The sequence below is a fragment of the Dermacentor variabilis genome, chromosome 1, assembly GCF_050947875.1.
Source record: "Dermacentor variabilis isolate Ectoservices chromosome 1, ASM5094787v1, whole genome shotgun sequence".
Taxonomy (NCBI): domain Eukaryota; kingdom Metazoa; phylum Arthropoda; class Arachnida; order Ixodida; family Ixodidae; genus Dermacentor; species Dermacentor variabilis.
Window position 1 is genome coordinate 71,524,895 of NC_134568.1, and position 144,179 is coordinate 71,669,073.

The 144,179-nt window shown below is 45.0% G+C and overlaps 2 protein-coding genes and 1 pseudogene across 4 annotated transcripts; 2 read left to right on the top strand and 1 right to left on the bottom strand.

The window, feature by feature from the left end:
- Positions 1-3,554: 3,554 nt before the first annotated feature.
- LOC142579167 (beta,beta-carotene 15,15'-dioxygenase pseudogene) lies at positions 3,555-8,089 on the top strand (annotated as a pseudogene).
- A 9,091-nt stretch (positions 8,090-17,180) lies between these two features.
- Positions 17,181-19,071, top strand: LOC142571454 (kinesin-like protein KIF18A). Its single transcript, XM_075679818.1, has one exon. The coding sequence runs from the start codon at positions 17,423-17,425 to the stop codon at positions 18,572-18,574; it is 1,152 nt and encodes a 383-aa protein (XP_075535933.1). The 5' UTR covers positions 17,181-17,422; the 3' UTR covers positions 18,575-19,071.
- Positions 19,072-38,196: 19,125 nt separating this feature from the next.
- Positions 38,197-114,144, bottom strand: LOC142579173 (polycystin-2-like). Of its 3 annotated transcripts, none has more exons than XM_075689131.1 (16): positions 113,767-114,144; positions 102,319-102,432; positions 99,218-99,348; positions 91,007-91,257; positions 84,555-84,779; positions 80,904-81,066; positions 79,018-79,083; positions 69,741-69,971; positions 66,794-66,915; positions 65,588-65,708; positions 64,585-64,683; positions 58,417-58,547; positions 56,019-56,252; positions 53,273-53,420; positions 50,940-51,044; positions 38,197-48,637 (listed from the first exon to the last, which is right to left on the bottom strand). In XM_075689131.1, exons 1-16 carry the CDS (start codon positions 114,011-114,013, stop codon positions 48,617-48,619), a joined length of 2,409 nt encoding a protein of 802 aa, XP_075545246.1. In that variant the 5' UTR covers positions 114,014-114,144; the 3' UTR covers positions 38,197-48,616. The 3 variants fall into 3 exon arrangements, with proteins under 3 accessions (XP_075545246.1, XP_075545257.1, XP_075545264.1); XM_075689142.1 differs by lacking the exon at positions 113,767-114,144 and adding an exon at positions 103,635-103,778; XM_075689149.1 differs by lacking the exon at positions 113,767-114,144 and adding an exon at positions 103,533-103,616.
- Between the last annotated feature and the right edge of the window lie 30,035 nt (positions 114,145-144,179).

Genomic DNA, 144,179 nt, shown 5'->3' on the forward strand with positions numbered 1-144,179 from the left:
AGCCACGGGGTACAGACACATTTTGACTGTGATCTGCCCAGCGACAAAGTTCCCTGAAGCAGTGCCGCTTAAAGAACTCAGCTCAGTTGAGATAGTCAATGCACTACTGTCCATATTTGCGCGAGTTGGTTTTCCTGCGGAAATCCAATCAGATCAGGGCACAGTGTTTACTAGCGCTTTGACGACAACTTTTCTCGAAAGGTGTGGGGTAAAGCTGTTACACAGCTCAGTGTACCACCCACAGTCGAATTCCGTTGAGAAGCTCCACTCCGTCATGAAGCGCGTGTTGAGAGCGTTGTGTTTTGAACATCGAACTGACTGGGAGCTGTGTCTGCCTGGGGTGATGTTTGCTTTAAGGACCGCGCCGCATGCGGCTACGGGGTTTTCGCCAGCTGAACTGGTGTACGGTCGCTCGCTTCGATCTCCGCTTCGCATGCTTCGAGAATCGTGGGAAGGTAGGGGCGACGACCCAGTCGTGGTGGAGTACGTACTTAAGCTCCTGGAACGCTTAAGAAGGGCACAGGAGTTGTCAGGTGAAGCAATGACAAAGGCCCAGCAGAGGGCCAAGGTTTATTATGATCGGACCGCCAGGGCCCGTCGTTTTGAGGTGGGCGATGAGGTCATGATATTGCGCACATCGCTAAACAACAAACTAGACGTGCAGTGGGAGGGCCCAGCACGAATTGTTCAGAAACTGTCGGACGTTAACTACGTGGTAAGTCTGCCAGGAAAGCGGAAAGCACAGCAAGTTTACCACTGTAATCTGCTCAAACCTTATAGACAAAGGGAAGCAGTGGTGTGCATGATGGTAAACGTTCCTGAAGAGCTTCCGGTCGAGCTTCCGGGACTAGGCTCAGTGACGAACAGGGAAGACACCGGTCAAGTCATTAGTGACCTTATCAGTAAAGCACCGCTGTCGCCCGAGCAGAAAACCGAACTACACCGGCTATTACAAGAGTTTCAAGGTCTGTTCTCTGAGAGGCCTGGTAGGACTTCTGTACTTACTCATGATATAGAACTTACCTCCCCAGAGCCAGTACGATCCAAGGCGTATCGGGTGTCACCCCGCCAGAGCGATATTATGGAGGCTGAGGTAAAGAAAATGCTACAGCTCGGTGTTATTGAGGCAGGTGAGAGTGATTATACCTCCCCTTTGATTTTAGTTGAGGTACCAGGCAAGGAACCTCGTCCTTGCGTCGACTACCGCAGGCTTAATTCCATCACTAAGGATCAAATTTATCCGATCCCTAACATCGAGGAGCGCCTTGAGAAAGTTAGTAGCGCTCAGTTTATTTCCACCCTAGATCTTGTCAGGGGTTATTGGCAGGTTCCACTTACAGAAGAGGCTAGTAGGTATGCGGCGTTCATTTCACCAATGGGAACATTCCGTCCTAAAGTGTTGAGTTTTGGTTGGAAGAACGCGCCATACTGTTTTTCAAGCCTCATGGATAAAGTGTTGCGGGGACAGCAAGAATTCGCTTTACCGTATCTAGACGACGTAGCGATATTCTCCGCATCCTGGTCTGAGCATATGACACACTTGCGGGCAGTGCTAACCCGCCTGCGCGAAGCGGGCTTGACAGTAAAGGCTCCTAAGTGCCAGTTAGCACAGGCCGAGGTTGTCTACCTCGGTCACGTGATTGGTCAGGGTCGTCGCCGCCCCTCTGAAATAAAAGTGGCCGCTGTGGGAGACTTTCCGCAACCGCGCACAAAGACCGATATTCGGTCGTTCTTAGGTGTCGCCGGCTACTATCAGAGGTACATCCCCAGGTACTCTGATATCGCGGCTCCCCTGACGGATGCTCTAAGAAAGACAGAGCCTCAAACAGTCGTCTGGGACGAGACAAAGGAAAGAGCTTTTAGCGCCCTAAAGAGTGCCCTAACAAACCAGCCTGTGCTACGATCGCCAGACTATACAAAAGGGTTCGTTGTTCAGTGCGATGCTAGTGAGCGAGGCATGGGCGTTGTACTGTGCCAACGGGAAAATGGAGAAGTAGAACACCCCGTCCTGTATGCTAGTCGTAAGCTGACCAGTCGTGAGCAGGCGTATAGCGCCACCGAGAAAGAGTGTGCGTGTCTCGTGTGGGCCGTTCAGAAATTGTCATGCTATCTAGCCGGCTCGAGGTTTATCATTGAGACGGATCACTGCCCTCTCCAATGGCTGCAGACCATCTCTCCCAAAAATGGCCGCCTCCTGCGCTGGAGCCTCGCTTTACAACAATATTCCTTTGAGGTGCGTTACAAAAAGGGGAGTCTCAACGGTAACGCCGATGGCTTAAGTCGAAGCCCCTAACGTAGGAATCAGCCTCAAAATTGTTTGTTACTGATGTTTTTCTTCCTGAGGCAGGATTTTTTTTTAACATATTGCTTTTGTTTAGTGTTTCAAAGTGATGATATGCTTTCTAGTGCAATTTTCCAATTTGTGGACGCGTTCTGAGTGATGCTAGACTACTGTAAGGAACTATGCAGTGGTATAAAAAGGGGAAAGAGCCTGGCAGGGCTTAGTGAGGGTTGTGCCGTGCTTGCTGACTGAGCGGTTGAGTTTCAGCGTAGTTCTAACGCTTGCCGGGAACGAGAACAAAAATGTGAACTCTCCCGAAGTCACTTTGCAGTGTCCCGTGCGAACCTGAACGAGAGAACGAGGCCTTCTCTGTGCGCTGCGCTCAAGAAACGTCGAGGGACGCCCGACTTCGGTTATGAGCATCATCGAGCGACATCCCTCCGGACAGCGGATGCAGTCCCCTGTCCATCGGGATCTCCTTCCCCCGGCGGGGCGGTCTGTTGCGTTTCGCCTGCGACACGCGGTTTTGCCGGCGCGACTGCGGCGGGGCGGCAGACATTTTGGCCCGATCGTCGTCGCCGCAACGCTCCCCGCCAGGTGTTTCCAGGCGCGACTGCGGCGATGCGACCGCAAAGGATCACCCTCTCCTTCCAGTCATTGTGCCTGAACCAGGCGATGCGACAGCAGGGGCACCCTCTCCTTCCAGTCATTGTGCCCGAACCAGGCGATGCGAAAGCAGGGATCACCCTCTCATCCCAGTCTTTGTGCCCGACCGGCGGCGCTACGACAGTGTGCGTCACCATTAGCCCATTGTACAATCACGTGCTCGTCAATTGAGGGGTTCCTTCTTGCCCTCAACTGCGAGAGTATAAAAACAGCTGCCCCCGGACGCCAAAAGGAGGGCTCCGATTTCTTCTGTTGAGTAAAGTGCTCTCCCGTCTCTCTACTTCGGTCAACCTGACCGCCAACTCTTTGCGATGTTAAAATAAACAAGTTGTTTTGTTGTTACCAGTCGACTCATGCTTTGCCGGGACCTTCGGATGCTTCCAGTTGTACCCCAGGCCGCCAGGCCAACGCTACCCTTGGGGCTTGCGACCCAGGTACAACCACGGGCGTCAGCGCCGAGTTCCTCCCAACCGATCGCGCCAGCGGTGCGATCCAAACAGTACGAAGAAGCGGCAGGGGCACTCTCCAGACCGGTTCGAGCGCTGAGTCGATAAGGGAGAGAGGAGGAGTTCCTATTTCAGTCGCTGCCGTTGCGTGCTGTCGCTCAGCTTACACGGAACAGCCTGTTTAGTGGATCCACTAGAGAGGGGAAGACGTTGAGGGCTTGACGACACTCTCGCTCGCATAATCTGATTGACGCGCCCTTGCAGGCGCGAGCGCGATTCTCTCTGTATAGCTTTGCTGCAAAGGCCGGGGAGTGTTTCTCTCCGACTAGGAGCGGGCGACAGCAAGCGATGGCCGCAAGAGAAGAAGCAACGGCTTCAGGCATCGATGCGAGAACGTTTTACAGGCGCTCGTGCGTGCCCGAAGTTTCGCAGCCGGTCACGGGCCTGCTACGCGGAGAGCTGCCAACTTGGCTTCGAGGCAGGCTTTTACGGAACGGTCCGGGAATGTCTTCGATCGGCCCAGACCACTACAACCATGCATTCGACGGTCCCGCACTGTTGAGGCAGTTCACCATAGAGAATGGTCGAGTGGTTTACCAGAACCATTTCCTTCGAAGCGAAGCATACGTACGTAACCGGAGGGCCAACAGAATCGTCGTCTCCGAGTTTGGAACCGCGGCGCACCCTGACCCTTGTGCCACCGTATTCGAACGGGTGGCGTCGTATTTCTCCATGGACGCCACGGACAACGCTCTGGTGAACGTGATGCCCGTGGGCGACGAGGTGTACGCCATGACTGAGACACGTCACATGACTCGAGTAGACCCTGCGTCGTTGGAGACTGTGGAGAAGAAAACCTTGAGTAAAATGGTGGCTGTGCACAGTGCCACCGCCCACCCACATTTGGACCTCGACGACGGCGCTACGTACAATATCGGTACACACGTAGGTGCGCGTCATTCCTTCGTGCTTGTGCACTTTCCTCCCGGCGGATCCGAAAGCTCGGTGGATCGTGTCAGAGCCGTGGGCACGATATCGTTGCAATCTCGCATATCCGTGCCGTACATCCACAGTTTCGGAATGACCGAAAAGTGGGTGGTCGTGCTGGAGCAGTCTCTTTCCATGCACCTGCCTTCCATGTTAGCGACGAAGTACCTGGGCTACAAGGCGTACGTGAACTCGCTGAATTTCGATGCCGAGAAGAACGTCCGCTTTCACGTGATGAACAAGAAAACGGGGGAGCTTCACCCCACCGTGTTTGAGTCCGCCGCATTTTTCACTTTCCACCACATCAACGCCTTCGAGCAGGGCGACGAGCTCGTGGTCGACCTAATATGCTTCGACGACGACAGCATCATCAGGTCCCTCGACTACACGGTGGAAAAGCCCGTCGTGTTCAAGATGGGACAAATACGTCGTTTTTCACTGCCTCTGAAGCGAGGCCCGGGCGAGCGTGTGATCATCGAGTCCCGGGAACTAGCCAAAGGCAAGCTGCGCGGGGAACTTCCTAGAATCAACCAAGGCCGCAATGGGAAACCATACAAGTATAGCTACAACCTCAGCAACGTCGAAGGCGAAGAACACATGGCATTCGTCTCCAAGCTCGACGTCACTACAGGTGATTGGCTGCGCTGGGAAAGGCAAGGATGGTTCCCCTCAGAACCTGTCTTTGTAGCGCGTCCAGGCGCTGTTGAGGAAGACGATGGTGTCGTCCTGAGCTCCCTTCTGCACGAGGAGAACGAGAAGAAGCTCGCTCTGGTGGTATTGGACGCGAAAACATTCAAACATCTGGCCTTTGCCGAGTTTGACTGCCCGTCCTCAATTCCGGCGGATTTCCACGGATGGTTTCTTGAGAATCAGGCTTAAAAAGCGATTTGAACTGCTATGCAGGATGATAAACTTTATGTTTTACAGAATTTTTAAAAATAGCCTTTTGCAGATAGCATAAATATGGTCCTTGAGCTTCATTATTCAGAGAGGCGTACATTACTTGCACGATAATTCGAAACGCCTATTGAACTAATTCACAAAAAAATCACTAATTAATTTCTGAATTACGGCACCATTTACTGTTTGTAGCAGATAAGCTTGCAAGGCGTATCCACTTGCAACGAATTTTCAGAATGACGCCCGGTTGGAGATATGCGCTATCAATCAAACTCGCCGTAAAAAAGCACTGCCGTTCCACTTACTTTTTCATAAACAGCTATTTTGTACACTGAAGCACAAAAGTAACTGGAGCGTCCATGTATCTCGTACCACGCTTTGGGAAATATTATATCGAAACTGGTCTCATCTTGGAAGTTTATTTCAAGAGGATACGCCCTGCAAGCTCAACGGCTACAATTCGTAAGTTGCAATATGGGTCGTAAAGTGAATAATTAAGAAAGTAATAATTAATTTTGGTATTAGTTCAATGTGTGTTTCGATTTCTCATGCTAGTAATGTCCGCCTCTTCGAATATTCCAGCTCATCGACCAGAATTATACTATGTGCAACAGGTGACTATTAAAAATTCCATAAAATTTAAAAATGATCACAATTTATATTCTTCAAACATATAGTTTAGGCTTATTTTAGCACTGTACAAGGCTACACAATGAAATAAAGTCATTCTGCAACGTCTTTACGAACAGCGAACTTGCGAATGCGCTGCTCACAGGTTCGACAAGCTGCTATGAAAGCCAGATTAAAGGTATTGAATAACATCAGAGCGACCATTTTTAACTGACATGTCGGAAAAGCGCACGAACAATGTACTGTGTCTGTTTTGGTAAATCAGATGCATTTGCCACCGCCGTTGACGGACAAATGAGCACTAAAGATTTCCCGTTGAAGAGCGTTGTACATTCTTGTGTATTTATTATTTACAGATCAATTCATTTCATTGGAATATATTCAGCTGCAAACTTTCGGAGCGCGCATTTTCTTTTAAATTTTAATGCTTTTACAGATGACACAAGTAGACACAGTGGTACGAAGTTGCGTGGGTAGTCATAAGAAAACATTTGAGCGTGTTAATTTCGTGAATAACGTTAAAGGAGTCAGCATCATCATCAATCTGGTTACGCCCACTGCAGTGCAAAGGCCTCTCCCATACTTCTCCAACTACCCCGGTCATGTACTAATTGTGGCCATCTTGTCCCTGCAAACTTCTTAATCTCATCCGCCTACCTAACTTTCTGCCGCCCCCTGCTACGCTTCCCTTCCCTTGGAATCTAGTCCGCAACCCTTAATGACCATCGGTTATCTTCCCTCCTCATTACATGTCCTGTCCATGCCCCCCCCCCCCATTTCTTTTTCTTGATTTCAACTAAGATGTCACTAACTCGCGTTTGTTCCCTCACCCAATCTGCTCTTTTCTTATCCCTTAATCTTACACCTATCATTCTTCTTTCCATAGCTCGTTGCGTCGTCCTCAATTTAAATAGAACCCCTTTCGTAAGCCTCCAGGTTTCTACCCCTTACGTGAGTACTGGTAAGACACAGCTGTTATACACTTTTCTCTTGAGGGATAATGGCAACCTGCTGTTCATGATCTGAGAATGCCTGCCAAACGCACCCCAGCCCATTCTTATTCTTCTGATTATTTCAGTCTCATGATCCGGATACGCAGTCACTACCTGTCCTAAGTAGATGTATTCCCTTACCACTTCCAGTGCCTCGCTACCTATCGTAAACTGCTGTTCTCTTCCCGAGTCTGTTAAACATTACTTTATTTTTCTGCAGGTTAATTTTTAGACCCACCCTTCTGCTTTGCCTCTCCAGGTCAGTGAGCATGCATTGCAATTGGTCCCCTGAGTTACTAAGCAAGGCAATATCATCAGCGAATCGCAAGTTACTAAAGTATTCTCCATTAACTCTTATCCCCAATTCTTCCCAATCCAGGTCTCTGAATACTTCCTATAAACACGCTGTGAATAGCATTGGAGAGATCTTATCTCCCTCGTTAAACGAGTACTGACACCATATTTCGAAGTCGAGTTAACGTGTGAGATCAGTTTACGTGGGCACTGTTACGGTTGGCGTGTGCAAAAAGGATGCTCGACCACCATGCCGCATCGGAACGAAGTGTGACTTCCTAATTCGCCATGGTTGTCTCGAGTGAATGACCGGTCTGGCAGTGTCCCGCAGTGCTTACAGGCCCTTTTGTGTGTGTGCGTGAAAACCCTTTCAACGAACAAGACAGGACCCCCGGGCTGCCGCCAGCAGAGGCATGCAGCCGCCACTATCCACAACCAGACGCCCTTTCCACGAACTGCCAACCTCTACAGGAGAACTTCCGCGAACCAACGTCGCCTAGAAGAAAGGATCAAGCCGCCCCTCCCGGAAATACAGGCTCACTGAAAGTGAGAGCAGCTGCAAAGCCGCGACGGAGCTTACCATGTCCACTGGGAGAATGGACCAGGCACCCTTTCCGCGAACTTACGTCGCCTAGAAGAAAGGATAAGCGCCTCCGATCCCGGACCTGGGGGCTTGGTAACTGCGGAGGCGGGCCCGTACCGGCTCACTGAAAGTGGGAGACGCCCATCCACAAACCAGACCCAGTGCCTGTCACGTGATATTGACGTGAGCAAGATCCAGTCCACGATTTTAGAGAGCCTATTTAAAGGTGCCCCACAATGTATTTTTACACTTCATTCTCTTCATTTCATCTTTCACCAACCATTGAATAAACGGTGCAAGTTTCGCACTAGCCATCGTCTCGTCCTTGCCTGGTCGCCATGGTCTACCGGATGCCTGCAGCCCGCCGCAACACCACGGTATCCAATAGTAACGTCGGTCGAGCATCGATAAACAGGCGTCGCAAGAACTGATCGGCAGCGGTGAGATACACTACCCTGGAGGTCGCAACAGCACGCGCACATCGTCTGCGAAATATCAATGGCGAATACAGCTTAGAACTTATTTAAAATCAATTTTAAAGTACGTGCGCGCAGCCAACCGCATAACGCAGCACCTCGCGACAACGACATCAAGAAAGGAATTTAAACAGAGAAAACGCTACGTCACGCGTTTGCAACTAATCTGTGTTGCAGCTAGACTTATTTGGTTTAAGTTCACACATCTTTAATCCTTTACTTCGCTAGTTATTTTTCAGGAAAACGTTTCCAAAATGCTTTTTTTTTTCGATGTGCCTGATTGGATCGACAAAATAAATAAATGGACGAAATACACTCCGAATAATATATTTATTTGCAGAGCATCCATAAATGTTTGTTTAATTTCAGAGAAAATTGGCTTTATTACACTGCTTGAAGTTAGCTTTTCCAGCACCGATGCAGTAAACAAAACGCAAATGTCCCAAACACAACTTCTATGGCCTGTGACAGTTGTGACGAAACCGACTGTCACGTAGAATCACATTTAGTCTTGTAGGAAGGCCCAAGTATACGGCACACATCAAACCCAGCATTACAAGGAGTCTCATTCCACAGACTGCACAGCGTGCTTGCGTTTCCTTCTTTTCATACTTTTCTTTGTCCGTAATATCGCTCTAGCTTTCGACTCCAAGTGTAGTCTTCTTCAATCTGAAGAGTTGTCACTGATTACAAACTTTACGGTAGCTTCTTTGCAGAAAGCTCCCATCACATGTTCCGTCCAACGACGATGTGCGCAATAAGGGAAGGATATAAGCCGGGCACGTACCCAGGATTTTTTTTTTTCGGAGGAGGGGCAACCCAAGGTAACATTTCTATGCAAATGAGGGCAGCGGGAGGTACCTTTACTAGTACAACTGTGAATAATGCCCACCATACGCAATAAAGACGCGTAAACCTGCAAAAAAGAAATGAAGTAAGGTGTACCTCACAGGTACGCCTGTGAGATGCACCTATCCTTTACTTGGCAAACAAGGAACCACATCAAACAGACTCGCGCATGACAGAAGCGCAGGAAGAAAGAACACTTCCATGAAGTAAACCAGCGAAAATGTAAAATAAAGATTTCTAGCAGCGTTTGTTGAATTAGCTCTGGAGGAATTATATATATATATATATATATACATATATATATATATATATATATATATATATATATATATATATATATATATATATATATATAGTACATACGTTGACGCGAGGCCAAGCTCGTAAAATCGTGTTGCTTTCAGCTGAAAATGCAAAAGCTGCTCCAGCGGAAGTAGCAAAAGAGGTAACTTCAGTAACCGATGGAAAATTGGTTGAGGAAACACTGCCAGCTGACGAGCTCAACGAGAGCGTATCACTAGGGTGTCAAAGTTCACGCCTGCAGGAAGAGCCAGCTGACGCACTCGCAAGTGAGACAGGGCCGTTATTATCACCGGCCTAAAAGAACTTTGATCAGCTCTTACGTGTGGACAGAGAGTCACTGGCAGCCGAGCAAAAGAATGATGACAGCTTAGCTAAATTCCATCACACAGCTAAAGAAGGCATTGCTAGGCGCAACGTAACCGTACAAGAGAGAGGAGGATTGTTGTATCGGCACTACAGAGACCGAAAGGGTAGGATTCTAGATCAGTTAGTCGTACCTACTAAGTACAGGGAGGGCCTTTTGAGTCTCTGTCATGGAAATGGGTGGTCTGGCCACCTAGGCATAAACAAATCGAAGGAAAGATTGCTTATGGAATACTACTGGCCTGGCTGTTTCAAAGACGTAGAAAACTTTGTAAGATTATTCTACGCCTGCCAGCGCTCGGGTAAACCAGGAGAAACACGGAAAGCTCCACTAAAAGTAGTGCCCTTAATATCAGAACCTTTCAGACGACTTGTGATAGACACGGTGGGCCTCTACCAATGAAAAAGTCGGGTTACAGGTACTTGTTTACCATGCTGTGTCCGGCTACAACGTTTCCAGAAGCAATCCCTCTGAAAGAGCTCAGCTCCACCAAAGTAGTAGACACGCTTTTGACAGTATTCGCACGAGTTGTGTTTCCAGCCGAAATTCAGGCGGATCAAGGGTCAGTATTCACCAGCGCACTGACTTCCACATTCTTACAAAACTGCGGGGTAAAGTTGATACACAGTTCCGTCTATCACCCTTAGTCAAATAGCGTAGAGAAGTGGCATTCAGTGCTTAAGCGAGTTTCGCGGGGGCTCTGTTACAAGCACAAGGAGGGCTTGGAGAACTGCATTCCGGCCACTTTGCTTTGCGAACGGTTCCTCATGATGCTACATGGTTCTCGCCAGCAGAACTAGTGTATAAGAGGACGCTCCGTTCTTCACTGAGAATGTTAAGTGAGACGTGGGAGGAAAGAGGAAAGAGGAAAGAGTCCAACAGTGGTAGAATACGTGCTAAATCTGCTGGAACGGCTAAGTGCAACCCAAGAACTAGTCGAAAAGAACGTGGGAGTAGCTCAAAAGAAAGCCAAGTTCTATTACGACAAGAATGCGAGGCTTCGTACGTTTATCGCCGGAGACCAGGTAATGATCCTCAAACATTCAAGAAAGAACATGCTTGAAGTTCACTGGGACTGGCCCGTTAAAGTGTTGCACAAACTTTCAGATACTAACTATGCTCCGAAAATGCCCGGTGGCAGGAAGGAGGTGAGGATATACCACTGCTATTTGCTGAAGCCGTACGTAGAGCGGAGCGGAGTCGTTAACTGGTACCATCAAAGAGCAGGATGACACTAGACAAAGTTTAATGAGTATAAGGCGACCTCCAACTCTGAAATCAACCTAGAAGAAGTAAAAGAACATTCGGTAAGCTCGCACACTCTTGGACCCGAGCAGCTAAATGAGTTAAGAGGACTGTTAGACGAATATCTTACAGATTCAGCGATCGGCCAGGTAGAACCGAACTAATAACGCCTGAAATGCAGCTGACATCAACCGAAGCCGTAAGATCAAAGCCTTGCAGGATGTCTCCACGACAGAGAAAAATTATGGAGGCAGAGATACAGCGCATGCTAGAGTTGGGAGTTATTGAGCCCACTGAGAGTGACTACACGTCACCGCTAATACTTGTAGAAACCCCAAATAAGGACCTTCGTTCGTGTATTGATTACAGGAAGTTAAATGGGCCATCGCTAGGGATCAGCTGTACCCGATACCCAACATTGAGGAACGAATTGAAAGAGTTAGCGCCGCTAAATACATTTCAACTATAGATCTCGTGCGGGGATACTAGCAAATTCCCCTTTCAGAAAGTGCCAGCCGCTATGCCGCATTTATCTCACCTGTAGGCACTTTTCGCCTTCTCACCCTCAGCTTCGGGCTGAAGAACGCGCCGCTTAGCTTGTCCAAGTTAATGGATATTGTCCAAAAAGACTTGCAGGAGTTCTCCTTGCTACATCTTGATGATGTAGCAATTTTTTCGGAAAGCTGGGAAGAGCACGTATCACACCTCGAACAGGTGTTCTCACGGTTGAGGGAAGCCGGCTTAACGATGAAGGCGGAAACGTGTAGGTTTGGCTGTTCCCAGGTTACTTATCTGGGCCATGTTGACAGTCAGGACACGAGACGGCCGGCCGAGCTGAAAACAGCTACGATTCGAGATTTTTCTCAGCCGCGCACGAAAACAGACATTCGTTCATTTTTGGGACTTGTGGGGTACTATCAACGGTACATTCCGAATTACTCGCAAATGGCAAGTCCATTAACGGACGCCCTTCGCAAGGGAGCACCGAGTAGCGTACACTGGGATAAGGACAAAGAGAACGCTTTCCAAGGTTTGAAAACGCTATTGGTTTCTAGTCCTGTGCTTCGCGCGCCAGACTACACAAATGAATTCATAGTTCAGTGCGACGCAAGCGACAGGGGTATGGGCGTAGTACTCAGTCAGGTCGGCGACGATAATGAGGAACATCGTATCTTCTATGCCAGCCGTAAACTAATTGTAATAGAGGAAGCCTAAAGCGCTCCAGAGAGGAATGGGCTTGTTTAGTTTGGGCAGCCCAGAAGTTGTCGTGTTACTTGTACGGAGCGAGGTTCATCTTCGAGACCGACCACTGCCTCTGGCGTGGCTCAATCAAATGTCACACAAAATGGCCGCTTGCTCCGATGGAGCCTCACTCTCCAAGAGTACAACCTCTCCGTTAGATATAAGAAGGGAAAGTTGCATAGCAATGCGGATGGTTTGAGCAAGCTAATTTGAATTCTGCATTTAAGGGTCCCACCTAAATTTTGTGGTTGTTATTGCTAATTTTGTTAAGCCAAGAAGATCCCCTCTCGTTTAGCAGGACTCCATCCACGATTGCTCAATTTTTCAGCAAGAAATCGCTTCAAAAATTTGCGTAGCGAAATGCAGCATTTTTTTTTTGTTTCTGCACTTGTGTTTTCTTTGAAGCCTAGCGGTTCTAAAATGAGATCCAAGATACGTCATCTCGGTGCAGAGCCGTGTTGTGAGGTTCGCATTGCAGTTGCTGTCCTTGTGTTTTGGCGCGGTGTCATCATTTCACAGCTGCTCGCTGCAAGCCAAGGCATCCCCCCTTGCCACCAGCCAATATGTTCCTGCCCAGTCATCAGCACTGGCCAGTCGAGATGGAGCAGCTGTTACGTTCGACCTGCGGGGGCTGGCAATCTTCGCGGAAGCGACCGTCGAACTCTGCCCGGCCCGCTGCGATGAGTCGCTTTGTGAAAACAAGAATGCGCCTCGTCAACAACCCGTTGGCGCCGACGGGTCTGCTGCGGCGACTAAGGACGACAATACGCCGCGTCCCCAAGCGAGCGGCGCTGGGATGTCTAGACCACGGTGTAAGAAGTATACAGAGAGGTGTTGACACTCTCCCCTCGCAGCGTGTGAGAGGGCTGTATGTTCGGGGGTAGCGAGCCAGGAGAGGGGGCGTGGTCACAGCCGACGTAGAGGGCGCTGTGAAATGCGGTCCCAAATCGTGGCGAGCTGCCACGCGCGTGCTGCGCTACCTCGCAGTTTTTGCTGGTGCGGCTGCACTTCCTTGGTATTTTGAACACGTTTTTTTTATTCCCGTGTTTGATGGCCTTGTGTTTAGCTTTCATCGCCATAGAGTGGCGATGGTGGGCATTACGCAGACGAAAGTAGCAGCGCTTTTTTTGTGAGACGTGTTTGCTATGGGAAGAAAGTGTTCCGTCCCGAACTGCAATTCGCGCTACCGGACTTGCACGGAGCGTGTGCCCCTATTCAAAGCTCCGTTCGACAATGTTCGTTTAGAGCAGTGGCTTGTGCGATTCCGAGGGCAGACCGGACTTTGACACCTACCGACCATGTCTGCGCTCAAGCATTTTTCAGAGGACGTGATATCCCGGACATATTACGCGGAGCTCAATGGAAAAGTGCTGCTTAACGCCGAAAAGAGGCCTGTACTGTCTAAAGACGCAGTTCCCACCTTATTTCCAAATTGCCTATAGTCCCTGACACGGCCAAACAGACCTCGAAAGCAGCCTTTTAAGAGGGAACCTCCTGGGCGGGCACCCAAGCGACGTCGGCCGAAAGTCGACGACAAGAGTGCGACGCAGCATCTGCAAGCTTTTTTGCCCGCTGCGACACCTGTGGACTCGGAAATAGCCTTGGAGCCAGCGGCTAAGCGAAATCATCTTCAATCTGATGGGAGAAGGAACTTCAGTGTGGCTTGATAACAAAAGACATGTTCCTCACCAAGAGCACATCTGAGGACCTTCGAGTCACATCAAAATCCACAAAAGAACTTTGTAATGCTCTCCTGCACGATTACAATTTTAAATATGTCTTGACAAGCAAGATGAATAAAGATCCAATTGAACGTTTCTTTTGTAAGGTAAGATTGGCTGGAAGCCAGAATGACCACCCGTCAATGCCTACTTTCTTGCAGCTGTACCAGACATTATACATTTACACCCTCCTCAAGCCTACTAAATTTGGCAACTGCAGAGTAGTTGAGGGAGAGAAGCCACTATTAGACATATTCGATTTCAGGGCCTTTATAAAGCCGAACAATGTCACATCAGCAAATGACTTCGTAGATGCGGTGAAGCAGAAACTCGACAGCCTTATCTGTGTAGAGGACTGGGAATGTGATGATGTCCGTTAAGAGCCAATTCAACAGTAGCGAGCGGTGCCGCTGTGTGCAGCCGGTGCCCTCGGCGCCGGGCATGCCCAACGTGTTTTCGAAGAGACCAAAAACCCCGTGCACTTCAGCTGCTGCCACGCTGCTGCGCTACAGAACTTAGATGCGAAATCGCTGTGCTTCTTCGCCCGTTCCCGCGGCCTGACACAGGCAACAAGCGACACCGCGTCTTGGGAAATGGGCTTTAAGTGCTTCGCGATCCGCATGATATCATTAACTGCTGTACAGCACATACTTTCGTATCAGTAAAGCATTAGGCCTGACACACGCATGATTTTATTACATGTAAAGCATTTTCTTAGCGCTTTCAGTTGTACTCACGCTACTAAACTCGAAAATTGAGCGTGGGCAGTGGAATCTCAAGGTGCCAGCCCACTGATCTGAGCCCGCTGGTCGCGGCGCCATCTGTCGTCTCACAGTAGAACTACAGGGTGCACCCCGCCGCGGCCGAACATACTATGGACGCGCCGGCGGGCGCAGTGTCAACACCTCAGTATATTCGTACACCGTGGTCTAGACGCAGTCGGCGGACCAAGTATTGTTAGTGGAATCGCCGTCACCATCACGGTTTGTTTGGAGCGGGGGACTCCTAGAAGGAGGTGTTCGGCGGCGCCGTCTCACGGGTCTTAGAAGTCGTCAGTCAATGGACAAACGCGGCGGCTACTGTCTGCGGGGTCAACTCTGGGACCAAGAGGCGCCTGCTCAGGGCAAGGCCCGTGCCTGCGAAAACCCTCTCACCTTGGTGTGGTCAGTGAAACCTGTGCAGAAGCGAGTGTGTAAACCCTCCCTATCAAAGGCGGGTCGGCTACGATAAATTTGGACGATCCGAATTGGTCGACGGTTGAACGGCCGTTTTCCCTCACCTAGGGATCTAGGGAGGACAGAGTGTTTTTAAGCGGCCGTTTACGGCTGCTTGGTGCTGCGGCTGCTTGGCTGCTGAGTGTGCATTCTCTTTCAGTCATGCTAGACTGATGAACTGTAACGTTCTCATGTAGATGCTGTAAATAAATTCCATATTCCTCGTTCTCTATGAGAACAAATCTCTCCCTTCAACAACGTCTTCAGCGTGGATGAGTTAGACGACGGCATGGGCCAGCTACCATGTATTTCATGCCCGACATCAATCCTTACAGTATGTATGTATGTATGTATGTATGTATGTATGTATGTATGTATGTATGTATGTATGTATGTATGTATGTATGTATGTATGTATGTATGTATGTATGTATGTATGTATGTATGTCCGCGCCTAACCTATTTCACAACTTGGTTCACTGGGTTTGTGCCGCTTTTCAGAATAATCATTAATTAATTCATATAACTTAATATATTGAGTGTCCTGTGATTTGACGGGGTGGGCATAGACAGCCTACCTTTCAGCCAAGGGTTACTGGCCCTTGGCTACTTCCTCTGCTCACTGGATGGCGGAGGGTTGGTGCTGCAAGTCCGAGCTGAGCGACGCAGACTTCGATCGCGCGGAGGTTGTCGCTGTTTGAGGCTGCATCACAGTTATTGCGTATATACCCCTACATCCCCATATGATATGCTCTAGGGTGGTTCTAGAGTCACAATGTATGCACTTGTCAGTCATGTGTAAATATGGGTGTATTAGGTGCATGATGGCTGGACTGGGATAGGATCTGGTTTGTAACTGCCGCCATTCGACAGACTAATTTTTGCATAATTTTGGGTGCGGCGGCGGGAATATGTGCCTCTGCAATCTATGGTGTTGTGTAATTTCATAAAATCTGGTGAAAATCTGGTGATTAGACCTTCCCACTCCCACTCAGCGGTTGTCGGTGAGGCGGGGCTAGACGAGGCTCGGTCCGTAAGCCCTCGAGCCATGCAGTGCGCTGCCTCATTACTACCTTCTGGTAGTGTGTGAGCGGGAGTTCAGATGAGATGTACACTTTTGTCGTGGTTATTACCTAATTTTAGGAGTCGTTGTGCCTCTGTGGAGATTCGACCGTTGGCGAAGTTTCGTAACGCAGTCTGGGAATCACTAATGATTACGTCCGCTTGTGTTTGTGCTATGGCTAACGCGGGAGCTATTTCCTCTGCTGTTTCTACGTGTGGCATGTTGACTGTAGCGCTCGTCGTGCATTTTCCCTCGTAATTTATCACCACTACTGAGAAAAATGATTGCATGAAATATATTTCATCTCCCATTTCACGCCTATCATAATAAAATACCCAATAACATTGAATTCGCCATTCATATCCAAAAGATGGATGCGCTGCCATCTTTGCAATAAATAGAGCGGTACAAGAATGTTCATTTAGAGCCGGAAATGCTGGTGTTTAGTTCCATTATTCTTTATTTAAATAGTGGGTAACCAGAGTACTTCACCTCGTTGCTTTGCGTTCACATACAACTACGTAGTAAAACCGACAAAGGGGTGTAAGTAGGCTGTGGACTGTGAGCACGAGGATTCCTTATATATGCACTGAAAAAGTTAATTCTGTTGCTTCACAATTTTGTAAAATTGTAGCACTGCCAACAATTGAACTCCTTACCTGCTAACGTTTACCTGTTCAGTTTACTGCCATTGTTCTATGCCCAAAATATTTTTTTGCTCTGAAAACCTTATCCGAGCGTCACCTGTGCGCTGTGCACAAACAGGACCGACGCAGTAGCAAATGGTGTGGTCCTTGCCACCCTGAAAGGCACGGCGGGCTTGGTATGCCCGTCTGTAGCGCCACTGCTCCAACGGTGATGAGGAGGACGAAGTTAGCCGAGCACGCGTGGTAAAGAACGCGCCCGCGCCCGACTGTACGATCGCCATCTTATATCACCACGCCCTCGTCTTTGGTCAGGCCGGATCCCTCAACATCGAGGCACTCTACCACAGAGGAATCTACACTGGTGCCGCCTAACCTCAAGAGGCGTTCTATATGGAGACGGTGCAGTAGTCAGCCCCGAAACGCCGCCGCTCGGACAAGAACCCACCGCCATCCTGGACACAGGCAGTGCGTGTGCGCCTGCCGAGCGATCGTGACTCTGAAACCGCCAGCATCGTCTGCATGGTCATCACGTCCGCGCCCATGGTCAGGCCGACTCCCGCAACATCGAGGTACGCTACCACGCAGGAATCTACAATGGTGCCGCCAAACCGGCGTTCTAACGAGACTGCGCAGTCGCTAGGCCTGAAACGTCGCCAAACGAACAAAGACCCGCCGTCAGCGTGGGCACGGGCGAACGTCGCAGTGCGCGTGCGCCTACTGAGCGATCGTGGCTCTGAGATCGCCAGCATCGTCCGCGTTGCGGACGGCAGGTGCCATGTGTTCTACCGCAGGGGCGAGGCGGAGTCTTTCCAATTTCAAGAACATCGGACATGTGGGGATCTCGTCAAGCCCAATGAAGGCCAAGGCTTCATGTTTGGTCAGTTCTTTGATGAAACGAAATACAATGTGTGTGCGTTTGAGAGCACCACCAAGTACATACTGACGATGCTCATTGAAGGGTGCGATTGCTCTGTATACACGCGCATTTCAACCGTCACCAGCAAAACTTTCGCAATGCTGGGTTCCGAGAAATGCCCCGGAGTGGTCTCCTTCGTAGCTAGCGAGTTGTACCAGCGCGTGGACAAGCTCCGGTCAGAGGGCCAGACATGCGACGTAGCAGTCGCCTATCTGGAATTCTACAACAAGGTTGTTCGAGACCTGCTGTACCTTGACCCGGCCAAGACCATTGCCATATTGAACCTCACCAAACACAAGGTGAAGGACGCTGGCACCCTCCTCCAGCTGCTCTTGAAAGGAAACAGGAGTCGGACGCATCACGTCACCGATGCGAATGCTGAATCTGCATGGTCGCACGCCATCTTCCAGAGCTACGTCGCACTGGCGGAGTATGTGACGAGCCCGAGCAAAGAAAGTCGCGCCTCGATGTGCTCTAGTGAGCTTGCCAGCTCGGAGGGCGCAGCTGCGGCTAGTAGGAACATAAAGGATCAGATGCGCGAGGGTACCAAGCTCAACCTGTCGCTCCTGACCCTCGGCAACTGCATCGACGCCTGCTCGAAGAACTGGACGCAGCAAGTGCCGTACCAGGACTCCAAGCTGAACCACATCCTCAAGGACTCGCTCGGTGCCTCGGGCAAAGCCCTATTGATTGGGACAGCGACGGCGTTAAGCTCAGCTCCACGGAAACGTATAACACCCTGTAGTATATGCTGAGCGGCCCATGAAGATCGAGCTGCGGGCCAAGAAGAATGTGCTCAATGCGAACGTGCGCATGTCCGTGCATGTACAGCGCGCTCATCGAGGAGTACAAGCAGAAGGTGGAAGGCCTTCAGCATAAGCTTTAGAAGGTGGAAATGTGGAAGGCTGTAGTCGAGGCTGAGGTGCGAGAGCTGGAAAACGGGTCTGGTAACCAAGACGCCCTGCTGCAAGCTCAGGAGAGCACTGGTGGTGACAATTGTCCAACGAGATATAAGGACGTCCTGTAGCCCATCATGGAGATGGGCCCAGTCTCGGAATGTCGAGCACTTGAGGCCAACTCACTGTGTGTCGCGTAATGATCTGCGCTGAATTACAGGCATGTAAAGCAGCATTTTCGTTCCGCTCGGGACTTAGTGGGAGAAGATGAGTGCGCCTCTAGACAGGTCTTCGATAAAGCTATTTCGTGGTTTCGTTGAATCATAATTGTTAATATATAAATAAATTATCTGAAAATTCGCATCACCGTCTTCGCGCCTGTCTATCACTTTAGCAACTTACGCTCAAATGAACTATGTATATGAAGTGCGACGGGAAAGTTCAAGGCATAAAAAACAGCAATACTCGAGGGAAGCGTTGTTGCGCGCACTGCTGTGCAAGAAACAAGTCATAAACCATCACTGGGGGCAAAGTTTTGGCGAATACGATGACGCAAGAACCTTGTGCCATCTGAATGTAAGGGTAACCCATGCAGCAGCCGGGATACCTGACTAACTTGAGGAGCATTATCACAATCATCGTGACTATATGAAGAAAATGAGCCGCGGTAGTCCAGTGACAACGGCGGGCTGCTGCTGTACGCTGGGTCGGAGGTTTGATTCATGGCAGCCGCGTTTTGATGTGGGCAAAACGCAAACACGCTTCTGTACTTCTATATTGAGGTGCACCTTGTGGGATCGCATGCGCATCCCGATATCTCCGGAGCGGCGCGCGGTTCTCACGCGATGATCACGTGCTCGCTCGCGGAGGGTAGCGGGGAGAGGGCACATTTCGCTCCCGCTGCTCTTCGCGCCTGGCCGCGACGACGCAGCCCAGGCACTCCGTTCCCTCCTTTCCCCCTTCGTGACAGACAGACAGATTTGTTCGACATCATGATCACACAATGTCAGGAACATGGATAAAAAGCCGAAGGAGCGCGGCTTCACAGAGGCCCATGTTCCCTCTAAATACAGGCTACTTAAGTTGTACAGATCTATGAAAAAAAAATCGCATTACAGCGATTAATAATACAACAATCGCACTTACAAGCATAATTCACTATTCAATTTAATAAGTTGCACAGATCTATTAAAAATATTTGGCATTCAGCGATTAAAACATCAACAGACAAAAGCAGCACTTACAAACTTGTTTTACAATACAGGAGTGGGAAGCAACAATCCGAAGCAAAAAACATAATTTGACATGATGAACCGGGGAATGAGGGAGACTCCCTCTCCGCCGCGCGGGAAGAAGCGCGATTCCTCTGATGCGTCTTCGTCTTTCGGCTGAGGAGCTTGCGACTAGCCGCATCTGAATTCAGTCGTCCCCCTGCTGCGCTCGGCCTTCGTAAGCGACTGACCGCCCCAGGGCCCGAGCGCAAATCCACTCTGGGTGATCTCAACGCTTATCAGCCTCTTTTATGGTTTCCACATTGTGCGGTTTTTCGCCTCAGACGTGCGGAACGCTCCGACGCTGTGATTTTGTATTGTTTGTGTTTGCTGTTGTTGCCTTCGTTGGTACATGCAACTATAAGGTGAATAAACACCTTAAGTCAAAGACAACAGCTCACCCTGTCCCCCTGGCTTGAACCCACCATGGACGTAACTCACTGCGACGCGCGGGTTAGGGGTGACAGCTCTAACGGTTAGGGCTGCTGTGAAAGTGCTATAGCGAGCGACTGCCGTTCTGCCGGCGCGTTGTGATCTAGAAAAGGGTCAGGTGCGCACGCGCGAACTTGAGTAATACCTCTATAACCTTAACCCCAGGATTGTCGAAATTATCTGGGGCCCCACACTATGGACTTTCTGTTGCTTCTGTATGCTTAACTCCATGATGTATTTGATAAGAAAAATGGGTAGTTCTCCGCGCTTGCCGAAAGTAGGCCGGGGGCTTAAGCGTGGACAAGAGACAAGCGCTGTAGGCAAGATAGTGGAGCAAGTGGAAGCGCGCGAGAGGACGCTACAATGCATCTTGCATGATGCCTGCTCAACCCAAGTCTGTCCTACATTTCTCTTCATTAAAATCTACTCATCCTCCTCACTGCAAGAAATGCACCTGCCGATCTCTCTTTACAGGGCCCCTGAAACGGTTCGGACAAATTTTGTAAATGCGTAGGGTACAGCTAAAGTTAATCATGAGCTACGGACAATTACAAGTTACCCTCCTCCATAGACATGCATTTTCCCCTCAACTCGTTCTCCAAGTGATCGGGGCTAAGCTCCGCCTTCACTGGCCATGCGTCATGATGGCACGTCGTGTCGTCGACTTCCGGTTCTCTAGAAGCGAGCGCGCGAAGCCTCTCCAAGCTCTCCGCCAGCTGCCTGGCAGTCGACCCCAAGCGAGAGCTATCGAAGCAGCGTGCGTTGCGAGCATTCTGTCGCAGCGCCGAACGTGTCTGGTATTCCGGTAACCACAGGCGAGCTGGGCATTTCGACGGAACGGTGAAGGCATAAACTCAAGCTGATGAAGGAACCTTAGCGTAGATGTACGTGAGCTGCCTGATCAGTCTCCACGGTCCAGCCACCCATTGGCGCAGAGCTTAACCAGCAAAACAAAGAGATAATATTGCTCTAACCAAGTGTAAAACATTTTAGATATTTACAAAAACAACGTGTTACGATTACACTCCTGCGAAAAATTTACACCAGCATCAAAGAAGAATACATTTTGTTACTTCGACTGTGTGTGGTTGAGCTCTGTGCCACCAGGTGGCTGCACCGTGAAGACCACTCACATTTGCGCTTCTGCTCATCCCGTGAAAAACACGCAAAGGGACACGGCTAGGCCCTGTCCCCTTGCGCTTGCGTTTACCCTAACACCGGACTCGCGAAACGCTATTGCGTTAGTAATCTTCCGGTGTAAAGTGACGGCCGCAAACGCGCAAATCCTGGCGCCGATCGGATAGCGGCAGTCCGATGCGCTGCAGCCAGTCCGCTCGTCTGCTGCCTTGCAGAGGGACACGATGTCGCAGCATATTGCCATCGCTACGTTTGCAGTCCACAACGCAACAAAGTCGAATCATAGTGCTCGTGAAAATACTGAGACCCGCTCTGACGGCGAAGCTCACGTCAAAATGGAGCACGTTGTAACACAAGCAGACGACGCTTGTTTTGTGCCGGAAGTGCTTAAGTGTAGTGAGAAATCGTTCTTGTGCATTCTCTTTCTGTTACTTTCTTTTTATAGAAACCAATTAACTAACATTTCAACTATTACGAACATCAATTGTTCACCATAAAGGTGGAAAAATTATAGATGACGCGCCCTGGGCAGCCAATCGGATAGCTCGCCCACATGACTTCATATGGGTGATTTACGTCATATGAGCAGTGTGCCGCCGAGCAGTGTGCTGCGATCGGCAGCGATCTGCTTGTTTAAACCATTATAATAAATTACATGCTTTACGCGGAGCACTTAGATGCGTCAATTAATGATCAGAAAGACCTACTCTAACGACTCAGTACGTTTGTAGAAAATCACCAAAATTGTTTCAGGGTCCCTTTGTTGTGGGCTAACTCGCGAACGATTTGTCCTGCCTATTACACAACGCAGCAGTATATAGTGATGCATGTATCAGCGAACCATTAATCTTATTATCAACAAAATAGTTGGAATTCTTGAGCATACTATGAATGTTAGTCATAGAATAGGAATAATGCATGTCGTGATATTGCGTTGTCAGTATGCTCAGAGCACGTGTTCTGTTACGCACTTAGTGAGGTGTATATGTTTGCTCCGATCCCAGAAATAAACTCGTTGAAAGTTAGCACCATGTATGTGAGTGCTTTGCGTCGCTCTTTTTCCTTTGTCGAGTGTGCTACGCGTAAGGCCTTTAGTACGGGCCCCTATTGTACCCGCAGCCATGGAAACGAGATCGACGCAAGTTCTTATCCAGTTTTATTTCGATAGCATATATATGAACACTCCAGGCATATTTCCGACGTCATCGATGGCGTCGCCATGATGTTCTGTACAAAGTCTAAGTGCGATTACATTGTGACCGCGCGCCATATGCTGTGGGTAGAGCGTACTAGTGCTAGATAGGAGCCGAAGATGGGGCTCGATCTCGCGTGCGCAAGGGAGGAAGGCGGGGATAAAGTGCACCGTCTACCATCGCGCGCAAGGCACCGGGGGGCGTTCAATTGGGGGCGAGGACTTGGGGAGTCACCATCTGTCGAAAGCGCCTCGCTTCCGTACTATGAGGGATAACGCGGCGTGCTTCTCGTAGGTTTGGCTGTCGGCACTCAATAAAACCACCACGCGGTAGCCCTCCTGGGTATTTCTGTAAGTACTCTCGAAACGAAGGAAGATTTTTACTGTCAGATTAATAATCTTGGGTCAACAGAAAGCACAGAATGGTTTACGCACACTATCTCTTACCGAATACGTACAGTGAACGCCCACTGCGCGCGGTCGCCGTGATGGAGTCACCCGAACCGGCTTCTTGCTTGAAAGGTTGGCAATCGCTGAGAGCGAACTACGTGAGATATGTTGTTAGTGGGCTGTCTGTATAATCATATGGAGCATAACAGGAGGAAGCCTCAATGCAGCGATCGCACGGGTTCACGGCGACCCATTGCACGTCTGCATACATGTCCGCAGCATGTATGCAGACATACATGCTGCGGACAACGCGTTCGCTTTCGCTGCGAACGCGTTCTCGCACAGTGCCGTGAGCTTTAGGCCGCAGTATATGAGCATATGACAGTACAAAAGCAACCACTGTTGCGTGGACACTATCAGAACTGTTGAAAAATAATTTCGTTACAACTATAGGGACTTCGACGCCTACGACGGCGACTGATGCCCTGTCGCAACAATTCAGCCTTTTCTTCTTCTTTTCTTCTAAAGTCTTGGACGTTTCAATATTATTTCTCAAGTTGTGTCGCACTATGTTTATCGGTCCTCTCTGCGAGCAATTACAGCCCGCTGCTTCTCTTTCAAATAATACAGTACATTTCATTGTTTGGTGCTACACAAACATGGTCATATGCCATGCCTTTATTTAATATGCTTTCCATTCCAGCGAACTTACGGGTATCTAGCATCAACAAGTTCATAGACTAAAGCTTCATGACATTAACCGGGCAGCGCGGGCGGCCGAGCGTCCCAGTGCGCGCTTTCTGCTACACACCGAACATCAAGACGGCAAGTTGGGCCAGTTGGTGAGGATACATTGTAAGGTTCATAACAGCGCAGCACAAGACACCGACAAAAAGTAAGGTAACAAAAGACGACACGGGGCTGGCTCTCAACAGTTGAGAGTCAGCGCCATGTGGTCGTTTTTTTGTCCATGTCTTGTGTTGCGCTGTTACGAACATTACAATGAAGTTACCGAACATCGCAGCCCCGATGCCGTACCAGAAATTTTCCTCGCGGAACTGCTTGCTGCACAACCGAGTCGCACAACCGAAAAAAGCCGCCAATGGCTGCTTTTTTCGCCATCCAAGCTTCACGCAGCTTCTTGTCCTGCGAATACGTGTGAAGGCTGACACCAGGCCCCGTTGCGTACCTCCGGCCCTGCGGCACCGAGCAGTAGCCTACCATGTTGGACGCCTTCAAAGGCAGTCACTACCTATAATAGGGCTTTAAAATGTTGTCAAGAACACACCCTAAGCGGGAAAAATACCCACCGTGGTTGCTCAGTGGCTATGGTGTTGGGCTGCTGAGCACGAGGTCGCGGGATCGAATCCCGGCCACGGCGGCCGCATTTCGATGGGGGCGAAAACGCCCGTGTACTTAGATTTAGGTGCACGTTAAAGAACCCCAGGTGGTCGAAATTTCCGGAGTCCTCCACTACGGCGTGCCTCATAATCAGAAAGTGGTTTTGGCACGTTAAAAATCCCATAATTTATTGCAAGCGGGAAAACCTCCCCACTTAATCAGAACTGCAGCGCATGTGGGACTTTAAAATTTTGTTTTAAGCTCGCTCGGCGGTTTCGAAGCAACCGACGCGGCCGCTGTGTCCAGGCGATCCCTCATACCACGTCACGCCGACGGCGGCGCCAGCTTTCCCAGTGGTGGAGCTCGCCACCATTCCGGCAGCGGTTGCGTATGGCGCGGACGCGCGGGCCCTATCTTGAAAGCTGTCTGCGATGACTATAGGGTCTAGGTACACAGAGGGTTGATAGCTTTGTGTGCGCTGTGCTCTCGACATTTAGTTCGCGTTGAAGCGAAAGACAGCACGAATGTCAAATCGCTCGTTGCTGCTGCCGCTCGTCCTCACCCCAGTGTTTTGACTGTCCGTGGTCATCGAGTCAGATGCGTTCATTTTTTTTTCTGTGCGCGCGGGAGACCATGCTTGTTAATGTAGTTAGTGCGCGAACGTTTTCAAGATTATACGGCCGTTAAAACTACTATGTTTACTTGGTATAGCTGTCTAATAATTTGATATCACAATCGACGCTTCGCATTTCAGGCGATACTACGATTTCTGTGCTCCCTCCCAACCAAACAAAAAAGATAAATAAACAAAAACAAAAAAGATACTGCCGTGAATACAGCTTATAATAACCAAAACAAAGAACCAAGAACGTTTGCTGTCGCGTCCTTTAGGACAGTGTGCTGCAAATATCACTGTATCACGACCTCTTCTGCTATGCCTGTTTATGAACGTTGTGTCAATCGCTGTGACGGCGTGCCTTGGCGCTCTGTGAAAACTCAGGGGACTTATATGCGTCGCGGCTTGTGTTCGTTGCACGAATTTTCGGATAAAGCCTGCTTGTATCACTGTAATCACCCTATATATACTAGCAGCTGTAATCAAACACGCGGGAACCATAGTGGAAACCAGTAAAATGGGACGATAATAGACTAGGAGCAAAGACTCAACAGGTCTAGCACGGACACAGAAATCCTTACAATGATAATGATAATGCACATTTACAAAGGCTTGTAAGATATGGAAAAGCATCACACATCCTGCAAAACATGCTTGTGTGCACTATTCTTCGTACCTTTTCCTTTGTTAAAATGTGCAGATAACGAAGAAGGGATTGTCAAATACTCCTTTATTTATTGTTTTCATTATTGGTGCTTTATCTAAAGTGTATTACTAATGCCTGCCAACAACGATTTAAATTGATTAGTTCGTCTTAAGATTTATGAGCAGGTCACGTTGTCACTACCTACTACTACTATGATTTTGCTTGTTTAAATAGAATATTCATGTCGAAAAGTAGAGAACTGCTTGTATGAATAGTTTGTTAATGTTACCATTAAAATCTCAAACTTTGGGCTGCCAGTCAACAAAATGCTCGGCTTCTGCAAAGCTTTCCTCTTTAACGATAACGCCTGATTCTAGCCCCTTTCCCCCTCTATGGAAATTTAAAAAAATATAAAACCCCAAAACAAGGGTTATTATATGCAAAGCACTGGTCCTTTAGTTACGTGTTAAGTTCCAGAAAGGCTTGTTTGCATGCTTCTGTCCATGCCCATTTGGATTCATTGTAGAGCAGTTTTGTGAGTGTAAGAACGATAACGCTGAAATGAAGGATTTACTGATGGTAGTGGGGCCAAGAAAACGGTGGGAATCTTGCTTTCGTTTGGGTGTTGGAAAATTGATTATCGCAACAACGTTGCTTTGATTAGTTGTCGCAGTTCCTTGCGTTATTTTTCGGCCCATATGCTCAAGGCTGGACTTGGGGAATTGACACTTCCAGCATTTCTAATTTTACATTCTTGACACTAAAAGCCTTCAGCAGTTCTTTGAGATTTCGCAGATGGTCGTCGAATGGCTCTTTGTATACGACATCAAAGCAGTTGATTACTATATTGAGCTGATGTTTTGCAATTATTGACTTCATGGCTCTTTCAAATGTAGCTGGAGTGTTCTTTAGCCCAAACGGCATCACCAGCCATTCATAATGTCAATTAGTCACGACTAATGTGATTTTCTGAATGTCATCTGGATGCATTCGGACATGGCGGCATCCGTAAGTTACATCCAACGTAGTAAGAAATGTCGCATTTCCTAATTGGTTAAGAACATTGTAAACTCGCGGAATGAGTTACAGGTCGAGCACCATTACGGAGTTCAGCTTCCGGTAGTCATCAGGGGCGTAGCCAGGGGGGGGGGGGCGCTTATGGGGCTTTAGCCCCCCCCCCAGATGGATAGATAGAATAAACTTTATTTTCCAACGGATAAGGGGATCTACCCACCCCCCGACACGCAGGCCAGGGGGCGGGTGCCGCCGCCTCAGATTAAGGCTGGGAGGTCCCAGATTAATTGGAGACTTATACGTATATTTAAATATCTTGTTGCGAGGTTTTGTGTATACGTGCAGTGAACTTTGTTTTCAGTGATACCTTTTTGCGCTTTATCAAGCTGTATCTTCGCATTTGTATATTCCATTGTATCCTCGCATTGATAATGCACGAGGGCGAGTCAAATGAAAATAAGCCAACCCACCCCTCGCAATAATGGTTCGGTTCGCTATCTGCGAGGCATGCGCTGTTACGATCGGCCTGCAGGAGTACCAACCTGCGAAATTTCCCCGGCCCGCTGCAACGACTCGCTTTGTAAAGACAACAATGCGCCTCCTCAACAGCCCAACGGCGCCGGCATGTCTAGCCACGTTCGGCGGACCGAGTATGGTTAGTTGATTCGCTGTCGCCTTCACGGTTTGCTTGGAGCAAGAGAACTCCTAGAAAAGGATGTTTTGCGGTGCTTTCTCGCGGGCCCCAGAAGTCGTCACAGTCAATGGACAGACGCGCGGCCACTATCTGCGGGGTCAACTCTGGGACCAAGAGGGCAAGATCCGTGTCTGCGAAAACCCTCTCACCTTGGTGTGTTCAGTGAAACCTGTGCTGAAGTGAGTGTGCAAACCCTCTCCCTCAAAGGCGGGTCGGCTACGATGACTTTGGACGCTCCGAATTGGTTGACGGTTGAACGGCCGTTTTCCCTCACCTAGGGATCTAGGGAGGACAGAGTATTTTTAAGCAGCCGTGGCGCGGCTGCTGAGTGTGCATTCTCTTTCAGTCATGCTAGACTGATGAACTGCAACGTTCTCATGTACATACTGTAAATAAATCCCATATTTCTTGTTATCGATGAGAACAAATCTCTCCCTTCAACAACGTCCTCAGCGTGGATGAGTTGGACGACGGCATGGGCAAGTTACCATCTATTTCATGCCAGACCCCAATCCTTACAACTGGGTGACAGCGGTGAGACGGACTTTGCGACGTGGTGCTGTGTCTGCGGTGAGTGCTTGGTTCTTGCTTTGACTCTCTAGGCTTCATTTTGTGGTTGTTCTGTTTAGAACAGTAGCGAAGCTGGATTGTTAATTGTTAGCTAGGTTGTGTTTACCTAGGTAAGTTTAGCGAGCAGGACCAATGCAGTAAAGCAGCAATCATGGAGTTAAGGACACTGCTGAGAGACGAATTGTCGATTGTTGGTGAGGAACTGCGCCTAGAGTTACACAAGGAAATGCTGAAATGGGAATTATTGAAGCTGATTTCCGAAAAGGCCAGTGAGGAGTACATTGAAATTGGGCTAGAACTTCTTACAGAAAGAGAGAAACGGGACAGAGAGAGAGGAGAACCGGACAGAGAGGAACGCGAGTTGAGAAAAATGCAACTTGAGCTTGAAAGAAAACGTTTGAAGTTGTCTCAAGGAAGTAAAGGGGCTCTGGGATGACCAAGTGAGGCAGAATCATACCGCATGGACAGGCTGTTAAAGCCATTTGAGGTCGGGAACGACATAGGCTTGTTCCTAGGAAATTTTGAAAGGATTTGCGAGAAGAACTTCGGTCCGAGTGAGGCTCCGGCCACAGCGGTTGCTGTCTATGTCGCCATGTGAGGCTGCGGAAGTAATCGCCAGACTCAGTGCACAGGAGGCATATGATTATGCGAAAGTTAAGGCTAGCCTTTTGAAGTACCGCCTTTCAGCCGAAGCTTTTCGGCAAAGGTTTAGAAGCACAGGCAAAAAGGATAGTGAGGGATATCCGGAGTTTGCATATAGCTTAAAGGCGAACCTAGTCGAGTGGTTGAAAAGCGCAGAAGCGTACGAGAGTAGAGACGTGATTATTGAATGCATGTGTCTAGAGCAGTTTTACAGAAGCATCTCACAATCTGTGAAGCTGTGGGTGCAAAACAGAGGAAATGTAAACACTGTGGAAAGGGCGGCTGAATTAGCCGAAGAGTACGCAACACGTAGAAAGCTGAACGCCGAGGACGGAAATTGGGACGGTCGAAATGGACCGCGGAAACCATTTCCGTTCAAAAAGGGTTCGCAGACTAGACGACCGGAGCCTGTAGACGTGGAGGAAAAGCCCTCAGAAAAGAGCGAGGAGAAATCAAACGGGAAACCGTACAAATAGAGCAGAAAAGAAAATTCGAATCTTTTAGACCGATCCGCTGCTATAAGTGCCACAAACTCAGACATAGCGCTGAAAACTGCGGGAAGCCTAGCGTAGTTTTCTCCTACGTGGATGAAAAATACGAGAATATGGAACTTTTAAACCCATATCTTCATGACCTGCAATTTAAAGGGGTTGTGACACCAAATTTTGAGGTTATAAAAAGTGTGTTGTAGGCTGCTTCCGTATGCAAGGACACCTACAACGAAGTATTGGACGCTGCAAACATTTCAAAATAATTTTAATTCAGCTCCAAAAAGTCATTAAAAGCTCCTTCTCGTGGTCGAGACCCATCGCTAGCGCGGCAGTTATGACGTCACAGAGGAGGAACGAAAATATTGACGTCATAGCACACTAGCACAAAAACGTGACGTATGATGAGTAGCGATGAAATGCCGATTACGGAGTCTGCTGAGCCGAGCGACCGAGCATAGCCTCCACTATGACCGAGCTACAGGCATATCCTTTCTTAAGAGGAAGCGTTAGCTCGGGCCCAACTCCGACGCAGCCTATTCGAATACATGTAAAAACGCAAAAACGTTTTTCTGAGATAAACCCTGGACCGATTTTAAGGAAATTTGTTGCATTTGAGAGAGAAAGTTAAATTCTAGTGACTGTTGGGAGCGGAATTCTGATTTAGGGTTTGAATTTTGTTAAAAGGATTTTCAAAATTCAGACGTTTGAAAAAAATAGGAGCACGAAGTTTACAAACTAATAGCTCTGCATCAAGAACAGATCGCGATTCTGTAAACGGTATCCACTACACCATTCAAAGCGGACAAATCTGACATGTCAGTTTACATCTTACGTGAATTCGTTACGTTGTTTACGAGGGTTCTGCAAAAGTTGTAATTACACATTACCCCATTTTTTGAGGTTCATGTGTAACATATCAATTTTGTCCGCTTTAGATGTGCTATCAGGCACAATTCACAGAATTGTGATATCATGGTTTCTTGCCGAGTTACGCAGGTGTAAACTTCATAGTTTCGTTTTCTGAAAATTTGCGATTTTTGCCAAATTTTTATAAAATATTGACGACCTAATTAAAAAATCTGAAACCAACAGTCACTAGATTTTAAGTTTTTCTTTTAAATGCAACAAACCTCGTCAAATTTGGTGCAGTGGTTGCCGAGAAAAACGAATTCTGCTTTTACATGTATTTAAATAGGAGCACCCGAGCTAAAGATTCCTCTTAAGAGGAAGCTTTAGCTCAAGTGCTCCTATCTAAATACATGTAAAAGGAGAATTCGTTTTTCTCGGCAACCACTGCACCAAATTTGACGAGGTTTGTTGCATTTAAAAGAAAAACTTAAAATCTAGTGACTGTTGGTTTCGAATTTTTGAGTTAGATCGTCAATTTTTTATTAAAAATTGGCAAAAATCGAAAATTTTCAGAAAACGAAACTATCAAGTTTACAACTCTGTAACTTAACCACTAAAGATGATAATACAATTCTGTGAGTTGCATCTAATAGTACATCTAAAGCGGACAAAATTGATATGTTACACATGAATATAAAACAATTTAATCTTAGGGAAATACAACTTTTGCAAAACCGTTGTAACCAACGTAACAAATTCACGTAAGATGTAAAATGACATACTGAATTTGTCCGCTTTGAATGATCTAATGGATGCCGTTTACAGAACCGCGATATCGGTTCTTGATGCAAAGCTATGAATTTATAAACTTCGTGCTTCTATTTTTTTCAAACGGTCATATATTTGAAAATCGTTTTAAGAAAATTCAAGCCCTAAATCGAAATTCCGCTTCCAACAGTCACTAGAATTTAACTTTCTCTTTCAAATGCGACAAATTTCATCAAAATCGGTCCAGGGGTTATCTCATAAAAACGTTTTTGCGTTTTACATGTATTTGAATAGGCCGCGTCAGAGTTGGGCCCGAGCTAAAGCTTCCTCTTAATGCAAAGAAGCGGTAAGGCGTGCAGACACGGACACAAAAGGAGAGAAGTGGACAACACGAACGCCGCACGGAGGCCCGCGAACGGCAAACTGCCTGCGGCGAGTTGCCGTGCGGACGTTGAGTGTCCGGTCGACTCCGAAAGGGACCAGGATATGCGGCGTTCGTGTTGTCCGCTTATCTCCTCGCATAGTCGCATAGTTCGGCAGCTCGGAGCGGTCTCTCGTTCGCTTGGCCTTTCTCAATGTGAAGGCCCGTCCAAGTTACCGACACGGAAACTCGCCGCACGCCGCTTGCTGTTCGCGGACCCCCGTGCGACGGCGGTTTTGCTCGCGAATGGCGAGATTTCCTTGCCGTAGAGAGAACGGGCCTGGGGACGCGTTTTTACAATTGCTAGTAGGTACAGTGGGGCGTGGCGCTTTTTACGGCGCTCGACGTTACTGCGCAGGCGCGAGTATGAGCGGGCGCGAGAGAGAAAATCTGGGGGCTTTTCCTCCTTGAATATATGACTCAGCCTAGGCACTACGGAGGAGGCTTCTTAGCGCGCGTTGTATTCGTTTGTCCCCTAGACATGCCGGCATTGCGGAGTGCGGTCGAGTTTGTTCAGGCTCCGCCGCTGACTGCCCGCGCAGTGAGGAATGGGGCGCGGACGCCGCTTGGTGATCGCTGTGTCTGAAGGGGCAATGTTCTGAATGGTGTTGTATAAGTCGGGTGTCGCTTTTTTCGTCGCGACGATAGATCGGATTTTTTACAAGCACTGCTCCAGGAGGGCGCATGTAACTGGCCAACGGCGGCCTCAGGAGAACGCCTGAGGTTATATTAAAGCAGGCGGCGCAGGATCTCCGGGGCACCCAAGCGGTAGCGGGGGGATCAAAGCTGGGGACACGTGCCAGGGGAGTATAAGATCGGCTGTCCGCTATCGCGGACAGCCAATTTTTTTTATGCGAACACCCCCTGGCACGCGCAGGCCTCTGCGAGTCCCAACCCACGGGCCAGTCCGGCTTCCAACTTTGATGTCCACGTTGCCACATTGGTGTCCTGGAGGCGTCGCCAATAATGCGAAAGACATGTTGTTTTCATCAGTAAAAACATGATTCAATATAAATTGCGCCGAGCCGCCAACTTGCGATGCTAAGTTCAGCACTACCGCGCCCCGCGACTTCTGCCGGCACGCCTAGGGACAAGCGCATACAACGCGCGCCAAGAAACTTCTCCGTAGTACCTAGGCAGAGTTGTATTTTCAAAGAGCAAAAGTCCCCACATTTCCTCTCTCACACCAGCTCTTACTCGCGCATGCGCGCAAACGTCCGTCGTCTCCGCAAGTGCCACGCCCCGCTGTACCTACTAGCAATTGGAAATACGCAGCCGGGTGCGCGACGAGTTCGCGTGCTCGCCGGAACTCCAATAAGTTATTTCACTCACTTGTCAGCCTTGCCATTCTCGCTGCCGCGCGCACGGAACGCCTTTCGAACATTATTGCCATCGAAATTTGGCGCGATGCCAATGTAGTGTCTCGTTTACGGTTGCACCTCCCGTGACCATCCCAGCAGGGCAATGCGGATTTTCCGATTTCCGTCGGTAAAACGCGATCGACAGCGCCGTGAAGCCTAGAGTAGGGCTGCACTTTGTGACAGGTATGTATTGGCATGTGCAGTTTACCTCTCTGTTTTGTCATTACTGACTCATGCGAATAATCTAGACGAAGACACAAATGTATGTTTGAGCTAGCGCGACCTGGTTGAATGAAACGCGAAGTGTTCTTTTTTTTTTCTTCTATCGTCTCTGTGCATCCGTCGCTAGAATGCCGTCATTTCGCATCATTTCGCATTTCACACCGTGCACACTTGCAGCTTTATAAACGCTCAGTGAATGCTCGTGATGTCGGCGTAGTTATCTGTCGGAGGCAAGCTCACTTGCACTGCCGGGCTGACGTGGGAAACAGCGTGCACTGTGGAAGTAGCTGATAGTGCTAGTTAGCAATCGTCGCTATGGTTGTCGTTTCATCATTCTTGTCGGCACCAAGTAATATTTACTTGCAGAAGGCTTTTATGTTCGTTTAGCGAATCTGGATGTAGTACGGTATGTACTAAGGCTCATTTTCCTGTGCGGCATTTCTGGAGTCGTGTGGCGCGCCTTAATGTGTAACTGACACATTTCAGGGGCACCTTCGCTGTTGCCCAGACATCTGGTCTTCATACTGACACGTGTACTTGTTTATCTTTTTCGAGTAACCACCTTTCACCGTCAAACAAACGTTATCGCTCATCGGAAGTTCCTCGAATGTTATTGATCATTCTATCCACTGTCTGTTGTCGCCGAACCTTGTGTAATTTGACTGCACGTATGCGCGACACGAATGGTGTAGAACTTTCTGGAAGACACGTGGGCACCAGCGATTATTCCAGAACCTTCGATGACTCGCCTATAAAAGCTGATGCGCTTGATCGACCCGCTGATCAGATTTCGACGATCGCCGACTGTGTTCGCCACTGTCCTTGTGCTTTAGGTGCAGCCTGTTTTTGTGGGGCACAGGTTCGGCCAATAAAAGTTAGTTTTGTCATTCACAATTGCTACTGTGTTCATTGCCATCACTACTACGTGACAATACCGGCGCTGTTTGTGTACGCGCACCAGTTAAAAAAAAAAGGGACGCGGTCGACCACTAGGTTCGTACAGCGGCGCTTTCTATGAGGAATACAGGTGCCCCACAAATAGGAGGTATCACCGATTTTGGTCATTCTGACCATTTTTGGCATTTCTGTAGATGTACACACCCTTTATGTGTGTAAATAACGTATGCGACTTGGCATTCTGTTGGCCTCCCCACTGCCTGTGTATGTCTGTACGCCTAGCACTAGGGCACACCATAAAGCAAGACATGCAGTGGTGAAACGTGATATTTGCCCTAAGAACAACACCTCATGCCCTATTCGAGTCATGTGTTTTTGTGCGTACTCAAACTGTTTTATTACTTACTCACTTTATGCCACAGGTGCAGCGGTTTAAGGCCAAGGAGGAGGTTGTAAAGCGTTGCCGAAGCTCTTCTTCCAGCCTTACGTCACGCTGAAGAAACCTTCGAGTACATTAAAGCATTCACCAGCGGGCTCAATGGCTAGCTAACGATAATAAAATATGACGGTGCATACACGTTGTTTTCTTGTCTCACACGCTGCTTGTTTGGTCGAGAGTCTTGTGTGGGGCGGCTGTCGGCGGCCCGCAGCGGAGCCTGCCAAATTGTTTCTCGTGGCCACCGCACGATGGCGCCACAATGCATTGCAAAAGGCGGATTGACAGTTCACTAGGTGGGCTCTTACAGACTACCCTCTATGAAGGTTCGCGAGGTTTTCTTTTATGTACTGACGAAGCGAATAGTTCTCTGTTTATAATTAAACGATGCTGGATCGAGACATGGTGAGGAAGAAGGTGCTTGAATTTTTCTTTTCTAGGCACCCTAAGCTGTGCTGTAGTACCCTCGAGTATACTTTAGGCATTGAATTGGCGCTGTAAAAAACTGCTTCGTGGTTTCAAATCAAAGTTGTAGTGAACTGATGGGTTTTGCAAAGAATGCGTGCCTAGCCATAGTGACAGTCGGTTGCTATACCGTTGCGTGAGGGGTGCGACATATTTTCGATAAATCCTGCTGAGGGCCACCATGAAACATTTCATTGCTTGCAATTGATTGGCTCTCGATCTTAACCACGAAACTTTTCTTTTACGTGATTGCTACTATGGTATTTGTGAATTAACTATATATGTAACTACTCTATATATGACGCGTTGTCGTGTTAGCAGCCAAGAGCAATTCATTTTATGGGGGCCTGTTTCAGAAAGCGGTGAAAGTAACAGCTAACTTTCTCATACAAAATGCGCGCCTATTTCTTTTACGCATTAATAAAGTGGCCACATTTGACTAGAACAACTTACCAGAGTAATAAGAATAATGATGAGAGCTTCGCTGGGCAGTGTCCTTCTAACACGGATAACATGTTGACACCAAACACCAAGATTTTTCTTCCATGTAAAATGCAATAGAGAGTTTTAGATTAGGGGACGCAAGTGGCTTGCGTACGCAAGAACTGGGGGCCACGGTACTGCGCATGTGAAGACCTCTACGTCTGAGTCAGCGCATGCGCAGTACCGTCGCCCCTAGTTCTTGCGTACGCAAGCCGCTTGCATCCCCTAACCTAAACCTCTCCAATGTCTCTCATAGCTAAGTACTAAGGAAATGTGAAACATCATACACAACTTCGCGTGTTGAATTAGCAGACATTCTTCTTACGCAAAATTTATGAACAGACACGGTACATATATGCATTGCAAAACCAGTAGACCCCTTTAACGCTACAAAGCTTGCGATATCCAAGCCGCAAATTTTCTCGACTCCCACGCTTTTGAAGAATGAACTCTGGTTCAGGCATGGCAGCAGAAAGAAGCCGACATATCCTTCAACAAGTATGGCTCGAGCCACCATTACCCCAAGCATACACAAAGGGAACGAGCGTACGCGGCAGCGAGTCGGAGCGAGCGGCGTCCTAGCCGTGACGTCACTCGCGAGAGGGCGCCACTCCAAATTCTTGCCGCTAATAGCTGCAAAAAGCTACACCAATTAGGATTATGAGGGCATTAACATGCATTCATATGTGTGCTGCAGTTAATACAAGTGCAGTTACGTACATATATACCAATCTAATTATAGCGGTTATTATGTGTCTGCTCTAGTTCCGAGTTTTTGACAGCTTTTAACACAGCCAATGGCACAATGTAGTGACCAATGAGACGTACATGGCCAACGAAGCATATACGTGCATGTGAGAATATAAATATTTTACAGAGACTTGCATAAACTAGGCACATATTTGAGCTACAGTAAAAGAAAGTGGCAGTGACATAAATGGATAGCCATAGGGATTGCATCCATGTGGCATACTGTGAGCTGGGTATCTCTGGCGATCGACAAAAGACCTCAATGACCCCTATGCAGGGGAAGGGGACAGGCGATAGTCGCCAGCAAAAAGAAAACGCAATGCTGGAACCTCTCAAGATGTACATTTTTTAAAATACTATATAGATTTCTTATTAAAAGGCTGAGTGTAGCAACGTGAAGCTTTTGCATAGGAGTCCATTGGCCAGGCAGACATACTTTGCTGCTAATAATGCGAGTTTCAGAGGACTTGCTTATAGAAAGTCATTAATAACGTTCTTTATTTAGAAATTTTAGGGCAGTTCTTCAATTTGCAGATTTAGAACTATTTAGAATTCAGTTGCCATCATCAATGCTCGCTACAAAAAAAAAAAGTCACACAACCTTACCAAGAACCAAGAATTCACGGTAAGGTTTTTTTAAAATGAGCTCTGTGGAAAAGTTAACAGCACTTGCACATTGTTCGGCATATTTGAAGATTCAGATAGCCTGGTTCGTCTTGACGGGAGTTTACTGTACAAAGGAGAGCGTGCATGCCAGCATCCACACATGCGCTTTGGGATGCGCATGGATGCTTCAAGGTTTTGGTGCTTTCACCGTATATCTTCACCCAGTCACTGACATTCTCTGGACTCTCGCTAGTGTGCGGTGCGATCGAGGCACCCTATGCTAGCGCTTAGAGAAGTGCACAAAAGTGGGATAATTTGTTAATGAACCAAAAGCAGCGAGCGTCTTGAAAGTTTTAAACGAAGTGACGCAGTAAACAATGATCGCTAGAATTGGGTGAGCACGAGTTTAGTGAATGCCGTGACAGCAGCGAATCTGTGCACCTCAAGAAATTTTCAGACGGCTTGTTTTCAAGTTGGGTTAACTCAAGGTGTCTAGCAAATCTCATTTTCAAAATTCCCCGACTTTTCCATGTTTTCCCTGACTTTTGCAGGACAAATTCCCTGACCTAAAAGCAAATATATCAGAAGAACAGCAACTAGTTTTTGAACAGAATTATTCTTGCTGTGTACAAAAAATTCGGCAATCGAGAAGAAAACAAACTGGGGGAAAATTTGCAGCTTATACGAGCAGCAGGATAACTCTAATAGCCTTTTGCTCAGACCTTCAGCTCAGCATGATATAGCTACTCAAAAAGCAACTCTGATGGCAACCCTCAGTCAAGTATACTGAATCAAGCAACTCACTTTTTGATGTCACATGTCAGGCACACACCTTAGATAATGTGTGTACCACCTACATCCACACACCACCTGCCCCCCCCCTCCACCCTGTGCATTGCATGGCCGCGGTGTGCCCTATCTTCAAAGCAATCTGTGTAGGATGCAGAGTTGATGGTGCCTCATACCTTTGTGCATGCTGCATTCTCACCAATCTGTTTGCATTGAAGCGAATGTTTGCAAGTTATACGGCTGATAAAAATACTCTCCTTACTTCATGTAGCTATCTACACATTTGCTATAGCAATCGATAGTTTGCATTTCAGGCGAAACTGAGGTTCTTAAAGGTGGGCACGGAAAAAGAAATCGCTCAAAATTTTACCCCGCATAATGAACGCACCCCCCAGCTTTATGCATGTCATTGGGGAAAAACGTGTGTTCATTATGCGAGTAAATACGGCACATTCTTACCATCTGTTGCAGCATGTGGCCATGGTGCAGTGTCATACAAAGCAGCCACAAAGGGGGCAACTACACAGAAAGAATCGTTACAAAATATGGCCCAGTGTTCTGCTCTGGAAATTAAATCGGAAGCCTTACAGCAGCGCACAAGCTTTGCTTTTTCTTTTTTTTTTTTCTGCACATGCTTTATAACTATGCACGTGAACTTGTCTAGAGTGGGCACATGCCACTGTCAGCTAGCCAGAGCCTCTGCACTCCCTTCACCTAAGTTATTGCCAGCAAGGCACACGAGGAGAATCTCTTTAATCGCTGCAAAGGGCCTCAATTCGGCCTAGTCAAGTGGCCAGGCCAGCATTCCAGTCTGCAGGACTTGAGTATGAATCTTGTGGGTACTATTGTTTTTCATTATGTAGGTTATGGTGCACAATCTGCATTAGTATTATAGCAACTCCAAATGGCAAAGGCCCTGAAAAATGTCGCTGATGCAGCTATTAGTAAGTGTCGGAGAATGCACACACACAAGAGCACTTAGAGCAATCAATGAAGGCTGCAGTGAAGAACCACTTTATTTGTCAGTGATGCGATTTGTATCTACATATACAGCTAGTGTAAAATGGTTGCTCATGGCTATGAAATCAACACTATGTACAGAGGGACACAAGTCTGAGCTATATTTCTGAGTGAGAATGTTCATGTGCAGTAGACTAGTGTTTTTCAAGCATGTGCAGCTACAAGACCATAAAGTGCTGAGCACTGGTCAAGCATCTAGGGCATGTAGCTGCATCACTCGTACATAAAACAATGATCACAGTAATGTAAAATACAAACGTTTCAATTTGTCCAGGCTTCAATAGCAAGAACATACCTGTGATATCAGCATGCAGGCACATTAAACTACGACCCTCACACAAAAAAGGCACATAAAACGACTGGGTAACACAGGAATTGGGTAACAAATGGGGCCATCACACCAAATTTTCTAGCTTAAATTATGCATTGCATGTTAAACTGTGCGAGTCCCACAGCAAGCTGGCATAATTTATGTGCATTCAGTGCAGCAGAAACTTTATATTTGAATTTTTTTATACCACAGTTCAATCACAAAGCAATCTGGCAACACTAACTGGTGATGAAATGAAAATTCATTCCCAGTAATGGCTCCCTCGAAGTAATGGAAGCCAATCTTAAAAGCCATGTTTATATTGTATTGCAAGTGCCAGAATTGATTGCAGGAGCCAGAAATACATCATGATTGCCATGCATCCTTTCGTTCTCACATGTGCATCTCCACAATCAGCCCAAGATAGTTCCTGCATGTATTCTCTGGTTTATGCTGCTTTTATCACAAAAGTTAAATAATAGTGGCCACAATTCAACGGTGTTGCCCTTGCTGCACCATTGTGTGCAAGAGCATTCGGTGCAAGATGTCTGATGTGATTTTGGACTGTTTCGGAGCAGACAACACAACGGTGGCCCCACACTTCCGAACATCACACAGTCAATAGGCCAAAATGGCGATCCCTGTCGGTTGGAGGGGCTACAAGGCAGCGATTTCAAATTGAAATTTCAAGTTTAAATGTGCGCTGAAAGCTCACTTTTTTTGTGCGTGTGTAGCCATATTGGCCCCTCTACTCTCAGTTACAACAGTTACAATGATGAACTGAGAATAGTAGGATAACTGTGTCATGCCCCTTTAACCAAAGGAACATGTTGCTCAGTGAGTGCTTCCAATACAGCTCTATTTTCGAGAAAGAATGCGGCATGACACTTTAAAATGTTTTGCTCTTATTACATTGTGAGCAGTCAGTGATGTTTGCAAGAATAAAGCTGCCTCATATATATGAAAATATTGCAAGTTTGCTTTTAAAAAGCATGCACAGATCAAGGAACAATAGGTACAACAAAAACATCAAGTTCTCCAGTTCTTACTTCAAAAGCACAATCAAATTTGAAGCACCAGTTATAGTACTATCAATCTCCTACAACAGAACACTATGCACAGTATGCAAAGCAGGTCCAAACGATCCAGAGTTCAAAGTAAAAGTATTAGGGGGCTTTAGTTTTAGGTAATGCTTCAAACATTGTTAAATAGAAAAAAAAATTGTGGGGTTTAAAATTCTGAAACCTCACAGTGGGTTAGAAGGACGCCGTAGTGGAAGGCTCCGTATTAATTTTGGCCAGCTGAGGTTCTTTTTGAAGTGCACTCAATGCACAGTATACATGCACTTTTGCATTTTGCCCCCATCGAAATGCAGCTGCCATAGGCTCAATCAAACCCAAAACCTCATGCTCAGCAGCGCAAAAAGTCATATTAAAAGCACGGTCACATTAATGAATGACGAGTGAATACATGCTGGCAAAGAAAATGCGGTATCATAAATATGCCTGCTCCTTTTGATCATAAATGGCATATTGAAACAAGTGCACAGATGCTGTGACGTTTTAAAGTTGCCATTAAGACAAATTTTTACTGAAAACGATTACTGCACCTCCACCTCTGCATGAAACGAAAATGAAGGAAAATTTGGTTAAAGCTGGAGCTGGAGGAAACCAACATTCTGTTGTGAATATGACCTTTTACATACAAACTTTAACTGCTGGTAACAGACTGTTCTTCCTGTGTTTTCAACCTCAAGACACACATATAATCTCTCATCAAATATACTGTTCTAAGAAACCTAAAACCTGTGTAAATACCATGTACTAACTATAGAGTTTTAGCTTGTCCATATATGTATTACCATTTACAGAACACTGGTGGCATAGTTCTGATGAATGGTGAAATCCACAAAACCTGGAAGTGCGCCCACATTAGACTTATCTTGAAGAAAAGTAGCGATAAGAACCAACAGGACAGCTACTGACCAATTGCTGTAACATTGGCGCTGTACAAGCTCCTTTGCCATATCATGTGGAGATGTATGGGCATCTGTGGTGAAGGGGTTCTTGGCGAGTTCCAAAATGGCTTTTGACAGGGAGACTGCCTGGAAGATAATGTGTTTGTGGTGGCACAAGCTATTGAGATCGTGGCGAAAGAGGAAAGGGATCTTGTACTACCAGCTTTCCTGGATATCTCACGTGCCTATGACTCAGTGGAGCATTACCTGCAGTGGGCACAGCTAAAGGAACAAGCTATACCTGCAAACTTATAGAAAATCCTAGAGGCACTATACAGGAGTAATGAAGCTGTAATCCACTGAGAAGGCAAAAGGATGTAACCAGTATGATTACTCAAAGGGCTGTGCCAGAGATTCCCTCTTTTGCTTCTGCTCTTTATGCTTTTTGTTGCTGGCATGGAGAAGCTGATAGAATGTAACATGGGTCTTGCTTTCAGCTACTGTGATCAGGGAACTGTTTGCCCTCATTGCCTACCTGCCCTCTTCTATGCTTGCGACATCCGTGCTTCTGGCCAGCAATGCAAAAAACCTGCAGCGGTTGTTGGACATGTGTTCAGAGGAGGCACTAATTCCTTGGCCTACTCTTCAGCTGTGCTAAGTCAGCATGCATGGTGATGAACCATGAAAGGACGACTCAATGTACAAAAGCGAAGCTCATACTCCAGGGCAACACTGATAAATGTACGACCTGCCACAAGCACATGGGAGTGACACTATCTCCAGCAATGAACTACTGTCGACACTATCAAACTGAGCTGACATAAAAAGCTATCTCAAAGTGTACCTTTCTGAGCTCCAGGGCCACTCTGGCCCTCCAACAAACTTGAAATCGCCAGAGAGCTCTGGAAGACAGTTGCAGAACCAGCTTTGACGTTCGTGAACTCTGTGCTGTGCCTGTCTTATGTGACAAGCCAATGACTAGAAATGCGATAGAGAGAAGCGGGTATGACGGCCCTAGAAGTTTATGGTGGGGTACTTAAGGAAGCGATACAGAGGAGACATGGAATCGTCCTCTTTTTAGGCGCAGGATACAGTCTCAAAGCTCACGTATGAGCCAAGGCTAAGCCAGATACTGGACAGGTGCTGGGTGCGTGAAGCGTTAAAATGTATTCACCTGAAATGCAGAAACACCAAATGGATCGTCTTGCTGAGCCGTATGGAGTTCTACCAAGCCACCTCATGGAACCACCGCAAAAAGATAGGCAAGGCAAAGTGCGGGACCGCGTCAATGTTGAAAAGGAAAAGGAAGGTGACAGCAGCAAGGAAACTCGCTTTGTGTCTCTATACATATAAGGTCAAACCAAAAATTGAATGAAAACCGCTATACAAAAACTCAAAAAGAAGCAAGCTCCCATATGAAGCCAGATCCAGAATGCTGCACACCTGACTGCTGTGAGCAATGCACACACACAACTTTGACGCTATGTGCCTGCTCTGCGGCCTGGCTGAGGAGTCTATACCACGTGTTATACTCCATCACTCAGCACTCAAACTGCACGGCTTCACCGGGGACATGCCTAAGCATGGGAACATGAACCTGCCTGATGAAGCAGTGGTTGCTAGCGATGATGCAGGGTTTCCAGGAGCTGACATAAAAAACATCTGTACTGGGATTCAATATGACACTGGGATGCAGCAGAGAAATCCAGAAGAAGACTGGAACACTGGTGGCGTGCAAGAGACTTGCAGGGTCAAGCACACCCAGTCTATAGTACCTTGCCACCAGTGACTTTGAGGACATTTTGTATTTGCCAAATCTGAAATTTATCTGACAATCACTCATTGCAAAAGGAAGGGCACCAATACATTATCAGCAGTGGCGTTAGTGGCACCATTTTGCGATGAAACTGTTATTGCAATGACAGGCCTGTGTTACTTAACTGCTGGCATAGAGCCATTAGAAGCAACACAATCATGAATGTAGAGTGGTTCTTTTCTTTTCCTTTAGTGAGAACAGCATGAAATACAAAAACATTTTTGATGCTTTGTGGTTGAACCACAGGTCACTACCAGTGCTACAGCTGCCATTATCAGGTGCCTGGCGTACTCCTATTTCCATAAAATGCAATGCACGTACAGACAGGCTAAAACTCTCTTATACGACTAAAAACAATTCCAGTACAACATGTGATGCCTGGAACAGTCTGTGTCATCATGTCAAAGATGCCATAATCAATAACAGTATCACTGCAAGCAATTAAGGCAGATAGACTTGAACTGGCTATTTATGACATAATATATGCCAGAAAGTTCAAACTCTATCTGTTAGAAGCAGCAGCCTTACTACAAATGGTTCATGGCACTGACGAATATACACAGTCCCATGCGAGCTGCTTTCATGCAGTGACCCCATTAATGAGTGCTACAGGCAAGCTGTGGATCTATGTATTGTCACGAACAAGTGGCAGCATTTCAGCATAAGCAAAACAGACTTCTGACAAGCTTAATGCTTAATACTACTTAATACTAAGGCAAGATTAATACTTGGGCAACTTTTGCAAAGTTAATCAGAAAAGTTCACTGTTCGAACTGGTGTACAGCAATGAAATTAAGTGCCAGCTTAGTCAACCAGTTTTTGCTTACGCTATGTGTCACCACGCCTCTTTGGAGCTGGTTTGTGGAAAGAAAAAAAGAAAGAAAGATTATGCTCCCGAAAAAGGAAGACGTGCCATGTTATGCCATATGTGTCAACTCTAATGCCCGACTGTGGGCTCTGTAGTATGCATTTATGCACTGGTCTGCGTATTTTGACATGAAAGCACTAGATATTATATACCGTGTCAGTGGCAGAAATGAACCAAACCAGCAGCTAATGGCAATACTATAGCATTGTACAAAATTGCCTAGATCTTGTGAGGAATGAAACATGCAACAAAACACATTTTCAACATTATGCAGAAAACTTGGTCAATCAAGCAGTGTGAAAAAGCTCTTCTACACTGCTTTCCACAGGGACTGATTTCCTTACACGTCATTGATGGGCTGTCAACTCTACAAGCAGAGCAATAAATATGGAATAAATACTGTACAAAATGAAAAAAATGCTTCCATTAGACAACCACATTCCAATACATTGTGCTCCAATAAGTTCTTGTTTGGTTCTCAGATGCTACAAATTTGTGCATATGCCGTATGCAAATCTAACCTCTGGTCGATATATTTTAAAAATTTGAAGCGATGGTCTCTCAGTGGCAGTTAAGTATATGCAGTTTAAATGCCACAAGTACCATAATCATGTTTACACCACAACTTGAAGTACACAGGCCACAGTAAGCAAGCTACAGAACAAAAGCACACGAAACAAACATCTGGTTGGACTGTATGGTTAACTCTTTCCTTACCGCAGTCAAAGATGCTAATTTTCATAGGGTTTAAATTTTACTTTATTAGTAGTAGTATTTCAAAATATGCTAGCCAGAACATGTTATGTGACATATCAAAGCGTAAATTATTCATTTGCCTGTTAAATGTAGTCAATTCAGAAGCAGTCAAATCTTTTTGAGCAATTATTCGGAATGTCAGGGCAAGGGGAGTGGGGGGGGGGGGGGGGGGGCTTTTGACAACTCAGAAAAAATATTGTATCAAAATTAAAGCACAAACTAACACTTTGAGTGTGATAAAAGCCATGGGCTTAGACTAGAACACTTCAGAATTGTGTGTGTGAGCACCTACACAGGCCACCTGCATATGTACTGGGGAATTTTGCAGGGCACACTGCGATAACAAGTTGCACATCATACTAAGTAAAAATGTTCGACACCCTCAAACCCACCACACGAAGGCTGCTTTGTGCCACTTACCTCCCCCTCCCCCTATCTCCTTGTTGTGCTTTCCCTTCTCCACTAATCCACACTCCACTCTGCGCATGCGAGCCTCATTCTCACTAGGAAATCGGGAGGTCGACTCTCACGCTGACGTCAGTCACTAGCAGTTAAGTTTCCTGTATCTTAAGGCAGAAAAAAAGAAGAAAAGCACCTTGCATTATATTCTTTGCAGCATGGCTTCAAACATAGTGTGAGCTGTTTTCGCAGTGTGGTAACCTTGTGCAAGGAAGTGTTTGTGCAGATATGGCGTGTGTGTGCCTATGGTTTCTACCTTATGCAGTTTACATCATGCCATTTTATTTTTTGTGGGCAAGTTTACCAATGCGATGTCTGCGTCATTGGGTCAAGTAGCCATTTCTTAGTCGTGAAATATTGGCATAGAACACAAGGTTGTGCGGCATTGCAGAGAATACTGTGAAACATTCTGTGCAATATTGTGCAGCATATATTTTTTACTGCTGCGTAGCAGAGCTTCCAGTCCCATTTGTTCTGCCTCCTTCAGGCTTGTTATGCATTGATTACGAAGTCACAAAGCTTGCGCCTGTCTTATGACTGAAGATTCACTTGATCAGCATCTCTATGCAAGCAAGCTGGTCTAGCTGGACACCATGAGCTACTTTGGGAATTCCTGGATTATGTGTCCAGCAGATGGATTTTTAGTGTATTTGCTGCACACATCACTTTCTTGATGACTTGGAATGCTGAAGGGAGCTTGTAAGCTCATCTTCAACCATCAATGTTTCCTAAATAGCACTATAATATACTGAGAAGCCAAACTTGGAGAAAGAAGGGACACTGGCAAGGGATAAAGGTGAATTCGTATATGTTGCTACAATGTAAATACCATAAGGCAGCTGCAGGATTTGAGTGCCACCTTTAACATGTGCAATTCTTCATCATCATAGAAACTTGCAGAACAACAAATACTTATTGTATGCTTATTGACTCTTCTGCCATGCCATTCAACAAGGGTGCACAGTGTTTGGTTTGCTCCAACCAAGGACAAGCTCATACTTCAGGAGCCTATACATGTACAATGTGACTTGATCAAAGGCAAAAGTCCTATGCCCTACCAATAGATGCACTGTGCATTCAGCAGATAGCAACGTGACATATTAGGCTTTATATACTTTTACGAGTTCTGCAAAACCCGATACCGCTACTAGCTATAAGTTAAATGTATATGTATTGCTGTCTCATAGAGGGTAAGTAAAGCATAGCAGCGGGAGCTGTGAATTTGGTAACAAAACATAGTTTGCTGAATCTTCGCACACTAAAGGACCAGCAAAAGAATATGCTGGATTACTGCATCTGAAGCAGTTATCCAAAGTGCAGGGTGTGTGCTGTTTCTTTTTATACCGGAAACTACACTTCGGGCTCTTGTCTCATGACGAAAGTGGTTACATCCAGCTGCAGTTTTCTTTGCTCTCCTCCATGTACTTATAGATAACAAATGATGCCAAAACTAAGAGAGTACCATATCTATTTGAATATAGGTTTACCTATTTTTTTCTTTTTTAATGTTACCCAAAATTAGCTATCGACCTACATTCCTGAACAAAGCAAAAGTACCAAGCTAACGCAGCTTCTCTGTAGCACTCGCCATAGAACCAGTGTGGAGATTATTCAGATTGGCTTTAGGAAATGCTGCATACCCGACACACACAAATGCGCCGAGGGCGACGTCATTCGGTGTGCCGAGGATGCCGATGAAGCATCTGACGAGGCTGACTTCTCTGGCACTTTTGACGAGGATGCAGCTTGTCGCATCGACTAGCAAGACTTAGTAGCTGAGCTTGCGTTAAGTAAAGGTGCGTCATGCTCTAAATTTTTTGTTTTTCTGAAAAGATACACGTCGACCTACATTTGAATTATAATTTTTTTTATTTCTCGGCGAATTCAATGTATAGGGGTCTGCCTATCTTTGTGCTCAGCCCATCTTTGAGTAAATACGGTAGCCTTCAGGTTATGCACGTGGCGGCACGTGGTGCACAAATCGTTCTGACCTTGTTTCACAGCATGATTAAAATCATCAAATAAATCGACTGGTCATCTACGGTGCGGTAAGGAAAGAGGTAACTGGCCCCGAACCAAGGTGACATATCACACCACTGTCCCGTAGAGCAGGGTAGAAATTTGACAAGGATGTACTATTGTGAGCAAAAGTAAACTACCCTCCAACATTTTTCAAGCCATGATTGGGCATCACTTGATGAAACAGCTACTGTCCACTGTAGCTTAGGCTGTACACATTCACATGCTTGAAGAACATTTTCAACTTGAAATATTGACACCTTTTCTAGCTGACGAAAAAATTAAATCAATACCGAAGGAGGGGGTCTGTTACTTTCACACACGGGAGCACACTTGCATGTGCATGTGTCCATTGGAAGAAGGCGATGATCTCTTTTATGAGCTGGATAGCACACAGTGTAGCTCATATCTCTCATCGATCTGCCTCAATTTTCATCCACAACAACTGCCTCAAGTACTACTTCAGGTGAAACTAACTGACTAACGCATCTGGATAATTGTCTTAACTGCCGTGTGGGAGCAATTTTTTTGTAGTTGCTGACCGTTTCAAATGGAAATGCAAAAATAATCAGTTTTGTCAGCCAGTTTGAGTTAAACATTTACACCTGTGTGGCACAGTGTTGCGAGGCCCCATGGAAATAAATATGGCTGTATCTAGCCTTACCAAGGTTCCAACAGGTTCCAAGTAAACCACTTGGAACCTGTTGCATGGTCATGTCTGGTTGTGTAATCTGTTCATGCATTGCACTTCACGCTCTCTACTCCTCTAATAGCCCCTTTGAAGCTTTAGCATGCAGAATAAATACATAAATAAATTATTAAGTAAATAAGTAAATAAAAGAGTAAGTAAATAAATAGGATGGTGTAGTGATTATTGGGTCAGGTGGTTGTGCCTGCTGAACCTTCAAGGTCAGCAGTTTTGAGTCCAATACTGGACGAATAAAGGATTCCGATTTTTGCTTCTGCGACAACAGCAGCAACAGTCAGCAGGGGTTAATACAAGCAAACAATGAACAACTTCAAACAATGTTACAAGGCAAAAGCTGTCCAATAACAGGCTTCCCACAACTACAGTTATCAGTTGTAACTTGCTAGCATTGTGAATGACAGCAAATGTGAGGGTGATGATGATTTGGGATTTTTATGACGTAGCAGCCGTGCAGGCTATAATGCGCCAAGGCAAATGTGTGGGGAAAATGGGAATATACATGCAAAGCCAGAATGAGAATGGTACTTTTTGTCCCTCTATAGTAAAAGCAGCACACGTCAAAAGCAGGTAACAGCACCTACTAAAAACTCAGGCTCCCAAAACAATGTGCAATCGTGACTGCAAAGCTGCCTCATCTAAACAGGAATGCATATGATTGCTGAAATGCTGTAGATGGTGTTTAGCATATGCTTTTTCACTCATGTTTACTGTACTTGCAGGTCCTTTAGAAGAAGAAATCTCTTTTTTTTTTATCACCAACTTCACTTACGTTGCTGTGTGATATACGGGACATATATTTCAATCAGCTAAGTGAGAAGCACACGATGGACGCACTAAAGTTGGGACTGGTTCGCACTACAACCACTTGGCAATGCAGCCTGCCAAGGCTCAAGCTACACTAGTTAAATACAAACAAACAGTACAGCTCAGTAGTGCAAATCCAGGTGCTCTCTCAATAAAGCAGAAAGAAAGTTCAGAAGTTTGAGGCAGACCAAAGCCCCATTGCACGATGCATCAAACCTGTAAACTCTGTAAAAGTGCCAACAATAAGGGCGGCAAGAGCCCATTTTGAATGAGTACAGATGTGACCCTAAGCTACCACAACTCTTTCAGGCAAAATGTGTTACTGATGGTACTAACGGCACCCTACTGGGCCATTGACAATAATGCCATGGCAGAACACCGGAGGTCTGTCAGCTAGGCTGAAACAGATGAACTATGTAATAGAGGAACTGCCAATAGCACACATAAACTGGTAGTATACATTCTTCCAAAAGTAAACTTTCAGTTAACTTTTCTCACATAGTAATTTGCAAGCTGGCAAAGCAAGCATTTATGCTTGTGAGCAACAGTGTTAGGTAGCGTACTAAAGAGAGCCTGCCACAACAAAGCTCACGAGAGATTGATGCTTCGTGCGAATATCTGCTGTTCGCTCTGCACAAGGCAGATGCCTTTCTCTCTCTCTCTCTTCATGCCTGCTCAGCTTGACGAAAGCAGTCTAGCCTCAAGGTGTGTTGCTCCTCTCCTAAAACAAGAAGAAAATCACAGCATTAGCATGTCAGCCCAGTTATGGACATGAACATCTTTACTGGCTATTATTAAACACATTCTTATGGCGGTGCAACATTTATTACAGAGTAGAACCACTTTGACACATTTCTTTCAAGCATATAAACAGAACATAGTAGCCAGGAAAACATTACGTGAACATGCCGAATGAATGTGCTGCCACTGGCATACATGTATGTCGATGGCAGCACGGCTCACCACAGCTGTTTACATGGCCAGCCAACCGTATGTCTGTGAGCACACTGGCTGACACAACGGCTGGGAAGCAGCTGTTTTGTGGGTGTCACAGCATGATGGGGTGCAATTCGGGGCACACTAACCACGAGTGCCCATACCAGTCCACAGTTCGCGCTGCCTTGTGCCACACCTCATGCCATACTGCTTACTCAAGGTGACACAAGGCTTTTGTAACAGATCGCAAGCACCTCTTATTTACAAATGCTTGTGTGTTCACATTTGCTGAGAAGTATTGGGACCAGTAGAATATCCTGGGACACCCTCCCCAAGGCGCTGCAGTGCCAAAGGAAGCAGTTCTCCCTCCTTTATTGCCATAAAGCGGTGCCTCACTGCAACTGCTAGTGGCTCCATTGTCTTTGCTTTTTACATGTTTTCTGCAGTAAGCCCTGATAGTATATTGGACTAGTAATATAATGACTGTTTTCAATGTATTAGTGTGTTCATTTGGTACAAGGCTTTTACTGTACAATGCAGACATATTTGTGCAAAGCAAAGGACACCTAAGAATCAACTGACAGGAGCTTCCCTTAGAAAAGTTCATGGTTACTGCTAAACACCTTAACCGACAACCAGAAAAATCATGGAGGCTATGAAGATCAACCGCTCGGAAGACAGTTGTGTATGTGCGAATTCAATACTAGTACTATACGGCAAAAAAATAAAAATAGGATTATTCCGCAAGGGCTGCGTCGTCAAACAGAATGACGCATGTGGTTATTGTTTCCTATAGTGCTGCCTCTTTCGTATTTTCTGCTTTTCTGTTTTACACACTTCACTTTCACAGTTTTTTTTTTTTTGTAAAGTATCTTACCATTGATATCTTTGTACCTTTCCATTATGTGCTATGTCAGCATGAACTCAAACACAAAAAAGTTGAAGACTACCCTACTAGACTGCGTTGCTGTGCTTGCAGGTTTGCTTGTGTTTGTAGCCTTGGCTTAATTTAGGCTCCAAATTGTATACTTGGGACTGCACCATGCTTAGAAACTGGCTAAGGAGTGATTGTGCATTACATTCCAAATGTAATTGGAATTTGAATATGAACACCTCATAAGAGGTGTTCACATTAGTTTTTTTTTCTTGTTTGCGTTTAAACTTATGCTGATGTATGTCACAATGGCTATAAAATAAACTCAGCTGAAAGTCTGAACCCCTGTATATCACAATTTTCGCCGTATTTTTCCATGGATAGCCGCATCCTCATTTAACTCACACCCTCATTTATAACGCCCTGAAAGGAAACAAAAATAATCCGTGCATACAACTACCAGAAATAACAGCACACAACGACACTCAAATCTTTATAATAACAATCTCACGGATGTGTAGCTCTTCCATGTCATATCTTCGGCTAGCAGCTCTGTTCCCCACCTCTTTGCAATGCTGATAATATTCTGCTACATGGTAAAGGACTCTCGTAGAGTGCATCTCAAGTAATTCTAGTTCTGACTCACCTGCACCACGTGCACTATTCGCCAAATGCTAAAACAGCAAAGACGCAAAATGACGATCCGAAAATACATGGAGAATGGGCAAACATGAAAGAGGGAAAGGGAAGCTTCAACACATAGGAGTGGGGTTCCCTAGGAGATAACGAAACTTTAGATGCCGGCGAATTTTGTCATGAGATGCGACTTCACGGCAGCACGCCCAGCGCTGATGTGAAGCCACACCTCAAGGTCAAATTAGCATATGATCCACATTCTGACTTTACGGTTAAATTTTTGTAGTATTTGGTGCAGGCTATACGCACAAAAATATGACATCTACATTCGTGTGAAAAATCATGAAAATGCTGTTAGTTTCATGAGGAGTGGAGTTTATTGACATTAATTTCTGGCAAAAATAATTAGCAAAGAATGTATTAGCAAGGTCCTACTGCAGTATGTTGGAAGCTATGTAATACATAATGCCATGGCTACTAGAGGAAAGCATTTTATCACATTATCATAAGAAAAAGAAATGCAAAAAGGGAACTGCTGTACACTATCATTGCTTCATATCACGAAGGAAACACTCACCCTCCGTGGAGTGTGCAATGAGGCATCAGAATCCCAATGCTGAAGCTCCTCGCGAACCAGTTTCTCCATCTGCTGACGCTTGCCCTTCTCATCCAAACCCTCATTCTGCATTGGCAAACAATAAAATCACAACAACATTTCATCAACTACCATACCAGGAGACAACTTTTCTATTTCTCTGTCTGTGATCTCACTTCTGCAAGCCAGCAAGCACATGGCACGATTATAAACAGAAGGCATTCAAGATTTGAATAATCTGGATCACATGCCAAATATACTTGGGAAAACAAGATTCCAGACTTCACATATTGTAACATGACTCACAATGATGGGATTTATCTCACATGTGTAGTGCTAAGCAATGATGGCTGTTCTGTGAGTCAACAGTTCATAAGTGCACAGGCGAAAAGGTTCAACAGTTACATTTTTTGGGTCTCTGTACAGCAACATGTGTTGTGTCACTAGCCATCTTTTTGAGTGATCCTGCCCTACATAACACTATCTGATCTATGTCCCATGGAACATCTGGATGTAATTGGAGCAGTAGTAAAATATGCATTCCCATGCTGTCGAATGTCGAATAGGCACATTCAAGGCAAATTATTGGGCACCACTACAATGACAGCAGACACAGACAGTAGGCACCGTGCCAGAGAACATTGCAGCAAAGCAGTTCAGCTTTGACTGCAGTGTTATCCAGCCTTCTTGCTCATCATGTAGTGAAACCTCATTACAATAACATGGATTACAATGAACTAATGGATCCATATAACAAAGTAATTGTAACTACCGTTGAATTTCTCATGGAAAGTCACGCATTTCAATTCCCATTATAACAAAGCAAAAAAGTTCTACTAATAGGCATAATGAACCTTTCTTTAATATATAACTAAGACTCGCTGATAGGTTCACGCTAATTAGGTCCAAAATCAAGCAGCACATGACATTGCTAATTACTCGCTTGATGCTGCAGTTTCAAGCTAGCTAAAACATTACTTATGCGCTCTACTCTTTTTACTCCCACACTCCACCGCTACTGCCTCCCCACTGACACCACTGACTACCACACTCTGTGCACACGACATGCTGCACCATGGTTGAATGTCGTGCACCATCATGCCAGATCATGGAACGAAATACAAACAGCCAAGCATGCGGCTTGCAGTGTAATACTTTGTAGTCTAACAGCTAACCATGGCTGCGATAAACTGCTCCACATGCACAGTTAAGGGGTTTGCATCCTTTGTGTCATATTTTATGGCCATGACTCAGCTCATCAGCATTTTGTGAATGTGCCAATAGAGTGCTGGAAGCCCCTGATCTCATACAATGGTCATCACTAGAGGCCAGTTAAAAATTTTGCTTTTTCGTTGTCACTAGCAACATCTGCTTGCATCCAATGATAAGTTCAGTAGGAAATCAGAGGATTGCAGCATCCTGGTCGGCACAGTCATGAAACATTGACAATCCGAGTCATCAGCCGCTAGAATGTAAGAGCAGGACACAAAGCAACGAGCCGCACATTGACTTGACTGCACGTATGCAGCAGTTTATCGTGGCGACTCAGTCAGGAAGAGCATGTATCACAATTTAGAATTATGAATTAACACATGTGCACTCTTTTCTTTTTTCTTCTTTCTTTCATGGTCCTTCAGTGGTGTGCAGCGGACTGCTACAACAGGTTCAGTTTACTCAGTTGTAGCTTCCCTTACTCTGGTAAGCAATGTTGGCTATGAGAGCAGACAACAGTTCCGACGAAGTAATGGTTTTAATGAAGTCATTTTGGCTCACCCTTGAACTTCAGTATAAAGAGGTTTCCCATCTCTCTAAATGAAATTTCGTTAGGTTTAATCTTTGGGCGAGTTGGCAATCTATAAGTAGCACAAGGTCACCTCTGTGTCTTTTTGACTTTGTTCCCATCCCTTCTTTTTACTGTGCTTTTTCTATTCACAGATTCCCTTTTCTCTTGATTCTTACTGCTTTGCTACAAGAATCCTGCTTGACTCTCCTGCTATAGCCCTTGTAGGGCTACACTTGCATACAGTAAGTAAGACAATGAGCATAATGACACCAGTCGGAGTAGCATAAGGGCACAAGTAAAAGAGAAAAGGCTTTTGAGCATGTTGCCACATTCATGCTGATGCCATCCACTGGCCAGCAGACATAGTGCAGTTTGCTTTAAGCTACATCAACTATTCTATTGCAAGAACTACAATGTTAATCTCATTTTGGCTGCATCATAAGACTTGCTTTTTAATATGCTTGGGGCATCAATTTACGTGCAAGTGGCATCTGTTCACAATCGGAAGAAGAGTCAAAGGGGTCTATCTGACCTCTGAAATGGTGTCAAGGATCTTGCTCATAGTGTCTCGCCGATTGGCTTTGGCTTTCTCCATAGCTTCCATTTTGACCAGTACCGCGTCAATCTTGGACACGATGCTACCAATGGAGTGCTCCATGCGATCCACACGCCGGGTCAGACTGCACACAACATGGACATACATCAAGCGTCAAAGAAATAGAGATCACATGCAATGCAATTATAAAAATCTACTATGTTAACAACCTTACATCACCCTTTTCACTGCTTGACTGCTGTCAAAAATAGCCTCTGAGCTGTCACAAGTTGATGACATACAGGTATGTAAAAAATGTTGAAGTTTTGTCAAAAGAGAAGCGCCGACAGCAACAGCTAGCACAGAAATAACCCACATGCAGTACGTAGGAATCATAGTGTTTCGTATGTACCATAAGTTGCACAAAACATTTGAAGCAGCCCAGAAAGAAGCTGTGCATCATTGTCAGGCACTGCATGTATGTGTGGAGAACAACAGCTTTTGCTTCTTTCCCCCTTTCTTGCCCTACACATCACTTTGCCTTCAACTTTTTTGGCTCCTGTTTGCTTTGTTCTGGGAGCTTTGTTTAACTTCTGTGTCGTTGATAACATTGATGAAGTGCTGATGCTTTGTCGACGTTGTGGTGAAGCAGTTGAGCACACGTTTTAGATCATTTTTTAAGACCACCTGCGCTGTGACATCTCATCCATCCCTAAACCAGTCGCATCCTATCTTTTCCTGTCTGGCTTTACTACTATGTTGGTGCCATGTCGCACATACAATGCATGTTCATGTGGCAGTGTCAGCTGTTAAGCATTCATCTATGCCCGTTGAGCAATAATGAAATGATCACCACAGGCAGAAGAGAAGACACATCAGAACTAAACTTTCAAAGGAACTGAGTAGAGCTAGTGTGCATAGTGGCATACTGGTCAGCACCCTAAAGATTGTGTGGTAAAATCCAAAATTAATCGCCAAAATTTTTAATTGGCCTTGTTAGAACGAATGGACACCACAAAGGCCTTCTCAAAGTAGCCGGTGGAGAGCATTCTCAAAGTCTGTGCAAACTTTTGTAGACTTGTGTGATACCTCTGGTAAAGTCTCCAATGTAGACCAAAGACGAGAGAAGAAAAGTAGAAGCATGGCACCCAGCTTTCATTAAAGCTAGTTCTAAAGCTAGTGATCACACAGGAAGAACACAGCAAGGTCTGCAAATTTCTCTACTATTCAATGAGTTTGAAAACAGAAAATCCAGAGACAGACAGAACAATATTTTGCTTTAAGGAAATTATGGATGAAAGAATGAAAGTCAATTTTACTGGCACGCATAGAAAGCTACAAAGACACTAGAGCTAAGAATTTTTACACAACATGTTATGTACTAAACGGCTCCAATTATTGTAGTTAACACTCTCAAAAGAGGATTCAGCCCACAACTATGCAAAAGTGCATTATGTGAAAAGGAATGAGACTGCCACACGACAAGAGCTGAATTAATTTAAAAGTTATGCATCATGTCTTCCTTTCTTTCAACAGCATACTCCATCTAAAGTGCTCTCTACCACTTAACTGCTAAAATTTCATTTATCACTAGAAATGCTGACGACCTCCCTAAATCAAACTTCACAGAGCTTGAGAAAATGCAATAAAAACTGCATGGGAATCGGTGTACCACATTGTGAATAGACAGCAAATGCATGTTATCATAGATTGGGCAAGGTGCAGAGGAAATGAAAGATGGATGGAGATGTAAGCGCATGGGACCAGGGCCGGTGTAATGTAGAACTGTTCCAATCTCTTTTTATTCCAAATCGGCCATTAGCCCTCCACGATAGGTCACAATGGTTCGGGTCCAGCCCATATGGGTGTGCGCCATGGCCCTATGGCCGTGGCGTTATTTTGGCCTGGGCTACTGAAATTAAGGCTGTATGCATTCGCTGATATTTTCACGATCCCTTTGTGATCGTGAAAAGATCACAAAGAAATTGTGAACTAATGTTTCTCCAGTCATGGACCAACTATGTAGTGACAAACTATTGAGAACAAACTATATTGCTTTAGTATAATTTATAGTTTGACCTATTGCCTGTCTTTACATCATTTATTGTAACTTTAACTGCTCTGTCCTTTCTGCATTTTTTTTACCCTGCATCTCCTCCATGGCCATGAGACAGTTCAGGTGTCCACTGAAAAGTGAGATAGTTAGGATTCCCATTGCCTTTCTATTTCCTTTGGCTTTTTCTCTACTGGAAAACAATAAATTACTAGATAAAACAAGGGCCTTGCTCCATCTCCCTCTTGTTCATCATGTGGTGTGACAAAGAAAATTGAGCCCGTGCTATGCTCCTGCCTCTCTTACTCCATGAAAAGGGCTTCTCTTTCCGCACTGTTTCAATGCCTGGGCCTTCCTGTAGATTTGGTGTCATAACTTCTCTTCCCCAGCCAGAGCATTGCCTTCAGGCACCTCATTCGTTTCCTGGAGGACACAGAACGGGTGTCTAAGCTCTAAATGTCCCACCTGCCTGCTGCTGCCAGCCGCGAGTTCTGCAACAGTGACAACCATTTTTCTTCTTCCTTTTTATGCTCTACATGCCCTTCTTCCCTCTCCCCAGGTGCTGAGCCATGCGCCCTAAAGGGGTGCAATATATAGTGCCTCTTCCTCTCTGCAATCACTTGGTTTCTCAATTTCTGCTACTGCTACTACTCTTGAGAACAAATGGAATGCATAATGCTCAATACTTACATGTTAAACTCGTCAGAAGAGACGCCCCCATCACCACCACCACCGTTGCCACCTCCACCACCAGCACTGTCATTGCCAGAGGTCTTTTCACGCTGAATCTCTTCGTCAAGCAGAACCTTCTGTCCCTCAAGGTGCGCCATCATCTCCTTTGTTTCTTGCTCATTCAGCTCACGGTTGCCGTCCACATCATATTTGGAGAACAGCATCTCAATCTCCATATCGCTGAAGTTTTGTCTGCATTTAGACAATATTCAGTTTCAGTAACGAGAGCAGGGCAAGAAACATACATAAACATACACCTGTTCTCACATCGGATTTTACCTTTTCGTTTTCTTTCAAACTAGAGGACCAATTTCACAGATGCAGCCTTCTCACAGGTAAAGTAATTATGGTGAGTGCATTTTCTTTTAACTGAGTCAACAATGGTCAGAGTGAAGGAGAGTGCTTAGATTTCAAGCAAATAAACTAATGTTGTGACGCCCGGTCAAGGAACATAATGTTGTCATAGACAAACTCCAGTAAGACAGCTCAATGTCATTTCAAACATAAGAAAATTCATGGCTGGCTAGGTAAATCCTCCTTCGCTTGCCATCCCCACACTTATCTAAAGGGAGATGACTGGCACTGTCACTTGGCACAGAGTTATTTGTGCCATTTCTCAAGTTTCAATTGTTTACCAGTATTCCATAATAAACTGTCCTGTTCCAACAAGCCTGTAATATGTCACCATGTGACATTGGATCAAGCACTAATAGCCAACACTAGAGGACAGAAAGGTGCTTATGTTCATGAAAAAGCTTTTTTCTTTCTCTTTTGTCCTGAGATAGAAGGTGCTTAGGATTTGAAAAATATGGTGCTGTAGAAACTCGTGGATACGATCCCGTTTTATACGATTTCCTGGCACCAACATTCGTGATCAAGAACACAAAAAATGACCCAATACAGTTGCACTTCTCTTTTAGTGGTGAATAACCTCCCCCCCCCCCCCCCCCCGTTTTCGGCAAACCCAATCTTTCGGCCCCAACATTCAGTAAATCAACAAACTGCGATTGCATGATATGTTTTCCAGCCACCAGATTCCATGTGAACACAAAAAGGCACCCACCCCGACGGCTTCCCCACAGTACACCCATGTCACGTGAAAATGCTGGCACTCACTCAGTCCTCTTCCTGCACCAGCAAATCTCCTATCAGTTCGTCACACATTGTATTCACAGCTATCGCCACCAAACCTATTGCGATAAGCACCTTCGCCCATCTGTTTCACCGAGCATGTGGCATAGTGCCGTTGGAAGCATACTGCATGCTTTTAATATGCGATAAACCAAATGCACCACTGTTACCTGCTGCAGGTGGCATGAAGCGAGCATCAGGTTTCACTCTAGCGGCATCGTATTTCAGCACTGCCCACCGGCTCAATTTTGTTTCGGTTTCCCTTCATTGCTGTCTTAAAACACTACGCAATAGGAAAACAACAAAGTGTGTCTTGAGTCACTTGGGCCTCATCAGCTCGATGCACGTCAGCACCATGTGCTGCAACAATTTTTGCCAAATGAGCAGGTTAAAACTTCCCGCCAAAATGCCCCGCCCGAAGAAGCTGCTGATCCAGGACAAATTCGAGGAGTGCAAACATAAGCTTGCCGAATCCGCATAATCAACAATGCATGCTTTGGGCCACTTGGGCCCCACTAGCTCAGTGCGCGTCGGCGTCTCGTTTCTTGCTGCAATAATTCGCACAATGCTTCACATTACGTAGACGTCAATACTGTAGAGTCCGCCAATTTTTTTTATGACTGCAGGTCATACGTTTTCCCGGCTATTATATTTCTTCTCGCATATTTTACCAAAACGTATGAACAATGTCCTATTGCAGCTTGTACATCAGCTTACTTGATGTTAAATGTAAAGGTGTAGAGATTTCACGAATTTGGTCAGCACACATATTGGTATATATGTTCTGCTGAAGAGACTTGATTAGGTTAGTTCCTGCAAAAGCATCCTTAAACCAGCTAGTCAGTCTCCGTATCCACTTGCTACTTTACTGATGCTATATGAGCTACGTGACACAGGTACAACATCACATGTTCTATTACCGTGATTGGTTAGACAATTTGTACACTGAACTCCTTGGACCAGAGGCTTAACTCACCACTAGCTGTTATCATAGCTTTATTTGAAAGTGATGTGTTGCTTTCCTTTTCCAAATATTGCGCTTGCCCAATTTTTGTACAAGATGCCTGTCATTTGAGACAAAGCCAAACTAGCCAAATTTCACACCATTTTGTGTAAGTGTATAATTACCTAGTTAAAATTCCCATTATCATTTAATGACTTTTTATCTTCAAGAAGGCAACCCAGATTGCCAGCCTATCTACTTCCCAAGTAGACAATGGCTTACGCTTTGAGTGTCTTGCGGACTTCATCAAAGGTCAGTTTGTTGTCATGGTTGGTGTCTGCCATTTTGAGTGCATTCTGAATGTCCACAATTTGATCACGCTTGCCCAACTTGCCAAGAATGTTGTTGTAGCCCTGGAAACAAAATGCAAAGCATTTAAACTGACAATGTAACATGATGCAAACAAATAGATAATTTCAGGAAAAGAAAAGTGAGACAGTCTAAGATTACACTTTAGAATCTAATATTAACCGAGTACATTACTGTTCTATTGCTAACACACATGTATTAAGCAGGTGTGCATTTGTAAACTCAGCGTACAGCACAAGCTAGATGAATGTGAGACAGACATGTAATAAAAAGAGAAGTGAATAAGTTTATCACTACAGCAACATGCAAACAGTTTCAGTGACAAGCATCAATGCACAAATGAACAAATAACGTTCGTCAACCTCCACACGTGCACCACATAACATTATGTGCTGAATTCCCTGAATGATGAATCAGCGGGTAAACGCCTTTAACATGAAAGTTTTCGAGTTGACTACCAAAAGACTTCCACCAGAGAAATCATCTTGTCATTAACCCAGAATAATCTGATGTGCAGCGGAACCTTCATGTTAAGGAAAGAAGTGCCGAGATACCATGAAAAATAAACAGCAAATAGATGTCACATTGGTAAATTTAGGAAAATCTACAACTATGACCAGGTAATCTGCTTATTTACCATCTCCCAGCATGTGCACACATTTTTGTTCCCATTTAATTACTAGAGTGACCTGTCATGTATTTCCTCTGCTGGTAGATTTGGGGGGGGGGGGCTATTCTGTAAGAGCTCACCAGGTGAACTGTCCATTTCGGCCACTGCTGATTGGCAGGCGCTGTACTAGCGAGAAGGAGACAGGTGCTCCCAGCCAGTTTCCTCCTTGCTCGTGATGCTTCAGCCAATCAGCCGTGGTTGAAATGAGCAGTCCACAAGGTGGACTCTTACAGAATACCCCTGCAGAAGCACACTCCTATGACACCTTCTGTCTCACATTTGCGTGACCATTGCACGTATGCATGAGTTGTGCGAGAGTCATCTGTGCAGATTTGCTTCTCGAAATCTGCATTTCCCTATGTACTACTGAACTACACCACCGAGAAGGATGGGCTTTGCTCAGTTTGGCCCTAGCCGAGCTGCACTATGCAACAGTGTATAAACACTACGGAAGCATTGCACTCGTGACAGGGAGGTTCTCTGTTCGTATTGCATGTTCTATAAACTTGTTTTACTTCCTTTTTCTGTTTTTGCATTGTTATATCATTTTCCCTTTTGACTTCCGCAGTAGATGTTCTTTTCCTGTGCTTCACTGCCAGACCTGACACGGAGGATTCTTGTCAAGGGGAGCAAAATGAAGAGGTGGGGGGGACTTAGGTATATGCCGCTTTAGTGACCGCAGACCGATTAATAATGACACGCTGTTAAAAAAATTAAATTATGGGGTTTTATATGCCAAAACCACTTTTCTGATTATGAGGCACGCCGTAGTGGGGACTCCGGAAGTTTAGATCACCTAGGGTTCTTTAACATGCACCTAAATCTAAGTACATGGGAGTTCTCACATTTTGCCCCCATTAAAATGCGGCCACCATGGCCGGTATTCGTTCCCACAACCTCGTGCTTAGCTGCCCAACACCATAGCCACTAAGCAACCATGGCAGGTAACACGCTGTTATTGCAAAAATTTTTAGCCTTAGATATTCAACTGCAGGTTATACTGAAGTTCTTGTTCATGGCTGGGTGGCACGTACACAGAGCGTGCTCATCTGCTGCTGATTACTGTGCTACTGGCAGAGCACCGAAGACACAGTGCAAAGCGGTAAAAACTTATGTTATCTGCGCCTCAGTGACGTGGGCCACACAGTGACGACAAAAAAGTGACACTATGCCATTACAGACTCTACCAGCCACAATGCTCTCGTTTGGACGCTAGTTTAGGCATCCATTAAGCGAAGCAAAATGCATCGTCCTCCATAGTACTTAGGCAAAGGCACATTTCAATTCCCCAGCAAGAATCACCGGATTTCTCTCTGGGAAGTTGTTGGGTTGGGCAAATACGAGAAAGAAGCTTTCATTGCACTCCTTACCTCTTTCAAGACACACAGCCCAGCACTGTGTACTGCCTCTGTGTGTGCATATGTTTGTAACCTATTCGGTGCTAAGCGTCACGCCAGGCTAAACTCACAGACGACTATCTGTAGCGAGGAAGGGGAAGCTATATGGAGGCAAAGGACGTGCAAGTAAGTGCACTCCTGAATATAGTCCCACATTCTTATCCACACTACCTTAGGCCAGGGTAGGGAAAACATAAACGTCTTAATTACAACAGGAAAAATAAGGCAGAATACACCACTTAGGTTTAAATCTGACTTTTTTTTCCGCATTTTTTCTTCCGTTTGGGCAAACGCAAAACCATAGCACATGGACGTTACTCTGACTCAGTGTCTGTTCCAAGAAACCAAGAACGCTGTCAAGTGCTGCTAGAATACAGCAGAACTTCATTCATACGTCATGGGGAAAAAAATATCCAAAAAGACGTACTAACCAGGAAACATACGATCCGAAGTAACTAAAACATTTGACAGACTCGACTGTAGTTGACATCTGCATAATGCGAAGTATTGCGTAAAATGTTACGGCACGAGATGTCAACATGCATTAAAGTGGTGAGGCTCTGGTGGCCTGAGACGTGTTGTTTTGTTTTCCTATTGTGTGGCGTTTTCAGACAGCATCAGGAAACTGGAAAGAAATCGAGATGGTAGGCAACGCCGGACGCCGCCAGAGCGAAAGTGCTGCTCAAATTGCGCCGCCTGCAGCAGGGAATGGTGGCATGTTTAGGTTATCTTCTACTAAAAGTGTGCAGTAAGCTTCCAATGGCACAATGCCCCACGTGAATGTAGAACAGATAGGTGAAGATGTTTATCCCAATAGGGTTAGCGGTGATAGCTGTGAATGCGGCGTGCGACGACGAATGAGGAGATTTGCTGCTGGTACCGGAATAAGAAACTGAGTGCGCATTGGCGTTTCCACATGAGACGGGTGGGCAAGTATTGCAGGGAAGCTAATGCGGTAGGTGGCTACTGTTTTTGACCGCGCATGCCTTGCACCTTTTCTTGTTTACACGGAATCTAGCTGCTGGAAAACGTGTCATACGAATGCAGTCTGCAGCAGGAAACGATGGTGCATTTGGGTTATGGCTTATTAAAAGCGCACAGTACACTTCTAACGGCTCAACGTGCTGTGAAACATAGCTGAATATGCTTGCTGCAATATAGGATCGGTGGCGATAGCTGTGAATGCGGCGTGCGACGACCCGGGAGGGGATTTGCTGGTACCGGAATAAGAAACTGAATGCATGTGGACGTTTTCACAAGAGACGGGCGGGCGAGTAATGCAGTGAAGCCGCCGCGGCACGTACCTACTCTTCTTGATCGTGCACGCCTCGCCCATTTTCTCTTTTAAATGTGATCTAGCGGCAGGAAGACGTATCATACGATTGCAGTTTGGTGATGTACTGAACATTGGTCATGAAAGATTGTGTTTTCAGCGAATGTATGAACCGGTAAAAAATGAGGGTAACTGTATTGGGTATCTTTTTGTGTTCTCTATCGCAAGCATCGGCACCACGAAATTGTGCGTAACGTGATCTTATCAACGAAATTCTACTGTACTTATACATGTGCACAAGCTCCACCCTGTAGCTATTCCTTCATTGTCACAGAAAGTTGTCCACGAGCATAGCAGCATGTCTGGGCATGGTCTCTTCACAAGCTCTACTTGATGCTGCAACAGTTATCAGCACTTTGAACATTCTTTTGTGGAGCAAATCTTATCATCTGCGCCACCAGCTACTATCCTTCCTACTCTTCTGGCTATACATGCCTGATAGAGGTGTGCTTGTTATTCACTGCAGAGGCAAGCCATGTCTCCATGTCTGCATGAGACATACACGGACTCTTCTTTGAGCACAAAGGGAAGGAGAGTAAGCGAAGCAAATTTTTATAGGAAGAAGCATTTCCTTCAATCTTTGCTTGTGAATGACTACAGTGTTAACAAACACACTAAGCACAAAAATGAAACAGAAGCTTTCTTAAACCTTAATATCAAGCCCTTGCTTGCAGCAGTCATTGCCAGTGCCTTTGTTCCTTATTATCGCTTCCTTTTTTTTAGAAGATTCGACATTACAGATTACTTAACTTGGCTGGGACCAAGAAATGCAACTATCACAAAAGAATGGCAGCAATACAGGAGCCCTGCAATGCTTTTTCTGAGAGAAGTGGAACTTGCACGTCATTAAACAGCATTTCTTTGTGAATCTTTTCCAACATAAAGGTTTTGAATGTGCCCCCTATGAACAAAGTTATTGGCACTCAAATGCTGTTACTGCCACATTCTCCTGCCTCTCTCCTCCTTGTTGTTCAAGCTACGCTAGAACCTGTGGCGCACCATCTTCCCATACTACTGAACTATATTTGCTGTGCTTCCCCTATCATTCCACTGAGCTTTAGACAACATGACCTCAACATCGTGTAGTGCAATCCTCCGCAACACCTGCCTGATCTAGGAGGCCACAGTACTGCCGTCACAGTGGGAGGGATGGCTGTCACAGTAGCTTAACTGGTAAGGCACCGAACATGTAATGCGGAAGATGTAGGTTCAGTTCCCACCTGCCCACCCGTCTTCCCACCCTTCTTTTCATCTACTTTCATTTCCCTTTACCTAATTAGTATTTCTACACTTCAATTAAATGTAACACTTAACTTCCCCTATGCAACAAAAAACCAAGTGCTTCAGATCCCCTTATTCATCACACTCATCGTCACAGTGCTATAATTTTTTTTACTGCCAAACAGTGCAATTATCCCATCATTGACAAGATTTTTCACTTATGCTTTTGCAGGAAGAACTGCTTAGTCATGATGCCTGAAAAAAAAGTTCATAGGAACACACATGAAAAGTAGCAGGAATTTCAGCAAGAAGGAAAGAGCAGACATTTTTTGCAGTGAAACTGTAGGCTCCCTACTGCTACGAGTACAGTAATATTTGGCTCAGATATTCATGACAGTATTGTTTAATGACTAAGCAAGTCTACGTGCCATGTCAACAAATTGTTGCAGGGCCCTTTAACCCTTTCAGGGTCAATGACTATATTTGCTGTGCTTCCCCTATCATTGTGCTGAGCTTTACTTTAGTCCACATGACCTCAACATCGTGCACTGCAACCCTCCAACACCTGCCTGATCTAGGAGGCTGCAGTACTGCCACCACAATGGGAGAATGGCTGCCACAGTGAATATACGGCACCACGAACAAGTCCTGAATGGTCGATGCCGTATGTTTACGGCGGCCTCCATCTCGCGGTTTTCGTTGCATAGTTTGTTTGCTCCGGTGCGTCTATATACTACCGCTCACACATTGGCAAGCGCGCGGGCGGGCGGCAGATTGTTTGGGTTTTTCCACAGGCAGTTTCGGCTGCTTGTGCTCGCAAAACTGATGGCTATCTTGTTACTAATCGCTCAAAGGGCGACCGCCTGTTACTCGTTTATTGCTTAGAGGGGTGTGCATACGAAGGATGCCGCCATGCATGCATTTCCTTTTTTTTTTTTCTTGGAGACTCGCGAAAACTAATTGCATCTGGTTGGTGATATAAGATGAAGATACGTGGAAGTTTGTCACACGTTTTGCATTTTCGACAGGCATACAGCTACAGTTTTCTTGACTGCGCTCACCTACGCAGTTCGAGTACGCTACAGACATAAACATTAGTGTAAGAGCAGGAACATTTGAGACTTGCGAAATATTCTTGCGTGCGCATTTTCTAAGCCTTGAACTACTATGTGTTTAACAATACATCAAATGTTTAATTCTTACAAGTTCCTTTTTTTATTGTTGTTATTCATGAATAAACAGTAAATTTATACCAATGCAAATTATTTTTTCTCATGTTACGTTCACCCTAGAAAAATTACAGTAAAATTCTTTTTCGAAATACGTCCCTCTGAAGAATTTAAATCTGCAATAAAAAAAATTGACCCAGGGCGGTCGCATGTGGCAAAAAAAAAAATCGACCCTGAAAGGGTTAAGTTTGGGCTAGACAAGAAAAGAATGAGAAAAAGTGAAAGGCTTACCTTCTTAAAGTAGTCAACAATCTCAAACTCGTTCTTCTGCTGCGAGATCTCCGATTTTACTTCAGCATAGGTGTCGTTAATGATAGCCAAGAACATGTTCTGTGAGGATAAAAAATATAGAGTAATAACCCATCAATCACAGAAAAACAAGGCAAGAATTTAATATAACATCTCAATTAGAGTAAACAAGTTTATGACAGGAAGTTTTTATAGCTCGTTTTCTGAAAATTTCTCATTCCATGTCATTTAAGAACTGCAGTTATTATGAATACTGTATCTACAAGTTATCAGTAAAACTAAATGCACTAGGCTACAGGTACTAGACAGAGCACGAGATTTGATACACAAACTCTTATGCTCATTTTCACCACATAAGACAACACCTGGTATGTTTTTACACACACACACACACGCACAAACTAAGAAAGGAAAGAAAAGAGAAAAAAAAGAGGGCCCAAGCTGCACACAGGTATTGGTGATTTTAGCATGACGTTATGAGTGAATAATTAATTAATGGACCATGAATATCAAATTTAGTTATATGACAAGGGTAGAGGCTTGGGTATATTGATAATCTATCATAACACAAGTACAGCACAAAAGACAGGGAGAGGACAGAAAGACATGCATGGCACTGACTTCCAACCCAAACATGTTGGAAGTCAGCGCCTTGTGTGACTTTCTATCTTTTCCATGTCTTTTGAGATGTGCTTGTGTTATGATTAGCTATCACAGCCTAGCTTTTAAGGCATCCCATACAGGAGAATTATATAGCTACAGAAATATTTTTCATTCAGTCATGGTGGTCACAAAATGAAGGCAATTTTTTATTAAAAGGTACGAAAAAGCAAATCATAAAAATACTATTTACATACACACTGACCAGGTTATAATAATATGTGTTCCATTTAAACTGAGTAAGCTCAGGGAGACAACATTAGCTTGCAATAAAAACTGCAGCAAATATTCAGAATTTAAAAAGAAATGACGCAGAAGTACAAACCAAGAGCACGAAGAAGACAAAGAAGACGTAGCTGAGGAAATAAATAGGGCCCAAAACTCTGTTGGCAGCTTCCATTTCCTCAAAATCGAAGTCACCCAGGATCAGGCGCAGAAGAGTGAACCTGTTTGGTTAATCAAAGAACATGAGAGAGCTGATTGGTATGCTGCCACTAAAATCCAATCACTGCTCAGAAATGCCCACTTAAATCTGCACAAGAAGCAAGTTAAGCGAGTGAAATGTACAAGCTATATGTATGCAGAAAGAGTGAAAATTTCATTATGACAGCAAGCATTCAACAAATCAAAGAATCTGTTCCCGTATCACAAACAAAATTATTCCTAAACAGACGATGTATTCTTCTGCTTCTCTGTTATTATTAGTGACAAAATTTTAAGGTGTTACAAGTGCTAAAATAAAATGCAGATATGCAGATAAAAGCTTAGATGAAGCAGATGAAGCTAGACCTAGAGCCTGGAATTTAAGTGATTTCATCTAACTTGGCTACTGAAAAAATTCGGATGTCTCCTTGACTTTGCTGTGGATGAATTAAACCCACATGCAAGAGATTTCATTCCCTACACCAAAACTGTCAGCAAAAAAAATAGGCTTAATGATTTAAGTAGGAAGTAATGACAGGGATTTCTAGAGGCATGGATAAAGCAAACAAACTTTAGAGAAATATTTAAAATTTGCTGCCTTGCTAGTATGGTAATACTACTACTATTGGTTCAGATGTTTATGCAGGTATAAGTGAACAACCAGGCTGCTTTATTTATCATGTTCAAACAATATTTTAGGGCTATTGCCACCATTACTATAAAAGCACTCTAGTAAAGAGGGGAATAATTGTCATACATTATCTGTTTGCTAAAGTACACTGCAATACTAAAAGCTGCAGACATAAAAAGCCAACATTTCTTTGTTAAACAACAAAAGTGTAGTTTTCAAAAACACTGAGAAGTGCGCTGGCAAGATAATGAAGAAACTCATCACCTACAACCAACTACCACATTCATGTGGCAATTATTAAGGACGAGCAAAGTGCTTCAAATTTTTTTTACCACATGCAATAACAAAAATAGAAAGGTAAGCTAAAGACGATATGGTGTTTAGTTCTCCAGTGTACTTTAGTGGTTTGTGTAAGAAATATAACATAGAAAACATGAAGATTAGCAAGATAAAGTATAAGCAAAGCTTTGCACTTACACAGCATTTACAAAGGAGCTGAAACCTTGGATTTGAGTTCCAAACAGAAGGTAGCCCAGTTGGGCAAAAGCAAAGAACACAATGAAGAACATGATGCTGAAGCCAGCCACATCCTTGGAACACTGTAAAGAAAGAATGCAAATGCACTCTCAGTGCAAATGCACAGTTGTATTCACCAAAAAACTGTGAATGTAAACAAGGAAGATGACAGCTTGCAATGCTCACAGACTCGTATAAGGGTATCGAATAATGCAAACAGACATACTGCTTAAGAGCCAGTTTAAGTAGTCATGCCAACACAAAGAGAAGAAATGATTTATCCTATTCTTAAACGCTTATTAAATGTGACCTTCTGATACCAAACGAAAGATGTAAACTTTGATTTTTTCATCTTCCTAGTTCAATGGGATATGATCACTTATTTGCTTTTCATGTGTCTGTACTGGTCAGAATTCGTGAAGGTGTACATTACAGCACACAATGACATGCTTATTTCATCTGCACTGGATGCTACATCTTGATCATCTATTGAAGAACAATAACAACTTAAAAAGTGCAGGGTTATTGAGTTCCAAAGTCAAAATAAATTAATGTAAAAGCTAATATCTGTGATAAGCGCTTGCTAAGCATTTCAAAGTATAATAGTGTACTAAGCTCTAAGAGCACGATGATTCAAATGTGGCCAGTGGTGACATAAAAGTACAATTTTAAATTCTATAACACTGGCTGACGTGGTAAATTGCTGTCTTCTTTCACAGTATGCGGATTAGCTTCTAAACTATATGATAGTTAAATGCTGTCTCGCATATGTATGCTAGTTTGCCTTTCTTAGCAATATGACCTTTAAAGGTTCACTGCTACTACTCTAACACAACAGGTCCTACTGGGAAAACACGAGGAAGGCAGGAGATGTAAATTCAAGATGATGAGCAAAATATGAACAAGGTGAAAGCAGGACCCAACATTTCAACAAGTGGACTTGTCTTTTTCAAGGCCTTGAAAAAGACAAGGCCACATGTCTGTTCCTGCTTTCACCTTGTTCTCGTTTTGCTCAACAGGTTCTACTGCAACAAAACAATTTCACACATTTATGCAGCATACTCCTACAGTTGTTTCACTTGTAATCTTTTACAGTGTGTTGATATAGTCAACAATCCATGCAGTTACAACAACCTCTGTCTATACAGTCGACTCTCGTTACAACGGACCCTGACAATCCGACAAAAAGCATCTGTTTTATTCGAAGTCTATAATATATCCGAAGCTCCTCACTTCTGAAACTTTCAGTGCGACGTCTACAACTTTATTGCAAAGCGTGAGTGACGAACGTAAAGTAAAAAAAAAAACAAAAACGTCGCAGTTTCGTCCAAAAGACGAAGCATCGATTGCAATAGCAAATTAAGCACGATAAGCGCGGCAGCAGCAACGAGCAAATTGACCTTTGTGTTGTCTCTTGCTTCAACACGAACTAAACGTTGAAAGCACAGCTCATACAAAGCTACTGGCACTGGGTGCACATTGTCCACATCGCAGATTGCTTTGAAGATGAGGCCTACAGGGGCGCGCACTTTGTTCACATTGCAGATCGCTTTCAAGGTATGGCGGCCACACTGTAAGCAGCATCTGCCAGAGTAGAACCCCCCTCTCACCCCCCCCCCACCCCCGTGCCTAGCGCATGCGATATTGAGCCGTGATCGTCAGCTGACCCTTGCAAGTCAATTGTCAGCCCATGTCAACACGGCAAAAGTATGTTTTATACGCCCGATTTTGAAAATTACTGCTAATTGCATCCGCTGTAGCCGTCGATAGTCCGTTGTAGCATGGTCCGTTAAAAGCGAACTTCGTTGCATTAATAAAATAGGTAGAACAAACTAAGGCTGAAATGTGGTCCGTTATATTCGAAAGTCTGTTGTACATAGGTCTGTTGTAACGAGTGCGGACTGTATATGAAAGAGGCAGCATTACAAAACCAGTGATTTTAGATTAACTCACAGTAGGTAATTTGCCCAAATAAAACTTTGTTTTGAAAGTCTATCTGAACTACGAAAATAGGAATTAAAATATATAACACAAGTCTTCTCTTTCTCTGCAACATTCCAAAGTCTAAGTACCAAACACATTTTTATGCAACCAGTATATTGTTATTGTTGTAGTGACAGTGAAGAACCAGACAGTGGTAGAACTGTGAGTAATGAATGAGTTACAGAGACTTATGAAACTGTATGTGTGTAAATATGACTGCAAGGCCAATTTGTCAGGGTGCATGAATAGAGCGGTTTAGATCAGAGAGGAAACGGGTACAGCCGATATTCTAATTGACATAAAGAGAAAAAAATTGAGCTGGACAGGTCATGTAATGCGCAGGTTAGATAACCGTTGGACCATTAGGGTTACAGAATGGGTACCAAGAGAAGGGAAGTGCAGTCGAGGAAGGCAGAAGGCTAGGTGGGGTGATGAAATTAGTAAATTTGCGGGCACTAGTTGGAATCGGTTGGTGCAGGACAGGGGTAATTGGAGATTGCAGGGAGAGGCCTTCATCCTGTAGTGGACATAAAATGGGCTGATGACGACGATAATGAATAGTATTGCTAGTCTTATGGATAATAATAGCTTAAAGAAAGAACAAGGCTTTAGGAAAACTTGATCCTACTGTAATGCTTAAACAGGTATCTAAAATGTATAGTGTAGCTAAAGATAAGCTACAGGTGCTTTACAATGATGCTTCTGGGAGTATGCTGACATAAAATGCTTTTATAGATTGAAAGTTGAAATTGTATGCATATTATTTTATATAATGGGCAACTTGTGAAGCACATTTAAGGAACATTTTAGGTACACGCATGTGTGACTAATGGTTGAATTTCGAAATACCAAGAAAAAGGAAAGGAGGCACAAAAGACAGGTGAGAAGCCCAACGTGGTAGGCTGTGAAATGGCCAAAGCATTACCCGAGAAAGGGTGGATGAAAGCTGCGTCATGGTCTTGTTAAAGCTGATGTACTTGAAGACCTTAATCCAAGCAAAGAAAACTGCCAATGCTACAGCATTGTTGAACTGTGTCTGGTAGAAACCCAGACGACCAAAGTCCGCGAACTCATCCGGCTTGTCCAGCAGGCCAGCCAGAAGCTTATTCACCATAACAGTACGATAGATGCTGAATCCGATGCACACCAGAGAGATCTAAGAAGAGGACAAACATAGCATGCTATCAGTCACATTGGTAAATATTTTTGAGATTTTGCTACTAAAAGTAGTATTTCACTTCAGTTTTTATTCTCTTAAAGACCTTCCAATCGCATTACATATGGGGTAGGGTTTGCATGTAAAATGGCACATGTAAACAACATGAATAGTAAAACATTAATTTGGCAGGCTTATGCTGAAATAAGCATTCCAAACATTTTTATGCTGAAATAAACATTCTAAACATTCTTATAACACAAAATCATGAAAAAAGCACACAGTAACTGTCATGCATAACCAAAACACGCCTCAAAATGTCTTTTTGCTACCCCTGAGGAGGGTGCTGAAGATTTATGGTTCGGGTGCTTGGAATGTGCTAGCTTCATCTTCCTTCCAAAGCATTTGACGTTTGCTTCTTACAGTACATGTTTGTAAATAAATTTGATGCATAAATTTGATGAATAAAATAGATGCGTATTCATTGCTTGGGTCAAGTCTGACAGCAGCTGTTCATGCACCAATGATATGCTGAAACCTAATGAGGTACGACAGTCAACAAGCACATCGGCCCTGTTACATCATTGCTAGCCGCTATGCAACTGAAGCAAAGGCACCACACGTGGGCTCATTTGCATACAACTTAGAGCAGCTTCTACAGTTATAACACATCAATGCAGGCAGTGGGACATGTTGTTTATTGTGCATAGAGGGAGTTGATGCTTATGCAAACTATCTTCATTTAGGGCATAAGGTTTCTTCATTTTCCAGGTTCCACACTTCCTTACACTCATATGGCAAATATTAAGTACCATTTTCCCAGCTGATTGCAGGAAAATCAAGTTTTTCAATAAGCTGTCCCAGACCTGGCTTTGGGTTGGTTTTAGATACAAAATGAACTGGCAGTAAAAAGAAAGCTTATCAGAGCTACCACATAACACACAGAACAGCTTTACAGCAGTAATCCTTCACATATCATGGTGCAAAATGCAGTCACACCAATAAAATATTAGGTCAATAAATAAATAGAAATAATCAAAGGAAACATAGGGTTTTGCTTTTTGAAGACTTGCTTCAATAGTCACACTTCAAACACACCTAAAGGTGAAGCTAATCCTGCTTTGACTAATCCCAAAGGGCTTCAAATTGTGCCAGGACAGACAGAAGAGATTCCTAAATTAGGATCAGGACAGGTGTGCACTGTACTATTTCCACAGTTTTGGAGAATTTTTCTTTTTCACTGTACACACTACATGCTGCGACAAAGGCCCATTTGATGCATGATTTAGAGCAGAACTCTCAGAGGCCACTGTTTTTGTATACTCTGGCACTCTTTCATATCAGTGATAAAATACACCTGGTATCATTACCTTTTCCAGTTATCACTGAATTAAGGTTTGGCAACAACAGCTCATTGTGCCTCAAAATGGGACAAGGTGACCAGGTTGTAGCGCTGCCTCAACTTTGAATAGCAGCATGGCTGCAGTGCTGCCCTTGCTGAGGTTTTCGTTCATAGATATACAGTCAAACGTTGATCTAATGAACTTTAGTCTAACATAACTATCAATCAAATTTTTTTTTCATCCCCCTACAATGATTCCATGTAAGGCCACATATTATTGCTTTCAATTTAGTAAAGTAACTTTGCATCAATTTTAAGTTAACAAAGTGTATGTAAATTGGACTTTCATTAATTGGCAGCAATTATGCGAGAACATCCCACTCGAAAGTGGCCAGGAAGATGCATTGCTGAGCCATATGTTGGGCAGCAGACACATTGCACTTGTGCTCAGCAGTGCAGACAGCATGTATTCATGGGGCGTTCAGAAATATTGAGAAAAGATGCAAGGTTCTGTAAGATCACAGTGTTCACTGAATCTAGATGTGTTTGGTAAACTTTCACGAATGACGTAATTGGAATCAATATTTAATGACAGCGATCATTATGGATGTCTGCAGACATTTAATGGAATGCAAGGACCCTAGTTAGTTAATTCGAGTTTAATGGCACAAAAGCAACTAAGGCCATGCTGCACCAGTAAGGACCTTCAGTAAATTTGTGAAATTTCCATATTTCTACTCCTCAAAGGGCAAGTTGTGTTTCTGCTCCCTTCCTGAGTAGTATTGTCTCAAAACAAATAACGGTGTGCAACATGAGCACGAAGCACAAGCTGGTCTCCCAAAAATATTTTGATTTTCCAACTGAATGATGCAAGGTTTACCACCTAGCAAAGTAATAGTGGGAGCCATCTAAACATGTGGACAGTGATTGCCAGTGCTTTGTAAAGCCAATGCTTGCTATACTATTTACACTTCTCACTTCGCATGCGAAACTGAAACTAGTTTCAGGAAATTAGGTCTGCATTGGCTTTTCAGCTTACTCGTAGAAACTCATAAGGGATTTTGCAGGCTGATGGTCTTTTCTGTGATCTAACATGAGCATACAACTCATGATCCTGTGAGCAAGTCATGGCCATAATACAGTTCAATAAAGCTACTATAAAACTTGCGCCACCACTCCAAACAAGGTTTTGGCCTTTTCTGGCAGCTCTGTTTCCCATTCCAAAAATTCACCGACGATTACGATAGTCTTTAATGAAAAATTTGAGTGCAGCTCCATATGCGTTTTCATTTCATGTGTCAATATTTTGTCTTATGATTATATAAGTACACAGTTTTTATTAGAAAGAGAATGCTATGAGTAGCGTAGCTGGTGTAGACAATCTGTCTCATGCGACACACTGGAAACGGAGCGAAGTGTGGCGCGACCACCTCACTAATCTGGAGAGGCAGTGCGTGGGTGCCGCTTGGGCGCGATTCACAGCAGTCACCATGCAGCTCATACAGCGCTTCGTTTCTACATAGACAATGCACGCTACTCTGGTGCCACATCGTAGCCATCGTCATCGCACAGTCAATCTTGCGTGGCACTACACTTTTCTTCGCATGCTTTCATTCCCCCAATGACGAGAGCGGCCCTTCGTCGTAGGGAAATCGTGCCACCAGTGTCAGCGGCGACCACACCTAAAGGAATGTCACATCGAGCCTTACTCATAGCCGCTTGCCATCTTCCCTTGCAGGAGCAGTGATCGCCGTCGCACACGCTGGTACCGTGGACTGACCTCAGCAGCTGATGCCGTGGATGAGCATAGCCCTCTCCACTTCAGGCCACCCTGCCCCCTCCCCCCTCCATCGGAAGCGCAGATGAGATTGCCCACATGGCTGAAGATGCCGTAGCCACCAGCAATTCAGTGCGTTTGCTGGCTGTCTCTCCTCTGCTCCTGCCTCATGCTCTCACTGTAGCTACTTCCTACACTTTCCTCCTCGCGTGCACTTCTTTCATCTGCCGCTGTGCTCCACATTTGCTCAGTTACGAGGTATTGCACCACCAACGTTCAACACAGGAATGGGCGCGTAATAGCTGCGTTCTAAAACTGACATTTGGAATGGGCAAGAGGCAAATAAGATAAGTGCACAAGTGTACAGATTTGCATGGAACACTCAAGGTTTTTAGGAGAAACTCCCGACACTTTAGTTCCTGCTTATGGCGAAACTGGACATGGGACACATTTTTGCACATGGTTTGTGTATGCTAGCTGTGGGATGGCAAAATTTCCATGCAGTTAGGTGTGTCTCATGCACCTTCACCCATTTCTGTCTTAGAAAGAAGAAAAATGTGCAACAAGCACTGCTCGATATCAACAAATCAATGTGCATCATGGAGCACACTAGAGCCATGGGTCCAATAAATTTTTGTAAAAAATTTGATGGCAACCAGTTCAGACAAACAGGAACTTAACAGCAAACAAGTGGATCTTTGGCAAAGGCTAATGAATGCCACTGAATTTTTTTCATGGGCACACAACCAAGTCTTAGACAAGTACCAGACAAATGCCTTTCAAGTGCAATGCACAATATTTCTACGCACAAAAAAAGTAATTTCAAGCAAATGGCACTTTTTGATTCATTAATGGGTTTTCTTGGCATAAGGAGTGCCAGACGCAGAATAATGAATTGGCAATGGTACATGAAGTGTGGATGTAACATGGCTGTACGGAGACCTAAAATCAGTCCCTGTATAAATGTGTCAAATATATATGCATTAAAAACATGACCATGACAGGTGAGGTGTGCTATGGACATAGAAGATATGTTGCAAAGTGATTGTAAGTTAAAAACGTTGGTAGTCATAGAAGTTTGTTGGTAGCATTATTGCCTCACCCGGGCCATTAAAAGCAAGGGTGAGAAGCATGTGTTCTAAACACTACTTTAGGAAAGTTTGCTGTTGGGCTAGTTGGTACATGATTTAGAAATTGAAAAACAGTGCCAGGAAACAGGACAAGGCAGTGAGACACACACAAACGCTTTCTTGTCCCGTTTACCGATGCTGTCTTCAGAGGAGCCCTGAAGCACGCTTATAGCTAATCACGGAATGATACGACTAATAGATTACGTGACCTCACGAATTTCCTGCCAAAAAATTTGTTTCATCCTTCATGCACAAGCAAAGTTAGTCGTACTTATCGGACCAATCAGCAGTTTTTTGTCTCCTTTCATTTTCACTAGTGTGCTGGAAGCTACACAGGGGGGATGGCAAAGGGGCACAAGAGAGCAGTGCCATGCTGGCCCCGTCCAAAGGTTGAATGCGAGATAGCTCGTGACGGCACCCCTTGGCAGCCACAGTATCTATGCTACGCTTTTCACCACCGAGGCCACACACAGCAGATGCGGTAACTGTCGTGTTTAGACCGGCAATGCAAAGATGAAATGGCTTTTCTGTCTTTTTGAGATTTCAGACATATATATTTTTTACTCATTTAACTAAAATTAGCAATAATTGTATTACTGATAATGTTCTTGCAATCACAAAATCAGCCAATAGCTGTTGTGGGTCTAGATGCTTGCAACGACGCCACATTACGACATTGCAGAAGTGAGAGCAAGCAATATTTCACTGCTTTTGACACGAGATTCTAAATTCTCTGCTGCATTCAGTGCAATAACATTTGGCTCACATGTTCCCAGGAGTCTCGTTAACTGATCGGCGATGCTTTCTTACAGGCACATACCTAGGATTTTTTTTCAGGGGGGGGGGGAACCTAAGGTAACATTTCTATGGAAATGAGGGGAGGGGGTACCTTCACTAGTACATTTGTAATGTGAATAATGGCCATTATTCGCCATAAATACGTGTAAACGCACGAAACAGCAATGAAATAAGGTGTATATATCTCACAGGTAGGCCTGTGAGATACACCTCTCCTTTACTTGGCAAACAAGGAACCACATCAAATGAACTCACGCAGGAAAGAAGCGCAGGAAGAACACTGTCACGTACAAGTAAACAAGCGAAAGTGTAAAATAAAGATTTCTAGTAGCGTTCTTTGATTTAGCTGTGGAAGAATTATAGAGAAATATATATTTGCGGAACAATCACAGTTCTTTTGGATCCCTCGTTTACTGCTCTACCAAGTTCAGCGCCAAAACCGATTCGTATTGTTATTTGGGAAGTTGCGTAACGATGCGTGGCTGCCAGTCCCATACAACCGCGTAGAGCACAGGATGCTGCGGTCTAGATGTACTTCGCCCACCGCAGAAGGTTAGAAAAACACCCATGTAAGCACAGCAGAGAAGTGGCTACGTCAGGCGGATTGACTGATAACTGTAGAAGCGTGATTCAAAAGACACGGAATTGTTCTCCACTTCTGGTGGCGTTTTCTCTACTTTCTTTTTAAATAAAAAGATGTTGATCCGTAAATTAGACAATGGGTAAATTTGTTAGTTTGCACTTTTTCTTCTCCTTTGGCTGTTGCCTTACCTCTCTCCCTTAGTAGATCACTTAATTTTTCAACTCCTTAGGACTCTTGTTTCCAGTTGCCAATTTTGCACGAAAAGTGCTGTACAATTAGGGAAAAACCAGACAAGGTAATGGGTGACAGTCACATTGGTTATGGGTTTAACGGTTATTGCAAGGTTTGATGATGGACGCTTTTTCGCATTATTTTGTTTTCCACCTTATCTAACCCATATCACGGGTGTATAGCTTCGAGGATCTGCCAGCGTCGTGGTGAGCTGTCACTCTAGGAAATAATAAAGCAAAAGGAAAAGTTAAACGCAACTGTCGTTTTCACCAGCCACAACTCGTTGTAAGCTCGTGAAACGAGTTGCACAAGCTTACAGACCAGCTGACTACGAACTGAATCCCTTTCCTGGTCCCTCGATCAGTCTAAACAAAGAAGGTTGAACTAACGAAGCAACAGCAATGCGCGTGACCGTTGAATGGATTGTGACAACTGAACACATCTCGAGTTAATTGTACGGGCACCATATCGATGAGAAAACTGGCCTTCACACCCCAGATGCTGACAAATACTGCCATCCAAAAGGAGTGAAAAAGGCAGCAAAATGTTGACCGCAGAATAGCTGTCAAGTCTAAGATTCATTTCGCGGCGCTTTAGGAATGTGTGTGAGCAGTAGTGTCGTGGGCAGGATTGGGGGGGGGGGATTTCCCTGCCCCCCTGGGTACGTGCCTACTTTCTTTTTACGTTCAAAAATTGTTTCAGCGTCCCTTTAAAAGTAAATAGTACTATCACAGCAGCAACCTATGATGAGGGGCTGTGCTATGGATTGCTTGGGTGTAGTATAACATGCAGTATACATGAACATCATTTAAAAAAGCAATGACTAAATTACATAATACTGTCAAAAAGCGAGTCATTTCCAAGGAACATTGCTGGGTGAAGGAAAATTTGCTGATGGTATGGTAAAGAAAAGTGCTTTTTTTCTGTACTCTTCTAATTCACAACATCCCAGCAACACATGGAGGACAGTCACCATTTTGCCATATGTACCACAGTCGACAGACAGGTGGTTCATCACCAGTCAACAGGTACAAGAGTGCGCTATAAGTGTGGCATATTCGAAGTCAGCAGGTGATGACCTCAGTTCGTCATATTTTCAGTAAGAGTGGACAATTTCTTAAATGTGGCTTAATGACATGCAGCTTAATAGATGTTTCAGTTTCCACAAGTGCTGCCAGATGCTTCTAAGATGTTTCCATCGGAAAGAGTTCAAGTCTATGGCAGGGACAGCTATAGAGAAGTTGCTGGCTTTTATGGCTATTGATGTCACGGTTTCTTCTGCAAGCATATTGCCCTCAATGCCTCCATGCCCAGGCATCCAGCATATTGTGGCACGCTGGTTAGACATATATGTTGTGCACAAGAAAGAATACAGGTCATTTAGTACAGGGATTTTCAGTTCACGGAAAGACATTAAAGACTGTACGACACTTAAGGAGTCAGTAAGTGTAGTATAATGACTTTGTATATCTTTCTTTTCTTGATATTTTTCACAGCTAACAGAATTGCATAGGCCTCAGCCGTAAAGCTACTCATTTCTGGATGCAGAACATTGGATTCAGAGAAGGATGGGCCGAAAGCTCCATAAGACATTCCTCTATGTGACCTTGATGCGTCTGTGCAATATTTCGTGTACGGGTACTTTGCCTGAAGTTCAAGGAAGTGCATTTTAATGTGTGTCTTGTAAACATATTTTGTGACCTCTACGACCATGCGTTACACTCTATTAGCTGCCTCTGACATTCTATGTTGTGTCCGCTTTAGTCGGACCCGTGTATAGTTAGAACATCATCCGAGAAGTTCAAGCTCAACGCTAAACCTTGCCATTGTAGTCAGTGCTTCACCGTTCTGGCAAAACTGCCAATTTTTTCTGGAAGTCTCCTTGTTGACAATTACATCTTTATTAAGGTGGCCCTTGAGCAAGGAATTTGGTTTATCCTAGTTCTTACAAGGATTACTGAGGGTGCACAAATCAGGGTAAATCAAGTTTTACCTGAAAACAAGGGATCTTACATTTACAGTGCCCTAAAAAATGAACCACCAACCAAATGTGCCTGTGTCAAGTAGACAATGCCATGTGCACTGCTACCTCTCACAAAATTAATTCTTACGCGTTCAAAGAAAACATACAAGGCCTGTCTGAAAAGTATCCGACCATGCTACCTAAAAAATAGAAGCATCACTTCGTGTTCTCGTCATCCTAATCCCCTTCAAACTCCTGCTTCCACAGACCAAGTTTCAGGCCCCTTTCCCTTTTTGAAAACAGTTCTGGTACCCTTCCTCAGGAAGTGCTGCTAGGGCAGCTGTCGTGTTGTACTTGATGTCCTCTTGGGCTTGAAAGTGTGCTCCTTTCAGCTGCCTTTAGATTTTTGTGAAGAGCCAAACATCACATGGGCTTATGTCCAGAGGCTAGGAAGTTTGACGAAACAACGAAATTCTGTGCCATGCCAAAAGAGATGGAATAATTTGAGCCGCACAAACAGGAGCGCTATCCTGGTGCAGTTGCCAGGTCTTTTAGTTCCTTGGTCAAAATCTTTGGCAAAATTTTGTTGGCACCTGCTTTGTATGCAATTCGTCTTTAAAAAGGCATCCATAGCATCTTTGTTGCTATCCCCAGCCGAGCAATTTCTCTGACAATAAGCCGATGATCTCTTCTAATTGTGGCCTGCACTTCATAAAGAATTGCATCATTAGTGCTTGTTGAAGACCTCCCACAGTGCAGCTCACTCTCCACAGATGTTTGGCCTTCCTTAAAGCAGTTGTACCTCATTTTAATTTGATTCATAACCATACCATCATCTACAAACACTGTTTAGACCTTCCAAACTGCATCTGCTTGGCAATGACCAAGCTTTGCGCATAAATTTATGCAGTATGTTTTTTAAATTCACTCTGCCATTTTCGCTCCCTCAAAATCATGCCGAGATGACATGACAGTACTCAACAAAAGCGCTCCTATACAATAGCCAACACAACTGAAGGCTAGAGACATCATGGACCCTCCTTCTACACTGCCCAGTGTGGCCAACCTATGCCCTATAGCTTTCTCTAGAATAAATATGACTGGATACTTTTCAGACAGGCCTTGTACTTGTAATTAAGGATAATGAGCTTTGATACATGGCCTGGAGCATATTACCACATGCAGCAATTAAAAGGAAGCTAAACAGCTGCTTCAAGCTTACCAGAATGACAAGGATGTCAAGGATGTTCCATATAGACTTGAAGTAACTAGTCCTGTTGCTCTTGATCTGAAAAAAAAAGAGATCCCCAAGAAATACATGTGGACATAGTGCACGATGCTCCCGTAAAATAGTTGCGAGTGCAAATGGTGGTTAGGTTGTCAAGAGGTATCAAAAGAATACATTACCTGCATGCAAGAAAATGCACTATACCTACTCCATCCTTGTGTGTCATAAGTAGTATAAATCAACAATCAGTACCAGCTTGTTTCTACCTCAAGTGATACACAAGGCATCGACAATCATAAGAGCCAAAGGTATAAATAATAACTTGTAGATAGGTAGAATGAGGAACAGGAGACAGTGCTAAGGGTCTGCCTAACTGCTTGGCTCACACATACTAGCATATTGCCCTCTTCCATCTTTCTCGTAGTTTTCTTTTATTTTTCCTTCAGGGGCTTACCTGTAGGGATAATGTTTACAAGTGCCCCAAACATATATGTTTCATGCAGAAAGTCCAGTACAAATTGTTGAAGGGTCTATGAATCGATAGTTATTCTTTTGGTTCGTTATGGCATTCTGTTGCTAAGCATGAAGACGCAGGTTTGATTCTCAGCCATGACGGCCAAGTTCTGACGGGGGTGGAGTGCAAAAAAGCTCTTTTAAGCATACTTAGGTGAATCTCGAGCAGTCAAAATTTATCTTAAGCCCTCCACTACAGGTGTCCCTAATAGCCCACTGCGCAGCTCTGGGAGGTAAAACCCCACCAATTAATTTTCCTAGCATTGAATGAAATAGCTGCACTCTATTTGAGCAGTTTTCACAGTAATAATACAGATACTTTTTCCTAATCTGCAAGTGCACTTCTTTGCGCTATACTTTTGCCCAACTAATTGTGGCACCATGCTCATGGTTCAATGAAGATGAACTGCTAACAGCACATGCTGAGGCTTGTTTCTTGCACATGGTTTCATCGTCATGACAGCCACGTCTACATTTTCCATGTAATAGGACAAGCGAACTGCTTATACACAGTTACTGCAAGAACAAACTAAGCCACCACTAGATTGGCTAACTGCCTTGGCAAAAAGCTAGCTTTACATTTATGAAAAGGGCCTGTTGCCCAAGGCCTAGCATGTGACAAAATTGCCTTCAATATTTATATGTGCAGCTTGCAGCTGCTGCACATCATACAAGCTGCACATTGTACACACCATAACCCAGCTGCCAGTACCACCCAACTTCTTTCACCTTGTTGCTGGTTATGACCATCTCAGGCACCACAGTGACGCAACGAGGAGCAAGGGCTGTACTACAGCTCCCCTTTACCCTCAGCAAAGAGGCTGAGGAATTTGTGAACAGCAGCTACACTGCATTTGTGGTCACAGGGTACCACAATGGTACCCTGTGAGCCATTATATTACTTTTAGCCCTCATAGGGAAAACAGGGGGAAGACGGGAGATGGAAATTCAAGACGATGAGCAAAACAAGAACAAGGTGAAAGCAGGAGCCAACGTTTCGCCAAGTGGATTTGTCTTCAAGTCCACTTGTCGAAACGTTGGCTCCTGCTTTCACCTTGTTCTCGTTTTGCTCGTCTTTTAGCCCTCATGTGTAATCAATACTGTAGTGGCGTAATTAGCTTGAGCATCAATTTTAAGAGGACAAGGTCCCACATACGATACTGGATTTGGTGCAGTCTCTTTTTTGAAGTCTTATATTTTATTATCATCAGGATGACATGATGTTGGTCAGATCTCTTCATAAGAGTATGGATAGACAGATCTGGTGCGGACTGCTGCACTATCATTAACCGCTACTCATTGTAAAAACTTTTTGAACTATATATACTCAAGTGACCAAGTGCAAACTTCAGCAGCAAGACACTCACCTCAAGGACTTCTTCGACGATGTAGTAGAGAATGAACAGCGTGAAGAAGAACTCGCAAGCCATGATGAAGTAGTCACTAACTGACACATATCGTAGGAGCTTGACTGTGCGAAAGCTCCACGATGGAATCATTCCTCCCGTGGCGGGAAATTCAAACACGAGCCTGCACACAGACAGAAAGAAACTTTGTTCACACTACAGCTGTAAACAATTCTGGAAACCCAAGCCACCTCACCTGTCTCAGTCACAGTGTCTACAGAAAAAGAAGTAAAGAAGTAAGAGATGGTTTAAAAGAAAAATAGTGCAGCTCCTGTGAACAAAAGGCAGTGTCAGATCACATCAAGGTAAAACAGCAGAAAAAATTTTTTTTTATCTAGATTCATGCTTGTGACCATGGATGCGGGCACATTCTTCTGTATCAGTGCTACTAAGTTCCAGGGTTCGATGTTAGTCAGTGAAAACTACATTTGTATAAGAACTCTCATAAATGGCTGACCATTGCTGACAAGGTCAACAATGTGAAATCAGGATTTAGTAATGGTATCTAGCTGTGAGAATGTGACAGATGTTGTGCAATAAAGCAGAATCTTGACTGTATGATTACTACTGATACAAGTTTTAGAAAGGTACAGATTTTCAAGATTTCACATTCATAATGCATGATGGGCAATCTACAAAACCAACAGTTCACCAGGCCGCAAGTGGTGACATGAGTGGCCAAGCTCGTGAGCCACAATGGGCAATGCTGTCGGTGTCACACCTGGTCTGTGCAATGCTCACAGTGGCATTGTAATGCATTTTATTTCCGTCATTTGACCTGGGCTTTTTGTGCTGCATCCCCTTGAAAAAGTTTATAAGAATGGAATCGTAAAGGCAAGTCTGTTAGATGCTGTCCATTTTGACATCACAGTGTGGGAATGTGTCGATGCAGCCAACCTCTCAAACTGTGTTCAGCAAGTGGCAACAGTTTCCACAGCATGGTCAAGCCTTGACCATTAAACACTGACAGGAACGTTAGCTTGCAGATGAGATGAACTTCATCAATCCAGACGGCAACCTCACAACTACCTACCTAGTCAGAACAATTAGGGCCAATGCTGAAATGCTGTCGATGGTGGAACCTGGTAATTGTAAGGGCTGCCACGGGACCAGCAACCAACTGCCCATTGTGGGCACTTTCTATGCTTTCACTGTCCTGTGGCATGATGTGCATTCCAGCGACATGACTCACTTGATAAATGCATGTGGTTTTCATAGCCCACAATGGTCTGCAGCCAAGATCACGTAGCAGACAAATCATATAATTAATTTTCTTTAGCTACCCACCATGTGTGTAGATTACTGTGGGGAAAAGAAAGTCTGTCTTGTTTTTGCCAGTCAAGAGCAGTGTTGTTATCAGCTCTGCCCAGCTTCTAGACTGGTGTGCTATATGAAATCAGCTACCTCACACGGTGGGTATGTCAACTGTGTTGAAACTCCAGCCTCTACATACAAAATTGGCTGCGTATTGAGGATCAAATCTTATTATGAATATCTTGAAATAGAAGCACTCTAGAAAAACCAAACCAACATAGAGTTGTCTTCAAATACAACTGGTCTTCAAGTTCCTAATAGAAGCACATAATATCATACTGACAAAATTTAAAAAGTAAATTCGCAAATTTTTATTAAACCTTTGACTGCCAATCCTGAGATCACTCAATCACCTACACTCGCACAGCCCCTGCCACTCCCGAGTATACACGTCTCGTGTTTTCAGCGTAGTCCCTGCCTCTCCAGAAACAACTTGTGCGAAAAATAACATTGCATAGCTGTTGTTCCATCTACGGAGAGGTAATCTAAACACACAAAAATCTTGAAAGTTAAATTACTGATTGCAGGTGCAGCAAATGTCTCGGTGCTCTATCACTTTTTCAAGGCAGCGCAGCCATGACAAACTAATGTGGCAGGTCTCTGCACATTTTGACAGGCACAGAGATTTATGACACTTGATGAATTATGACTCCAAAGAAACTGATGACGGAGAACCAGTTTGTATGCAGAAGCAAGTAATGTGCTCTGAGCCAACAAGAGAGAAAAGAAACAAATGGCTGGGACCAAGTAACGGAAGGTCAGCCATGACTACAACCAGCGTGGCATGTCCATCCGTCCAGGCTGTGACAGGCGAAGGAATTTATGAACTGTTCACAAACACCAAAATAGGAGAAAATGCCGACAAAAAAACCCAGCTTCCTTGTAGCATGAAATGTCCATTGAACCAACACGTGAAAAAAGCCAGGCAGGGGCTGTACAGCAGTCAGAAAAAAAACTTGGCAGCCAAAGGGTTCATTTTTCCCGTGCTGACTGTATATGTCCATGAAAATTGCTTCTACCAAAGTGCATAAACCAAAGAGCAGAAATTGTATGGTCTAAAACCAGAATTATACATGGTTCTCACATAAAACTGCTCTTTTGTTTCCAACACTTTACAAATATAATATGCCAGCCATTACAACCAGCCACAGAAAGAACTGTAAGCACTCAGCCAACACTGCTAGCAACATGCTAGCAACACTTAACCCTTTAAGTGCTGTCGATGAGTCTTACTTGTTTACATGTTTGGGTGCTTTTTCTAAGTTACGGTAAAGGGGCCGCGATTTTCCAATCCATTTTGACGCTCTGGAGAGTACTCTCTTTGGCCGCTAAGGCCCCTACAGACTTTATTGATCCAACAGAGGTTTAAAAATAGTAGCTGCCAGTCACATGTTGCTGCCCCTGTTCTTCAGTAGCAGCACCAACAAGGTGGTGCATTGTCTGTTGGAAAAGCCAAAGCAACAATGATGATAAAGTCTGCAATGTAGCATGCTTCTGTCATAAGGAGTGTGGTGTGGAACTTTGCCTTGTACCATGTTTTGACATCTATCACATGAAAGCAACATTCTAATCTCCCTGACCACCCTTCGAGAACTTTGACTTTTCGCATTTGCAAGTCTTTCTCCACAAATGCTTGCTCTAAAATATACTTGTAGCATTGAGCAGTTGCGACGGAACCTAAACTCTATCAACTCTGACATCTAGTCAACACACATGGTTCTTGTTATTTCGTATCCTCAGGCACAAGCTGTGAATTGACTACCCCTATATTATACCTATTCCGAACCTGCAAAAAATTTGCTATCCAGATGAATAATTATAGAAAATGTCATTTTGTGAATGCTTTTTTAGGATTTTTAGCTAACATTTAAAGGTTAATGCACATTAACCGAAAGTGTTAGATCTTCACAGAAGTGCTCATCAAAATGCACAGAAAACAGGCCAGACAGAAAAGCCATGCATCATGAAATTAATTTCTATTAATTAAATTATGGTGTTTTACGTGCTAAAACCGCAATATGATTATGAGGCACGCCGTAGTGTGGGACTCGTGATTAATTTTGACCACCTGGGGTTCTTTAATGTGCAAACCTAAATCTAAGAACATTGGTGTTTTTGCATTTCGCCCCCATCGAAATGCGGCCGCCATGGCCGGGATTTGATCTCACGACCTCATCTTAGCAGTGCAACACCAAAACCACTATGCAAGCACAGCGGGTACAAAATTAACATGAGATTCAATAAACAAAAAAGACGTTCATTTTATCTTCGTAAGACAAGGAACTAAAAGATGCATACTTGATCACACAGAAGAGGTTGACATTCGCATTGTAGACAGTGAAGTCCAAAAAGACAGCCCGTGTGGCACGTCCAATCCAGAGGTTCTCCTTGAGCTCAGCCATGACCTGTGTTGCTGCCTCTTTTGTGATGCCCAGGTCAGCATAATAGCCAGCCCCGCTGTAAGATGATAGTAGGCCCCAGTGGTCCGCCCCATTCAGCGCCTTTTCAGTGTGGTATGTCCAACTGGGAGAAGAGAGAAAAACAAGGATTTAAACTGTGACCCACTTATGGCTGCATTCCTCAGTAAAAGAAACACGTTCTATAACCTCTTCAGCTGTTTTCAGCACAGTACAGGCTACAAAGTGAGTGCAGGCAACATCCTGGGGCAAAAGAATATACAGTAAACTCTCAGTTGTACGAACGTCAGTTTATCGAATATTTCAGAATAACGAACTTTTTAAAAATCCCCGGCCATTTTCTTATAGATTCTATGCAAAAATGTTTCACTTAAACGAATTTTGGAACAGTCAATATTTCAGTTTAACGAACTCGCTCAGAGGATAGACTCCGCGATGTGGACAGAGATCTGTCATCAGCTGGAGGTCGATAGCAATACTTCGTTTGAAGACTATGCACAGTGTGACAGTGCACTGATTACCTGTGCTGGACAGACGAATCTGGAGACTGTTTCCAGGGTTCGTCCTGAAGAAGAAGAAGCGTGCGACGAAGAAGAGGCAACTGCCGAGCCAGTTTCAAGCCCTATAACTCTAGCTGAGGTTGCAGGGTACATTGGAAAGTTGAGATACTTTGTGTCTCAACAGCGAGCTGTGCCAGAAGAAGTGTACAAAAACATTGACTCTTTGGACAGTTGTATTACTTCCTGTGCTTTAAAAGTACAAGTGCAGAAAAAAATTACAGATTTTTTTTCTAAGTGAGAAAGGCTGCATTATAACTATTATGAACCTTATACTTGTTGATATGTACAAATTGCATTTCACACATTTCTAACACTATGGATGCCATGTCTTTTGCTCCATGAATTGCACTTTTGACTCTGTATGCCATGTCTTATGTTGGTCTAGTGAATATTCAGTTTAGTGAACTTTCAGTTAAGTGAACTATTTCCTTCGGTCCCTTGAAGTTCACTCAAGTGAGAGTTCACTGTAGTAGACTCCTGTTAAGAAGAACCCGGTTAAAGGAATACTTACATTATATTTTTGACTCTTCATTTTTTTTTCTTTTGCAGTAAATGAAGGCCCAGGATCTCTAAAATCCTATAAAGACTATGTTATGACACTCGCTCCGGCTTGCTCGGTTGTCTGCTATGCTGCTACATCGACCCTCACATTGAGTAGCAGCATAGGAGGCGACTGAGTGAGCCACACCAAGTGTCAAGATGTCGCAATGTCCCACTTCCATATGACAGCCTTCAGCATCATGACGGCATGACACTGTAAATGTGAAACCGAAACTGGCTGTAGAAAAGCTATTACTGTCTTACTGTCGATTACTGTATTTTCTGAACAATAGTCCGCACCCAGTGGCAATTAGGGCTTAAAATAAAGTGTTTTCCTTAAGTAGTCCGCACCCATCATGTTGCATCATTTTGGATCAGAGAGCAAACAGGTATAGACAATGTTCTAACTGACATCAAGAGGAAAAAATGGAGCTGGGCAGGTCATGTAATGCGCCGGTTAGATAACCGTTGGACCATTAGGGTTACGGAATAGGTGCCAAGAGAAGGGAAACGCAGTCAAGGATGGCAGAAGACTAGGAGCGATTAAATTAGGAAATTCGCGGGCACTAGTTGGAATCGGCTGGCGCAGGACAGGGGTAATTGGAGATCGCAGGGAGAGACCTTCGTCCTGCAGTGGACATAAAACAGGCTGCTGCTGCTGATGATGATGAGTCCGCACCCGCTATACAGTCCGCAAGGACGAACTTTAACAGAAATTAAATGTTTTAGCTTGTGTGCAACAAGTGAACAGTAGGCACACAAAAATATTATTTTCAACTAGCAAAAACCTGGGTCCTTTATTAGACTGTACATATAGGAGTCAATACTAAAAGCCATCAAAACCACTTTTGTTGGGGCTGCCAGAACAAAAACAAGTCAAGCATGTCGGATTTGACGAACAGCTCATCCATGTTGTTATCGCCTTCAGAATCTTTACTTCTTGCACACGGTTGATTACACTGAGCTTAAGCAATGCCGTGACGGTGTGCATTCGCTTGAATATTGCCATGGTGTTCCATACTTTGTGGCGTATATCTTATACACCCTAACACTATCCCATACTGCCAGAATTAGCAAGATATATTGCTTGTGTGCAATGACGACCATTGCAGAGCTTATTTACTAGGTGATTTAGCACAGGAAATGTTTAGAGGGACAATCTGGCTTCATTATCTTCAAGTGCATCGCCAATCTGAAGAAATAAGGTAATGTATAGTCCGCACCACGGGAAATTCCAACTTTACAACTTGTTTAGTACGTGGACTATAGTCTGGAAAACATGGTGCATTAAGTTACTTGGGGTGCTCTGAGCCTTGCCCGTATTTTTTCTAGGGTTTATAGGTCTAGAATTTTTACTCAATGGAAAAAATGAAGAGTCAAAAATATCATGCCAGTACTTCTATACGCCATTTATGAGGAATGCTGTGTGAACATCTATTTGGTTAGTTTTAGACAAAATGCTAAAAAAACACAAAATTTAAATTCTGTCCAACACAAACTGTAAATTTGGTGGTTAAGCCAAACTTCCAGTCACTGCGACTCAGCTCACTGAGAGAGAGGCCCCCATGGATAGATTTGGAGGAGGGAACTCTGCTAGCTACACAAGAAGTAAATGGTGTTTCTGTGGACACGAATGGCAACGCCACTGTCGATAATGATGTGCCACCTGCAGGGCAGACACCATATAAACCATAATTGGGGAAGTCTTCGATGTGCCTCTGCAGGCTGGTAATTATGGTGAGGACACTGCACAGTAGTGACAACAACTGGCGGTCTTTACACATGATGCAGAGAAAGCCCTGAATACTTTGGTCTGTTTCTTTTAGCAACGGCAGTGAAGAATCTTTCAGCAAACTAGTTGAAATGTCAGCATTTTGTCTGAATGCACAGGTTTGCTCAGTGCCACCAAGCAACAATTACTCAATGGCCAAAACAAGAGTGCATGAAGCAATGCCTTGTATCGTGCAACTAAAATAAACATCCCTTTTTACATCTGCTTTTTCGTCGTAATGCTGTTTCATTTATTGTTTTTTGTCGTGTATATCTGCGTGCACCAAGAATAGTAGATTTATAGTTCTGTGGATCGATTCTGTTAAGACAAACTTCTGTTAAGACGAGCAGATGTTCATGGTCCCTTTGAATTTGTTTTAATGGGAGTCTAATGTATACCGGTTGTTCCATGTAACTTGAGCCGAGGATTTAAAAAGAAGCGGTAAACTGCTGCTGGGTGAAAGCAACAACATATTGCTTGCCATCATGTGGTGCTCTTCAGGGTATATTTTATAGCACACTTAATTGGCTAATTAGCTAAGATGAATTATGAAAAAAATTTAATATTCACTTCAGGGCCAAGTGTGTTTCATTACATTGTAGAGGAGGGGGTTTAGAAACAACCGATCCCATTTTCTGTGCCAATGTACCTCCTGTGTGGTGCTTTCACCGACATTTAAAGAAAGCTTGCGAAATAGGAAAAAACATGCCCCCGTGGAAAGTTTTGACACACAATCAAGCTGACGCTGGAAGCAGTGGCAAGGCACTTTGCCACGGTCCGTGCTCGCGCTTTGTTCGATGAGAGCAGTCACGTGTGTTTTTTCTGTTTTTCATATTTCCCAAGATTTCTTTAAAAGCCGGAAAAAGCGCCATGCAGGACGTGCGTTACCCCAGAAAATGGAATTGGTTGTTTTTAAACCTCCTCTACAACGTAACAAAACGCACTTGGCCCTAAAGTGAATATTAACATTTCTTTTTAATAATTAATCTTAGTTAATTAACTACTTAAGCATAATATAGAAAGTACTCTGAGGAGTGCCACGCGACAGCAAACAATATGTCGTTGGTGTGACTCAGCTGTGGTTTACCACTTTTTTTTTAAATCTTTCACTCAAGTTACGTGAAACACTTGGTATAGTACCACAATGATTACCTTGCGAGTCACTGCTGCTTTTAGTGCTTGCATTTCATCGATGTTGTGGTGCAGCAGATGAATAGGGATTTTACTGCATCAGCTTTTCGGACCCCTTGCACTGAAAGAAGTCACATCCTATCCTCTCCTGCCTCGGTTCGCTACTTTTGTGCCACGCACATGAGTGGCACATTGCACATGACAGTGTCAGCTGTTAAAGGGCCCCTCCCCAGGTTTGGGCATTGCAAACAAACAAGAATGGCGGGTAGATCGCAGAGTGGCAATCCTGTGCGCAGAGTATCAAACTGCTGCATGGTGCCAAACCCGCTGAAAAAATTTCACACACAACCTGCACATCCTTCCTCTCGGGGGAACTCCCCTTCTAGCCAAAGAGACAAGTACATGCCCAAATGCCTGTACATAAAATGCACTGCTTGTTTTGTCACCGATTACGGCATGTGAGTTTGGTAAATCATTCAATGCAGGACATGCAGTACCGGCAACAGGAGGAACGCAGCACAGCAAAAAGAAAGAGGGGAGGGGGGAAAAGAAAGAAAAGAAAAGAAAGAAAGGAGACGTGACTTGTGACGTAAAAGTAGTGCGGTCTCTTGACTGCAGTATTACTATGTAAGAGGAGGCAGGGAAAGAGAGTCCCTTGTAGGCACTAGTCAAGGGAATAGGCGGAGTGCCTATGTTGGCAGTGAAGCTTGTATCCTGGCAGCATGGCAATGCAACATTCAACTCCCCTTACAATGAACCTATCTGAAAAATTATTTAAAACACTTCCTAGATGGCACCTTACAACTTCCAGTGTATAATGAACATTTCCAATGGGGCCTGGTGACGTGCCCCATATGCACTCGTCTATGCTCGTTCAGCAGAAACCAGCAGGCAATATTAACATGACCACCACAAGCGGAACGGAAGACACATCAAAGATAATCTTTTGTAGGGAACTGAGTGGAATTTGTGTGTATTCTGGCACACTGATCAGTGTCCTAAAGAATGTGGTAAAATCCTAAACCAAGTACCAAAGTTCCAATTTACCTTACTAGAATAGAATGGTCAGCACAAAGGCATGGACATGAGTGCACCCTTTCATTTTGTGTAAAAGTACATGTCTCCCCAACTACTGCAACCCAGCCTGATCCTATACAAATCAGCTTAATCCCAATTTCTTCCCTGGAACTGCTCCCCAGAGAACACAATCATTAAATTGCCAAGAATGAATGCTCTTGAACCTACAAAGCATTGGTCAGGGACGTGATTCAGCCAATCTTAATATTATGAACAACAATCTGGTATAGCACACTTTTGCTGCCACACTTTGATCACCATATCAACATTAAACTCCAGGAAGCCATTCCCAAACTCTTAACAACTGAATAAACACAGTGGGGTCAAGGCTGTCCCATCACTGCTATCAAACCGTGCCATGCCATCAGTAAGCTTTGCTTAAGCACTTTGGGGCAAATTTAAGTTTCAAACCAGGATATACAATAGCATACAGTAAGATAAGAAATATCTGAAGGTATGAAAACAAGCAGTTGATCTGTATGTCTTTATAAAACCTCCAAAGCCAACTATTCACTGATCGCAGGCCTGTCTGAGAACTCATAATGTGTGTCAGAAGAAGCTGGGGGGAAAAAAAAGACGCAATAAAGGCAAGACATGTCAGTTGTAAAATACTCTCTTGGACTAAGATTCTCTATGTCAATCGTGAAAATAAAATCGAACAAAATGTAAGCTTTTATAATTACTAATTATTCTTCTTGTAAAATTAATGCAAAGAAATACGCAAATCACTGAACAGCTTTTAGAAAAAAAAGATAGAAGCTCTCCTCCATTATCGACTGCAATATATCAGTGCCCCATTTTACTGCTCGAAATTTATGAATGTAAAAGTACGTAATAAAGTGCACACACAACGTAATCCCCAGAAACCACAGATGTGACAAGTGCTGTGAGAAGCAATCATAATGCACAAATAATACGCAAGAGAAAAATACACATCATATGTACAAACAGGGCTCAACACTGAAAAGACTGCAAAATGTGGGAAGCGACAAAATGATGACGTCACTGTCATCATATATTAGCAGGTTCAGCCTTCAATTGTAAATTTCTCTGCTAACAAAGTCAAATTTTCTCAATGGACAAATGCTGTGGGAGTTCTAAAGAATTACTGAACCAGTTTAGCGTGATTAAGTCTATGGCATCAGTGCCTCTAATAAGGTACTTGTCGAAGGTTGCAAAGAGTGACTGGGCCTACAGGAGTAGGTGCTGGAGAGAGCCATAGAGAAGTGGCAGGACAAATGCAGAGATACGTACGCAGTGCCATTCATGAGCCCAAAGGGCCCCTTGTCCTCAAAGTGCGGGGAATAGTTGTCAAAGCACTGGGTGATGGCCTTCTTGAAGTCCGAGTGGACATTGCATGAGTCATTGCGCACACGCAACTGACGAATACGGGGGCTCCCCAGAAGTCGATTTTCATACAGGATGTTGCGGTCATCGGCTAGTGTGCTCTGGTTGTTGTACCAGTTCTCCCAGTACAGAGCACCCAGCATCACATCCTCTACAAACTGCATTTGAGAAATAGACAAAAATGAAACAAATTAGTTTTTTCAATAAGACAAAGAACACCAGCACTCATGTGTGTCATCTGACTTTTGGTCTTGTCCAAAATGGCGGTTTCTTTCATTATGTGAGTGTGTTCTGCTGCACAGAGCTATTCCATCGGTACAGCACTGCTCACTTTATCTCGAGACATAAGTATTCATTGTAGGCAACAAGCAACTATTTTGGCACCTTGAAGCAGATATAATTTGCGCAACCTAAGATATTTCTAGCTGAACTATAGACAACACTGGAGCCCTCCAGTAGCTCTTGCTGCCTGTACTATCTCCATAACGATGTCTCTGGGTTTTCCTTAGAGGAGTACCAGCCCAAATGTTCAAGAGAGTTTTGTTTTTTTCAGCTGCAATCTGTAGCTATTAAACCAGAAATCACTGTATGGCACCTCATTTTCTCTTGCATATGATGAGTGATTATTTACATCCTCTTTCATTGTAGCCAGTCTTCGTTTTGATTTTGAAGATTAACAACAGCATGACACCACAGGGCACCTGGTTAATAGTACAACAGGGGCTGTATTCTGTCAATCACTTTCAGGGTGCACTCACTGGATATAACCAGCAAACATGATGCCCATAACTCCATTACAGTGTTGTACAGATCATTATGTCACGCAAAAGTATTTCTGAAAGTGATAACCGGAAATACAGCTCAGGTTACGACATAGTATCACAACGTGCTGACTCATATGGGAGGCATCCAGACTGTGCCACAGAAGGCTGAGTGTGTACAAGCTTATTAGCTTACTCAGGTGTCTCAAAAACTAACTACATACAATGAAATTTCTCTCTTACCAAATCGGTTATAATTAGTAGTAGCATTACATATTACAGAAACAATCTTGGCAAAGCTGAAGGACTGGTAATTGTCAAATCTAAAAAAATTACCAGCCTTTAAATGGCACCTTAGCAGACAAAGGGTGCACCTGGTCATTAGTGGATTTGACTCAGACCTTAGAATATGACCTCAGAGATCTTCAGTACACCACGAGTGCCACCCAATCGCACAAGTCATGCCCAGCTGCCCCTGCCGATTCTCAATGTTGCTGCTGGTTCTGCTTTATTTTCAGCAAGAGGAAATGGTGGCATTTTTTAAGTTTTAGAACCAAGAACATATATATTTGCTAGTTTTCCATGAGATCATCATCATCATCATCATCATCATCATCATCATCATCATCATCCCTTTCTGTGCACTGCAGGATGACGGCCTCTACCTGCGATCTCCAATTATGCCTGTCCTGTGTCAATCAATTCCAACTAGCGCCCACGAATTTTCTAATTTCATTGCCCCACCTAGTGTTCTGCCGTTCTCGACTGCACTTCCCTTCTCTTCGTACCCATTCTGTAACCCTAATGGTCCAATGGTTATCTAACCTGCGCATTACATGACTCGCCCAGCTACGTTTTTTTCTCTTAATGTCAATTAGAACATCGGCTATACTCATTTGCTCTCTGATCCAAACCGCTCTCTTCCTGTCGCTTAACGTTATGCCTAGCATTCTTCGTTCCATAACTCTTTGTGCGGTCCTTAACTTGTTCTCAAGCTTCTTTGTCAGTCTCCAAGTCTCTGCCCCATACGTCAGCACCGGTAAAATGCATTGATTGTACACTTTCTTTACAATGATAATGGTAAGCTGTCAGTCAGGAGCTGACAATGTCTGCCTTATGCGATCCAACTCATTTTTATTATTCTTTGAATTTCCTTCTCATGATCAGGGTTCCCTGCAATTAATTGACCTAGGTAAACGTACTTCTTCAGAGACTCTAGAGGCTGACTAGCGATCCTGAACTCTTGTTCCCTTGCCTGGCTATTCATAATTATCTTTGTCTTCTGCGTATTAATCTTCAACCCAACTCTTCCACTACTCTCTCTGTTAAGGTCCTCAATCATTTGTTGTAACTCGACTGCAGTATTGCTGAATAGAACAATGTCATCAGCAAACCGAAGGTTGCTGAGATATTCGCCATCGATCCTTACTCCCAGGCCTTCCCAGTTTAGCAGCTTGAATACTTCTTCCAAGCATGCAGTGAATAGCATTGGAGAGATTGTGTCTCCCTGTCTGAACCCCTTCTGTACAGGTATCTTCCTACTTTTCTTGTGCAGAATTAAGGTAGCTGTGGAATTTCTGTAGATATTTTCCAAGACATATACGTAGGCGGTCTGTACTCCTTGATTATGCAATGCCTCTATGACTGCTGGTATATTAACTTGTATTTTAAAAATAACATTTTGCATAGAAGCTCCCCTATGTATATACTATCTAAAATGAGGCTTTTTACATGGTTTAAAGTTACATTGCAATCGGCCTTAAGGCACACTGACAGTCTAACAAGTAATTGTTACCCAAATGCTTCACCCCAAGTCCCTTTGCATATTGAAAACACATGCTAAACCACCTTAAAAGGGGCCCTGAACCACTTTTTATCGAAGTTGAGAAATGAATTTGAAGTTAACTTTGTTTTAAAGTGATGTCAGCCGATATCAGACTGCCTTGCAAGCGCTGACGGTGCGTGCGTTTATCATTTAATATCCTTCCCTAGTGCTCCCTTCCCCCCCCTCTCCGTTTCGTATATATACGCTCCAAGACGGAAGCAATAAACATTCATGTTCCAACCTGCGAACTGCGTGCTGTCGTATTCAGTAAGACACGCCATGTGTGTCGTAACTATGTAACAGTGGCGACGAGGCCAGACAGAACCCTCGAGGTGAAAAATGAATTAAGCCAGGTAGTTAAGCAGGAAACAGCAGCCGCGGAAATACTGACCATGGCTCATCATCAACTACTGGAATACGATGACCAATCCGACAACTGGAAGGCCTACATCGTGAAGGCAGAAGCTTATTTTGAGGCAACTGGCGTCAGCGACTCGGGAAACAAGAGGGCATTGCTGGTAGCAGCATTAAGTACGCGCACCGTGCAAGTGCTCTCAGGACAGGTTGCACCAAGGAATCCAAACTCGCAGGCATACGAGGAAGCAGTCAAAGTTTTGGATGACTACTTCGACCCCAAGTGTCATGAAATAACGGAGAGCTATTGGTTCTTCAATCGCTGCCAGTTGGAAGGTGAGCCCATTTAACAGTTCATCGTTGAAGTTCGCCGGATTGCAGATGGCTGTAATTTCGGTGGCATGCTAGAGCGGATGCTTCACGACAGGATCGTCTGTGGAGTGAGGTCAAGCGCTGTTCAGAAGCAGCTATTAGCGAAAACAGATTTGACGTTGAGGGAGGCTGAAGCAATTGCCATATCAGCAGAAGCAGCAGAAAAAGATACAAAGAAGATGTCTTCTGACATTGAACCCGTGCTCAAGGTCAATGCACGACAAGCTGATAAACCGGTGTCAGCATGTGGGCGTTGTGAAAGTAAGAAACACAACAGAAATGCCTGCGGCTGGGCGAAAGCAAGGTGTTACCACTGTGGTGGATACGGCCATCTGGCGAAGATGTGCCAAAGCGACGTGTGGAAAGGACGCCCAAAACCACATTCACAATGCAGGCAAGGAAAAGTGTTTGCAGTAACAACGGATGTTACTGAGGAAAATGGAGACGATATGCACATTTGGACACTAACCGCATCCTCCAATGGTCGGCTACCACCACCTATTCTTCGTACTTTCACATGGTGTGGCATTGACGTACCTATGATTGTGGACACCGGCTCACCCGTCTGTGTTGTGTCCAAAGAGATTTTTGAGAAAAACCGTGAACAGTGGCCGCAATTAGAACCCACATGCATTAAACTGTCCTGTTATCTTGGAGAACTTCCAGTATTAGGGAAATTGAGTATGTCAGTGTGCTACAATGACAAGGAGGTCAAGAGTTCCTTGATGGTCCTGAACTGTTCAGGTCCGAGCCTCTGTGGACGAGAGTTGATTTCCAAATTCAATGACGCAGGATTTTCGGTGTTGAACGTATCAGTGCAACAAAGCTCTGGTCCAGGAAGCAGCCGCACCCCCGCCATGCATACCGTCCTGTCAGAGTTCAAAGACGTCTTCAGCCCCGAGCCGGGTCTAATCGACGGACACCCTGTCCATCTGAAGCTCAAGGAAGGCGCCATGCCGAAATTTTGTAAGGCCCGTCCCCTTCCATTTGCTTTACGCGACAAAGTTTCGTAAGAGATTGATAGGAGTACTGTCACCTGTAACGCACGTCGAGTGGGCTACTCCCATTGTGCCTGTAATGAAGAAAAATGGCGCGGTTAGAAATCTGTGTTGATTTTAAGGTGACCTTGAATCCTGTTTGTAAACTGGAGCAGTACCCGTTACCAGCTATTGATGACCTTTTCACATGCCCGAACGGTGGGGACTGCTTCAGCACGCTGGATTTAAGAGACATGTATAACCAAGTCCCCCTCGAAGACGACTCAAGGAAGATGTGCGTAATCAATACAATCCATGGTTTGCTTTGCTACAACCGACTGCCGTTCGGCATAGCTTCTGCGCCTGCCATCTTCCAGCGGAAAATAGAAACCATTCTGCAGGGCCCGACAGATGTTCAGGCTTACCTTGACGACGTTTTGGTATCAGAAAATTGGTAGCACCGACAGGTTACGACAAGTACTGCAGCGTTTTCGTGAGCATGGAGTGAAGCTCAGACTTGAGAAATGCAGCTTTCGCCAAGAGGCAGTGACGTATCTGGGTCATAAAATTGATCGTGAAGGTCTGCATCCAATAGAGAAGCTTGTTGAAGCAATCGCGCGAGCCCCCAACCCACAAAACATTCAGCAGTTGAGGTCGTTTCTGGGCATGATTACATTTTATTCAAAGTTCATGCCCAACATGTCTTCCGTACTTGCACCGCTGTACAAGTTATTAGAGAACGGCACATGTTGGTTCTGGGGACATGCGCAAGAAGCAGCTTTTCATGATGCAAAAAAATGCCTTCGGGAAGTGGCTGTGCTGGCTCACTGTGATCCCGAGAGACCCCTCAAGCTAGAGTGTGATGCTTCACACGACGGAATAGATGCCGTGCTTTTCCATACATTCGGAAAGATAAACAAACCTGTCGGGTTCCGTTCCAGAACGCTAACAAGGGCTGAGAAAAATTATTCCCAGCTTGAGAGGGAAGCCCTTGCTCTTGTGTTTGGAGTGTATAAATTCCGTGATTACCTCGTAGGCCGAGAATTCGTATTGGTCACTGACTACCAGCCGCTCGTGGCCCTGCTGAAGGCAGATCAACCAACTCCAGCATTGGCAGCCGCCAGAATACAGTGCTGGGTGCTGTACTTAGGCGGATTCCGCTATCAGCTTCAATACTCTCCTGGTAAACAACTGCTCAACGCTGACGCCCTTAGTAAACTGCCATAACGTACGTCTGAGCCGAAGCCACCAGGAGCGGACCCACCAGACTATCTGCTGGCCTTGACTGTGTTCGATGAGGGAACTGTGTCAGTTGAGGAGCTAAGGCAGTTAACTGCTGGTGACCCTGCTCTGAGTCAACTTATGCGATTCACTAAGAACGGTTGGCCGCCCTGCACGAAAGGCTTGAACACCAGCATCGCACCTTTTTTTGACAAGAAATTGGAGCTTTCTTTGGCCCACGGGTTGTTATACTGGGGCCGGCGAGTAGTCATTCCGATGGAGGCGCGACGTCGCATCTTATACCTTTTGCATGATACGCACCAAGGGTCGCCCGCATTCCCCATCTCTGTTTCGTATATATACGAAACAGAGAGGGGGAAGGGGAAAGGGAGAACAAGGGAAAGATATCAAACGATAAACCCACGTGCCGTCAGCGCTTGCAAGGCAGTCTGATTGCGGCTGACGTCACTTTACAACAAATTTAGACTATGTCAGAAATATCTTGCCACAAAAAGTTCGATGCATTCAGCAGAAGCGGAGCTGCTGGCAATCAAACATACCGTTTACACTGCTTCCACTGCTTCGTCAATGATTTGCACTGTGAAGGCTACGGTGGAGTGGGGTGTGCCCATAAAGCTCCACCTACTTAACATCCCCATGGTGCGCAGGTTAAATTTGATTTTTGATGTTCACGTAGATACAGTGCTATTTCCGATTTTGGTGCCTATGGCGCATCAAATGTGGTTGTTGTCCTCAGCGAGCCGCAGTGCGCTTAGCCAGTGGACTCGTCATGACACCCTGCGGTGGCCACGGTATCTATGCTACGTAGCAGACCACAGCTCCATGGAACGGCAGCGTTTGCTTTGCACATGACAGGGCTAGAGTGCATGCTCGCGCTCATATGCTACTGTTTGGCTGTGCTACGTGGTGTGGTCCGGCTTTGTCCAGCATGAGCTTGACCGATGGATGGAAGCCACATCCAACTTGCGCATTTTGAAGCGCTAATTATGGAGCAAAGTCTGCCAAGGCATTTAATCAGGAACGGCCAGGAGTGAGCGCACGCTGGCAAGCGTGCGTGTGGTCTGACCTTGAGTTTCATGTGATCCGAAGATTGTTGAGTGTTCAAAACTAGTTAAAATTAGTGAGACCCGGTGGCTACAACACTGATAAGCAGGGTGGTCAAAGTTTAATTCGTATGTGGACGGCTGCGGCCGAGTGTGAGCAGACGATAGTGTTCTCCGAGAAGTACGTAATTATTATCAAAATTCAAAAGCAGATTTTCGCTTACTGCAGCCTGTTTATTAAACTGCACCAATACATATACACAGTAACAGTAGGAAGAAGCACACTGATCCAAACACCTTTCTTGATTGACGTCAGCTATTGGCCAATAGCAGCTGTACATGGGAATCTGATGTATTACAAAATAAAGTATTCAGAAAAGAGTCAGGAGCAGGTTTCTGTTGAAAAGAGAACTTTTGAGAGAAAGGTGACTTCATGCTCCACTTGCGAGATCCATGTGTCACGCGTGACTGCAAAATTTGTCTGAGATGTTCACAGCAGAGTATGCTATCTGCAGACTATTTTTTCACCAAGCCCAAGGAATGGTTCAGGGCCCCTTTAAAGGAAGAGAAGGTGAGGGGGCAGCCCAAGTTCAAGGAAAAGGCATAGCCTGAGTGGGAGATGATGGCAGCAGGTGGTCTGCTGTCCCTAGCATCCATGCATACCTACATCCTCTCCACCCTGCCTACCTGCCTCTCACCCATAAACTTACACATGTAACCAGTTACTTTATTGGCGAGACAAGCTTTAACAAGCGATGCAGATTTGAGAACCAGAATTTGGTGGGAGGTGCAGTAGAAGGCCAGAGGTTGTGCCACACAGTAGCCTCACTGTGGATGTTCATACAGGCAAACTCGGGGGGCTCAGTATTAATTTCCTCATCTTGACTGGAATGCCAGGCAATCACGTCCAGGTCACCAATTTGTAGGTGAATAAAAACCAGACAGACACTGGTGCCTGGTGTCCACAAATTATATTTTTTAGCCAAGCCCACTCAATCAGACAGAAGCCTGATTCTGCCGATTCCATCGCTCGCGCACCGTCAGCGTGCTGGGCATGTCCTCGTCGTCTTTTATGACCGGACCATTGTGGCACGTAGTGGCGCGCTCCAAACTAATTGGAGAAGTTATATTGTCTACACCACAGGATGCCTTAAAGTTGCTGTGTTCATCTCCATATCATGAGGTCCTACAGTTTGAAGACAGCCACCTACACAGTCTTTAGGACAAGGAAAAATTGAACTATACTGATATCTGAACCTCAAAATTTTGCACCAGTACTCCTCTAGGAATAAAAATACTACTTACAAGTTTCACAAGTTCATGCAACAGCTGTCAATAAAATTGCAGAGTTTTTTCTCTTACAGTTTTTAGCACCACAAGAGTGCTATGGTTATATGCGCCTTTTAGTGAGGTGCATTTGCTTAGGGTTTTTTTCGTTGTGCCCACTTCACATCCTATACAGAAGAAGCATTGTTCTTACTTGCATATAACTGGTATCCCTTATAAATTGAAAGGTGATGTGAACAGCAGAAAAATGTACATACCGACCAGAAATTATCAAGGCTAGTCGAGCCCCTGAGGTTGCTGGTGTTGTCTTTGTAGGTAGAGTCCAAAAAGAGGTCACTCATAACCTTTGTTTGGTAGTACATAGTAGGGCTCATCATGCCAAAGGTCACTGTAAGGAGATATAATACACATCTATATAACATAGTGCATTGGTACATGGTTCACTGCACCATGGAACATTGATACACGTATATGCATGTTATACATGTAGTTTGTACTCATATGAGGTCCCCCCCGACAGTTTTGGCACTCCAGGGCCTCCTCCTGCACTAATAGTAAACGGATGAATAAGCTACCTTTGACTAACAGGATGTGCAAAGCAATCTACTGGAAGCTAAGGTAAGGAGGCCAAACTGTTTAAAGTGGATGGGCATACCTTAGTTCTTTCGTGAACACTTAGAACGTTTATGAGTGTAAAAAGCTGGGTTGTTTGGTGTTAGAAAATGTGCATAAATATCAAGTGTGCTTGATATAGATCCCATTTAAAAATGCTCTAGAGATACATGAAGACAACATCTCTGAGCTTTGCAGCAAAAATTAATAGCTCCCTTAAGTTGATATGGCCATTGGCAGATTTCTCTTCATTTTTCAATTTCTTTCTGCCCTCCCTGCAGGTAGCAAAAACAAAAGAAAAAGAAAAACAAAGACTATGCAACTGTAGCTTAATAATCAAAAATGAGCATCACTGATTTGAAGTGAAGAGGCCTGTGTTAGAAGGCAAACCAGTTAGAAGCAATAGATCTTTACTTTATAGACCCATGAGAGTACTAAATAAGTTCTTAAATCGAATTTTGTAGTTAAGGTATCACTTTCAACATTTATATTTCTTATTTGCTAACTATTACACAATTACAACAGCCAACTACACATAGTGCAGTTAGCAATAAACGCCTGAACATAAAATTGTGCACTGTTACTGTGAACCAGATATGTGATATAATTAAGCAGGTGTTTCTAGTTCAATTTAAACATTTTATCCCAACCCAAATTTATCTACACTACTACACTACAACAAGACTGAACAGATAAGTAGGCATGACAAGAAACAGTTCCACTGCAGACTCTAGAAACTGTACCTAAACAGAAAGAGAACAACCAATGTGAACACTGGAATCTTCCTCGCCAGGTCTGCCCATCTTTAACAAACAAGCATAGTGCACAGGTTCCTGAATATTTGGCTGCGCGTGTTCAAAATAAGATTTTGTGCTCACCGCTGCACTGTTCTTGCTAAAGTTCTGCAGAACGGTTGCATTTTGGCGTCGACTTCATTTAGTACAACACTTGGCACAATTAATCACCTGTTTTTTTAAGACAAATATGAGAAACTGTTTTCGTCTATGGGAAAAATGGCGTCTGAAAAGCCGGCCCTGGCACAGACTTGTGTCGCCACCTGCTGTCATCTGCACAAAGCAGCGTTTTAGGGAGGGCTGCCATGTGTTGCCCGCTCCTGGAACCATAGAGTTTCCTACAAAAATTACTAGAGGGAACTCTGGCGCTGCAGTCGTTGTCCTACCATGGGAATGATGGGAAGTACATGGATTTGTCTGATCTTCGTGCTTGTGGATTCAGACGTTCTTGTGGCTTTGTATATTATGCTATATAAATCTTATTGTCGTATATTTCAGCGCAATCTATATTCTTCGAAGTGCAGAAGACGCCCGGAACGCGTACAATTGCTATTAATTGCAACGATTGCGCTTGTCCATGTGCCCAAATCGAAACGCGCCAAGCGTCTCAAGGCACTGGCATGCCCGCGATAAATTCATAAGTGCGTTTCATTCGCTTGTCTATACATGCATCTGTGTCTTAATGGGTTCAATATCAGACTTTTGTACTAGAGTCCCTGTGTTTGAATCCTGCCGTAGGGCAATTTTAATGATGTTTCTTTAATTACTTATTATGCGATACACTGTTAAAAATGAGTTTACAAAGTCAAAAAGCCGTTTGAAGCCAAAAGGACGAAGTTTAGGCAAATCCATGTACTTCCCATAATTCCCATGCTGGGACAACCACTCCCATTGTAGCTCACGTAGACACTAGTGCCAGAGTTCCCTCTAGTAATATTGTAGGAAACTCTATGCCTGGAACAGGTGACTGCCCTCTCTGAAACACTGCTTTCTGCAGAGGACGACAGGTGGTGACACAAGTTTATGCTTGCACCGTTGCGGCAGCAGCTCGCATCCCCATAAGTGCAGGCAAATTTCCATTCTTTTCTTCTTAGAAACCAGGCAATTAACTGTGCCAAGTGTTATACTAAACGAAGTCGACGCCAAAATGCGACCACTGTGCAAAATTTGAGCAAGAACAGTGCAGCGGTGAGCACAATATCTTTTTTGAACATGTACAGCCAAATATTCAGGACCCTGTATACATGACGTGCTGATAGTTGTTTCTGCAAAGTATATTGATGCTGCACGGTGCAATCACAGCTGATATTCTAAACCAAACGCCGCACTCTTTCCCTCTTGAGGGCGTTTGCTCCCTGCTCAGAGAGTTGTGGTCACACACGCGCCTCTTCTCGGTATGTGTTTCGTCACTTGCAATTACTAACCATCCAATGCGGAAGGCACAACGGTGCAAGAAAAGACAAGGGACTCGACACTGCAGTATGTCCCTCGGTTCCGGTATGGGAGAAGGCATGGAAGGAACACTACTTGGCAATGCTACTAGAGGCAGAGAGAGAGAGTGTCTCTGTTGGCAGTGACGTAGCCTCCCGACACTATGGTAACACGGCCGTTAATTTCTTCTATCTCCTAATAATGAACTGATCTAAAACATTATTTCATTAAAATGCTTCTTAGATATCTTTTTACATCTTCCAGTGTATAACCAAAATTTGCAATGGGGCCTGGTAAGGGGCCCTTCAAGTTTCACTGAAATATGAATTAATGCTTCTATCGTCCAGTGATCAAAACAGCTACAATGAAGGTGAGACAGCCTGGGGCTACAAGTTTTAATTTTATGTGTTTACACTAAAAGAATATATCCTCTGGCAAGCTGACCACATATTAGCACTTCTTGCGTACAGCAAATATCTTGTCAACATCTTAACCATTAACCAATAAGTGTAACAACTTACATATGCAGAGCACTATGAGGAAGACAACATAAATCAATAGTTCTCGCAGGGTCGTTCGAATGTACCATTCTCGATCTGCTTTGGCCCCTCCAAGTTGACGGGTGGACCAGAGTCCTGCAATAAGATAAAGGACGGCCTGAGAATAAACATCACACTGGTAAAGGCTGTACTAGTCCAAAAATAGTGAAGTCTTTCCTTAATTGGTGATGAGAATAAACAGCTGTGCTATAAACAAGTTGGAGTATCTTACTATATACATATATCTTGGATGTCCCACATAACTTGAGCCAAACTTTAAAAATATGTAAATGCCACTTAGCTGGACAGAACCAAGGTAATGTTGTTTGCCGTCACTTGGAGAAACTGATGATTTTTTGCATTCCACTCAATTACACAATTAGTCTCAATTAATTAATTAACTTCTCAAATATTATAGTTACATGAAAATTTTCAATGATAATATTGTAGAGCAACATGAAAGCTCTAGATATACGCTTTCTGTTGCTAATACGTGCTACAGAAAAGTGTTTTTCCAAAAGTGAGTGCAGCCCGCAAACACACGCCAACTGCCTCAAGCGGTCAGTCAGGCAGCAATTTTGACAAGGGAATCAGTGCCTTGGCTAGTCTTGGCAAGGGTTCACATGGCTGTTTTCCTTCGAAGGACTTATACAGCTCCATCTCCCACAAGGACAAGGAGCTTATAGCCTTATAAATGTAAGCTGCCGCCAACGTTATTTAAGGCAAGTGTAAATGTTCAAAAACCGCGACAGCGATCGCGAGAGTGGACGGGCGGTTGCTGCAGATGTTTTTAGCGGTCCTGGTGGTGGCAAGCAAGCAAACAAACAAACAAGCAACAAATTCGTCACGTGTAGTGATTCAAACGGGAAAGTATCATATACTACAAAAATAAAGTGGAATATTGTTCTCGAGTCGCTCATCTGCGCAGCAACTTGTGTTTTTCTGTTGATGTGCTGCCTTTGTCACTCTCGTCCAGTAGTGCCAATTCTTTTCACTTGATTCGATACTCCCCGTCCTACGGAGCACTTTCAATCGAGCTTGATCGCGATCGAGACGATTGAACATGGCCCGTGTGACTGTGCAAAGGAGGCATTGGACTGGGGTATCACTTTATCGTACATCGCTTATGACAAACCGATCCTGGTGATTATGTAAGTAGAGTGCCGTTCGAACCATGTACGGTTCGGATCACTCACAAAGTGCGAAAAGGAAAGGAACTGGAAAATAGATCATCGTTACATATCCCGGACTGGATCTACACTTGATCTCTCGTTCCCGCAGATAATTTGTGGCCGTACATGTAGAAAGGCTCATTGAAGTTTTGTGTTTCCAATAAAGCTGGGTCCTAGCATTTTATCCCGCGTTTCCTTTTCCTCTTCTTCGGACTGCGACCCTACTCACACGCAATCAAGAAACGCGCCGTCCATCGCGTTGCGTGAAGTTGCGAAGGGCAGCGCACCCGTGTGTGTTGACGGCTTCAGCTGTGCGCCACCGCAAACTTCGCCAAATTTAGCGGAGCGGTCAATACGACATTGCGCGGGAACTTTGAGTCCATCGTCTTGCCTCATCAAGAGTAATACTTATGCGAATGTGCCGCCGTGTCAGTGGCGCGTGGATGGAGGGGCTTTAGTAAGAGGCGATTGGAGGATTGGTGGAAGAAAAGTAATAATAATATTTGGGGTTTTACGTGCCAAAACCACTTTCTGATTATGAGGCACGCCGTAGTGGAGGACTCCGGAAATTTTGACCACCTGGGGTTCTTTAACGTGCACCTAAATCTAAGCACACGGGTGTTTTCGCATTTCGCCCCCATCGAAATGCGGCCGCCGTGGCCGGGATTCGATCTCGCGACCTCGTGCTCAGCAGCCCAACACCATATAGCCACTGAGCAACCACGGCGGGTGAAGAAAAGTAGGGAAAGGACAAAAAACGGAGACGTAGAAAAGCACAGTTCGCAATAGGGGATCAGAAAATTTGGTTGTGGAAGTTCATAGTGTTTTTTTTTTAATTGTTTAATCTAGCTAGGACATTAGGCAGTATAATAGCAAGAGCTTGGTGGCGCAACCCACCACCCCATTCCAAAGGGGACGCTCATAACATCCATCCAACCCATCCATTTAGTAGCCACCAGCAAAAGCGCACTGTGTCTGACGTCATCAAACACCGCCATGTTGGAAGGCTCATTGGTATGCTATGACTTTAACAAATAATTACAACTGAAGATTACCAAAGATTTCAAATAATTTTACTGGAACGAAGCCCGCTGAGCGTCACAAAGGAGGACATGATCGAACTTTTCTCCGGTTTGTTCCTGGCCTACAGCTGCAGCCCAAGAAGGTTAAAATAAAATTCCCACAGACTCTTACCAGCAGAGGTAAAGCCAGCGCTTACCTCTACTTCACACCTCAAAGCGTGCCCCCTCCCCCGCCTCCCATACTATCGCGATCGGTCACATTTTAACTGCCCTTGTTCCGTTAGTGCAAATTCTAGGGAAATTAAATTTCAGTGTTTCGCATCATCATCATCATCATCATCATCATCATCATCATCGGCCTGGTTACGCCCATTGCAGGGCAAAGGCCTCTCCCATACTTCTCCAACAACCCCGGTCATGTACTAATTGTGGCCATGCCATGCCTGCAAACTTCTTAATCTCATCCGCCCACCTAACTTTCTGCCGCCCCCTGCTACGCTTCCCTTCCCTTGGGATCCAGTCCGTAACCCTTAATGACCATCGGTTATCTTCCCTCCTCATTAGTGTTCCCTCCTCCTCAGTGTTTCGCGCTGAACTATTAACATTGACTGATAAATAGTGATATCACGATCTCCCCTATTGTTCGCCAAGACGTTCTTGCAAGTTTCATCTTAAAACCAGCGGCACAAACAGACACATCAAGAAATATATATACGGCAAAATTTGCCATAATAAAGCCGCAGGAAGCGAAAAGAAAATCATTGCACTTGTCTACAGCTGCTGTATGGCGGCAGTCGGCTTCACTTTTCGGGCATAATCTCCACTCAAAACTTTTTTTTTCTTTTTTCAAATTAAACCTCCTTGCTGCAGCCCTGCCGCAGATGCACGGGGAAAACAAATGATGATCGAAACTGGCGTGTAGTACCGGTGTCACACAGCCTTTAGCTTCCGATTGCGATCGGACCCAATAGGGATCGAAATTCTCGACCGTGATTGTCCCCCTCCCGCAGCTTGCGCAAAGGAGCCAATTGCCACCGAGAAATTCGATCCCACTCGGGCTCAATTGCGATCGAAAGTGCGCCATATGACACTCGTGTAAGGTGGGCCAGCACACCACTCTTGCATTGTGTCAGAAATCAAAACCAAAGCCTCATTATATCACATCCAAGGCTTCGCGGATTCGGCTACCAGCGCGCTTGACTTCACGTGAAAGTACATCATACCAGGTTGCTTACAAAGCTAGAATTTGTTTATATGTTGAACAGAGGTGCGGTTTGCCGAACTATAAATGAAAAGACGATGTGCCAACCAATTATCACGTACGTTATGTGAGTCGGTGCTAAATTTTGAATTCCAGGCTGCATTGCCTCGGAGGCGATTCATAAAAACAGCCTTGTTACGAGCTAACAAATTAAAAAGGAGAAAAAAAGAAGATATGACTTTATTTTAGCAAATAATTAAGTTTCTGCAATCGAGCACAATAACAAGACTGTGATATCGAAGAGAGTAAAAACTCGTCGTCGTTGTCGAATAAAAATAATTTTCACCTAAGGTGCGCAGTGCAGGACGTGCAATAAAATCGGGCTAACCCTTACTTCAGTTGGTGAGCATTTTAGCTTTTTAACGCTGTGGTCGCATGAAAGCACCGTCGATCACGCCGCCTTGAAAGTATGCAACATATATTTTTGTACGAAGGTTCGAAAAATGGAGATGGCGACGCTACATGAAGCAAGATTTGACATGTTTACGCAAACGAGAGAAGTTAATTAAAAGAAAGAGGCCGATCATACATTCTCCTTTTTAGTAATTTTTTTACGTATATATACCTTCCTTATAACTTTCCTTCGGTTACAAAAGGTTGAGACTATATATGTCGACTGAATGCTCATGAACTACACTTCTCTTATAGAAGTGTACTTCGTCATCTGAAAAAGGAGCTTTGCGGATGCTGGCACACTACTTACGGTCAGGTCCACAAGAAGCATCACGTTACTGCGGCTCCCATTCGGGGTTGCGCGCAACAACGCACCACGAGAGAGCCGACATGAGCAGAAACCACACGTGCCACAGCGCCTTTTTGTCAGCGAGGAGATATATGATTGAGGCTCTAAGGAAAATCGAAGGACTTTAAAAAAAAACATGTAGTCTAGCGCAATTTGTGAAAGCTTTCAGTCTATATTTACCCACCGCCTACGTTCCAACGAGCAGCGAAATGGAAAACACACACACACACACACGCCCACACACAGACACACACATATATTTAAAAAAAACGATAAAAATCAATAAAAAGATGCCGCAAAGTTGCGCGTTCAAGTTGGCGCTTTTCTGCTGTAATGACGCTGTCTCACCGAAGCACGTATATAGACAAACAGGAGTCCCCTCACCGAACGTCACCCAGGGGGCACGGTGTTGACTCCCCTCCAAAACGAATGTCGGGACAGCAACTTTTGACAACTCGTGTCATCAGTACGAGTTAGGGCGACGCGTTTGTATTTCTTCAGAAGACAACGCAGCGCAAAGAAAAGCTTAGAAATAATTTCACATTGTGGCCTTTATACCCAGCCGGACACTATATTGTTTCAAAATTGTTTCAACCACCTTCTGCTGTTATTTAAAGGGCATAAAAATGGACGCTTTGATCCTCTTTGGTTCGTCCATAAGAAAAGCTCCTATGCTCACGCCATAATACTTTGATTTTAGATGACGGACAGGGTAACAAACAGGGGAGGGGTAAGGAGTTTCAAGCATTGCCTCCCAACACGACCTTCTCACCGAATATTAATTGAAGATAGATCGAGACAACGCTGAGCACTATATATAACTTTACGACTTATAGTTATTTCGGTAGCAATTTTTTATAAACAAACATTTACTGATATTTGGAAATGTTATTTTCAAGAGCCATTGTAGTGGATGATTCCGAATTAACTTTCAATACGTAGGGGTCTTTAACGTATGCACCAAAATTTAAGTACACGATAGAGAGTTTTTTTGCATTCCGCAACGACTCCAAGGGAATGCAGCCGCCGCGGCGGGAGGGAGGCTTCGAATGTTTACGACTGTGCACACAAAAGGTCCAACTAACGCTGTCGTCACTGCAGATAAAAATTGTGCGTCTGATTTCTTTTTCTTCTTATATCGCTTCATAATATAGCCTACAAAGTAATGTATTCCATGTATGAACCCGATTGTCGTATAATTGCAATCATCTGTCGCAGTGCACTGATGCCGCATTATGATGGGGGCGAAATGGAGAAAAAAAAAAAAAAAAGCTACCGTGTACTTAGACGAGGGTGGCGATATGGGCTTGTTGGTCGGTCATCATTGAAAGGCATCTGTATATAGCGCAAAAAAGCGCTTGTCTTCGTCTTCGTTTCTTCTTGTGTCCTTGCTTTGTTGCGCTATATAGATACCTTTCAACGTGTACTTAGATGTAGGCGCACGTTAGAGAACCCCAGATGGTCAAAATAAATCCGGAGTCCCCTGCTACGGCGTGCCTCGTAATCAGATCATGGTTTTAGCACGCAAAACCCCATAATTCAATTAAATTCAAAACCCGCCGCGGTGGCTCTGTGGCTATCTGTAAAACGTTTGTGCACCGAGCACTGGGGGCTCGTTACAAAACCCCTGTAGGTCGTCAAAATTAAGCTATAGTCCGCCGCCGCCGCGCAATCTCTCATAAATGTGTCGCTCCAATACGTTATGAACCCAGTGAATCAGTCTGCACTGGCAAATACAGAATACCGCTCAAGAAATAGAACATACAGGTCTGTTGGCGCCTCACATTAAAGCAATATCGAGAGACCAGACGGGTATTTCCGAAAATATGGAGACTGTAAGTGTCCACTAAGTGGACTGTCCATTTCATCGCGCACTCTGCACGGAGCCCGAAGTTAATAAATAGGGCAGGCGCCAATCGTCAACGCCAGCTCTCAACCCTATCCATTCAGCGCGCGCTCAAATGGGCAGTCCACTTAGTGGACACTTACAAAATGCCTCAGCCCCCTGTCTAACGCAGACAGGGCACCCTCATAAGACAATCACAACCCAATACCCTGCTAGATTCCGCCGCATCCGAGTCTCAGCGGACACATCACATTCTAAATTTAAGAGGAAGCTTTAGTTCGGGGCCAACTCCGACGCGGCCTATTCAAATACATGTAAAACGCAAAAACGTTTTTATGAGATAACTCCTGGATCGATTTTGATGAAATTTGTTGCATTTGAAAGAGAAAGTTAAATTCTAGTGACTGTTGGAAGCGAAATTTCGATTTAGGGCTTGAATTTTCTTAAAACGATTTTCAAATATTTGACCGTTTGAAAAAAATAGAAGCACAAAGTTTACAAATTCATAGCTCTGCATCAAGAACTGATATCGCAGTTCTGTAAACGGCATCCATTAGACCATTCAAAGCGGACAAATTCAGTAGGTCATTTTACATCTTACGTGAATTTGTTACTTTGGTTACAACGGTTTTGCAAAAGTTGTATTTCCCTATGATTGAATTTTTTTATATTCATGTGTAACATATCCATTTTGTCCGCTTTAGATGTACTTTTAGATGCTATTCACAGAATTGTAGTATCGTTTTTAGTGGTTGAGTTACAGAGTTGTAAACTTGATAGTTTCGTTTTCTGAAAATTTTCGATTTTTGGCAATTTTTAATAAAAAATTGACGACCTAACTCAAAAATTCGAAACCAACAGTCACTAGATTTTAAGTTTGTCTTTTAAACACAACAAACCTCGTCAAATTCGGTCTAGTGGTTGCCGAGAAAAACGAATTCTCCTTTTACATGTATTTAGATAGGAGCACTCGAGCTAAAGCTTCCTCTTAAACAATGCCGAAAAAATGCCCCTCACAGAGAACACACTTCGGTACTGCCAAACCACCCGCGCATTCCTCTTCTCAAAAACACCACCCCAACTTCCCCGCCAGGTGGCTGGCTCAGGCCGCCAAGATTAGAGTTACTGTATGTGCTACCGCAGGTAGCAGAGTTGCGCGTCTGTTTTATCACGCCGCTAGCGCCTCTATTGGCAGAACGTCATCACGTGGTAGCCAAGCAACCGTGCATTGCGGAGAAGCAGATGTTCGGGCCAATTTTTGTATTTCCCGATGCCGCCGCTGCAGCGAACTGGATTCACACAAGTTATCGCCAGTCAAATTCAAATCCAATCCGGCCGATCTTGCCGTTCGCTGTTCACGTGCGTGCTAGCTGCGTAGCAACAACGCAACGTGCGCAGCGCATCTCACGTTTGTTTCGTCGGCCTGCCTCGTTACACCTTACTGCAGTAATTGTTTTTCTTCCTTTGTAAAACTATTGTGAAGGGTGTTCAGGAAAAGACACCTGAACAAACAAATTTTCAGTCAACTGCCTATTTCGTCAAGTGTATATGAGATGAAATTGCTTGACTAACAGCTACGTGCTTTCTTGGGCTGTGCTAAAATATTCACAGCTGGAATATTAAAAGCTACTGCAAGTCCGGATTTTTTTTAAAGTAATGAAACCACGTAGAGTTATACAAGAGATTTAGCTGGAATTACCAGTTTTCTGCATGTGATGCACCACACTGCTTTCACCGAAGTGTCGTAAAAAAGCCAGCTCACATTTTCATGATTATGCACTGCTTGGGTTGTTTCTGAATATGAAAGATGGTACTACTAAGTAAATATATTTAATCTACTACAGCTTATGTGAAGCAGGATGCAAGAGGAATGAATGTCGTCATTTAACATACGGTAAGGGCCTAACTGTGTTTTGAATTATTCCTTATAATGTAGCTATGTCAATCCTGTGAGAAAAACTTTCGCTACACTCCCACAGAAGGCTACTTTTGGAATCCCTGCAGTAAAAAGGCACATAATGAAATCACACTTGCAGGTGTAGCTGATATGCATTGCTTGCTAGTAGATGGATATGTTCCTACACAAGATCTAATGGGGTACCAGAGTCGAAATATCAATGGTTGGTCATTGATTGACCTGTAATATTTTAGACTGGCTACATGTCGAGAGCTATGGCACATAAGCAAGTATGGGCCTCATTATATTTAGTAATGTTCCCTTTGTGAAAGAGCACCACTTGATAAAGCTCACTACATAAAAATATTTGCACGCACATACACTAGTGTTTTTGTTTTTTTCTCTGAAATTCGCATTGTGATTTTATTGCCAAAAAAAAGAGGCAGTTGCGGCTCGGTGCTTTTTGTTACTGTTTACATGCTAAAAGAGCACTGCACTGCTCTTAGTAGCGTATTTATCTCTGTTGAAACAAAACCTGAGTGCCAAGCAGTATTCAAGCGAATGAAAGTTATTAACGTATCTGATTGTTCACCTCAATTACTAACGTTTGTCCAGTTTTTAATACGCTATGTTATTTCGAACCTTATACTACTTTGTGAAGTAGCTTTTTCGCACAAAACTTTTTGTAGCATTTCCGGAATCTATAAAATAACATCACCATATTCCCTAAGTTTATTCGGTGCAATGTAATCGTTACCGTCGCGGTTCACGAATGCTGCATCTGATCGGCGTATATAGAATACAGAATCTATTCTAGATACGCGAGTGCCCATGCGTTATTAGGGCGGAGAAAGTGCACATGGTAATGCAAGTCCAAAAAACAACTAATATACGCGCTGCATCTTACGCCGCGCGCTAAAAAAGGGCAGCGCCTTTTTCTTCACAATCTAATCCAGTCAGCTGTATCGATGCGCTTTGTTTGCGATTAGGCGGAAAAGCGGTGCACAGCGATGCAAAAGCGCCCACGGTCGATCGACGATACGCTAGGCAAGTCGCCTGCAAAAACGGAGTGCGGCTTCGCCGCATAGACTTGGCTGCTTCTCAGGCAAGATGGCGGACCTACGCGCAACTCTGCTACCTACGGTAGCACATACAGTAACTCTAGCCAAGATCAACGACACTCAGCTGCGTTCCTCAAATCGGCACTGGCGAAAGCAGCGATAGAGGCCCTAATCTGGGGGTCTTTTAGAATCTTATATGCATCTCTCGTAACATTCCATCACGGCGCCTGTGATGGGAGGCCACAGCTACCGCGGTCGCATCACAACGCCTTTGATTGAGGAAAATGATTTTGTGCAATGAAAATCGGACCTGAAAACGAGATTACCAACGCGTAAATAAAATGCCTGCGGAGACAAAAACATTCTTAAAGAAGCAAGAAGCGTTCTGTGATACAAGCGACGTCGCTGCCGGTAGAAACTCTGCAGAGCAACGGGAGGACCTGTTTGAAACGCCGACGAATGCATCTTCCGGCATAGTGAGATCTGAAAAAAAGATTTGGGCTTCGCATTTCGTGAATGCTGCCGGCACCAATACACAACATGCTCATCATTTGTTTATTTTTATTTTACATGTGAATAGCGAAGTAGGATGAAACATTATTACAGAGCAAGTGCATTTCGAGACGTACAAATTACAGAACTTCATTCCCGAAAAGATACCGTTATATTGGCAAGTTTTCTTCGGTTCTCTGAACACCGCTACGAAACACTACTATATTCAAGGTATCGAGAATTATTGCCGGCTTATGCAAATGTGGCAACGCTGAGCAACCTATCTTGTTGAGCACATGCCGTCTCACTGGGGAATAAACATGCAGGCATTTGGAATAATTACCACGCTAGCGCGAAGTGAAGCCACTTCGAGATTACAAAGAATTTCTAGTCTTTGTTTAGCGTATTTGAAAAAAAAAATATGTTAATAAATCCGAAGCAACCTCACTTATAAGGGAGCTGCCTGACTTGCTCTATACAGGAGTCTGCCAGTTTGGTCTTGCAGTTCCGAAGCTCTTGCTCAGGTCGTGCTCAGGTGCTACCATTATTTCCCCTTATACCGCGCGAAACGATAAAATGGTCCCGACAGGACACCAAATCTTGCGGCAATAATTTAAAGCACCTGTCATAATGCGCGACTTTCGCTGGGGGCTGCCGATTTAAATATTGCGTTTGTCTAATATTTGTACGTACTTATGGTCGGTAACAGGTTACATCATTGCTGTTGATGTTACAGATGAATCATGGCGCACTAGAGAGACCTGTAAGCTCCCATGAGGACCATACATTTAAACAAACACACACAAACAGGCACGCACGCACGCGCACACCCACCCACCCACACACGCGCACACACACGCGCGCGCACACACACACACACATGCTGTGACTTCCAATTGTGCGAATGTACTTTGCCCACTGACGGGACTTCCTTTCAGTCACCGCAAAAATTAAAAAAAAATAAAAAAAATTTTGGCATCTGGTGGAGGCCCATACCAGAGTTCAAGCTTCGTTTTTTTTTTTTTTTTCTGAAATGCTGCAAGTCGTGTCTCTAAAGTTTTACTATCTCTCGCGAACGTTGACAGCAGTGCGTGTGCGCAAATGGAGCGCTCATTATTATGCTGCGACCAGATTATGCTCCATCTATCTAATACATTCAAGTCGTGATGAACAGTTCGTCATTCCTTGATCACCAAATCCTTCCTTAATCATACAGCCAAGCTTTATGATCCCGTATAAATTTGCGTGCAAAAACGAAAGCTTGACACGCGCTTACCCCTTTATCCATTTCCCAAAGTGGTAAGCAGACCTACGCCCAGTTAACCCCTTTAACATTCCTGCATTTCCTTTATTTGCTCTCTCTTCGTGCAAGTATGTCCGCTGGCATGCGCAAGGATATTTTAACACTAAGGCGATTCGACATCAGCAGGTTTTTTGCTGTCGTACTTGCACTATATGTAGCATGACAATGGTGACTGAGGCGAATGGAGCACCTGCTGGGAATCGTTTTCTTACAATTACAATCCCCATTACCCGATGAGAGCCCCTATCTCGCTTCTTGAAGCCATACAGAGCGCAAAAGCAGATAATGGATCACTGAACGACCGCAGCGCTTTCGAGTGACGCGCATTTCAGCCGATATAGGTGCTTCTCCTCCTTCGAAGTCCGCGCCACTTGCTATCGCAAGGCGTCACCGATACGGCGGTTCAGGCGCCAGCCAATCGTTGAACCGCTACCGCGCGTAAACGGCAGCGCGCTTCTTCAAACTGTGCTCTGGTCAGACTTGCGCATAGCTTTCGCTGTTACTGAAGGCGGCATAGTATCGACTTGTCAGCGCATTATTGCCGCGCAAGGAGGTCAAGAAGCGAACGATCGTTTGCTTCTTGGCCGTGCATGCGGGCAGCCGTGGGATAGAGAGTGGGCTAACGTGCACTCACCTCGAAGGCCTCTCAAGCAGCTTACGAAGCATCCTTTCTGCTCGGGAACGGTAACGACTTCGCTGTCGTCGACGATTTCGAACTGGTCGTTCGCGCCGAAAGCTTCCAAGTCTCGCGATTCTTCGCGCGTGAGCTGTGCCGTGTTCCAGGCCGGACGACCGGCGCTGGTGGGTCGGACGGAGCTGCGCGGCCTCCGTCCACTGTTCGGCCGAGAGGAGTCGGTCAAATTACTTGCTGGGTTGCTCATACCCTGTTTTAACTCCTGCGACGAGAAAATGCCCAGCGATCGAGACTGTCTCGCGTTTCGTGTAGTAGACGAAACCCAACTCTCAGCGCGACGCAACTCGTATCGAGTCACAAGAGTGGCAGAGTGCTGAATCAGAAAACCGAAATGTAGAAGTAGAGAGCGGCCAGCATTCGCTCCTTCGAGGTTGGCTGCCCTCGACGAGCGATTGGCCAGGAGTGAGGTGACGTCATTCCAGAGTGCGGTTGGCGGGGCTCGGGGTGTTTGTTAGGAGTGGGATCACGACCGAGGTCCATTTAGTCAAGTGCGAGGGCAGCACGTTGTGGGTTGTGGCTTGTCACCGTTGTTTCCACGGCTGAGTGAGGGGAAAGGTACTGTCGCGCTACTTGCGCTTCGTTTTGTTTTTGTTGGAAACGGTATGACGCCGGTTGCGAAGAAGCGCAATTACTTTGCTGCCGCGCAAACAAATCCTCGCTGATCGCAGCGAACGACCCTGATTTATGAACTTATGACAAGTGTTCCTTCAAACGCGTTCATATTTCATTTGCGACATTTAAATTACGGCCCTCTAGGTCCCGGAGCGACTCATGGGCTACGAAGGGCGACGAAATGCGGAAATCCGGATTATTTGTTGTAGCAGCCGCACAAGTACATTGAAAACAGGAAGAGAAAAAAGAAAGGGCAAGGCCACGAGCATCGTAACAGACTGATTTTTTAGTGGACAGCCTAAACTCTCTCTCTCTCTCTCTCTCTCTCTCTTTCTCTTTTCCCTCGAGGCACAACGTACGATCGTTTTTGCGTCCTGTCCCCATCGGAATGCGGCCGCCTCGGCCTGTAATCGAACCGAAGACCTCGGGCTCACCAGCAGAGCGCCAGATACACTGAGCCACTGTAAGGAGTGATTTAATAGTTTCGCGCCGAGAATGCGTATAGCGTGTGGGTGCTGTTGCTCAGTAACAAATTCAACCGTTCTATCGATAACATGGAATTAAAACAGGAACAGTAACCTTAAAAGTGCCTGTCTGAAGGAGAACTCGAATTTAAAGCTTTTTAAAAAATGTAAAGCAATTATATATAGAAAGTATCGAAGCAATAAAATTTTCTTCAATACCGCACTTTCCTAGAAAAAGGGTTAGATTGCCCGTCTACATCGCAACCATACATAGTCGCAACGACACATTTTTACTTTTATTTTTTAAGGCGGAAACCTTAAGGAGCTCATACCTCCGATGGCCTAAAAATCGCGTCGTCCATCCCAATAGTACAAAAACTATCATAATCAGCTTATACCCCCCTAAACAAGCAAAAAATGCAATGGCTCATCCCTCGTAATTCAGGGGCCACAAGCACTCATCAAAGTGAAGCGTACAGTGCTTGCATTCATTGGAATCACTCATGCACCGTACGGAAACGCGGCATCTAGTCGAGCGGTACAAAAAAAGATCTTAAAAATCCACGTGACCTTCTCAATAGCTCATACCTCAGCAAGCAAAAAAATGCAATACCCCCGTAAGGCGGAGGCTACAAGCGCTCAGCAAAGTGAAGCGAACAGTGCATACATTCATTGAAATCACCCATACAACACACAGAACAGCATACGTTTCAGTCCCCTGCTGAGAGCATGCAATGTAAAGTCCAAGAGAAACGTCATTGATGCGAGTCTGACCCCGCTATACGAACGCGCGAAGCCGCAGCGTCGAAAATGAACCGAAGAAGCCGAACTGCGAAAGCAACAACGCGACAATGCGAGACGGCACAGAAATGTAACATGCTGCCGAATTTTTTTAGTGAGGCAATACATGGGTTCCCTACAAAAAAAAAGTAGAACAATAGCTGGCCTAAACGCAGTAATCAATGGCTGCGAAATAATTGAAACAGTAAAAAGAAAAGGCGCTCTTTCAAATTTGCGCCAAGCTGCCACGTTTGTATTTTTCATGGGACAGATTGCGCAAGATGTAGAAAAATTGCCAATTTTTCTATTTGTTGCACCAGATTAGATTCAATGATAAAAAGAATACCCGACACAATGCTTTCACACCCGCTGTCCTCCTCTAGCCGCCTAGGCGCCCGCATGGACCGTGCATTGGGTGCCCATTGAAAAGTACCTAGACGGTCAAGAGTAATTCCGATCCCTCCACTATGGCGTTACTCATAACCCGCGTGCAATTTTTGGGGTATCAAACCCCACAATTTATCATCATCATCAGCCTGGTTACGCCCACTGCAGGGCAATGGCCTCTCCCATACTTCTCCAACAACCCCGGTCATGTACTAATTGTGGCCATGTCATCCCTGCAAACTTCTTAATCTCATCGGCCCACCTAACTTTCTGCCGCCCCCTGCTACGCTTCCCTTCCCTTGGAATCCAATCCGTAACCCTTAATGACCATCGGTTATCTTCCCTCCTCATTACATGTCCTGCCCATGCCCCCATTTCTTTTTCTTGATTTCAACTAAGATGTCATTAACTCGCGTTTGTTCCCTCACCCAATCTGCTCTTTTCTTATCCCTTAACGTTACGCCCATCATTCTTCTTTCCATAGCTCGTTTATAATTTATAACCACAATTTATAATTGATGCTATATAGGGAAATCATTTCATCCACTGTCTGGTTTTCTATAATACCATGCACCGCCGCGCGGGCCTTTCAGGGGCGGTATTACACTGAGAAATTTACAAACACTTGGGAACGTATTCTCGGGCGATTCGCATTCGGCGATACTATCCCTTTCGCGTGACGTAGTACACGGCGCGTTGTATGATTTCTATTGCGGTGTGATTCTAGCGGCTCGACCAGTCAATCAGCGTACACGGAAAAGTGATGTCTTCGAAAGCAGCCGTCCGAAAATACGCTTCCTGTTTGCTTAGTGGTAGCAAATATCGGCAATTCTCATTGAGTGGAGGAGATGTGATTTCGTGTATATGAAGTTGCGCCTCCACCATCGTGTGACAACCGCATGAAGCAACATCGAACGGAATACTGGGATGGCTTAGACAAAGCATGGTCGCTTTCTCGCTCAAGCATTAGCGGGCTGTGCCGGTAGTCAGAGTGGACAACGAGGGAGCCATGGGCGGCAAGAGAAAAAAAAAAATTCAAATTTTGGGTTTTACGGGCAAAACGCCGTACAATGGGGGACTCGGTATTAATTTTGACCAACTGGGGGTTCTGAGAGAAGGAAAAAAAAGAACATGAACGAGGGCCGGCGAGTATGGTAGCGTACTTTCACTATTCGTTTCTTGGAATAGACAAGTAAGCAAAGTGACGAATTCACAGATTTTTTCAGTCGTAAGAAGTGTTTTTTTCATCTGCCGGTTGCGCCTCCGCTGATATGCCACGTTCGCTATATCACGATTCATCGCTGCCTGTTTACACGAACCGATCTAATGGCGTAAGAAATACTTTGTAAATACGGACTCACTTTTCCAGGTATTGTGACGGCACCAAAGACAGCGCTTCTTGTATTGCCCAGAATACGGTAGTTCCAGGCAGACGGTCAGCCACACTTTAAGAGCGCACGTGTACACTTGTATCCGTACACAATCTTGAAAAGCTTTTGCGATGCGTGTTATTTTTTTCTTTTTTTAAGATAAACAGTTCCTATCATTATTTTTCACTATTGTCTTGCAAACAAAAAGATTGTGTTCTTTTTATATATGTATTTCTTTACCATTTTCTCGAAGATGTAGCGGTAAATTTGTTTTATCAAATCAGTTTTTTTTTCTCTCACGCTACAAACACAGTAAAATATTCATGTTTAGTGCTCTTTTCAAGCTGTTGCGATATGTATAATATACGTTGTACTTTTGCTAGTAGCGAGCTAGCAGCACCTCATGTCTACCGTGACCCGCCCACAAACGACTTGCGCTTGTGCGGGCACGATATGTGTAATAAGTTGTGAGCTGCTGAAATAAAGATGCATGTATGTATGTATGTATGTATGTATGTATGTATGTATGTATGTATGTATGTATGTATGTATGTATGTATGTATGTATGTATGTATGTATGTATGTATGTATGTATGTATGTATGTATGTATGTATGTACGTGCAACCGCATGTTTACGGTTATGACCTGAACGTTCTTCGCTGAACAAGAAAAATACTTCAATATTGACATAGACAATGAAAGAAAGAAAGAAAGAAAGAAAGAAAGAAAGAAAGAAAGAAAGAAAGAAAGAAAGAAAGAAAGAAAGAAAGAAATACTACACGAAGCGAACCCAGCCTCTATACTAAATAGCACAAATGAAAGGCCTCTTCTACAGCGTGAGGGAGAATCAAGAGAATAATTGTGACGCAGCGACGCACGACGAAAAATGTGCCTAAACGATAGTCCAAAATTAAAAAGAGCTTAAAACAAAGTAAGCGTTAAGCCCACTTGTTTTAAAGGGATCAAACGTGTCAGTATGCTGTAATATCATTAAGGGCACCCTTCCACATTTAACCAGCAGTACCGCGAGCCCGCTTCTCTATTTTCTTTTTGACAGTGCACGAAATGAACTGTGTGCACACGTACTCCTCACACTGTGCACTCTCCGACAACCGCTTGCGAGCAAAGCTGGGCGTGAAAGGGGGCGGAGCAGGACGAGGGTATAGAAGAGATGGGGGACGGCGGGGTTCGCAGTGGCGGCTCAGTTTAGGCGAATCGAGAAAACGCAACACGGTCGGGTGGAAAAAGAATGAAAGGAAGAAAGAAAGAAAGAATCAAAGAAAGAAGCACAGACAGAAAGAACGAAAAAAAAAAAACTGAGAGTACAGCCCCGCGGCAGCAACAGCAGCAACACCAGCAGCGCCAAGGTGACCGTTCCACCTGAGGGACAACGAGTGAGGCAAACTAGCAGTCTCTCCTGGCTCTGTGGAAGCGTACACCTGCTCACCGCTGGAGTGCAAAGCCGCGGTCGTGGCAGCAGCGGTGCAGGGTCCGTTGGCTGCGCCATTTCCGCTAATGGATCGACCCAGGGCGCATGACAAGCCAAGCAGGGCGCGCGACCGGACCGTGAGTCCGCGTGCAGCCCGGAGCGCGAAGTAGATTAGGCGCGATTGCGGTCGACGTGAAGTCCATTGGAAAGCCACATTTGTGCGTGGGCGCGCAGTTATAATATTTATATATAAAAGAAGTGCAACAGTGGTTATGGCCGCCAGAAACCAAAAGGAGAGGAAGAAAACACAGTTTTAACTCGTCACTACAAGGGAATCGTTTACTTTTTATTTGGACCCGCCTTCTCTTGCCGTTGAGGAGCGGGCCTTCTCACTTTCATCAGCGTGCCTGGACCGGACGTACCGGAATATGCACATGCCCAGAGAGCTTGTCGCGAGAATGCTGCATGTTCTTTCCTTGAGAGTGTGGAGGTGGCAAAACGGAGGAGGAGCAGGGGGAAGGTGCAGATGGACATATTTCGAATTTTTGGCGGTGTCGTCTTCATAGGAAGAAGTTAAGCCTGTTACAAGAGCTCAAGATATCACCGAAGAAACTCAAGAGAGCTCGTCCCTTTGGGATTAACGGCAGGTCAGTCCATCATACGAGACGCAGCCACCTGCCATTGTCGACACAACGACATCCACCATTTTCGCTGCCACTTAGGAGTAGACAGGTCATTAAACATTCGACTTGTCAGCAAAAATGTGACTTCTGTGGCTGAGAGGAGACAAGCATCTCCTGACTGCATCCGCAGCAGTGGGCGACTCTACTTTGGCCACCGGGGATAACGTGTTGCGTACCTGTCGAAAAAAAGTATCAGCGCCGTCGCATAGATGAAGATGACGACGACAATGACGACGAGCGAAACTGCAGCCGTTGAACGAGCTGTCTGCGCATATACAGAGTGTCCCACGTAACATGAACTAAGCATTAAAAATATGCAAATGCCACGTAGCTGGACAGAACCAAGGTAATGTTGTTTGCCGTCGCTTGGGGATACTGAGATAATTTTTTTTTAGTTCCGCCTAATTGGAAAATTATTCTTAATTAATTAATCAACTTCTCAAATATTAGAATTGGATAAAAGTGTCTGTGAGAAAATTGTAGAGCAACATGAGAAACGCCCAATACAGCTTTCTGTTGCTCGATACGTGCTACATAAAAGTTTTTCCGAGCGTGAAAGAAGCCTGCGGGGTCTGAGCATCCTCCGAAGCACGCCCCCCCCCCCCCCCGCCGATGCCGTTGCCCCCCTTCCCCTAAAGTTGTTTTTTCATCCACTTTCATTGCCATTAATTTATCATTTCTTTAATTCAATTAGTAAGTATAACTAATTACCCCTATGTTTTCCTTGGTGTCCTTGTTTGTTGGCTTCTCATGATATGATTAATAAAAATCGGGCCCCTCGGTTAACTCCCTTTCTTCTCGTTCATTACCAGACTTCTGTTACCCACATAATTTGAGGTTTCTTTTGAGTTGACTCTACCTTTTGACTTAAAAATTTACTGTGGCTAAAAGCTTGCTATCTTTATTTATTTTATTTATTTATTTATAAATACTGCAACCCCGAGTTGTGGTTTTAGCAGAGTGGAGTTACATTTGTTGGGTTTTGCAAACTGGCAAACAATTGTAACAATAAAAGAAATGCACGGGAAGGGAGTACATAATTTGGCGATGTAAACACAATGATGTACCGGAACCAAGTACAAGAGCACATAATAAGCTTAGTGAGACATGCGAGACTTGTCACTGCTGTAGGTGTACAGCAAAAAGGTTTACGGATGGTTTGAAACGACTTCATTAGTAAGTTTATTCCATTCAGTTATTGTCCTAGGAAAAAACAAATACTTTAAAGTGTAATTTCGAGTGGGAAAAGGAGTTATGATCAAGGTATGCCTCTGCCTTGTGACATATCCTGTAGAAAAGAAAGTGTCTGCGATATAGCTACCTTATAATAACCTTTAACTAACTGAAACAAAAGTTTCAATCTCAAAACCCGATTTCTTTGCGTTAGCGTTGGGCGGTTGGCTTTTGCTAATAATGATATGATCGAAGTTTGCCCAAGGCTGTTATAAATAAATCTCACCGCTCTCTTTTGCATTTTTTTCTTCAATTTGGTTAACATATTTCTGAGTGTACGGGTACCAAATCATAGATGCGTAATCTAAAGTTTGCTGAACAATCGCGTTAAACGCAATAAGGCGAACAGCAGAAGCAGAAAGTTTGAGGGCTCGTCTTAGATAAAAGAGTTTATATCTATAGCTAGATGAGCTAATTACCGCGTTTATGTGTTTCGTTCAGCTAAGGGTAAGTGAAATCCAAAGACCAAAATACTTGTAGCGCTCCCGTCCCATCAGAAAGACGTTACAAGCTGAATATGTGTAATGAAGAGGATTTCATTAATGGGAAATTTCATGAAAAGGGTATTTTCAAAAGTAATAGACATTTGCCCTTTATCACACCAACGAACGACCATTTGAAGTGCTTCATTCAAATGAATTTGATCTTGTTGGCTTTCGATTTCCGAGTAAAGGATGCAGTCATCTGCATCCTTTTATCTTACTTTTACAGGTATGTCTTGTATTATATCATTTATAAATAAAAGAAACAAAAGGCGCTCGAGAACAGAGTCCTGAGGGACACCAGAGTCAACTGGTACTGTGCGAGAGCAGTGATCATTAAAGGAAACATACTGTTTTTGATTACTGCATCATTGTTGGCGCGGAGATGCATGGCTTTTAATTGATACTTTCGCTTTATTTCTGGAATTCTTGACAATAGGAGGACAAGCTCATTAGAAGCCCCAGCGGCGGCTACCTCATCCGTATATATTTCCTTCAGCATTTTTCTTTAATTTTCGGTGTGAGTGCCATGCACAGACACAATATATATATATATATATATATATATATATATATATATATATATATATATATATATATATATATATATATATAAACAGCACACAGTTCATTATATATTTTAAATAGAAGGAGTTAACCATCTAGCAGTTACTTCTGATGGTATAGATAGCCTATGCCTAGATAACGAATATGTTGCTGTGTGTTCACCTCACTTCAAATTGCTTTACGTGCTTTTTTTTTACGCTGAAAAAAAAGAAGACCTACAGACTTCAGTGAGCGTTTTCGGCAGAGCCTTTTATCAACGGTGTTTTAAGTGCACATGAATAATATGTGTCTCAGCATTGTTTCTGTTTCCAGCAGTCAATGCTAACGACTCATGAAAAACAAAAACAGAAAAAAATCTCACAATTTACAACATTTATTAGGGATGGAAACATCGCCACTTGCATGCAGAGGCCATAAATATATATTATTCCCTCAGTAACTGAAATGAGGCCAAGCCGGATTCACTTGAAATCAGAATAAACAGCAGCATGCGCAGTAGCACTTATACTCGGACTCACATAAAAAAGGAGAGAGAGAGAGAGAGAGAGAGAGAGGCTGCAGTTTCGCCGGAAACGTGAATGTGACAGCGAAGTATAAGTACCCGAAGGAGGATTCTTACCGTATAAATGAGTGTAAGGGCCGCACCCCCAACTTGACAGCCAATATTTAAAATTAAAAAAAAAAATCCAACCACGAAGCAATCACGTTCGGTGCGAGGAAAATATTTCTTGATTGTATTTTTGCGTATTAAAACTTTCACAAGGCGTCACATGGCTTTTTTCATTGATGCACAGTCAAGAGCAAAAGTTTACTGGATACGGTATCCCCTGCAAATGTGAATTCCTGCACCGTTAAGGCATGGCACTTCTAATTTAATGAATCACTGTGTAGGTGGCAAAGGCATGCTCGAACATTTAATTCGAAGCTGTGTTACCACGCTTCGCCAGAATTCAGCTTCTTGGCAGATCCTGCGCCCAGTAAACTTTTGCTTTTGACGGTAAATTTGTGCTTCTTAACCCACACAAAACGCATATATCTCCCTAACGTGTTTAAATGAATCAGCTTGTACCATGGCTTATCCGAGAGATGCCAGTCTCATAGTGGCGCGAGGAGATACAGGCTGGGAAAGGGAACTGTATCCTACTATGAGGTCTTGCAAATACGCATACAAGGCCATAACTAAAGGGAACGATACTGCGAGGTCGCGCATGAAGTTTCCTCCAAGTGCAGTTGCTATTAAATGTAATATATACGTATATACGGGGCGTCCCACGTAACTTGCGCCAAACATTAAATACATGCAAATGCTCCGTGGCTGTACAGAACAAGGTAATGTTTGCTGCCACTTGGAGATACTCAAGTTTATTTTTTTTCATTCCGCCTAATTAGATAATTGTTTTAATCAACTTCTCAAATATTATAATTAGATGAAAAGTGTCCATGAGAAAATTGTTGCGCAACATTAAAAAGTCCCTATACAGTTTTATGTTGTTCTATACGTGCTACACAAAATTGTTTTTCCTAGCGTGAAAGAAGCCCGCCAATAGACTCAAAGTGCCTCAAGTGGCCAGTCGTGCGGCAATTTTCCCCTCCCCGGGAAAATCAAAACTTACCGCGTATGTTGCTCTGTCTAGTCGTATTGTCGTTATTGCAGCGAATGCATTCCGACTTCTCCTTAAAGTGTCCTTAAAGTGCAAGTCCGTCGATTTTTTGACCATGTCAAGGTAATAGAATATTTAGGTTCCCGAGACCCCCCCTGTCCCGCGTCTGATAGTAGAATTGTTCCGCAAATTCGAAAATAACTTTAAATAAGCAAAAAAGCTCAAGAACGAAACCGCAACCTGACTAAGCAGCCGACCGAACTTCTTCGTGTGACGTCACGGGTGTCTCCACCAGGGAGCATTTTTACAATTGCTAGTTGGTACAGCGGCGCATGGCGTTTTTCGCGGCGCTCGACGTTTCTGCTCAGGAGCGAGTAAGAGTGGGTGCGAGAGGGAAAATCTGGGGCCATTTGCTCCTTGAATATGTGACTCTGCATAGGCACTACGGAGGAGGTTTCTTAGCGCGTGTTGTATCGTTTGTCCCCTAGACATGCCGGCATTGCGGAGTGCGGTTAAGTTTGTTTACGCTCCGCCGCTGACTGCCTGTGCGGTGAGGCAGTGGGCACGGACGCCCCGTTTGGTGATCGCTGTGTCTGAAGGGGAAAGGTTCTGACTGGTGTTGTATAAAGTCGTGGGTCGCTTTTTTCGTCGCGACGATAGTTGCATTTTTTACAAGCACTGCTCCAGGAGGGCGCATGTAACCGACAAACGGAGGCCCCAGAAGAGCACCCGAGGTTATAATAAAGCAGGTGGCGCAGGATCTCCGGGGCACCCAAGAGGTAGCGGGGGTATCAAAGCTGGAAGCAGGGCGGCGCGTGGGTTGGAGGCGCGGAGAGCGAAGCGTGCCAGGGGGCGCTCGCATAAAGAAAACTGACTATAGTAATTCATTAAGGGAAAATGAGACATGCACCCATGCGTAGCAATTGCTACAAAGGAAACCCATATAGGTTTCCTTTGTAGCGATTGCTACGAATGAGTGGATGTCTCATTTTCCCTTAAAGAAATTACTACTCTCCACCTTGCGGGTTTCCGCAGAACTATTACGCCGAATCGGAGAACTCTTCATTGGATCATCCCCAAGGCAGCAATGTTAGTATTAACAGTGAACGGATCCCAAACTTTCCACGCATACTCTAGTGCTGTTCTAGTAATGAAGATACCTGCCGCGGTAGCGTATAGGGGATTTGGCGTTGCGCTACTAAGCCCGAGGTCGCGAAATCAAATCCCGGCTACGGCAGCCTCATTTCGATGCGGGCGAAATGCAATAACACTCGTGCAATGGTCGCATGTTAAAGAACGCCAGGTGGTCAGCATTTTTCCGGAGCTGCCCACTACGGCCTGCCTCATAATCAGATCGCGGTTTTTTCACGCAAAATCCCTGAATTTGTTTTTTGCTTTTCATTGCGATTTATTCCTGTTACATCTTCAATTGACTATCCACGCGCATTTGCAAGAATTGCTTTATTGCTGGAACGTGCTTAATTCACCTCATGTTATCATGCATTGATCTTTGAATAATTTATAAAAGTAGCGCTTGTCCTTTGGTTTATACTTGAATGTCTCAGTTTGCACTGTTGTCTCCCCTGAATAATTTATATGTATATTGGGGAGCAGCCGCCGGTGAGAAAATATATTACTGAATCAAAATTAATGAAATAATGACTCAGATTATTACTCCGGTTTATCTCGACTCATCGACTTACATGGGCACTTGGGGCCGGCTCACTTTGGTTCACTCAGACTCCGATTTGCACGTCTTAAGACTCAGTCGGGCTCATCGGGCTCATACTCACACCCCCTCGTATTTAATTGGGCTCATTCGGACTCAGACTCACGGGTGGCATTGCGTAAGTAAGTCAGAGTAAGTTGACTCATGACTGAGTGCGCCGACCTATGCATTTCACATTATTTCAGTTTTATGTGGCAATCAGCTGCTTTGCGGACCTTAAACATCATCGGATTAATGTAATAACGCCACGGAAATCTGGTGTCGTGCCACTTCCGTTGCCCGCGGACTCCATTTCTACCAAGAGCCGCAGTATGAGGAGTAGGCCAAGCCCCTTTGAGGTTGAATAATCCTGCTCGCGCTGCAATTTTTTAATTAAACCCTTATTCAGCGTTCAAAAGATGTATAGCGACCGTTCGTCACTTCGTTGGCCCCGGTCCTCGGAAATCCAGTTTGCCTCGCCGTGGGAGGTCATTGCCCCTTGCTCGCCCGACGGGGGCGCCGCCACAGCCACTCGGCAAACCTGCTTTTTCTTTTGAATAAAGCCAGTAGACTTTCCGTTCTCAAGCCGTCAAAACGTGCATTCCTTGCCTCCGCTAAACCGAGCCCCCAACAAAGGCGTCCTTAGCGTCAAACAATGCCAACTTCCGTTTGATTTTGCAATTTGGCATGGTTGCAGTGCCCTTGTAAACTACATCTACAATCTCGGGCCGTGTATGCGAGGATCGGTTTGAAAGTAATAACCAATTATATTTTATACGCAAGTGTGAAAGCGGACAAGAATGGACGCTTGGTGGTACGTGGTGCCATCTTTTCTTCAATCATGAATGTCCATTTGGCATCAACAGGTTACATATTCTGGGCAAGCGTACGCTAAACAACGTTGCAGCACACGATGTGTCGTTTCGTCAACGTGTGGTGATTGCGATTTCTTTTAATAACGTGCTGACTTAAAAACACTACACGAATAAACAAGATGGAAACACAGCTAGACAGGACAAAGCGCGACTAACAACTGTTTATTTTTCCTACGTTTGTGAAAGTTATATTGCTACATGATGGGCAGAAAGCGATAGAACATCACTGCGCACCCCTACACCGTATTGTTTTTCCGCACTGCGGCAGTAAAATCAATTTGCACATGCGATGAGCAGATAGATGGTGCACTCACACATCTTTTGTTCCCCCAGGTGAAGCCCATGCCTGCGGATTAGAAAAGAACTCTTTCCTTATCGTCTTTTATTCGATCAACGATTTTTGTTTTGGAAAATTCCGGTACACATTACTATCGATTACAGTGCGGGACTAGGGTTCCGGGGCGGGTTACCTGCTTACAATTGTTTCTATGCTCTCTAATTCCGGCGTTAATGCATCTTGACGTTTGTTTGATATACTGCCTTTCACGTGTTAGTGGTATGCTCTATACAACTTCAACTTGACACCCAACGAACTTCTTCGCATGTTCAACGGTGCGTCTTTTACCTTCTCCTATCAGTTTTTTTACCGTTGACCTTGTTACACAAACTTGTCAGTTTTTTGCGGTGCGGAGAATGCGACGGTTACCTCATGTTTGCCAGCTATCTTTTGAGCCGCTATGTTGTGAATATATGGGATAATTACCGGCCTTTGTTTCTTTCTTCCAAGGCCTGAAGTTCGCTTTTCCCCCGAAACACCACGAAGCATCTCAACCAACTAGCCCCGTTTATTGCTCTGATGATTGCGAATTTGTGAAAAAGAAGGAATCGGGCATATTAACTATAGTTTGATTCGCACGATTCCAATAAGTTCGCTTAAAAACTGATAGCTTTTCTAAACAGCGCTTTTAATTCGTTCTGTGATTACCGGGTATCCGGGAAGTCTTTCGCGCGACAAGTTGTGGGAGACAAAAAATAGTCCTCCCGCGATACGCGCACGTCAGTTGAATGTCGCACCGCCACTCCACCTTCGTGTTGGCCACCGACGGCTATACCGCGACAGGGGCGGCCACAGGACGTGGCGTTCGCCGGAGCGTAGCCCGCTTGAGATGAGGCCCGTGGCCGAGCGTGGGTGGAGGTCTCCGCTTGGTGCATTGGCATGCGCGGTTCGTTCGTGCAGTCCGCGGACATGATAGGCTCACGCTCGCAGTACAATCGCCAAAGGAAACGCTTGCAGGAGGTCGCGTAAACTGGCCGCGGCGAGCTGAAGGTCAAGTGCGACTCGCCCCGCTGGCTGACGCACCAAGCGTGCGTCATCGCACCAGAACGGGCCAGGCCGAATGGTATCGATTCGGCCATGTGCCCGCGGTGCGAAGCAACACTCGCATGCATAGTAGCGCGACGCCAGAGTGCGTACTTGACCTGCGTGTGTAATTCGGTCGGTCACAACACCGAAAGGAGCAGGCTGGGAACGGAACGAAGGGGACTTTCAGAATACGAAATAATGACAATAATAAATCAGTAAGGCCCAGCTTTAGGCGAGTTAACGTTAAGCTATAGCAAATCGAAGCGTAGAAACTTGGGCAGAGGACATAGGGGCTAGTCATGAGTCTTTATATGCCCTCCAAAACTCAAAGACGATCGTTTTCTTCCTTTCCCCCTTCTTTCTACATGCACCCCTTCTTTGCTTTGCTTTTTAATTACAAGGCGCGAGAGATACGATCATACGCTCTGAGACACACACTTCATAATGAAGCCAGGGGGAAAGCTCTCAGCGAGAAACAGCGTCATGGTGTAAAGGCCCTTTCAAGCTGAGGACCATGCCGGGACCAAGATTTGCTCTATCGCTAGAGCTAGCGGGATGCAGGGTACCCTAAATGACCTCCTTGCCCAGAAGGGCACCATTTTAGCCAATGTGTTTTAATAAAGCCTGTTTTTTTCTTCTCCTTTCTGAACAACATACTTGCAGAAAAACAAAAAAATTTAGACTATATACGTGCAAGACATTCTACCCTGCAGAAGAACAGGCGCTGTTAATTGCGAGCTTCATATGCGTGGAAGGGGCAGATGAACAACGAAGATGATGCGTTGAGGCGAGGTTGATGAGACGGAAATGAGACCTCATTCATGACACGTGAAGGAGATGAAAGTCCAGAGGAGAGCAATCAGTGAGCTTTGCCGTGGATTCAAATTATTCTTTCTCTTCTCATGCCATTCTTTGAACTTAAAACCTTAAAAAGGCTATCCCTCGCACAAGTGATTGCATCAATGGGAGCGAATGAAATGCTGAACGTAGCATCTCTTGAGCGTAAACAACAAACGTAAGCACACGTGCTACAAAGTGCACCCCCATTCCGTTTCAAAGGGGATCGCTCAAATCGCCGTCGTTGCCGTCACCTGTATTAGTGCGTTTAAATGGAAATACCAGTTCAAAGTTACGCTCCAGTCGTACGTGCCTTCTTTTCTTGTGTCCCCGTGTGCTTTGCACAACCTTACGTCACGAATGGGTAATCGGCTGCTCAGCTTCTCCCTGCCTATCTCTTTAAATCCATTTTCCTTTTCCCCCTGATAAGGGTAGCAAACCCGACTTTTTTTCAGGTTTACCTTCCTGCCTTCCCTTTGTTTCTCTCTCTCCTACATCATGAACCACTGCCAACTGTCCCAGCTTTCAATTCTTGGGTGCTGGCCCTTATGCAAACAGTTTCTTTCGTAATACAAACGTGCTTGGCGCAAAGCAAATCTTATTTTACTGTTCTTGTCTTAGACTTCCAGTTTCTAGAATACATGCACTCGATTGGCTCATGCCTACCTCTGTACAATAGTTCTCTTTCCGCACTCACAGCCCTATGCTCTAATCCTATGTACACTTCCCTCGAGCCAGCGCCAACTAGCTCTTTGATACAATTGGCGCGAGAAGCCCGCCAATGCACGCAAAATTGCCGCGCGACTGGTCGCTCGAGGCACTTTGCGTGCTTTCGCGGGTTTCTTTCGCGATCGGAAAAACTTTTATGTAGCACTTATCGAGCAACAGAAAGCTGTATCGGGAGTTTCTCATTTTGCTCTAGAATTTTTTCATTGACACTTTCACCTCATTTTAATATTTGAGAAGATGATTAATTATTTCAAACTAATTATCTCAATAGGCGGAATGAAAAAAAAATCATCCGTGTATTTCCAAGCTGCGGCAAACAACATTGCCTTGGTTCTGTCTAGCTACATGGCATTTGCATATATTTAATGTTTGACTCAAGCTACGTTGGACATCTTGTATATGAGCATGTACTCCTATATCTTTCATATAAGAGAAGCATGGTAAGACGTTTGAGAGCTAGCGATGACAAGTCTACTTTCTTCTGGATACCAGGTATAGATGTGAATATGGAGGTGCCAAAGGGTGCAAAAGTTGTACCCGTCTAAAAAGATGGAGACGAATCTCTATATTCAGAGCAATATCTGTTCTAAGTGTAAATAATACTATGTTCGAAAATATACTATGCAAACGTATGCAGTAATTTTTAAGAAAGCACAGTGTTATTTGCACAAATCAGCATGAATTCAGCCCACACAGATCTATGTACTCTTTAATGAGTAAAGGCAAGGCGCAAAAGACAAGGACTGAAGAAGGACACAAACGACAGGACCGGCGCCACTCACAACTTTCCGCAACACCGGTCCAACAACGGTCCTGTCGTTTGTGTCCTTCTTCAGTCCTTGTCTTTTGCGCCTTGCCTTTACTCATTCAAGCAAGAACCAACTAGCCCAAGCAAGAGTTTTACCTATGTACTCTGTTGTTATTGTACTTGCACAACTTATTAATACCGCGATACATCATAATAAAATTGCCGTCGTAACCTTTCTAGACACAAAACTTTGGACACTGTTGATCACTAAATACTACTGCAAAAACACAGATAAGTATGGCTTGAGAGTTGTAGTGCACCATTCGTTTCAAGGCTATTTGTCTGAGCGAAGGCAATGCGCGATGATTAATGACCTCATTTCTACTTCGCAAAGCGTCCCACTGGAAGTTTCACAATAAGCATACAATCGTAGAAAAACGATTTTGCGCTCACCGTAGCTCTCTTCTTGCTTTAATTTTGCAGAAAGATCACCAATTTGTGGCTCGAATTGTTCAACCTAACACTTGGTGTTTCTACTTGCCTAGTTTTTCACGGAAAAACTGTGAATATGTCTTCATTTGCACCTCTCTGATGCACTCCTGAGCAATAAGTGGAAGCGAATCCCGAGGGCCGTGCTCTGTCGTATTGTAGACGGCGGAAGTGGCATGACCGCATTTTAAACATTACTCACTGAAAGGCGTGCAGACGAAGACAAATTAGCAGTTTTTCTCTGGACAAACGAAGCAAGTAACTGTAGTAAGTCATACTGAATGATCCGGACCATAAAATGCGACTTCTGCAAAACGTGGCCAATATTTTTTTCTAGGATTTCAGGAGACAAAGGCATGCCTCTGTAAATACGTACAATCGGTGTGACATGTTGTTTGTCGAGTAACAATTTAAATTTGATGCCCTATGTAAGCATTATTTTTCTACTCATTTCAAGAATTTAAAGGTGATACCTTTCTGTTTACTTCGTCTAGAAAAAATTTCTGTGCCTCGTGTGAACACAAGCTATGCAAAGTCGCAGTTTCGCCCGAAAGGTGAAACATTGATAGCGATAGCACAGTATTAGACAACTACACGAAACAAGGTTCGCAGTTTTATAGACAGTGGAAATCGCAGATGACATTCGCTTACTAATTAAATTAACAAGCCTGGTGTCAGGCGCACACAGGCAAACATGAACAGGTCTCACACGATGATCGCGAACACTTGCTGTCACAACGCTGGTGTGATGAAGAGCGACAGCAGCGTCGAGCAAATTTCGCTTCGTGCTGCCTCCCGCTTGAACGCGAACTAGGCGCGTGAGTACAGCGCACACAAATACATCAGCCATCTCGGGTCGCCATTCTTTGCACCCACCGCAGATGACCTCCAATATGGGCCGCGTGGGCGCGCTCAGCCACGTCATGTGCAGCCGCGGCCGGAGTTTAAGAGGACACGTGCGCTAGCCTGCCCCCCCCCCCTTCCCCCTCTCGCTCACGTTCATCTCCTCGCTGCCCCCGTTGAGCGCGCGAGAAGACGCCATGCATCAAGCCACCATCCTTCTCGGCTCACCTTTGCATATGGCGCGCGGCCGAGATCTTACTGTTCTTAGATTTTATTAGCCTCGAGAACTTTGAGTGGCGCCCTCTCGTGCGCGACGTCTGGTACTACGCTGCCGCGCCGCGCGCGCGCTCGATACGTGAAGGCAACTTGGCGCTGTCGGCCGACCTGTTCTGCTCGAGTTTTTGAAAGTCGAGTCTGCAGGCTTGTAGAACGGTATATACGGAATGCTCCAGGAACTATTTCCTGCTAAATCGAGCGGAGTCGCCATCGTCACCACACTTAGTGTCGGTTGCTCCTGGCACGGGTTGCTATGGTCATCAGTGTGTATACGTGCGTGTACGGTGTTGGTTACTCGTCCTTGGTATTCCTTTGTCGCGGCTTACTCTTAGCGATTTGTCGGCCCTTTTTCGACGATAACTGCAGCACTTGGCCTTCAGCTACTGCGTCTGCGCTGTAATACTGCATGTGTTTGTCTGTCCAGCGCGCGCTGTGTGTTCTGTCGCCCGCTCCGTTGGTCACAGACATTCCACTTTTATTGCTGCCCAGCGTGTTAAGCGAATCACGAAAGTCTTTCAATGCCACTATCAGAAAACGAGGTGGTCGCTGCGCCGCGTTAATGCATGCACTGTTTTAGCAGGATTGGCTCAAAATGCGGTTTGGGTCGTCTGATAGCAGGGCGGAAAAAACTAGAGGGACAAACAAAATTACGCAGTCATGTGCTGCTGTGCTGAACTTCACAAGATAATTTTAATTGAACTTAATTACTTCCATCGTTACACAGCTCGCCCCTGCATGTTATTCGGTTCAGCGTAACCCTTTCTTTGCTCCTTCGATGGGTAGCGAGCACGTTTTCCGGGCGAGGTTCGTCCAGCGATGAGAGTTAGCGCTAAAGAACAAACCAGGTGACAACCTTTGCTTAGATCATCGTTTTCAATATACTTTGTTCTGTAAGCACATCATATGTATTTAAAACTAAAACAAGAAAGTTGAGAAGTTCAGGCTGGCTGGTACACCGAATAAGTAGCTGGAGCGCTAAACGCACTAGGAAAGAAAAAAAAAGGAGCAGTGAGGGTGGGGGAAGGGTACGCGTACAAAGGCGCAATAAAATATTCACAGGCGTTTCTGCGTTTTCTTTTTTTTATGTAACAATATTTTTATTGCTACGCTGACGCAATAAAAGTCATGTCTTCCGAGTGGCCCCAAGGCTCGGTCACCTCCCTTATGCTTTTCAACCTTGCCATGGCGGGACTTGCTGAGAAACTAGGACAGATCCACGGGCTCGAGCATACCATATACGCAGATGACATCACCATGTGGGTGTCCAAAGGAACCCCGGGCATGGTGCAGGACATCTTGCAAGAAGCAGTGAACGCCATAGAAGAATTTCTAATTCCCACAGGACTCAGATGCTCGCCTACCAAGTCGGAGCTGCTCGTACGCAGACCCATGCAGAAGGGCCGCAGGCCATACTCGTCAGACTTCGATTATAATCAAGAAATTGCCGTACGAACCACTTCGGGACACGCCATACCGTGCGTCGACAAAATCAGAGTCCTGGGTATGATCGTAGAGACTAAAGACGTCAATGCCTCTACGGTTCAGAAGCTCATCACCAAAACCAACAACGCTATTGGGCTCATCAGAAGAGAGAGAGAGAGAGAGAAAGGCAAAGGAAAGACAGGGAGGTTAACTAGAGATTATCTCCGGTTGGCTACCCTGTACTGGGGGAAGGGCAAGGGGATGCAATAGATGAGAGAGAGAATGATAAAAAATAAAATAAAAACCTAAACACACACACGCACGTACACACAAACTGTTTCTGTGGGCACTGTCACGCAGCCCGCAAAGGCGTTTCTAGTCTTACGCAGTGTCACCGTGCAGTCCTGCGTCCCATAGTGTACAGTCACAATTTGTCAGAGTCCCGTGTTTTTCAAGTATCGCAGCAGCGCCTTCATAGCAGATCGCGCTGATGTTCGCGTAGGCCAGTTTCCAATGATCTTGTTTTCTAACATTGAGCGCTTGTTCAGTTTGTCTAGGGTGGCTGAGAGGACCGCTCTTTGTGGGTTAAAACGAGAGCACTGACAAAGAAGATGCTCAATTGTTTCATTGCACCCGCAGAAGTCGCAAAGTGGGCTGCTGGCCATTCCGATAAGGAAGGAGTAGGCATTTGAAAATGCTACTCCAAGCCATAGACGGACTAGAAGGGTGCAGTCATGTCGTGGAAGCTCGGGTGGAATACGGAGCTGTAAGTTAGGGTCCAGTGTATGAAGGCGTGCACTTGTGAAATCGGATGAATTCCACTGAGCTAATGTCAGGTCATGTGCAAGTACGGCAAGTTTTTTCGCTGCATCGGCTCTCGAAAGAGGAATGGCAACGCAGTTGACGCCGTCATGGGCAGATCGGGCAGCTGCGTCTGCTCGATCATTGCGACGTATGCCACAGTGACTAGGCAACCACTGATATATTATATCGTGTCCTTCGTCAACTAGTCGATGGTGGAGTTCTCTGATCTCTGCGACGAGCTGTTCATGTGATTCTTGGCGCAGTGCTGAGAGTACACTCTGTAGGGCTGCCTTGGAATCACAGAAGACTGACTATGCGTGGGGTGGTTCCTCCTAAATGAAATGGAGAGCCGCACGCAGGGCTACCAGTTCAGCAGCTTTCGTGGATGATACATGTGTTAGCTGTATTTTGACGGATCGTCTTGGTACCACCACAGCGGCAGCTGCACTTGCAGATGTGACTGAGCCATCGATATAAACGTGTACGCGGTCACTGTGCACCTCATGTAAAAGTTCTAATGTGGCCTGCTTAAGGGCAGACGACGGTATGTTGGCTTTCTTCATGATTCCAGGGATGGTGAGGTGTATGTCAGGTCTGTGCAGGCACCATAATGTTGAGGATGGTCTTGCTGCAGGCATGTAGTTCGATGGCAATGAGGTAAGATTGGCATTAATTATATGACTGAAAGTTGTGTGTGGCCTTTCTGCGGGCAGAGCGGTAAAATGGTGAGAAGGTATTCGGGCAACGTGCCGAATATGTGCCCTGAGAGCGTCGGTTGTCAAGTACGTTGATATTGGATGATCTCGAGCTATGACAATCGTTGCCGCTGTAGACGCACACCTTGGAAGACCGAGACACGTCCTTAGGGCTTGAGCTTGTAGTCCCTGGAGAACACGCAGGTTTGTTTTGCAGGTGTTACCAAGTACAGGGAGGCTGTATGCTCACCAGAAGAATTGCCAATAGTCACAGGGGCCTCAAGGAACATAATCTCATCAAACTCATATACGCGTTCATCACCTGTCACTTCGCATACGTTGCGGCAATGCTCAATTGGACACGATCTGAAAGAGACAGACTGAATGCCCAAATCAGAAAGGTCACCAAGCAAGCCCTCGGCATTCCAACCAGCACCAGCAACGAGAAGCTGGGGCACCTGGGCATGCACAACACCCTGGAAGAAATTGCCGAAGCCCAGCAGCGCGCCCAGCTTGCTAGGCTTTCGACGACGCCTCCCGGGCGCACGATCCTAGAGAAGCTAGGCTTTGCTCAAGGAAACATAGAAAAAGACTTTGCGGACCTCCCACGGGACATCCGCGCCAAGATCGCGGTCCGCCCTATACCCAGAAAGGAACACTTCGAAAACAACAGGGGCAGACGACAAGCGAGAGGACAATTCCTTCTTAACCAAGCCTTGGCGAACCGTGAACGCTCAGCTTTTGTGGACGCGGCGGCATACACGGGAAACAAAGCTTTCGCAGTGGCGGTTGTGGACGGCCGCGGATCCACAAGATATGCAGCCACGGTAATTGCAAGGAAGCCTGAACAGGCCGAACAGGTTGCGATCGCTGTTGCGCTCACCGACGACAATCTTTCCCATATCTACAGCGACTCCATAGCCGCTATCAGAGCTTTCCAAAAGGGCATGATCTGCGCACAGGCTCTCAGAATTGTTTCAAAGAAAGAGATTAAGAACCACGTCATATACTGGTTCCCGGCACACTTAGGACCAAAGATCGGCGACGTCGCCAACCTTAACGAGGCGACACACGAGGCTGCGCGCGCGCTTACAGACCGCGCGGCTTCACCCGACCACTCGGAGAATAAGGACGCCCCCACTACATACAATAAAATCACTAAACACTACTACTTACAAAGTAGACAGTATAGCACTCCACACCGCACACTCACTCGAGCTCAAGCGGTTATACTCAGAATGCTACAAACAGACACATACACCACTCAAAACAGATTGCACCATTACATGCCTGAGCTCTACGACAAGTCGTATTGCACCAATTGCAATGCATCCCTTAACGTATATCATTTACTCTGGCCGTGCTCGCAAGCTCACAGAAACTCCGAACCGGACAAGCGCAAGTTTGAAAAAGCAATCCGGAGCGAAGAACTCGCTCCCCAACTCTGGGCCGTCCAGCAGGTCCACGACGCCGCCAGGAAACTCAACCTCCCGGTTCCGTCGTGGGAGACGCCCACTCCATGAGAGCCCAAAGCTCTCGTGGCCTGCAGGACCTGAATAAAGTTGATTTTCTTCCTTCCTTCTGAGTGGCCTCCGGTATAGTATGAAAGTGCATTGAACAAAAATAGTCCTCTGCTAACCTAAACAAACAATATTTTTGCAGTAATGAGATCTGCTTGCACGAAAATAGTGTAAAGCATGCTTGAAGATTGTGCAGCATGATAGAGCGTGGTGCAACAAATGCAGAATACTTCTCGCGCTGACTCGAAACATCACGTTCTCTGTGCGGAAGCCACGAAGTCTTTAGAACTGACAGCATCGCGTCACGGGTCACTCCGCCTTTGCATACCAACAGGGTTCCGCCGATGCGATGATATTCTGCGAGAAAATTGAGGAGCGCCTTCGTGCGCGCGTCAACTTCTTTGCTTGTAATACATAGACCAGCCTTCCTGTTCACGAACGGCTAGTGTGTGACGAGTTCATCCCCGGTCTTCGTGAGCACACTCTACGTGTAGCGAATTTGGGCCGCGACGGCCGCATTTCGATAGGGGTGAAATGCAAAAACGCCCCTGGGGGTATCGTGTATTGGGTCATGACAAGGAACACCAGCTGGTCAAAATTAATCCGAAATGAATCACAACGGCGTTCCTCATAATGCTATTGTGGAATTGGCACGTAAAACCCCAGAATGTAATTTTAATTTTTTTTTTGCGTAGAGCAAGATAATCTTTTCAGCGGAGCTAAGTTTCGCGCTGCTTGCTGTCGTTGGTGAACGCATTGCTAATTGTCGATTGTTGTGGGTATTGTGAATTGAAGAAGCCTCGTGTGTGCCTGCAAAATCAATTTGTTCAACAAGTACGTAAACGTTATGAGGAACTCACTGGAAGAATGTGAGTACATCCTGGATAGGTTGTCTCCACCTGAAAGGACGAAAACCTGCAGACTGTGGCAAAAGGGAAGAAAACTCACCCACTGGTGTGCGTTATGATGTTGATTTCAGGTAAGTTCATTGAGGCTATTCGTATGTGTTAATTTCTAAGATGATTAGGGTATTTGAAATGTTTATGTCGATGCCCCATTAGTAGAGATCACCCCTCATTTTGTGACTATGGCATTCTAGGTAAGAACAAGGAAATACCAATGCCTATTCAGTCGTAATTGTTTTCTGCACTCAAGTCATCGAGTGAAAGTGTTAACTGCCAGGTTCGAGGTAAATGTGCCGAGAAGACCATTTATGGAAATTCAACTCTTAAGAAGAAGGAACCACTAAGTGGTCACATTTTCTTTTTCTAATAAGAAACACGGATGACGAAGAGTATTTATTTCATTTATTTAGCGAAGCTATATTGAAGTACAGAGAAGTCGTGACCACTGCATGCTTAAACGTCCAACTTGAAAATCATAAATGAATGGTGAAAACAAGATCTGAAAACAGGTTGATGGAGATCACCAGCAAAGGTGAATTATGTAGGTGATAATGTATATAGATATTAACGTTTAATTTCTGCAAATAATGGTAGAAAATAGATTTAAAACATTCAGAGTGAGATGAAAGGAAGGCAGGGATGTTAACCAGTCAGGAGTCTGGTTGGCTACCCTACGTTGGGGGACGGGAGAGGGGGAAAGAAAGACGTGAGAGAGAGTGGGGTACAGAGACGTGCACGGACCCCACTACATAGTCAAAGACGCACGCACAAGCCAGACGTTCTCAGAAAACACAAAAGTGCCTTCACTGCCTTCTGAGCCTACGAAACAGCCAGAAAGCAAGATGATGCGATGATTATCAGGAATGGATACATAGGGAAAAAAATGGATGTGAAATTAAATTGAGGCATAGTTACAACACTTTCTTCCCATCCCCGACCTCCCTCGAAGGACCGCGCAGTTTTTCGTTTTTTTTTACTTTCATCCTTTGAGAAGCAACTACCTCTGGTTAAGCCTCCCTGCATTTTTATGCATCCTTTTTCTCTCGTTTCTATACAAGGTAGGATTAGTTTATTGTTTATTGGACGCATACAAAAAAAGTGTTGGTGTAAAGTAAGGTGCCTGTGGCAATGAATGGAGCAAACCTTGTGACCAGTCGGAACGCTATCAATAGTCTATCATGCTAGTGCAATCCAGCGCTCCTATAGTGATAAAAGCAAGATGTTTTTCATGTATTTCATAGTTCTGTCTGTTCTTTTATTAACGAGGTGGGCTATTGCAATATCTACAGTTATGAGCTCCAGTTTTGTGGCGCGCTGAGCTCATAGGCTTCTCTTATAAAATGAATAAGGGGCGAAATATACGATGCCTGAGTTGCAAGCGTCCACTTATAGAATAACTGACACGATAGCTCTTAACGCTAAACTGAACATACAAATACCGTATTAACTCATACAACTAAGCAATTGTTGAATATTCTTATTAGCTAGTGAACTGTATAGAAAGGAATCACAAGGCGCGACTGGGCATATTGCGTCTAACATACTCGGTTGATCAGCCCAAGGCTTTTTTATAGTCGGGTACAACTCAAGTCCGCAGTGAAACCCCGTTCACACCCTCATAACAGCCAGCCACTGTTCCTTCGCCATGCTGCAAATAGTTCGTACTTCAAACTTTGACTGTTACCTAAATAAGGCGGTAAGCACAAAAATAAGATTATAAGCACGTAAGTTAATGCGTTTTTATCGTCTATTATAGAGGAACGGTGAAAGCCTAATTCTTTATTGAACTGAAATAAAATGCTTGCTTCGCTGTAACTATTTATTGTCAAGTTTCCCTTCAGTTGGCAGTGAAATTTCATGAGTGAAACGGGGTCAGCAGTGAAATGAACTGTACTGCGGACTTTTGGAGAGTGAAAGGCTCAGACTCCACACACTTTGCCTATGTCTGTTGCAGACATAGGCAAAGTGAAAATACTCTTCAAGAACAGCAGACGCTCCAGAGGTATCAAGTACGACGCCCTCTTGAAATGGTCGCATGACGACAGTAAAGTTTCGTTCGTTCTCCGTCCTCGCTTCACCGTTGGAACTTGAAGCTTCTCGGACGATGATCGGCAGTTGTTGATCAAACGCAGACAGGAAGCGATGCAGATCAGATGTACAAGAAATATTTATACGTAAACTTTTCTATATACATGGCAGGTAAAACAAATACATTACAAACTTGAACAACTTAGAAACAAAGTCTCACTCTTCGACTGTCTCAATGACTGTTAGAGCCCAGACTCGTTTTAACGTACATAGTACGGAGGCTCACTGATCTATCAGCAATCCTGATTTCAGCCAAGTCTGAGGGACAGCATGTCGTCCCGATTTTTATAGCCCAATTACACAAAGAAAAAAAAAGGCGGTAGGGCCGTTGGCCCGTCCCACAGGTTCAGTTGCCAATCAGAGTCAACCGTTTGTTAAGCCACAACCCACAGGGATGGGCTTACTCTTCAAAATAAACATATTGGAAAACAAAGCTATTTTCCTTCTTCCCTAAAACTCCGATGCCCTCTCATTTCTCCGTAGTTAGTGACGGGGTCAGCAAAACACGCCAGGCCCGAACAAGTTATCGCTAGACCGTTTCAAATCCCAACGGCGTCTAGGCCGCAAATGTCTCGGAAGCAGGGGCATCGATACCACGTAGTGCGGCCGTACTCAAAGTTTGTCCGCGTGGGAGACTGATGGCCCTCCTTGTCCTTCAAACTTATTGTCTACAAGACAAAGTTTTCCGAGTGCGCGTTTCCAAGACGCCGTCGTCCGAATGCACTCTTTACGTGTGCACCGCATTCCTACAGCGTGCACTGTAAGCTGGCCTTCGACACCACACCGGCAGCCGCACCCAACAACAAGGCTGGCGATTGCGTTCCGGACGCGTAGAAGATTAGGTCCCTGCTCACTGCATGCGGAACGGGGTCAGCGTTGCTAAGCCCTTCTTAACCTCGGCGGCGCCTCCAATTAGTCAGGCACTCGGGAGCCACAGCCACAATACCTTGTACAGCGGTCCCTTTCAAGGCTGGTCTGTGTGGACTCGTGTGACCGTCAGCGGACTGCCAACACCGTGCGCACAATGCCGACTTCCCGGAATCGGCACTCGCCCACCTGACACCTGCCGCGACGCGTCACCCAACACCGCGCGGTGCCTGTGACCCCACATAACACAACAACTGTCGCCCGGTTGACACGGGGGCAAGTGAACCCCCTCTCTATGCACAAAGCACGTGGCCGATTCGCGACACTTTAGAACCCGAACAATCAGAGCGACCTTACACGTCCCTCCTAAAGAGTATACTGGGCTCACAATGTGCCCAGCTATACTACAAGAGCCAAAGGGCGCTGTATCGTAAAATTTAGGCTCTGAAGGTTCGGTCAAAGAAAATTGACATACGCTGCCCAACACGGGTGCTGCGGAGCCCGTAAGGAACAGGAAAATGAACTAAAAGGACCACGAAAAAAAAAACAATTTTCTCACAGCGATAAAAGAAAAGGGCGAAAGCTCAACACATTCATGGCAGTGAGCATGCAAAAGAAATACTCATGTAAGTACAGGAACACTCCAACGCACTGCACGGCACAACAGCAGCAAAGTAACATATGCAGGTTATATACATAGTATGTCCACAGTCTTATAACCCTCACACACATGGACGACAACAACCACAGAAAGTTCCATCAAGGTTGAACTGTCCCACGCACACCTCCTTCGGGTGAACGGGAACATTCACGCCTGTCCCGGCTGGCATGGCTGTTTTTGTCTATCCTTTCTTTTCTGCTCTTTACTCGATTGGCTCCCATGAACGATTCGAGAGCCTTGATAATGCATCAACATTGGCGTTACATGTTCCTTTCCGGTGACGCACCGTTACATTGTAGCGCTGTAGTGAAAGCGCCCATCTTGCTAACTTGTCCCCCTGCGGGGTGCTCGTTGTCAAATATGACAATGGGTTATGATCAGAGACAACATTCACCACTGCTCCGAAAAGCCAGTAGTCAAATTTCTTGAGTGCCCAAATAATAGCAAAGGCTTCTCTCTCTATAGTCGACCAGCGCGCCTGTGTCGGGTTAAAGCGATGGCTAGGAAAAGCGATCGGCTTTTCTTTTCCGTCCGCTGACATTTGAGCTAAACAGGCACCAGCCACCGTCGCCGACGCATCAGTGAATAGCCGGTACGGCTGATGAGGCTCAGGAGTGTTCATGGCGACAGCCAGACAGAGATTTAACTTTTGACTTTCGAACGCGCACTGCGCATCTTCCAACCATGGAATTGAATTAGAAACCCCTCGCCTTGTCAAAGCTGTAAGCGGGCTCCCCGCGTCGGCGTAGTTCTCTCTCAGAGTTGAGGGCACCGCAATTTCACCCGTCCAAGTTTGCTGCAACATTGATAGGGACCCATTTGGGTTTCTACCGTACAATGGCCTGAACGGCGCCACCCCGGTGGTATCATGCGGGACTTCGTGATACGCCCACAGAACAAATGGGATCAGCTTGTCCCACTTTCTTCGGTCCCGTTCCATTACATGATACAACATATTTTTGAGGACTCTGTTCCATCTCTCAACCACTCCGTTGCCCTCAGGGTGTTCGGAAGTGGAGAACCTGGGTGAACAGCCCAGTTTTTCTAACAACAACTGTGTCAGTTGAGATTTAAAGTTAGTACCTTGGTCTGAACAGATCGTTCCCGGCACTCCAGTACGACTGAAAATTTCCAGTAAAGCCTCGCATGCGGCCCTCGCTGTCAGGGATCGGAGCGGCACTGCCTCATTGCGTCTTTCTTCTGGTAGGACCAGTTGTCTCACTTTGACTCCCGCTAAGGAATCCCAATGGTACAAAAGTCCGTCTGACACGAACATGCTAGCTTTTCCATTTCTCGCATCATACGAGGCCTTTTTCCGGCTTTCATCGGCTATCTGAGCAGCTCGAAATTCCTCCCGCTGACTGGGCACCCCATTGATATCTTGTATCAAACTATTCCCTTGCAATTTAGGGATTTCATCTGTCGTTTCTTCGCAACTTAGACCGCAGTCTGGCTCAGTGTTATCGACCATTTCAACTGATCGGACCCCAACGTAATTGGCCACCCGCGGAATATTTTCTCCTCCAAACTCCTCTTTTTCCTGCGCCTGTAGTAGTTCCCAATCTCCCTTTGACAGCAGGCAGTCAACCCCGTTTGCAAGTTCGTCTGTAACCGCGCACACCAGATCGATCCTCTGCGGTTGTATCACAGCCCCCGGGCGATGCATGCCTACGGGAAGCGAAGCTAGGTTAGCTCGAATGGTGTTTCCGAATGCCGACTCGAGTTTTACTGTTCGTGATGGCTCCTGTAAAACGACGGGCAACATACTTTTACGGACCACCGTTATCTCACTACCTGTGTCCAACACAGCTTCTGTTGCTACATCCCCGCACACGATGGGGATGAGGTCCAGCTTTGACCTCCCTGAACTAGCATTTTGAGCTAAGACTTGTACTCTAGCGCTTAGCACCCTTTCTTGCTCTGGTGGAGGTTCTTCACTTACAACAGCAACCTTCTGTACCCTTTGTTTTTGCACAGTCGGCGCCTTCCCCTGCGGTTCTTTATCTGACGCTTTTGGGCAGTCTCTGGCTAGGTGACCCTGTACATGACACACGTGGCATTTCAAATTTGTTCTCTGCGGGCTAGCTAGTTTTGCGTGCTGCAGCAGTGAGGCTGTTGCGGCTGGCTTAGTTGCTCGTCCTTTCCCTTTAGCTTGCTCGAAAGTCTCGAGCACTTTCGCCACCTCCACTGGCTTAAACCAATCTTCACCCTCCCGCAAAAGAACATATTCAAGGGCTTCTGAGCTTATACTGGCTTTCATGCGGTCAGCGACCATAAGCTCCGTCATAGCTTCTTTGGTGTTTGCATTTCGAGATTGAAGGTAATAGGCCAAATAAGTTCTCCCGCGAGACGCGAACTGAGCCCAAGTTTCCTCCTTTCGTTTAGATGCCTTTTCAAACCTCTCCAAGTATTTAGCTGGCGTGAGCTTAAGTTCATCTAATACCGCCTTCTTTACAGTCTCATAATCTGTACATTCCTCGTCATTGAGGCCACGCAACAGATAACGAACCCGCTCGGCCAGCGCAGGCATGATCAAATGTACACGGCTATGTGCTGGTACTTGAAAAGATGCAAACAACTTTTCGACCTCATCAAACCATATCGGAACGTCAGCGTCACACGGCAACCGGTATGCCTTAAGCACTTTAGCACATTGTGCTATTCCATCCGTGATGGCACCGTGCCGATCGCTTCCTTCCGACACCGAAGGCGGCCTGCTCGACTGCTCGAGCTCCACTCTCCGTAGAGCAATGCGCTCGCACTCTAGCTGTAGGCGCACCTTTTCCAGCTCCAGCTCCAGGCGTCTCACCGCCATGGCGTCTGGATCTGTCGTGCTCGGAGCCTGAGCAGCGCCTTGCGTCTCACTATCCATTTCAGTATCTGACGTCTCAGACTCGGTCTCTCCGACGCGTTGCAGTTCCTGCCGTCTCTGACCCTCTCTTTGTTCAAATGCAGTATCAATGTTTACGTTAGCCTCAATCGCGTTTGCTGTTCTGCGCGTGAACACCATTAACCTCACTGAACAACAGCCATGCCAACCTAGACAAAACGCAAGGAATCCCGCTCACCCGTTGCTGCTGGGGGCGCCGCCTGACGTCCTCGTCCAGATGAATTGCAACCCTTGCGGAATTCGCTGGTGGCCCTCTGATGCCTTGCGCCTGGCTCGCTGCTCGTTGCTCGTTGTGGGGCTTGCCGATCCTGTCGTGCTGCGCCAGTAAAGTTTCGTTCGTTCTCCGTCCTCGCTTCACCGTTGGAACTTGAAGCTTCTCGGACGATGATCGGCAGTTGTTGATCAAACGCAGACAGGAAGCGATGCAGATCAGATGTACAAGAAATATTTATACGTAAACTTTTCTATATACATGGCAGGTAAAACAAATACATTACAAACTTGAACAACTTAGAAACAAAGTCTCACTCTTCGACTGTCTCAATGACTGTTAGAGCCCAGACTCGTTTTAACGTACATAGTACGGAGGCTCACTGATCTATCAGCAATCCTGATTTCAGCCAAGTCTGAGGGACAGCATGTCGTCCCGATTTTTATAGCCCAATTACACAAAGAAAAAAAAAGGCGGTAGGGCCGTTGGCCCGTCCCACAGGTTCAGTTGCCAATCAGAGTCAACCGTTTGTTAAGCCACAACCCACAGGGATGGGCTTACTCTTCAAAATAAACATATTGGAAAACAAAGCTATTTTCCTTCTTCCCTAAAACTCCGATGCCCTCTCATTTCTCCGTAGTTAGTGACGGGGTCAGCAAAACACGCCAGGCCCGAACAAGTTATCGCTAGACCGTTTCAAATCCCAACGGCGTCTAGGCCGCAAATGTCTCGGAAGCAGGGGCATCGATACCACGTAGTGCGGCCGTACTCAAAGTTTGTCCGCGTGGGAGACTGATGGCCCTCCTTGTCCT

Bases quoted from the DNA above. Each gene is read 5' to 3' on its own strand.
- LOC142571454 (XM_075679818.1), top strand. From the start codon at position 17,423: ATGGTCATCACGTCCGCGCCCATGGTCAGGCCGACTCCCGCAACATCG.
- LOC142579173 (XM_075689131.1), bottom strand. From the start codon at position 114,013: ATGAGCAACCCAGCAAGTAATTTGACCGACTCCTCTCGGCCGAACAGT. The intron at 81,067-84,554 runs GTATGCATCTTT...GTCTGTGTGCAG, and splicing joins AACCTCTTCTGTGTGATCAA to GCTCGTGTTTGAATTTCCCG. The intron at 51,045-53,272 runs GTCAGATAGACC...TTGCCAATGCAG, and splicing joins TCCTTGACACCATTTCAGAG to AATGAGGGTTTGGATGAGAA.